This window comes from Meriones unguiculatus, chromosome 4, assembly GCF_030254825.1.
Source record: "Meriones unguiculatus strain TT.TT164.6M chromosome 4, Bangor_MerUng_6.1, whole genome shotgun sequence".
In the NCBI taxonomy this organism is placed as follows: Eukaryota; Metazoa; Chordata; class Mammalia; order Rodentia; family Muridae; genus Meriones; species Meriones unguiculatus.
In genome coordinates, this window is record NC_083352.1 from 120,398,062 (window position 1) to 120,537,948 (window position 139,887).

Here is a 139,887-nt window from a genome sequence, read left to right on the forward strand (position 1 = left end):
ATGTAATACTATCTGGCCTGATACTGTGGTTTTTATTGTTACAAAATAGGACTGGTCTCAGTAATCTTCCTGATTAACCTTTTCAGGAAGAACATCCTGAAGGAGCTACTCTAAAAGTTAAACTTAAAAAAAAAAAAAAAAGGACATGCTCTCATTAGGCACCCTGGACTGGCCCCCCAAATCATAAGCCTCCTGCCTTAACTCCTCAAATGCTAGGACAGTGGGTAGGCACCACCATACCTGGCAGGATTGACTGCTTCTTAAGAAAACATCCAGAACTCACTTGGTTCATTGCCAGAAACTCCACGAAAATTTGATCATTTTGTCATACAGAGGTATATTTTGCAACTTCCAGATGTGATATTTTTCCAGAAACATAGTGATTCCCACATGTGGGCATCCCTTCAGTAGATTTCTTGTTTCACAGAAAATGTCAACCCTTCAGACCAACTCTACCTTAAAACTTACCTCTAACCCAAACTGTCATAAGGGAATGAATGACTGAATTTGAATACTGAGTATTTGATGAGAAAAAAAAAATAATTGCTATTCCGGCATGTGAAAGATGTGTTTCTGTGCTGATAGTAATGTACTCTGCTCTGAAATGCTTCTGAATATCTACTGTATTGTCTGTCTTTGAGAAGCATGGGCCATAAGGGTTTCAACCTTTGTAGCAGTTCTGGATGCATGTGATAGAAAACCCAGTTCAACATCACTTCAGTAAAAATGGTTCATGCAGCTGGGCGTGGTACTCACATCTGTAACTCTAGCACTTAGAAGGAGGATTCCTAAGAGTTTAAGGCCAGGTGGGGTTACATAGTGAGATCCAGGCCAACCTGGGCTACAGAATGAGGCCAGAATACATGAATAAAAGTAGTTCATAGATATTACAAAGTCCAAAAGTAGCTGACTTAAAGACATGGCTGCATCAGGACACATGTGACCTAGCTGTGTTCTGCTGCCTTCTCACTCAGGTGTGATGTAGTGACATGATGGCCAAATCAAAGCCCAAAATCCTTCTAAGCATCAAACATTTCAGGAGAAAATTTCCTGGCCAAAAAAAAAAAAAAAAAAAAAATCTCTAGCTGGCCTGTATATTGATCCCTGAATCAAAGTATGGGGCCTGAGACTATGAAGGAGTAGATCACGTTTCATCTCCAGGGGCAGGTATGGCCAGCCACTAGAACCACACAGAGCACTGGGGACAGGATGACTCCTCAGACAGATGTCCTGCCATGATTATCAAAGGATTAATGAATGAAGCCAAAATAATCTTTCCCTTCCACATCCATCCATGCAGCCTTGTACTACAGCAACGAGCTTCTCAAGAAACCAAGCCAGAGAGAATTCCCCTAGACTAAAGAGATCTTTTATAGATCTTTTACACAATTGTGCCAAGCCAGGATTTCCTGTTGAGAGACTTGGGTGGGTCTTCTGTCGCTGTGGCACCGTATGCAAATGTGCCGGTTTGTTGGCTTGGCACACCATTGAAGATGTTCAAATTTGTATCACCACAGGAAAGGAACTCAGCAACAGGAGACTGTTTTGTTTCTGTGCAGTGTGCTGGCTAGTCTTGTGTCCATTTGAACACAAGCTAGAGAGGGAACTTCAATCAAGAAAAAACATCCCTCAATAAGATCCAGCTGTAAGGTATTTTCTCAACTACTGATTGATGGGGAGGGCCCAGCCCATTATGGTATTGCCACTCCTGGAGCGGGTGGTTGTGGGTTCTATAAGAAAGCAGGCTGAGCAAGCCAGGAGGGACAAACCAGAAAGCAGTGGCCCTCCATGACCTCTGCATCAGCTCCTGCCTCCGGGTTCCTGCCGTTTGAGTTCCTGTCCTGACTTCCTTTGATAATGAACAGTGATGTGGAGGTGTAAGCCAAATAGACCCTTTCCTCTCCAAGTTGCTTTGGTTATGGTGTTTCATCACAGCAATAGAGACCCTAAAACACGATGGCTTCAGGAGCCTGTGATGCTGGGGAGCTGGATCGGTTGGAAGGCCTCTTTAGGCCTGCAAGATATTTTCTGGCTAGTCTCAAAACTGGGACACTTCTAAAAGGGAGTGTTAGAGAGATGGACCTGGGGATAAGAGGCAAACAGGCAGTGCCAGGTAAACTGGGGCACCTATCTAGGTTTGTAGCCCAGTGAAACCAGGTTTCCCTGAATGCATCAGAATAAAGTACATTCATAAAGAATCCTTCAGGATCCATTCACCTGATGACTTCGAAAGTTACCCTTTTGGAGTTCAGAATTTTTTTTTTTTTTTTTTTGAGACAGGATCTCATTATTATTCTCCTTCCCCTACCCCCAAGTGCCAGGATGACAAGTGTGCACCACCCCCACTGGATTTACAGTGCCGGGTATCAAACCCAGGTTTTCATGTGTTAGGCAAACGCTCTCCCAACTGAACATCACCAGCCTTCCACAGCAATGTTTCAATGAGTAGATCCTTGTAAGGAATTCATGTATTCCCTGAGCAGCAGGAATAATTGTTTTCTTTATCTTAATGGGCATTGAGTGGTGTCTCTAAACCAGGCTCCTTCATCTTGGCTACTGGAAAATTTAAATTTGCATGTTGCCCTACATGAATCTTGCATGTCCTAGAATGCACTCTTAGCTTCCTGCATGACTCTATGTTGTATCCCCTAACCTTGATTGACTATTTCATGAAACTTTTGTGTTACAAAAGCCTGTAGCTTAGGCTCTAATTTTTTTAAATTACATTTGTTTATTTACTGGGGGCAAGCATGTTTGTGCCACGGTGAATGTGCTATGGCATTCTCACAGATGTTGGAGGACAAACTGTGGGAGTCGGTGGGTCCCTGGAATCAAACTTATGTAGTCAGACTGGGCAGCAAGTTCCTTTATCCACTGAGCCATCTTGCCCACATGGCCTTGGTTTTGTTAGCCACTTTGTCTCTTCAGTAAAAAGCAAGTCTCTGACAGCATGCACTGCCCACAAGGGTGGGGGAGCCATCTCAGTGGGTTTCTTGTTTTATGAGAGGCTGTCAACCCTGCAGATTGGGTCTAAAAACCATATGGAACTCTAACTCAAATCATTAGTGAGGAAAAGAGATTATACTGTATATAAGCACTGACTATTTGATGACAGAGAAAATTTTATTAGAGTATCACAGCTGTAGTACGGTTATGTCTTTTAAAGGTATTAAATGTACCACATAGGCACCTTATGGAGATGAAGAGTCATTGGATTCCCTGGAACTAGTTAAGGATGGTTGTGAACCACAATGTGGCAGCAAATCTGGATCCTCTAAAAGCAACTATTACTCTAACCTCTGAGTCATCTCTCTGGCCCAATTTTTGTCTTGTTTTAGAGCTAAATGCTGGCTGAAAAGTAGCTCAGTGGTAGACTATTTTACCTGGCACCTGTGACCTCTGGTTTGATCCTAGCACTGGGGAAAGACTGCAATACATCCTGAATATTTACAGCTCAGTCTGTAGTGGCTGAGTATAACATCAGACAGATGGAGAGATGCTACATTTGTGAACTACAGCCATCCCTAAGTACACCAGGAGACTGACACACTTAACTTTAGTGGTACTTTGCAGACTGAAGTTCATCCTGAGACTGGATGATTTCCTTCGGATTCCATCCATCTGGTTCCTATTTCTAATTGTTGATAGCGCTTTCAGAGAACAATGATTGATTCCTGCCCACAGAGAGAGGACAGTGTGGTCAAGTGTGTGACAGGCCATGTGCTCCCCTTCCAGACAAATACACTGACTCTTCACATGGGTGGTCTGGATAAAAAACTTTGATTTACCGGTTTAGAATTTTTTAAAAAAACATGTGTGTGTGTGTGTGTGTGTGTGTGTGTAGGTGCATTTGTGTTTAGGTGGGTGTGTACATGTATGCATGGAAGCCAGAGAACCACCTTAATTGCTGGTCCTCAGAAGCCATCTACTTTTCTGTCTCAAAAAACAAACAAACAAACAAACAAAATGGAATTCATCCAGGTTAGACTGGGCAGGCAGGAAGCCCCAGGACCCACCTGTCTGTCTCCCTACAACAGGGATTTCATGAGTCCAGTCATGACACTTGGGTTGAAATCAGATCCTAGTGGTTGCAAAGCAAGCACCTTAGCAGCTAAGCTTTGCTTGTGCTTATCTGGTGTGTGTGCCTGTTCATGTGTGCAGTACTGCTTGTATAGACATCCATGGGGGTGGGGCAGGGGTCAGTGTCAGGTAACTTCACTTTCTGTTTTAAAACTTTCGTATTTTTGACGTGTGTGTGCACATATGCCACGGCACACGTGTGGAAATCAGACACTTTGCAGGAGTCGGTTGCCTCCTCCCACCACAGGGGTCCCAGGGAGCAAACTCAGGTCGTCAGGCTTAGCAGCAAGTGCTGTTAACCGCTGAGCCTTCTTGCCAGTTCCATGCACCTCATTTTAGATACTGGACAAGCTGACTACGGCTAGACCTGCTGGCTAGCAAGCCCTAGGGATCCTCCCCGTTTCCACCTCCCAGCACTGGAATTCTGGTGCATGCCACCATGCCTGGCTTTTTTATACAAGTCCTCATGCTCATACAGCACTTTACCAAATAAGCCATCTCCAAGCCTGTAACATTTTAAATGAAGGTCTATTAACAATCTGGTAGAATGTAGACTTAAAATGTCAATGGAATTTAAATGCACGATGGCAATTAGGGCTTTGTGCCGATTTTTAGGCCCCAAGGCCTTTATACTGCAAAGAAAACAGTCACACAACAGAGGATCTAGACCTGTCTTTAAGTTCTTACGTCATCTTACACCAGCTATACAATCTTGAGTAGGCTGTTCAATTTCAGCCTGTTTCTATACCTGAAAATGAGAATGCCAGCTGTCCAATCTGTAGTCACTAGACTACCATGAGGACTTAAGTCCACACATGAAGTGATCTAAGTCTGCAGACGTGTACTCACAGATTAGCCTAGAGCGTTGGCTCACAGCCAGGCATGCGCCAGCGTCCTAACGTGTGCCTGACAGCCACAGACCACAGCACTGACTCTGCGGATAGCCTTGTTGTGAATGGAGTCCTAGAGCACTGAGGAATATCTGCAGGGACATCCCTGATGTGCTTGCATTAGCATTCTCCCTGCAGACAACGCCTTACTTATTGTAGACTTCTGGGCTAGCAAGCCAGGAGGAGGAAGCCATGGTTTAAAACGCTCTTCCTTTTGTCTGTTTTTTTTCTGTGGATGAGACTTGAAAAACCAGGATTCCACAGCCATACCAATCCTGATTAGCAGGATATAGGAACCAATTACATTGCCTGACACTGGACCAGGAATCTGGGATAATTGTCAGTGTCCTTTCTTGCCCCTACTCTGGGATATGGGATTGCTAAATCATTGATAATACACCCAGCTGATGAAATTGAACCCATTGGGGCCACTAGAGGGAATGTGAACCCAGGAATACACACCCAGGACTCCTTTGGCAGATAGCCCAGGTCCTCACTGAAACAACTCAAGCTTTCTTTTTGAAAACACAAAAGCAGTTGAACACACAAAGGCCTGCCATGCCCGCAGTATCCCTCAGGTGCACAGGAATATCAGTTTTTACCAGGCCAAAGACCATTTGACCCCGATACCAACTCAAAGTCATTTTACTTTTCTATGCTTTGTTTTGTAGACAGGGTCTTCCGGGATAGATCAGGCTGGCCTCAAACTCAGACCTTTTTGTCTCAACCTAGTGGGATGAGAGCCATGTACAACCACACTTCACTTTCTTCTAGCTTTTTGTTTTGTTTTTTGAGACAGGGTCTTTCTATATAGCCCTGACTGTCCTGAAATTCACTCTGGAGACCAGGCTGGCCTCAAACTCAAAGATCCGCTGGCCTCTGCCTCCCAAGTGCTGGGATTAAAGGTATGCACCAACACATGGCTTCTTCTAACTCTTAAATGAATATATTGCCCCCTTTACAACCTGGATCATTTACTTCCCGAGAGAGAGAGAGAGAGAGAGAGAGAGAGAGAGAGAGAGAGAGAGAGAATCACACAAGTACCTGTATAATGCATTTATTTATGACATATCCTTAAAGATAAAAAAAAAAAAAAGACCCAGGCAAACGAAAAGTTGTCTATATTTATTTAATGCCAGGAACAAAGCAATTCAAGAGAAAGTCAGCCAAGAAATAGTGTTTAACTTTTAAATATGATTTTGATTCTAAAAACAATGCTGACCCAAAGCACTAAGACAGAATAACACATAAAAAAAAGTTATCTCTCAAACTAACCTAAAATACCTCTGTAGTGATATAATATTAAGATTGTGCAAAGGAAAAAAAGTCCCCATAGTGTTTAAACCAACAGGTGGTTTCTAAAGAACAAAAATGAAAATATCAAACAATGTGTCTGCTGAAACTCAAAGGTGACTCAGTGTCAGGTGGAAGAGGGTAGCTGGGGACATGTGAGGCTCTGTTGGCTCTGTTGGCCTGACATGTGAGGGAGGGAGGACTGGCTGGACCCAGCAGTCACTGATAGGGAGGATAAAGTGCTATGTCCCTCACAGAAACCAGGTTCATGGAAGCTCTGGTAAACCTTCCGGGACTGTAGCTGAGGTAGTGTTCTGTGAAGAGTGTTCTCCTTGAGAGCACTGTCAGCATCTGGGTGAGCCTGGACCTGATGCCAGTAAAGTGGACCTGCCGCTCTTTACTCAAGTTTCTGAATGAGTCCCCCAGGCACAGATCCAGATGGGGGGTGCCCAGACCCAGGTACTTGGGGTATCCGGGAGTGTGGAGGTCAGTGGCTGTCAGGGAAGCATGCGAGCTGACAGAACTTGCCAATGAGCCCTGAGAAGACATAGAAGAGGATGACCTCAAACTAGAAGATCTCGACACCGACATCTTGGATGCAGGTGACCCTTCTTTGGACTGGGCACCCTGAGGAAGGAAGCTCTCATCAGCTTCAGTCTGTGTGGTACTGGACTTGGACCACACTGTGGCCTGGGAGCTCACTGCCCTTGTGACAACTGTGGTTTGGGTCCCAACACATGCAATGCTGGAACTGGTCTGTGTTCCCACCTCACTCAAGCTTACTGCAGCCATCTCTTCTCCCGGCTCTGTTTGAGTAGCAGCATCAACCACCTTGCTCTCCTCCAACTGGTCCTTGTGGCTGTACAGATAGTCCTCATCACTGATGGTGGAAGTCTCAGAGTCATGGCGCTTGGCTCTGTCTTTTGGTGGCACCTCTGGGCCCAGGTTGGTCTTCTTGGGAGTGCTTGAGAGTCTGGCCAGCCTGATGCGCAGCAGATTGCCCAGGGTGGGCTCCTTTGATTGTGGCTTTTGGTCAGTCAGATGGTCAAACTTGCCTCTGATCTGGAAGTTGGACAGGAGTTTGGAGCTGATGGGCTTTGACTGGGCATACAGGATCCGAAACTCTAGATCAAAATGTTCGACTACTTGGCCAGACAGAATTACCAAGTTACTGCTATTTAACTTGCCATCGGTCCAAGTAAAACTGAAGGATTAAAAAAAAAAACACAAACTGGTAAAGATAAGGGATCTCAGTTTACTTACTCTCAGTAGCTGCCATGTAACAGTGACAACTTTGGTGCCAACATGAAATAACAAATAACAAAGACAACGGAGGGTAATGGGACACACACAAAATTACAATCCTTTTGCTCAGTGCTAAACCCTAGCAAGAAGGTATTAAATATTTAGGCGAGTGGCCTCGTCTCGAAGGTTAGAGAATCAGCTGGAGATGCCCCGGTGGAAAGCACCTCTTCCAGTTTCTCAAGTGGAGATGGTTACTCCACCAATGATGCCAGTGCTCAGCACATTTTACAGCTGATTAGACTGCTGCCCTTGCCTGTCTGGCATCCCCTCCTCTTCTTCTGGAAATAGAACCTACACTGTCTCTACTCAGAAAGGCTTGCATGGACACACCTTCTCTAGTCTCAATGGGGTGGGCATATTGTACATAATGGCCAGTGTCTGATCCCTGGGATTCATCCAATGTACACACGTGACCCCAGCCAAGCCACATAAGTTTTCAGAAACGTGTGTCTCTGCTTCAGGAGTCTCTCCCTTTGGGAAACAGCTGCTGATGGTTGTGTGAGCAAGCAGAAGTCTTTGCCTTCAAAGGAAGAGGCTATCTGAGAATAAAGGCAAAAGTAGGAGCTAGTGTTCTAATAAACACCTCGCCACACCCAGTCCCAGGGCAGCTATAATCAGCTGCATCTTTCCATCATAGCACTCTCTGTGAGCTGCTGCCTCACTCTGTGCTGTCTGGGTTAGACTCCCGACACTGAGCTTTGGACCAGAAGCAGGCAGCTTTAATGGGAGACCCTGAAACTAATTTTTAACTATTTCTTGCAACTAAGAACCAAGACTACTGATGGTAGGTGGTGAACACCTTTAATCCTAACACTTAGGAGGCAGAGGCAGGCAGATCTTTGTGCATTCAAGGCCAGCTTAGTCTACAGAGCAAATTCCAGGACGGGCAGGGCTAGACAGAGAAACCCTGTCTCAAAACAACAAACAAACAAATGAGAACCATGACTAATACACATGTTGCCTGAGAACTGCTTTGGAGCCCAACAGTATTTGGAATACCCACAATGGTGCAACAGAAACAAAAGGGGCTACCTGCCCCCACGGCTGTATTGTGTTTCAACATGTGGGAGTAACACTGTCATTGGTGGTGGGACAGTGCTTTATAGAGGGCAGTTTTTATATTTATAGATTTTCAAACAGCAAATGCCATTCAGAGCAAAGTTTCATCGGTATAGGTAAATCCACCTTGAGAGACAGTCTAAGTCCCACTGGTATATATAAGTGCCTCATAGAAGGAAGTCTCAAGAACACATGCTCAGTTCTGAACAATGACATTATTGTTTGGAAAGAAAGGTACCTAGAGCTACTTATCTCACTACCTCATCTGTCACAAAACCACAGCTGGCACAAAACCATCACTAAGGGATGCACACTACAAAATCCAAGTTTTTCTTTCCAAACTCTATACCTCACATGTACCACTGGACAATGTACAAATAGCCAAGCACACAGCATGACATGGTATGAGTAAGAGTGGCACAACTTCCAGAGATCAGCATTACCCATGTGACCTCAGCCCTTCACTCATCTTCCTGCTCTCCACCCAAAGATGCTATTGGCAAAGTAGACTTCCAAGATGGGCCTGGTATATACCCAGTGCTTTCTAGACTAAAGCACTAATTTTAAGGCTTATAGCAACCTGACAGTAAAGTATAAATCAGCAGGTTCAGTCTGCATATAACATTTGCAAATGTCCTTACCTTCAAGTAAACAGGGTGGGTGGGTCCCCAAGGAACCAGGATTTGAGGCCAATTAGCCACAAGTTTTTCCCCGAAGGCCTAGGCCAAGACCTGAATGCAGGACTTTGACTGCGGGGTCTCAAGCTTAGTTTAACTTGTGCTTTAGTTTTGTGGACCCAGGGAGTAAGAAGTGACTCTTGCACTATCTATATCCAGCAAGAGGGCTTTGATGAAGTCACACACACACAGGTGTGCACACACGGGGGCCCTGTCACGAGGCTCTTCCTGACGGGGCAAGCACTCACCCCTCTGAAGGGTTTGCACTAACTGCTGAGGCACCTGTTCAGAACATACCTGTAAGAGCCTGTTGCCACCCGAATGCCGTCAATCAGCGTGAACTTCTCATGAACCTTCCCCACAACCTTTGTTCCTGACCTTGCATAGTAGATATTTCCTGTAATAGTCCGAACCGTCATCAGCTGTTAGGGAGGGAGAGGGAGAAAAAAAAAAAATCAATGACCAATTCAGTGACACTACCTAGTGGGCTGAGCTTACTGTGCCCAAACATAGCTGTTTGCAGTGGCGTAGGGTATGGTCACCATTTAGTGACAGTGCACAGGATACACTGGCCAGATATTGCTCAGATAATGTTACTTTTGCATCTAGTCCATTTTTTCATAAGTAGAGAAGAGGTTTTACTTTTCTTATAGTCCAGGTTGGCCTTGGTCTTGTAATCCTGTAGCCCCAGCCTCGCAAGTGCTGGGATTACAGGCCTGCACCACTACATTTGGCTTATATTTAGAGTCCCTTAGTTCATGTGTGTATGTATAATATACTGTAAAGAAATAGTTGCTTTTTGGAGGAAACTAATAGAATCTAATAAATAATTTTGAAAAAAAACCATGGGAGATAAAATAATCAAAGAAAATATGTTAATAATGAATACCATTTTACAAGGACAGAAAGACTAAGATGGCTTTGCTCCTATTTCTTTGTTTTACTGCATCAGTCAGGAATAATAGCCTACTTCACTTACCTCCACATTGAAAGGGATTTGAAGCTGTAATCAGAGGGCAAGCTTCTAACACACCATGTGGAAATTAATGAGCCAATTCACATCTCCTATAGGTACACGCTAACCAAGTATATAGCTACACTATATACTCACAGATGCACAATTACTCCCATAAAGATGACACACACAAATGCATACATAATGGTATGAAAAATGTAAGGACAATCTAGAGCAGAATAGAAGTTATATGTCATTATAAGTCTTAAAATGCTTGCCATGCAAGCCTGATAACCTAAATTTAATCTTGGAACTCACATAAAGATGGAAGGAGAGACTTGACTCACAAAGTTGTTCTCTAACCTCATGTGAATGCACACACACATCACACACACACACAACAGTAATAATAATTTTTAAAAATTCAAGTACATGTTTAGGATCATTTGACTTTTTATTCACTCTATAAATACAGAGGGCCTCTCCTATGCACGATGCTAAACAACAGAGGTGCAAGATCTATTTCTTGCCCTCAAAAACAAGAGGAAGAAGTAACTGATAACTGAAAACCTAAGCAAGCCACCACATGAAGCGGAGGAGGGAGACCTATGACTGCCGAGTCTCAAGGTGAACAAGTACAGCAACTCTATTCCTAATAGTCAGAGCCTAGAAACTAGTTTGACTATGGCACAACCATGCCCTGTGACACTCAACAAGAAAACAAACACAGTAAAATGGAACAAGCTTTTGAAACATGTAATTTACATGATCCTCAAAAACACTGAGTCGAGTGATAAAAGCCAGTCTCAAAGGACACATGCATATAGGAAGTGATGGGACAGCACAGAGAGGAGTAATGACTACTGAAATGAAGTCTGAGGGCAATCTTTGTGATGACAAAGTAGTTTTCCTTCCTTTCTTCCTTCCTTCCTTCCTTCCTTCCTTCCTTCCTCCCTTCCTTCCTTTTGAGACAAGATCTCTCTATGTAGCCCTGGCTGGTCTTAAACTTACAGATCCACCTGTCTCTGCCACCGAGGGCTGAGATTAAAGGTGCACCAGTGGTTCTGTCTTGATGTGCACGGGCAACAACAAAAGGCACAGGTACACTAGGGTCTACTTCCGTCCCCAACTCTGGACCACAATATAGTGCAACAAGCAAAACTATTGGGAAACCGGGTAAAACACACGTGGTACTTTTCTCTGTGCTGTCTGCAGCTCTGCAGCATCCGTCGCCATTGGAAAATAAGATGTAAAACTAAAACCTAACATCTGGACACAAGATCATGTCTCTGGTATTCTTATCAAAATGCACAGGACCTGAACCTCGGGGAGCATCAGATGAATACAAATTTACAGAACAATAGCTAGTGTTCTCCAAAAGTGTCAGGTGCCAAACCACAAAGACGGAGGTTATTGGAGCAGGGAGACTTCACTAGTAAATGCAAGGTGTCCTGTTGGGGTCCATCCTGGGCTAGAGGAGGGACAGCTATGAAACAAGGGTGGTTTATAAGGTGTGGAGATAAATGCTATTCCAAGCTGATTTTGTTATGTGTACTGAAGACAGTGAGATAGTAACATTTGAAGAATATACGCAGAACATTAAGGAACTACTTTGTAACTTCTTTTTAAATCTTTTAAAAATTATTTAAATTTTTTTTTTAAATTATGAGTGTTTGTGTGCAGGTATGTGCACAAGATTGTGTCAAATACTCTGGCTAGAATTACAAGTGCTTGTGAGCCACTGAACTTGAGTATTAGGAACCAAACTTAGGTATTCATTTCTGTAACCCTTTATAAATCTTAATTTCAAGGTCAGGTTTTTCTTTTAAAAACTGGTATATTTCACAGATGAGCATCCGGGGCTGGATGGAGGAGGCAATGACTCCCAAACACATCAACACATAATAAGCATAAAAACACCCTACGTGTAGGGTTAGGGATGGCTATGTCGTTCCCTTTAAAAAAATATCTGAATGCTGTGGCAGCTGTACCTGTGGACACAGCACTTCTGTGCACCTGCCCATGAACATGCGGCCATGAACATTCTTATTATAGACAGGGTGACTCAATATTCTGAACCAATCAGAGCCCAGGGCAGGGTATGCCTCTGAGCACAGACCCACAGCACAGACAAGACAGAAGAGAAGTTAGTACCTATCTAGGAAGAAGATACCCTATAAAGTATCTTTAAACTTCCTGCAGAGGCTCTGGACCACCATGATATAGTCACTCCTGGGTCTCTGCTTTGTTGGCGAAGCAGAGTGAATGGCTTTGTCACAGTTCTGTCATTTCTGCTGCTGAGACTCAGCCTAATTACCCAAGAGCACTTTGAAATTATACCCCAACACCTTCCACAAGTCCACAAGAGCAGTCGTGGCCTAGATACCTAGCTTGATGGCAGTGCTCGTTACCATGCCCAAGTGGCATTTTCCTGGAGTCTTCCTGGTCTCATTGACTGCTGGATCACATGCTGTTTCATTTCAGTCTGGAAGCCCTACTCCTACGTCTATCATGAATTTGTCTTGTGGCACAAATTGACAAGCTGGTAATCTCCTAATTTAGCCCCATCCTTGGTTTGCTCATTAGTAAAACAGCCAGCAGGTGCTCTGACGGAGAGGTGACTGGATGAAACTTTGTAAACCACACTGCCTGTCAGGCACTAAGTCAGAGTCTCATGCAGAAGCCCAGAGTGGCAGAACGCCTAACTCCTGATGAACATATCATTCCTCACGCCAAGTGCCCGGCAGCATGAGGGTCTGATTTCACAAGTTGCTCCATTCTTTAAAACATGAATTCTGTAACAAATGTCTCTCTTATTTCATTCCCAAAGAGACTAATCCGACTCTGTGGCTTTCTATCAAGATACTTGAATTATTTTTCATGCCCAGAGAAAAAGACATAAAGTCTGGTTCTGTCATGAGAAGTAGTCAGCAGTGGGTGACAGTGACTGCACACATGGGGTGACAGGAAGACAGACTGAGTCAAAGCCTGAGCCATGTTGTAGCCGTGGACTCCTGGGCTCTCGATCTCACCATTTCCTGATCCAAAGCATCAGGACCACTAACCTGACAGGGCCACCATCAGTGTTAGCGATGTCACATCTGTCAGAGCAGTGAGCAGTACCAGGGACAAAACAAGAGCTCCAAAATGGCCACTGTGGCTAAAAGTGGAGCCACCTGGAGCCGTGGTGGCAGCAGCCTCCAAGGCTTGCCTACAGGTTGGTCTACACTCATTGCTGGGAAGCCTGATAGCCATTTTGCCCTTTCTACTTGATGGCTTAATGGAAATGTAATTCATATACCATATAATTCACCTGCTTAGTGTGCAAATCTGTAGTTTTTAAGAAAACACAGAGAGGGACTGTCTGTGACATGAACTCATGGGCTGGTTCTTTGATCACCTCCATCTGATGGAGGAGCAGCCTTACCAGTCCACAGATGAAGAAGCCAGTCCTGATGACACCTGATAGACTAGGGTCAGATGGAAGGGAAGAAGGACCTAACCTATCATTGGACTGGGGGAGGGGCATAGGAGAAGAAGAGGGAGGTTGGGCGGGATTGGGAGGGGATGGGGGAGGAAGCTACAGCTGGGATACAAAGTGAATAAACTGTAATTAATAAAAATTAAATAAAACTACTACATAAAAAAGAACCCCCCCAAAAGAAAACATAGAACCATTTCCACACAGTTGTAGAACTTTCTCATTACCTCCAAAATAAAAATAAAAAAAGAAAAAGGGGCCTAAAGCCCTTTAGTTACGAGCCTACCCATCCCTCTATTACATGTCCACAAACCCAACGCTCATCTACCTTCCATCTGTTCTGGTGTTTCACATACATAGGATCACTCTGCATATGGCCATTTATGTAAGGCTTTCTATACTTGTTATGTTCTCAGGGTCACTCATGTGACAGCTTGTGTCAGTACTTCAGTCCTTTTGAAGGGTAAACAATATTCTATTGTCCTGAAGAGCCACTGTATTGTTTATCCACTTATTAGCTGATGAAACTTGCCACGTCTATAAACAGGAGCGTGCTTTCATTCCTCATTGGGGAGTTTCATTGGGGAGTTAACTAGGAATGGAACTGGAGGTCACGAGTGGTGTTCATTGCCTGTGAGACTTCGGTTTCCTCGCTTGTCAGTGGGGAGCCCACCACCACGCTTTAGATCATGGGTACCCTGCCACATGCTGACAGTGGGAAAACTGGAAATGGTGTCCCACAAACCTTTTCCTGCTCAGGATGAACTTTCAGATCCATGCACATATCCAAAAAGTGGGAGAGCAGAGCCTGGTCCAGAAGGATGTACACAGCCACGCCTCGTTTCCTACAGATCTCCTGCAGGTCTCGGAAGATGTCGACATCTGAGAAAACGTCCATTACCACAGCAATCACCTATGAGATGAGGCACAAGGAAAAGTAAGGAACTCCCATCCTCAAAGACACTCCCTTCTTCAGCAGGATGGCCTCCCCTCACCACCAGCTCTTTTCCACCCCAGGCACCCATACCTTACAAGTCCTGGCTTGGTCCAGCTAACCAGCACTCACCACTGTCTTCCAGCCAACCTAATCCACACTGGCAAACTTGTCATTTCATTTCCATGCCATCACTAAACCCCACCTTCCAGGTTCAGTTTGAACAAGAAAGATGACTGCTTTCTTGGACCAATACACTGGAATCTCCATCAACTGTCTTTCCACTCAGGCTTCAATTTTCTGACTCTTGGGGATGGCAAGATGGTTCAGCTAGCAAAGGCACTTGCTATCAAGCCAGATGACTTGTCTTCAATGCCCAGAACTCACATGGTAGAAGGAGAAAACCAACTCCTGAAAGCTGTCCCTTTGATCTCGACATGTATGCCACACCACATGTGTCTCTGCACACAAATAACTAAATGTAAAGAAGAAAACCACCGCAGACTCTCTCTGAAGACCCCTTTGGCTATTAATATTCAAATCCATGGGTTTTTTTTGACTATTGTCTGACTTTGGATTATGGTCTCTGAGTATTTATTTCACTTGTTTTAGAAAGACTCCATCCATTACCAACCCAGTGCTTGAAATGATCAAATGAGTCTCACAGAGCCCCACTCCATCCTCTGTTCCCCACATCACATATTCTTCACCAGTCAGGACAAGAACTTGGAAATATTTTCTGAAGATTATGTCCTTCAGCTCAGCTCTGTTTTTTCTTCTCCCCAGCAATGCATGTCCCTGATACAAACTGATTTTCTACACCCTGCTCAGACCTCAGCTAAGAGCCAATGTCAACCATGCTTCCATGGGTAAAGTATCACTGTTTTGAATGTCTGCTTCCTAAGCTACAAAACAGACTTGCAGTAAAACCTAAACAACCACCCAAGCAAAGGGTCCAAGAGACCCTTGGTGTCTGCTCAACCACCCTGTCACCAGTGAGGGGCTGCAGCTGCCCAAATAGCCCCTCACAAGGGAGATAGATCCTGGCAGCCCCTAGCTTCCATCCCCTGTTTACAGAAGCTGCTACAGCTGGCAGCAGAGCCTAACATCACCTGCTTCAAGGGCCCTCAGAAACTCCTGGCAGGGAGGCAGGGCTGTAAAACACCCAGGCTTAGAACAAGTCCCTACAAAGCGAGTCAGGAAGCCAACATTTGGGAACTGTTCTACAACTGGGAGGGGTGAGGGCTTCTCCATCTCCCAACCTCACCAGTAAAAATCCCTCATCTCTGAATCACATTAACCCTTTTGCTGAGCATTTAGGTTACTTCTCAGTCTCGTCAACCCTTCCTTCTGCTGCACCAGATGCCCTCAAACAGGATGGCTTCATCTCCATAGTGGATACCTCAAGACTGACTGACAGGCTTTACCCCAAAAGCATTTGTAGGGTTAAAAAGAAATATAGATGCCAGGTATGGATGCGCAAGCATATAATCCCAGCACTCAGGAGGCTGGCCTTGATAGAGTGAAAGTATCTCAAGAAAAAATAAGAGAGAGAACTGCAAATGAGCAATGGTGCTACCTTTCTAACACCCTAGGGTTCCACTTACTCAGATGAGCGACCTTGAAATGCCAGCTCCCAGAATCCAGTGCCACCTGGGTTGATTAACTCTTTCTGGCTGCCTCCACCCCACTCCCTGCCTGGTCTTCATAAAACTTCCCTGAGTGAAATAAAACAAGTAACATTTTAGAATTGGTGGCATCTTCAGAAGCTTATAGGCCCCAATGGCTTCACATGCTGTTTTGAGGGTTATGTCCAGCCTGTTTACTTGTGGCCTGTAACAGGTTTAAAGGCAAAGCCAGGACAGGAGCTCAGGCCACTTGCTGACTATGTGGCCTGGCGCTTCATCTCTCTCAGCTTTAGTTTCCTTCCCTCTTTAGAAAGTATAGTGAGAACAAGTCTGGAATGGGCTTAGCTCAATTGGGTAGCTGATGCCTCAGAGCCCACAGCAGGCTGACCCTACACTGGGCACAGAGATGGCTCCACAGAGCTGACAGGACACAGGATGAGGAAAGCAAAACATTGTATATGGATTCTGCAGGGAGCAGTAAGTCAGCTCCCTTGTGGGGTCAGGCAGTATAGACACTTGGAGAGAGGAAGGAGGCTTCCTGGGAGAGGCAGCATCTGAGCTGAACCACAGATAAGAATAATATAAGGAACTATGCCTGACCACACAGATCTGTAATTTCAGCTCTCTGGGAAGTTGAGGGAGGAAGATCCCAAGTTCAAGGCCTGTCTGGGACAAGAGGCCCTGGAAGAAGTGAAGGGCCCTTTGACAGGAAACCACATGACAGAAGAGACTGGGACAGACAGGGTGCATGCCAGTGTACCTGGAACGCACAGTATGCAGGAAGGGAGCCACGGGATGTGCCTGGTAAAGAGAGGTTTAAAGACAGTAGAAGACTATGGAATCTATGTCGGTCCTCCCTACCCCCACTGCCTGCATAGGCAGAGTATAGAGATGAATCCAGAAGAGTCAGAGGCTGGGAGACATGCTGCTGCAGAGGAGAGACCTGAACCTACTCCTCAGACTCAGGACTAAGAACCTCCGTGTCTGCAACCCAGTGGGGGATGGTGACCTTTTGGGCTAACAACTGTCTGCAGACATTTTGAAGAACTAGGGACTGAGAGAGGAAAAATCCCAGCCAGAAGCTATGAGGCCACAGCAGAGCAAATGGAGCCAACGGGAGAGCCCAGCAATGGGCACAGGGCCACAGAAATACGTACAAGCTGGTGAGAGATCTTTCAGCCTGACTCAGAGATAGCAGTAAAACTTTCATAGAGTGCGCTGGAATCCAAGGTGCAAGAATTGGAATAGAGCCCCTGGAGAGAAAGGCAGGAGAAAACCAGGCATACCTGAGGTCCGCAGAGCCCGTCAGCTACAGACAGCTAGGTGATGAGCTGAGCCGCCACGGTGAGAATGCAGCCAAATGAGAAGGAGAACCCAGGTGACAGAGTGATGGGCGATGAACACACCCTAGGGGCCACTGAAACAGGGACTAGGAACCCAGCCCAGTTGGCAGGGTTGGAGAAGGCTACCAGAGGCAGAATGGGAGCAGGGCCCAGAGCACAAAGGCCTGCCAAACAGTTCTGATTGCCCAATTAATAAAACAGGTGTACAGGCAACACTTTTGTTAGCTGACGAGCAGTAATTTGCAGTTTGGTTCATCTTTGATTTTAAAGCCTCAACCTTTCCCACAGGCTAAATATGAAGACCTGTCCACTCAGCTTACCTGAGGGCAAAGGGATGTTTTCCTTTCCTGGCTCTCCTATATCCAGCACACTTCTCCTTTCTTACTAAATAAAATAGGACCCTCAGAAGACTTGCCTTACCTATCCAGAGAACAGTACTTCCTGTGGGAACTGTCAGCACGAAGGCTCTCCCTCCTTCAAGGCCTGCACTTGCTAGTACCTTCAGCTCACCCCCTCAGTCCTCAGATATCTAGGTCCTAAAGCTGGACCCGGCCTGCAGCTCTTTGCCTCTTAGAAGGGTCAGTTCTCTGTAATTAATATTAAAATAAATAAATAAATAATAAAAAATAAAATAAATAAAAAAAGAAGGGTCAGTTCTTTACAGACCTGGTTGACCTTGGCTCAGTTTTACCACTCCAGTCCTGCTTTTCAGGTGGACACGTCCCCTTGGAAAAGTGAACATTTCCACAGCAAAAGCTAAACTCATTAGTGTGTATTATTTCCCCAGGATTTACAGGCTGTTATAAAATCCATGATGTGGGTGTCAGGTTGTTATGTGGTGGGTTCTAGGCTGCAGAGAATGGCAGTCATGGCACAGGGCCTCCCTTGGCCTAAGTGCTCATGATGCAGACTGCCAAGCCCTAGCAGAGCACCTGGACTAGAAAAGCAGCACAGACACCTGTCACTGAACCCATTCTCCTTTAGGAAGTAGCTAGCCCACCTCCACAAACTGCCCACAGCCACCCTAGGCACCACCTTCTCTCGGTAGAAGCTGCATGGAGCTGGCCCCTTCTTTCAGGGTTAGAAGTGCAGTGGTCTATGTGTCAGATACCCATGAAAAAAGCATCCAGCTGGCCAGAAGCTAGAGAAGAGGGAAGTCTATAACACACTAGCTGTGTTTCCTCAAGCCACATCTGGAGGGGCCACCCATGTGTCCAGTCCCCCATCTTCAGATTGAGTGACAAACCACAAGTGTGTCCTCAGTCCTTTAGAAGAACCCCGTGCTGATTTTCACCAGCAGACTAAGGGCCTATTTAAGTCAGAAGAGCAGGGATCACAGCTTCTGTCTTCAGAGTGTAGAGCCCATTTATACTGCTCAAGAGGCAGAACTGTAATCTCTGCCACTGCCCCTTAGCCTAAAGGATCCCTAGAGATTCCAAAGCCCCATTAACCATTAACCATTAACCATCATCCTCAGCTTACAAACTTAGAAGGGCTGGATAATGGGTTCAAGGGACACACTTAAGTAAGGGGCTGAAATGTCAGCCCGGGTCTGTGTACCTCCCAAGCCCACCATGAGAAATGTGTGAGCTAAATACTGTTCCAGGAAAGTCTAATGTGGGGTCTCGCAATTACTCAGAACTTAACAGTAATCCTTTAGGGATGAGTAGAGTACCCCACAAGCACATGGGGCTCAAGTCCACCATGAAGGACTACTTAGAACAACGTGATGACTGTCAGGGAACTCACAACTCCTCAGCATGCTGGGCACCCTCTCTCTTCTGCAGATCTCCTGACAAGGCCAGAGCCAGACTGAATGCAGACCTTATAAAGCTCAGCTGTCATGTGACCGGGCTATACAACCAATCTGGACTTGGCTCCCCCCACAGTGCAGAACTGGGTAAGCTGTCACATGTTATGTTGTTCTGGCTTCTGAAAAATGCAAATAATAACACCCATTTCATACCCTTTGCTGATTCAGCCAACGAGAGAATCCTCAGAGGCACCTAGCTCATATTCCTACTCCCGATTCTGTCACTATCCCTGGATAAGACATTTAACCTGAGGTCCAGTGCCCTTGAATCAAGGCCTGCTCTGCTGTCACACACCCTTGATACAGGCTGCTCAGGGATCTGACCAGGCACACACAGCCTGAAGGGGCCACTCAAGGCCAGTCATTCCTGTTTTCATTCTAGCAGGAAGCATATGTCAATCACCCCTTTCCTGTGTGCCTCAGTTTCCCTCCCTTCCCACCCAGAGTCATAAAGGCAGATCAGGTATACAGAATGCTTGGAATTCATCCAAAGCCTTGTATAGGTTCAGTAATGTGTCAGCCTGGGCAGCCTGGAAGACTGGCCACTGAATCCTTAGGCTGAACACGTCAACATCAATCATCTACAGACTTTTCCTGCTAAAAGCATCAAACACACCATTTTCCCTAGTGTGTTCAAGTTTCGTTTTGAGGTATGTCTTGGTATTAGCCCAGGCTAGTCTCAAATTGAAGATACTCCCACTTTAGTCTCCCAAATGTTAATAAAAGTCAGGAGCCATTGCTTGTTACATGTTTTAAGGACTAAAGCTGCTTAAGATTTCTTAAAAAAATTCCTTGAAACAGCTGCTTTGATACAGTCTTCTGGATTTAAAAACAGGAGAATGTAAATTTATTACTATATGTAAACTTAGTATTAGTATTAAGCTTAACAGTATATGTTGTTTCCCAGAATTTACAGACTGCTATAAGATCCAAAATTTGGGTGTCAGATAGGCATGTGGTGGGTTCTAGTATGCAGAGAATGGTAGCCATGGCACAGCACCTCTTTTGGCAGTTAGTGGGGCAGGAACCAATTGTTCACTCAATGTATATGGCTGCATCTCCTCACTACTGTCCCAGCATGAGGAACAGTGGGAAAGCCATGCAGCTTTTTTCCGGTGGGGAGAGAGGGTATGTATCTGATTTTTAAGTTTTTAACTATGCAATGGATTTCCTGTTCCAAAACACAATCTATAAAACAAGGTATGTTTCCTCCTTTTTTTCTTTCCTTTCCTCTTCATGAAGGTAATGTATAACTGCAATGGTCTGGTTTGGGGTTATTCTTCCACTTTTAATATAAACAAGCATATGTAGGAATATGCAGCAGGAGGTGCTCACATCCATCCATAGACAAAAGGCTGTACAATGACACACGCTCTGGACAGTGTCATCCAGAAGAACCTTCCGAGAGGACAGAGGAATTAAGCTTTTAATTTGGCTTCAATTTATACAAAGGTAAATGACCACAGGTAGTTAGCGCTTGCATTGGTCCACACAACTCTGGACACTGAGTCAGAGTATAGAACTTGGCCTCATTTGTCTTGAGAGCCACAGGGTCCTCCATGGTACACACATACTAATTTCTTCCCCTGTGACATGTGAGTTCTTTCTGGGTCTCTGGTATGGTCAGAGCTACAACAATCAGCGTACCTTACTTCTAGTTTTTGCCAGTCTTTCTGCAGAACAGACACAGAAGTAGAACAATTAGGTCAATGGAGACTACAAAAGAAACTTTCCCCTCTAGTGGCTGTTATCATTTACATCAGAACCTTGTTTGTTTCTTCAAGACAATGTCCTACTCATACTAACCTCTAATTCTGTATCCCCCTGCCTCAGCCCCTCAAGAGCTAGGATAACAGGCATGTACCTCTATACCTAGCACGTCAAGGCCATTTAAAGCCAGTATAGCCATTATATTTTGTTTGTATGGTCTTTGCTTTTTCTGAGGAAAAAATGAACCTGTATATGTAAATGGCTCAGAGAGTAATTTTGTAGCTTCCCTACTGTCTGATGGATGCTTAGCAAAAAAATTTAAAAAATTAAAAAAATAAAGAAAGAAAGTCCGGCATGGTGGCTCTCAATAGACAGGTAGGTACGTAGGAAGCAGAGGTAAGCAGATTTCTCTGAGTTCAAGGCTAGCCTGGTCTACATGACAAGTTCCAGCCCCGTTGGGGCTACATAGTGAGACCCTGTCCCAAACACCCCTTCCCAAATTAATAACAATAACCAAATGAAATGGCAGATAGAAAGGACAGTGGGGGGACTGTGGGGTGCTGCCTAATGGTGGCACTCGGTTCATTCACAGTGTTGTTCAACCATCACTACTTTTCCAAGCGTTTTCACCAGCAGAGCAGAAATTCTGACTATTAAGCGGTAACCCCTTGCTGACCCCTCTACAGACAAGTTTTGAAGGTCATAACTACTTGGAGAAGTGCTGCTAGTGCCTAGTGAGTGGGGACAGAGATGCTCAGTGTCTCAGGGAACAGGACAGTCCTCTCGGGACAAAGAACCATCCACTCCAAATGCCAATAGTGGGAAGGTTGAGAAACCCTGTCAGGTTGATGTGGGCATCTGGAACAGGAACTGATCCCACAGCTCAGAATCTATCGTAACACAGGGGAGGATTGAGCAAGCTCAGGAGAGTTCAGTCCTTCAGAACATCCTCATACATGCCAGGGGCCTCCAGCAGATTCCTTAGCTACTAGTCCTCCTGGCTGGACTCTTCCCCGTGCCGCCACTAACACTCTGGTCATCAAAAGGATGTCCAAAGGTGTGGTAACCGCAAAAGTGGCCTCTTTGGAACAAAAGCATATAAGGAATGGCAGCTGGTAGGAACAACAAGTGTGAGAAGTGTGAAATCTCCCAGCAGGATAAGCTTGGCCTATGAACTCCCATCCAGAAGCTGGGAATATCTGGGCACCATAGTGTCTTACTGCACCGGTAGCTGAGGCAGGAGGATCTCAAGCTCAAGACCAGACTGGGCTACACATCAAAAACATCTCAAAAGAAGGGGCGGGGGAGAAGAACAAGAAGCACCCTGGGACAGCTGGACAAGCACATCAGGAGCACCTGACCAGGAACACTTGCAGACGGGGCCACACTGCCTCCAAGTCCTAGGTGACAGAAGGAATTGCCTAGAGTACTTAGTTGTCCTTCCTATCTCTCCATTCCCCCTCCCCAAAAAGTACGAGGCTTAACGAACAAATAGCATGACAGGCCTCCACAAAAAAACACTGAGTACCCTACTCAGTATCAAGTGACCGGAGGGATTCTATGTGGTCAGAGAGCCCCTGGAAAAACCCATCCCAGAGCCATCCACTCAGAAAGATAATCCCGACACTTGGCAAACACCCCAGACATCCTATGCTGTATGCTGGATCATAGAAGCTGGTCTCTAGGCTCTTTCCAGACCCACCACAGAGAACTCAGGCTGGTGCACAGATCTCCTCACTGAGGGCAAATAAAACTGTGGAGAGCAGGCAGCTAGGTCTGACCCCACTCCAGTGTAGCCTGGTCCTTACAACATGGGACCCTCCAAGAGGAAGTCAAATTTCCTTCATTCACCCACCAGGATTTCTAAACTTGTTTCAGATACTTGAAATACTTGTTTGGGTCCGTCTTGCCCAAGACAGGCCCAAGACAGGCCAAACTCACGATAATTTATAAAATCTAAACACCAGGGAACCTATGCTGTCTTGAACCACCTTCCCCACTTGAAGGTCTCTGCTACTTTGATTCCTCCTCCCCTTAAAACAAGCTAGTCTTCTTTTCACAATTACGCAAACAAACAAACATTTATTCATGTGTATCATGCTCACAGCTCCACTGCTCGCAAGTGGAGGTCAAGCTGTCGGGACTGGAGGCAGCTCCTATACCTGCTGGAGGTTTCCTCTGCCCTGACCACCATCTTCTCATCAGGTAGCCCTTGCTATCATGACTGTTTTCCTGCCCTTAAGATATACAACATGGAAATTCAAAGCCTAAATCTTTAGGAACCTGTTTAAAACCTTCAGCCTTCTGCGAAGCAGGGAGGCTGTGGAGAATACTGGCATGGAGGCACATCCCAGCCCTCCAGAAGCTGAGGGAGGAGGATAGTGGGTTCAGTGAAAAACCAACCAAGCAAGCACAGTCGGGCCCTGGAGCCAAGCAGACTTAGGCTGAACTCAGCTCTGCGCACAATGGTTGACAATCTGCTTGACCTAAATGTGCCTGCTGTGTCCTTAAATGCAGCCTCCGCTGGCCATTGGGAGGACTGGGAGGTACTCTGGGTAAAGAACTCCATTGGAGCCCCAAATGTTTGCCCTCACCATACAGATCAGACATCTGAAAACACCTGATATATGCACTGTCACAGTCCTCCCTGTCACAGGTAATGCACTTCAAAGGACATGGCCAGGGTGACACAGCCACTCCCTAATTTGACAGCCTGCAAATTAGCCCTCTAATCCCTCTCAGTACTCATAGCCTTCTTCCTGCGGACAGGACATCTCCCACAGGACACAAGCACAGCACTGCAGTTAGGGGGGTCCTGGCTCCTTCCACCATTCCCTAGAGGCAACCTAGCTTCTCCAGGCTTCCGTTTATCCTCTATAAAATGGATAGAATAATCACAAGTATTTCAAGATTACTGGAACTACTGTCTAGCAAAGAGAAAGCAATTTTTTGTCTGTTTGTTTGTTTTGAGACAAGGCCTTGCTACGTAGCTTTCATTGGCCTGGAATTTGCAATGTAGACCAAGCTAGGCTCAAATTCATAGAAATCTGCCTGCTGGAATCAAAGAGGCGAGTAAATAATTTTTATTTTAAGCAAAAGATGGTCTATGAACTTCAAATTATAGTGTCTCAAATGAACTCTAACTCTTAGCTGCAACACTTACTCGCCACTTTATTGTCCTTCCTGTATTCCAGTGCAGTGCTGCCTGCACAGGCTAACAAGCCGCTCAGCCTCAGCCAGCTTGGTGGCATACACCTTTAATCCCAGCACTTGTAGGCAGAGGCTGGCTGATCTCTGTGAGAATGGGGAGTAAGAAGTGTCAACCTCCTCATTTGTTTTTTTTTTCCTTGCCCCCTTTGGGTGCGCTGGAACCCAGAACCTCAAACATGATAAGGTAAGTGCTCTATCACTGAGCTACACCTCTGGCCTTCCGTCTTCCTCACTGTCCATATGCCTCCTCTTTTGCCTTTCCTCTCCAGTTCAACATTTGAACAACCCTGCCTAAAATGGTCTTCCTGCCTACCCTGGCTTAATACAGACATTTTCTTCTTACAAAGACATCTCTGGCCTTCTTGCAACCTCGGCCCTCGACAACCTAACTCCTTCATGTCAAAATGACTGCTAGGGACACTAATCTGTCATCTTTCCCACCTTTAGTCTGGTCTCTATCCTCTCCTTAGGCTACTTCCACCCTTCTTCTGGGTCCAACTAAGTCACCACCGATCCAGACTTTCTTCCAGCCCCTTCCTCACTACCTGTAGCAATCTCCCCATCCCCCACCCCTTACAAACTAAGAACAAGAACTGCACCTCTTCCCGTGGCCCCAGCCCTGGCAGAGAGACAACTGGGAGGCTGTGTGTAAGCATGCAATTTGGCACATATTCTAAAAATGCTTATTGGGTTTAAAGTAACATAACATCTTTCTCAGTAACAAAGCCCACCTTCCACTCACACGATCAACGATCAACGAGAGGGTGTAATGGAATAGGTACAGAGGAAATCAGGAGGCCCTGCCCAGGAATGCTTTTCAGATTGCCCAAAAGATAGGGAAGTTCTCTTCAGCAGCCATCATCCCTTTTAAGGCAAGTTATTCTTCTGACCTCTAGCCCCAGGACCCTTCACCCAAGCTGAGCGAAAAGGTAAGAGCAACCCACATCTCTGCCCTTCCTGGAGACCAGTTCTTTCCTTTTCAAGTTGCCCCAGTGCTCTGGTTCTCCTGCCAGAGGGGAGCTTTGGGCATACACACTTAGGCTACAATCTGCCTATTCCAAAAGCTTTATAAGCTTTGTGCTGAACCCACAAACAACTAAAATGTTCTCAGCATCAAACGGGCCCTCAGCCCACCCAAAGCTCCACAGGACTGACACTAAGCTAGCCACAGCCACACCATTCCACAAACAGCAAAGCCTAGGTCACCTACAGCCCTGCCATTCAGGTCAAGAACACTGGCTTAGCACTAGGAAGGCAGAGGCAGTACAGCTGCCTGGAACTGAGGCTGGCTTGAGCTACAAAGTGAGTTCCAGGTAGGCCTGGGCTACAGAGACCTTGTCTTGAAGAGAGAAAAACAAAACAACAACAACAAAAAGAACACAAGCTTGCTCCTAGAGTTGGCAGTTTCAACCTGATCCTCACCCTAACATACAGCAGCAGTAACCAGGTCTCCCGAGTCTTGACACGGTCTGAGGCTTTGCCTGTCTTTTTCCTGGCACAGCCATAGAGTCTGTGGCTTGAGCAGTGTTCACCAGCATGCAAACTTGTAGCCACACCCTCCCAAGTGACCCCACTGCTGTGGTTTCACTATGGCAGGGCCGGTTCTTTAACCCACCACCACCACCACAACAGGCCACTCAGGCAGTGCGACTCCACCAGCTAAGACAAAACAACAACACATTGTAAACAGTGGCTCATCTCATGCAGACGTATTTGCATTTTGGCTCAATGCTACCTGGGCGTTAAAAACATCTCCCACCAGACAGACCCGCAGGTAGGGCAGGAACTGAACTGACTGTGTATCTCTCATCAAAACGTGTTTAAGTGGCAGTAACCGATTCCCAGCGGTCTCCGGGTACCATCTTTTGGGTAAAGCGACTCTTTGTCTGCTAACGTCCCTGGAATTCTGCAATCCACTACGGTCTGAACAGTCGCCCTTTTCCAAGGGGCACGAATATTAGGAGTTGGAACTACTCCAATTTCGGAAGGCCGGAGCTCCTCCCTATCCCGCCAGTGTGTTCGGGGATCCGGAGTTGAGCTGCAGTGTAGGGTAAGGGGGGCCGCTCACCTCTCGGGCTGAGCGCAGCTGCTGCCGCAGCGCATCCTTGCAGCCGTACGGGCCGCCGGCGCCCGCGCCGCGGGGCTGGAAATGCGCCTCGACGCGCGTGGCACCGCGGTAGGCGCCCCGGTAGAAAGCCGGCCAGCCGAGCTCCAGCGCGGGCGGCTCCAGGTCCGACTGCTCGGGAAAGTAGGTGCCCGACGAGCAGTCCTGAGAGGAGCCGAACGAGTCCTCGGCCGCCGCCGCGCCGTCCTCGCCCGGCCGCTCGGCGGCGCCCAGAACCGCTCGCACCTCGTCGGCGTTGAGGAAGCGGCCCAGCCGCTCCCGCCGCAGGAAGGCGGCCCAGGCGTCGGGGCCGCCGTCCAGCAGCTGCTCGAGAGCCAGGCGCCGCGCCTCGCTGAACAGCTCGGCCGGGTTGGGCGGTCCGCACGGCGACAGACAAGCCGCGGGGAGCTCGTCCAACAGCTCGCAGCGAGCAGCCATCGCGGCCCCCAGAAGCTGTCCTCTGGCCTGCGGTGGTCGGCCTGAGCCTTTTATAGGCACCTTTGAATCAAACCAGCCCGCGCTATTGGCTCGCCGCCCCGCCCAGGCCCTCCCATTGGCTCTCTGTCTTCCAGGCGCCCCTGAGGCCCCGCCCCCTCCCTCATTGCTATTGGTTGCTCCCTGAGCCCGGACCCGCCCACCCTCTGCTCTCCCTGCCTGGTGGCTAAACGGAATTTAAATCTGAGTTTACCCCGCCCCTAGTGTCCCCAGAACTGTCCCAGCAAGGAACACAGCCCGGCGCTGTCCCAGGGCGCCCCCTGCCTGCTGCCCCACAACGTGGCGCTCCAAGGCCAGGACTAGGAGTGGGACTTGCTCCGGGACTTTCATATTTAGGTGTGATCAACCTCATTGTCATTCCACCCTGCATCTAATCATGTACTTGTTTAAAACAAAAAGGAGACTGGAGAGGTGTTTCAGCAGCTAAGAGCACTTCCAGAGGATCTGAATTTGGCTCTTGTCTCACTTGGTGGCTCCCAACTGCCTCTAATGGTTCCAGAGGATTCAGCGCCCTTTCAGGTATCCGCAGGTACCGTATGCACACGCGAAGCACAAATAAACACATTCAACAAACAAAAATAAATAGACTTTTTTTTCCCCAATGGTGCAAAGCCCTCTAGCACGTGGGAGGCTGGGGCAAGAGGATCTGGAGTTCAAAGCCACCTTGTGCTGCGTAGCAAATTCAAGCCCATGCTAAGCTACAGAAGCCTGGGAACATATTATCTATATACATATGCACACACATATATATGCACACATACATGGATATAATATATACTGTCTATATACTGTGTACTAGAAGTATATATCCCTATACAATATATACGAGATATAGTACATATAGTATATGCCAATATAGTACCTCTACAGTCTATCTAATATATTATATACTATATTATATATATACTTTATGTACTATATATAGGATACATACAGTATATATAATAGACACATCTTATATGCACTGTGAAAATCTATATACTAATCCACTGTGGTACCCACTCCTTCACTGATGGCCTTGTTTCTCTCTCTCACTTGATTTTTTTTTTTTTTTTTTGCCCAGCAACACCTCAATGATATTTAAACTCCACCCTCTACTTGCACTCAGACAACCATAGAGAGATAGAGGAGGGGGAAAAATAGGACCATGTTTGTTGACTGACTGTACCTCACATTCACGATCTGAAGTTTGTCTTTAAAATTGGCTGCTAATGCAGTTATATGCTAACTAAAAATAATTTAAAAAAAAAAAAAGAAAAATGCCTGTTGGCCTACATTTCTATCCTTCGTGATGCTTTTTTTCTGTGTCCTTTCTCTTCTATTTTACAGAGAAAATATGTTCATAGGACACAAATAGTCGTAAAAGAATGTTCACAGGTGATCACCATGTCTGTCTTCTGTTTGCATGGGTAGGCTGTGCCAGAGCCTGGCCAACTTTCTGCCCGGGCAATAGCTCCCTGCTTTTCTATCACTACCCTGTAGATATCCAGCAATTCCCTCCTCTCTCCCACGCTGTCAGTTTTCCCGTTAAAATAATGCTTACTTTGAGACAAGGTTTCACTTTGTTATCTAGGCAGGACTTGAACTCTTGATCTTCCTGCCTTGGCCTCCCAAGAACTGGGACTACAGAGGACTACCACCATGCTCTCCTCAATATTGTCCATCTTTTAAAAATATATTTGTTCATAGATATTGGGGCAGGGAGGTATGTACATATGAGAACAGGTGTCTCTGAAGATCAGAGTCATCAAATCCCTCCTACCCCGACCCAAAGCTGAAGTTCCATGTGTTTGCAAGCCACACAACAAGGGTATTGGGAAGCCAACTTGAGTCCTCTGCAAAAGCGATATAGACTCTTAACCACTGAGCCATCTCTCTAGTTCCATATACTGTTCATCTTAAAATAACCATTTCATGGGTGTAGATCCTCCTACCTCTTCACTTCTGCAGCCTGGACCCTCAAATAAGTGGCCTGCACTTGATGCCCCATGGTTCTTTCCTCGACCCTCTCTAAGCAGATTCATGCCACAACTGCTGTGCCAGAACCTCTGGTTGGGGTCACCATGAGTTCCACCGTGACAAGTCCAGCAGACAACTTTGTGCTAATAAAGCGTATGTACCACTATAAAGCACCACAAAATGTGATCTTGGTCTTCTGAGGCAGGGTTTCCTATAGCCTGGGCTGGCCCCAAACTCATCTTGTAGCCGAGGATGACCTTGAATTCCTAATTCCCTGCCTCCACCTCAGTAAGCTTAGAACAGATGAGTACTGCTGTTAGGATGCATCTCCCTCTCTGCATCCTTTCCTGGTCCCAGCCTACTCAGGGAAGTTATTCAAGCCCAGGGGTGGAAACTTCACTGTGTCCCCACTCTGGCATCCAGTCTCCAGAAGGCTACAAGAGAGATACTTCCTCATTCAGGATCCCAGTTCTTGCATGTAATAAGGGCAGGAGCCATGGCCTGGGGGCTGTACAACCACTGTTTGTCTATTTCCTGGGTTAAAAGTGAGAATAATCAGAGCTTTACCTATGGTCCTGTTGAATGAGGTAGAGTATTGTTCTCCGCTACAAGCTAAGATAGAAAGCCCAGAGGGACCATGGGAAGGCCCAGGAATAAGCCAGTATGTTCCGAGTATGGAGCAGAGGAGGGGCCACCTTGATTTTATATAAATGTCATCAATCAAACTGCAAAAATCAAACTGCTGTAGGGCGTCGTATGATTTCAAAGGGAATATCTGACGGGATAAAGCCCACACCTATCTTTTTCTTTGCATTCAAAAGTTTTCACTTCAGTTCCACCTTTGAATTCCCAAAGCTTCCCCTGCCCTGGGAGACTCCTGGCAGAGCCTTCTGGGTATAGGCAGGTCTAGGAGCCTCCCTGGCACCGTCTCTTGTAGAACTCAAGTCAGCCCCATGCAGGTTTAAGTGCACAGGAATAAGCACAGTCAGACCAACAGGTGTTATTAAAAGGAATTTAATAATCTTAATTAAAAATCCATAACAGCGAATTCCGTCACAGGCCTTGGCAGCTGGAAGTAACTCCTGGGACACGGGCTCCTTGGGGATATGGTCAGACCCCATCTTGGAGGCGTGGAGCTACTTCAGTACAATATCAAAGATCCATGAGAATTTCTTTTTAAAAAAAGTTTTAAATATATTAGATTCTTTTGATTGCCATTTTTTACACAAAGCTGCTGATACAGTATACAGAGTTTTAACTTTTTTCACATAAAATACATTTTTTTTTTCTTAAGTGTTCTCTGTACATCAGTGGCTTCTGGTCTGGTGATTTATTGCGGAGGGCTGGGTGTCTGCAGACTTCTCCCGGTGTGCAGAGCCAGGCCCCGCACTTGAGGTGGCCCTTGAAGTGCCCACAAAAAGCAGGCCCTCTGGCTAACAAGGGACTCCTGTGGAGGAAAAGTCTAGGGCGTTCTAGGAAAGTGGGTGGGTCACTTCAGTGGAGTGTGGCCTTGGCCATGTGACCCTTGGCTTTTCTGTGCCCTGGGGAAGGGGAGGCTATCGTCAGGCTACAGATAGCGAGAGCTCGGACAATCCTTCTGACATCATGTAAGGATGGCCCCTCTGGAAGTTATCCCAGTGACCCGCTTTGGGACAGCAGGTGGGAGAGAAAGCCCAGGATCAAGGAGTATTGGACACTAAGAACCGAGAGTCTCACACTGTTACAAAACTAGGCTGTGGTAGGCCAACCCAGAGGCCATATTTTATTTTTATTTATTTGAGTGTTTCTTTGTTGTTGTTGTTGTTTTGTTTTGTTTTTGTTTGAGACAGAGTTTCTCTGTGTAGTCCTGGCTGGTCTGGAACTCACTCTGTAGTCCAGGCTGGCCTTAAACTCAGAGATATATCACATGCCTCTGCCTCCCTGGTGCTGGGAATAAAGGTATCTGCCACTACACCCGGATGAGGGCCACCCTCTGGCAATCTTTCCAAGCATCTAAAATTTGATCAAACAATGTAGAGAAGATTCATTAATACTGCATATCTGATAAAGAATTATATCCCCCAAAGTCTTCAGTAGACCTGGACTTAGGATTCATTCCAATTCCCTGAGCTACTGGCCAGAAAGTCACAATCTGGTGATAGCTACCAATTTCTAATTGTTCGGGGAGCATAAAACGGGTGCAAGGACCACAGCTCACAGGAAACTGTGGGGCACCTGGTTTGGAAATAGATGTCTTCAGTTTGCCAAGGATGGCTACCAAGACACAGGTTCCTGGTAGGAGGGAGGCATCTGGTAACCTTGCCAGGCTTCGGCCTTGCCCCTGTATCCACACCTTCCAGGGAGAGAGGCTGACACACAAGGAAATGTTTGATATGAAGAGGAGGAGTTCACCCTCCCAATATCCATTGGTGGGGTAGGGGAGAAGATGGTAGAGTTCATGAGCAAAAATGAGCAGGAGACGACTGTAAATGCTTGGGGCACATTTGGCAACAAATTTCAGACTTCTGTTTCTTCCAGGCACTGATCGCAGACTGCTCTTATGTTGTTCTCCAGGGATGCTGGCTTGAAGGCTACCTCTGAGGGCTCTAAATGGACTGGTGTGGTGTCTGCCTGGGGCCTGAGATCTAGTATCTGCACTTAGAGGCAAATGTTATCTAGGTGTGGCCATAATGCTGTGTCCCAGCTAAGGAGGTTCACACTCAGAACTGCAGGAGCTGCAAAGCACTGGGGCGTTGGTCTGGGATGCAGGCACTCTGATTAGAACAATGGATGAGTCTGAGGATGCCCACTGTCCTCAAGGGATCAAAGTCTTCAATGCTTAGCTGGACTGTTATCTGCAGAAACTAACATCAGTTTGGGGGTGTCTCACCACCTCAGTAGGTGACATGGGTGAGTGAGTGGGTGGCCCTGGCTCATGTGCTGGAGGTTATTCCTCATCATGGCTCTCAATATTCCAAAGAGTCACAGGGAAAGTGCCCTGGGGACTTGGCGCCCAAACAGGGAACATTTGCTTATCCCTGATGGAAAACATGAACAAAAGCCCATGAATCCACACTGTCTGAGGCTAGCTCCCATGGAGGAGGCAGCTGATTTTCCCATCCCTCAGACAGAAAGGAATGGCCCAGAAAGAAGTGCTGAGGGTGGAGGAGGATTTGAATAGCCTGAATGGCTCAGAGAGGGCAAAAAATACCTTCACTCTCTGCCTCCTCCCCCAGCAAAGAGCCCAAAAACCCCTGGGCAGCTGACTCCGAGGAGTATGTGGCTGCTGCCTGGGCACTGCCCACCTTGTGGCTAAAGTCGTCTCCAAAAGGCATTTCAGTGTCTGTCAGAGCTAAAGAGCAGTTTAAAGCCACAGGTGGGTGTTTTGATCATCTCCTCGTTCAGCCATGGGCTGCGGAGCCTAGCTGAGGTCCCAGGGATTCAGGAAACCATCTTTGGTTTCCTGTGCCACCCCACCATGCCAGATTACATTCATCCTGGAGCTGGGGATGACCTTATGTTGTGCACCTCCTTCCGCATCCAGCAGCCTCCAGGGCACTCTCTGGCCCACACTCCTGGTCCTGATAAAGCATTGGTCTAACTTAGTCAGGTCCTGATTCATCTTTGGCCGAGGTCCCAAGGCCACAGTAGGGACAGAGACCAACAAATGGCAGGCCTAACTCCTAAGGGAGTGGAACCGGGGGCCATAAAGGGCATCTCTCCCCTGCATCTGAATCCAGGCTTAGGGACCCTCTCCGGGCTCTAAGGAGGTAGTCTGGGGACAGATAAAAGGAACACAAAGCAAAGAACAAAGGTGTGGTGTGCTAGTTACACCAGAAGGTTTTGGTGGAGCCAGGGTGTCGAACCCAAGGTATGGAGCACAGTTTCAATGGGGTCGTGGGAATGTGATGGTGATGTGGCGTGGGATTTTTCCCCAGCATCAGGAAGACTAGGGCAGCAAAGCTGTACAGCTGGAGGGAGAGCCAACTCCAGCCATGCCACCGCTATCCTGAACGCAGGACACGAGTGTGACCCTGGGCACCTCAGTTTGCAGCTTTGGGCATTACCACTCCAGTAGAAGCAGGCTGGAAGCTTTGAGACCCGCTGGCAGGAGCCGACAAGTGAGGCTTGGCAAACATGTCTTACACAGCATTGCAGAAAAGGCGAAGCTTGGAGGGCCCGAGCATTCACTCTGCACACTCAGCTGTATAAAGCAGAGGGTGGGGTACAGGCAAGCCTCAACTGCTCAGGGTGATGGCTCAGGCTGAGAAGGGCAGGCTGAGTTGGGCTGGATCAAAACGGCCTGGAAACCACAAAGATCAGCCAGGATGCTGTGTTATACCAGTGTTAACCAGGGTCTTCTCAGCGACGCACTCCTCCCTCCCCTGGGAGGCCCCCACAGAAGCTCCCGATGAAACTCATTTTTCAAAAACACCAGACAATAAACCCCAACTGTGACGCTATCTTGGGAGAAGGCAAATTCAGTTACCTCCCACCTGGAATTTTACAGCCTCAAAGAATGCTTTAACCAAATGTAGTTTGAAATACCAATGTGCTGCACCCGACCCAACTCCTGTGCTTCCACGGAAGACCAAAACAAGATTTGGTTTCTCTTAAGAGTGGGGTGGTCTGGCTTTCCAGCTTGACTCTTGTACAGTCCTCTACCTTTCTACTGACATGTGCATGAGTGGCTCTCGGCAAGGCTGTGGGGAGCAGGCCTGGACCCACTGATCTGATCCATATTGATTCCTGGCTCCCCGGAACACAAAGGACTTCCTGCCCCTGCTAGGTGTAGGTGGTGACCCAGCCTGGTAAGACTCTAATGCAGAATTGTGGGTCTCAGCTAGGCAGGCCTTTCCCCCAGTGAAAGCCAATTGGTAGTGGTGCCAAGACTGTCTTGAACTCATTCTTCTTGGAATAACTCACAAATTCTCAGCCCAATCTTCTTCCCAAGAGCTCAGGTGTAACATTCCTGCACACTGTGTGTGTGTGTGTGTGTGTGTGTGTGTGTGTGTGTGTGTGTATGTGTGTGTGTGGGTATAAAGGGGGTGAGTGTTAGTCCTGGTCCAAAGAAGCCTTTACCAAGTACAGAACTGATAGCCCAAGCCCACCCTCCCTGAATGAGACTGCAGAGTGAGTCGGGGCCGCTATGCTTCAGATGCAGGCATTGAGGCAAGAAAGCAGCACAGAGGGGAGTAGGGACGCTATGGGCAGGTGGGCATGAGGTAAGGTCAGCATTCCTCTAGAAAGCAGACCCCACCTCTCCCCGCCTGCCCTCGGACACCTCCCCAGCCAGGGCTGTTGGACTGGCTTGGATTCCGAGGCCCCTCTCCGAGGCAGCTCTCTCTTCCAACTCTCAGACACTAGGAGATCCGGCAGCAGCCGTGAACTTTCTCCTCCATCTCCTCCATGGGGGCCTTGAACTTCAAGAGCGGGGGGTCTCCGCTGGTGACTGTGTAATACACCGAGGTCCCGTTGCTGCTGTAGGGGGAAGTTCTGCCTCCAATCAAAGGGGCCTTGCCTTCGCTGCTGCTCTCGCCCGACCTGGCTACGCTGCTGCCCAGGTGGGTGCTTAAAAATGGATGGCTGAGCAGCTTGGCTGCGGCCCTCTGCCTCTTCAGCTCCAGGAGCGTTTGGGGGCTCTGCTCCTTGAAGCCACTCCAGGGTGGGGGGACATCAGCCACACCGGGGTTACCGTAGGCCATGCTGTAGTCAGGCATCTCGTGCATCTTCCATATGTCCCCATTGGCCAGCGCGTACTGGTAGGTGCTGACGGGGGCCCGGAGGCCATTCTCCACAGGCCCATCCAGCTCTCCCCGTGAGATCTTGGTAGAGAATTCTGAGAGCAGCACGGGCTTCTCCAGCCTGGGGTTCTGGGGGGAAGGGAGGACAGCATCAGTATCTCCTCTCAGCTACAGGGTCTGCTGAGTGCTGGAACCCATCCCCCATCTGCTTCTCTATCTCCATGTAGCTTTGGGGCCAGTGTTTCCTGGCCAGTGTTCTGGTAGGGCAGACCAATGCCCATCCCATCCCCAGGCCTGATGTATGACTCCAGGCTTGCCTAAGGAGCATATTTTATTGCCAGCGTCCTGGAATGAGCTAATAGAAATGGAATCAGTGCAACTCAACGTTGAGACTTTTGTTAGAACAACGGGGAAGATGTTTCTGAAAGAATTGCAGTTGGTAAAGATGTCGTAAGCTCTGGGCTGAGAAAGCACAGGGTCAAAGGTCCTTTTTCTGCTTGTAAGAGAAGCTGACTTCAAGGAGGATTGGACGCAGGGAGACTGACCTCATGGTATATTCTCAACTCCTAGTTCCTTCTGGGCCCAGACCTTTTCAGTTAGGTGAGTCAATAAATTCCTGTGTGTGTGTGTGTGTCTGTGTGTGTGTAAGTCAATTTTAGTTAGCATGCTCTCCCAATCACTTGTAACCCTTCCCCTGTATTTCCAGCATCTCTCCACTTCACTTGATAGTCTCACACCTATACACATCAATAGTCCTTGAATAATAAGTGCTTGAAAGGGAGCCAATGTCCATAAACTATAAACAAAAAGGTAGAAACAGCTGACACTACCAAAGATGGAGCCCGCTGCAGAGTCATCATGAGCAAAGTCACGAGACACATATTTAAAAAAAAACCTGGGAAATCATTTGTGACACACATGACAAGAAAGAGGACAGTTGCCCAAATATAAAAGAATCGGACTGAAGGTTTGGCGAGATAGCTCAGGCAAGGTGGCATGAGCCTGTAATCCCAGCACTTAGACGGCTAAGGCAGGAGGATCATGGGATCAAGGCTTGGGTTACAGAGCAAAGCCCTGTGTACACACACACACACACACACACACACACACACACACACGTGCATGTGCTGTCACAAATGGGCTCCAGCGGGACAACGGGGATGGTCTGGGACAGTGAACGCATGTTGCATGATACTGTGGCAGTGGAGTCCACAGACTTCAACACAGAAACACAGAGCAACTCTACTGTGATGTGTGCATCAGTGCTGGCTCATCAGCGACAGCACGTGCAGTACAGAAATAATAGAACCTCAGGGCAATTTCCCACCTAGTTAGTTTTGCGTGTGTGTGTGTGTGTGTGTGTGTGTGTGTGTGCGCGCGCGCGCGCGCGCGCGCTTGGTATGTGTAAAGGCACGTGGCTATGCATGTGTGTGTGTTGAGACCAAAGGTCTCTCCCTGAACCTGGAGGTCACCAATTCAGCTAGAACGACTGACCAGAAAGCCCCAGGGGTTCTCCTGTCTCCATCTCCCAGGCACTAGAATTACAGACAGGTAGACCATACAGTCTGGCTTTTTTAAAATTTAATTTTTTTTTTTTTGAGACAGCATCTCATCATGTAGCCCTGGCTGTCCTGTAACTCACTATATAGGCTAGGCCAGGCCGGCCTTGAACTCACAGAGATATACATGCCTCTACCTTCTTAGTGCTGGGATCAAAGGTGTACACCACCACACCTGGTTGGCTTTTTTTTTTTTTTCCTTCAATGTGTGTGCTGGGGGTCCACACTCCTGCCCTTTTGTACACGGCAAACACTCTACACCACCCTGAGCACTCACTCCACTTATTTTTCTATAAACACAAAACTGCTTCAACTCTCAAGGCCTGTTACTGAGAGAGAGAGAAAACGATATACTTAGTGTCTGAGTCCAGTGATTCTCTTTGCAAATGTCACTGGATTACGACAAGGGCTCTTCCCTGCTGCTGTTGGGGACATGGAAGCTCTGTGAATTCAGGATTCAGCCTCACCCCTAGCCCATCACCACAGCCACGGAAAACGTTCCTGGCTGGAGGCATAACAGGTATCAATGCTAGAGGTTCTGAAGGCCCCTCTCACCCACGATAACCCAACCCGTGGAATTCAAGAAGCTGTTAAAGCCTTGGACAGGCGCCTAGTCCATCTTCGTGTGCCTGCACCCATCTGTGGTGAGCTACACATGAAAGCACGTGGAGGTCCTTGTACCGAGCACCAAATCAACCTAATTAAGGCTGATGATGAGAAGAAACTAGAGGAATGGGCAAGTCTGCACAAAACTGATCTAGAGGGGAAGCCCTGTGAGGTGGTTATAGCTATGTGGTTACATTGTAGTTCTAGACTATGGAATAGAGCCAGAGCAAGGATGTCACTGAAGAGTGCTTCAGAGGCAAGCAGTGAACAAATAAAGTTATTTGGCTCAAGAAATAATTATGAGATTTTATTAGATTGGGATGGGCCCTGATCTGATGACTGAGGCTCTTATAAGAAAACAGAGAGGCCAAATTGATGACTTGGTTGGTAAAGGCCTGCTACATGAATTAACACCTGAGTTTGGACTCCCATCATCCACTAAAAAAGCTAAGTGTGGCCAATCGGGTCTGCAACCTGAAGGCAGAATGAGCAGAGACAAGTGGTCCTCGGGGGCTCACTGGCCAGCCGGTCTAGCTAATTGGTGAGTGCCAGATTCAGTGAGACATCCAGTCTCAAAAGAAACAGTGGAGAGTGGCTGAGGACATTGACGTCTGGCCTCCACCTATGAGCACGCATATGTATATGCACATACCTGGAAACATGCCATATACACACAAACATGTTTGAAACAGAAAGGAAACAGAGGTGCACACATACACAGAAAGGAAGGCTTGTGAAGACAGGGGCAGAGATCAAAGCCATGCTAAAGGTGAAGGGCCACCCAAGCCACCAGAAGTTGACCTCCCCTTCAGAAGCACCAAGAAGAACCAACCCTGTCAGCATCTTCATTTTAGACTTCAGACCCATGAATGTCCACCATTTTAAGCCCCCAGCTTGACCTCTGATGCCACAGCTGAAGAAGATCACACACCATCTTCCGAGAGCACCTAGAATCCAGGGCCACTGGCGGCTGCTAGAACAGCTCTTTGAGACTGTCTCAGAGTCCCACTACATTTTCCAGACCACCTCTTCAACCAGATGGCATCTTAATAAACACCATTCTCAAATCTTATGTCCCCATAAAAGAAGGTTTTGGCTTATAACTGCTAGGGTAACTGTCCTGCTGAGCCTCAGAACCAGATCTCTTGGGGGACAAGCAGGCCTAGGACAGTCACTCTGTCCCTGCCAATTATGAGGCCCTCTCATGTAAAAAGGCCTCAGCTCTGACTAGTCCACCCAAGGGTCACCTCCTTAACAACATCAGCCACCATCATTAGACAGGAGCCAGCTATTTAAGGACACTGCCCAGCTATTTCCCTTTGATGCTTCTCAGTTAAGGCTGGGCCCTGTTCTCTTCCCAAGGCAGTGGCCGACACTGAGGCAGGCAGGGTAGGAGGTCCCTCACCGGGTCCTTGTTCTCCTGGTCTGTCCTGGTCTCCCTGATGTCTCCATTGTAGGTGGAAGTACGCTGGTCCTCGGCGGCACACCGTTGTTGCCACAAGATGGCCTCTCCCTCATACTCTTTCCGGTACAGGTTGGTTCTGTCTGACAGGCTGGCTCGACGCACCACCTTCCTGAAGGGGACAGAGGAGGTGCTGGGAAGCTGTGCCCAGGAGCCACAGGCTGGCACATGCAGGGGCCCCTGGCTGCCTTGTACCACTCACCCGCGGCTGCCTGCACTGGATGTCCTCCGGCTCAGGGACGACTTGTGCCTCAGCTGGGACTTCATGATCACGTCATGCTTGTGTTTAAGCTCCAACAGCAGGACCTTGAACTCCTCTTCCTCACACAGGTCTGAAGGAGTACAAGAGTCAGTTGCAGAAGGCAGGGTAAAGGTCTCCATACCACAGGAGCCACCATGCAAACCCACCAGAAACTCTGAGAAGCTTCTGGAGCATAGAGGGGGAAAGAACCCTGATTATTTCCTTAGAGGAGTGTGGTAATGGGAGACCTGGGCCCCCCAACTCCTGAAGTTCCCAGCTAAGACTGAAGGATTCATACCATGCTAGTAGGTTTTGTCAACTTGGCACAAACCTAGGCATATCTGGAAAGAGGGAGTCTCAACTGAGAGATTTCCTCCATCAGACTGTCCTGTGAGCAAGTCTGTGGGCATTTTCTCAAGAATGGTTAATGCAGGAGGGGCCAGCCCACATGGGCAGTGCCACCCCTGGGGAAGGTGGACAGGGCTGTACAACAAAGCAGGGAGGCTAAGCCACACGGGCAAGCCAGTAAGCAGCATTCCTCCATGGCCTCTCCTTCAATTCCTGCCTTGAGTTTCCTCAGTGATGGACTGTGAAGTGCAGGCCCAGTAGACCCTTTCCTTCCTGAGTCACTTTTGGTCAGTGTTTCATCACAGCAACAGAAAAGCAATAGGACACAAACCCTTGATAATCCCTGGGAGAGTCAAGTCTCCCTGGTATGAGCTTTGAGAAAAACAAGCAGATCCCTGGAGCAGGAAATGAAGTAATGTTGCTGAGAAATCCCTAAATCCCACCAGTCAATCCATAGAATACCTCTGTCCACCTGTCCACCTACAGCTTAACCAGATTATTTGTCCATAGGTTCATCCCCAGCCCACCCATCACTTATCTATCCACCCACCTACACATCCATCATCTATCTGCCACGATATCCCACATCACATTACCTATCTACCCTACTCATCCATCCACCCATTCATCATCCGTCCATCTGTCCGTCTGTCCGTCTGTCTGCCTGCCTGCCGGTTGGTCAATGTATTTATTTACCCATCCATCCATCCATCCATCCATCCATCCATCCATCCATATTATCTCTACTTACCTACTTACCTTCAGCATGAAGCTATGTGCTCCACCACATGGCTACCCACCATAAAAAAAAAAAACCCCGATGAGTATGTAACACACAAAGTATGAAGTTGTCTTACCTATTGGCATCTCATCCATGGATGTCCTGGCACTGAGACTAGCTCCATGGGACACCAACAGCTCTGCCATTGGCATCTGTAACAGAGGAAGAAGTTCATGTCCCCCATACCCAGGACTCAGAAAGCCTAGCTTTTGAACAGAGTACCCCAAGACCTTTTAGGATGTGACACAAGGAATGATGGAGGAAAGTTGATTCCTGGAGGAGGTCCTGTACCCTGGAGCCATGAGAGAGCCCTGTCAGAAGTAATGGGTTTGGTGCCACCTCCCAGCATGCCTTGGTTACTATAAGGAGGAGAAGCAGGAGGAGGAGGGGTTTATAATTCTACAGCTGTCAGTATCTATGGATGGCTGCAAAGGCTGAAATCACATCTGGGAAACACTCTAGAGAAACCACACAGAGCAGAAATCAAGGGGATTTTTCTACTGGGCAAATTTGATTCTCATTCTGTTAGGATACAGTTGGCCAATGTGTTTGCAACCTCTGAGCCTTCTCATCTCCCACATACTCACTGTGGCCAGTGCCTTAAGTGGCTCCTTGCTCTCTTGCACCAACTGCCTGCCCAAAGGACTCGCTATCAGCAGTTTACCTTGTGCCTGACTACGCCACAGTGGGTGGGAAGTACCTGTCCCCAGAAGGCTGCTGCGTGCAGAGGCTCCCAGCCATCCCAATCCTTCACATCCACGCGCACTCCATGGTCCAGGAGGAGTTCAGCTGCCCGCAGGTACCCATTGGCTCCAGCTATGTGTAACTGGAAGAGAGGAAAGGAGTCAGCATTCCTAAGAAGGTTGGTTCCACATTTGGAAGCAGGGTGTCCTTTCTCACCCCAAGCCTCAGAGCATCCTTGGGGCCAGAAAATGGAACAGAATGAGGTGGCAACACCAGCCAGGAAGGCTGCAGGGGATTACCAAGTGTGAAATAAAGAGGTAGAATGGTGAAGAGAGATGAGCTCTTCACCTGAGCTCCGAAGAAGGGGTCTCAGGGGCCCACTGTGGTCATTTGAAAATATGCCTACCTATTCATTGACATACCTTTCTTTACAATGTGGGATTTGATTGCTCTGCCTTTGAGTGTAGACCAGAGGGAGTGACTCACTTGTAACCAAGAGGATATTAGAAGTGGCAGCAGTGTATGATTTCTGAGGCTGGGGCATGAAAGGTGTGGATGCTCCTACCTTATGCACTCTTGGATTTGTCAGGGAGGAGGCAGCCACCTCAGGTAGCCAGCCCTGAGGAGAAGTTGTAAGGAGGCAAGTGTAAGGAGCCAACTGACAACACTAATGTCAGCCATGCAAGGAAACCATCGTGAAGGAGACCAGCTTCAAATGTGACTGCAGCCCTGGCCAACCCCATGGGAAATGTCAAACCGGAGGCACCCAGCCAAGCAGTTCTTCATTCCCTGCTGTGTAGAAACATTGTGTTTACAACATAGAGTCTACCCTACAAGGCTGGTTGTTGTGCAGCTACAAGCAATTGATACCTGTAATGGGAAGACTCACGCTGCCCACAGTGAGGTCCCAACTAGTTCGTTCATTCATTCATTCAGTTAATTAATGAGAAAAGATCTCATTCTGTAGCCCAAGATAGTCTCCACTTGCAATAGTTATATGTACTGGGATTATGGGCATAAACTACCACTGAAGTTGAGGTCTTAACTCTTCTATCCAGCACCACTCAAGGCTGCCTGTCATGGCTGCCTGTCATGGCTGCCTGTCATGGCTGCCTGTCATGGCTGCCTGTCATGGCTGCCTGTCATGGCTGCCTGTCATGGCTGGCCCCAAGTAGACCTCAGTTGCTCCACTGTCCAGTCATTCAGAAATGAAAGTGCTTAGCACTGGGTGGTGAGCATGATGGCAAGTTATCTCATAAGAATGAGCGAAGGAGGGAGAAGAAGGTGAGACAAAGAAAAACAACTGTTCAGTCACAGAGCGGAAAGAAGTGACAGTCTAGTGAGGCCAGCTGAAGACTGACTGGGAATGATCTAGAGGTCGGAAAGGGTTTGGGGTCTATGATGCAAGTCACTGGGACAGAGAAGTCATAGCTCAGGTTAGGGTGTGGTCCTGATCATCACGTTTCCTCTGTGTGTGTGTTTGGGGGGGGTTGCTCTGAGGTTATGATAAGAGCAGTTTCTCTTTTTTAATTTTCAAAACAAACCTACACCACGATATGTTAAGTAGCACATGAAGATTAGTACACTTATCTGATTTATACATCTGATGTTTGCCAGTTGTGGAGAATGAAACCTTGCTGGCCAGACAGATACCTCAAAGCACAGGGGCACAGCAGGTACTTAGCCAGGAAATAGAAAGTGTGATTCCTACAGAGACATTGCTGATGAGAAGAAAGGCTGTGGAAGCCAGCAGGGTGGCACTCGCCTGGAGCCCCATCACTTGGGAGGCAGGAACAGAAGGTCATGGGCTCAGTGTCAGCTTGGGCATAGCAAGACCCTGTCTCAAAAATAAATGAATAAGGGCTGGGGCTATATTTCAGAGGTCTAGTGTTGGCCGAATATATGTGAAGAGATGGAAACAGAAACACGAGTTGGAGACTGACATAGAACTGTGATCAATATACCAAGTTTCCAGACTGTGATCAACACCTGCTGAATGTCACTCAGTTCTCCCAGTTTTCTTGTGAGGAAGACACTATTACCTCCCGTTAACTAGAAAGACTTGGTACATGCCTGGCCCAGGTGGCTGGGGTCATCACAAAAACAGCAGCATTCAGTATCGAAGCCTGACCCTATCCTTCAGTGCTGAGCTCAGCAGGAGATCTGAGCAGGGGCTTGTCTAACAGTGGTGGACATGAAGCAGAGGTCAGAAGTCAGAGGCCAAGAGTTAGTGAGCGAAGCCCAATCAACAAATCTAGTGCCCCAAGTCGGCTCTAAGTGCAATGAGGTAACCCTAATAGTGATGAGCCCTGTTTGCTGAACTTGAGCCCCTGGATGCCCATGACCTGCATGGAGCCCAAGCCTAGGACAGTGTGTAGACCTTGAAGTGGGGACCTCTGGAACCATGTTTCAGTTTTCTGCTTAGAGACTGCAGAAGCAGACTCTCCGCAAACCTGAGCTTCCGCTGTTGAGGGCCTGGAGGAGGGGAGGAGGTTTCCTTAAGCTGCTAACAGTGATAGCTGGGTCACAAAGATGAGCATTGCTAACTAGATGGTTCTGAGAAAAAGAGGAAGGCTCGGTCGTTGATCTCTTCAAGGACTAGTAAAGCACAGAGATGGCACAAAGGAGGTCTTTCTAACCATGTGTTGCCTGGATAGACTGACAGCTGATAAATGGGCAGACAGATGGACAGATGGATGGAGTGATAGAATCTGTTACAGTGGCCTCAGGTAGGGGTGAATGAGAAGGGCGGTGGTTTTTGAGGGCGCAGGAGGCAAGGAACCAATGATACAAAGTAAGATTGTGTGGGTGAGTGGGCAAATGGCATCCTTGAGGAGTGTAGGCACTGCCATGGGGACAATGCAGGTGGACATCAGAGCCAAGTCCCGGAACTCCTGATTCCCAGCCCCAGGTGAGAATGGCTGGACCCTAAACCTTAATCTCCCATATTCCAGGAGCAGCAGGGGGTCTAGAGGAGGCCCGAGGTCGCACCTGTGTAGGCTTTCACCCTACCAGGAACCAGATCCAGTTTAGCCCCAGCTGGTCTTGGTTCTGGTACTTGCCCCAACCCAAACCAGCCCAGCCTGTCTCCTCACCAGTGTGGCACCCTGGGCATCTACCCAGTCCAGATCCTGGCCCGCTGCAATCATGCAGTGAATGTCTGATATCATCTTCTGCTCGGGAGCTGCCCGCATCTCATTGATCTTCTCCTGGGTGATACCTGCACGGAGGCAAGAGGTTAGTCAACAGCGTCAGGTCTGGGTCCCAAGCAGAGCCAGAAGTGCAGATGGCGAGGCATGGTTCCTACTCCCCAGAGTCTGCGCAAATCTGCCCGAGATCACTGTCCCTGGGCCTGCTGAACACAAACGCCATGAGCTGACTCACAGGACAAGGGCCATTCCTTCCTGGCACCTAGTAGGTTTTCTCAGACAGGGTCTCACTCTGTAGCCCAGGCTGGCCTCAGACTTGTGACAGTTCTCCTGCCTCAGCCTCCCGTTGCTAGGATTACAGGCAAGAGCCATTCCAGCTCCAGACATGTTAAAGCCCAAACCTCTAGCTAACAAAAGTGTGCTTGTTCTGGTGGCTACTTAAGGAGAGAAAACAGTGGCCCACTAAAAACAAACAAACAAGCACACACAAAATCCATGGGATCAGGTTCCTTTGGGTAGAATTTGGGGCAATCTGTAAACCTGAAGCGATTAAAAAAGAAGTTACATGCCTACTTTGACATCAGAACAATTTGCAGTGCCTGTGAGCCTATGGCCAACAGAAACTCAAGCTAATTTCATACCACATCCTCTAGTCCTTGAAAGAGTTAATGGCCGCTACGTAGCACATTTTAAAATATTTTGGTAGCTATGTTGGAAGATGACTCTGTCCGCTTTCTTTATACCGCAGCAGCTTTATAACTCCCCTGGGGAGTCCGTAGTTTCACCAGGTTGGCACAGAGTTATTAAACAGCTTTCTACAGCCAATTAATGGGGGAAATGAAGGCGCCAGGGAGTAAGGACGTCAAATCAATAGTGACCACAGAGATGTGGGGACAGAGCTGAGAGGAGGACCCGGCAGGGCCTCAGGCCGCAGCTGCAGGTCTGGATTTAAGACCTTCTGTATTAGAGGGCGCTCTGCAAGCACGCTTGCAGGGAGCTGGGACGGGCAGGTGCCTCTCATTGTTCCATGCGCTTCCCTCTAAAGCTCACTGCGAGCTGAGAATAGCCCACATCTTGTTTATCCGGGCCCCTGGCAGGCGGCTTGGTGCCTGGCACCGAGCGGCACCCGCAAATGTTCTTGACTTCTTCCCATGTTCCCAAATGGGGACATATCTTTACGGTGAGTGCTGACTGAATTGAGTTGTCACAGCTGACAAACAGGAGAGGAGGCCAGCTGAGGCCGCCCGCGTGTGTGGGTGACAGGGAGAACAGTATCTCCCTCTCCAGGGCGTGTGTTTCCAGGCCTTTTCACGTCCCTATCTCTTAATCACACAGATGACAATAATAACAAGGACCTGTCCCAGTTATTGGGAGCTGAGCACGAGGCTGGCAGGTACACAGCCTGCTACCGCGCCGTTCCCAGCCATGGTAACCATGTTCCGTGCAGTACCGCGCTGTGCTCATGGTATAACATACTGCTCCCCCTTGCCTTGGTACGCCATGCAGGTCTCAATGACATCCAGGGTGGGTTCATCCTCACAGAGGTCATATGGCATGTTCCCATCAGAGTTGACAGCAAGCAGGTCAGCCCCACTGCAGAGAAAGGGTCAGAGTGAGAACCAAGAAGGCGTGGCTGGGTTGGTCTGGCTGCTTCCATCATCTGGCTTCTCACCCACAGCCTCACTGCACTCCCCAGCAGCCATGACCCCACTGAGACGTAGCCCCACTTAAGTGACGCTCTTCCCTTCCCTCCATATATCCCAGGAATGCAGTGACTCCTGATTCTGGGGTCCCAGCATGAAGGGAGCAAGGTCTCAGATGAGTTCCATCAGCAGATTGGCACTTCCAGACAGATGGCAAAGCCTTCTCTAGCAACAATAATGAAAAATGATGTAAGCAGGAGCAGGACCTCTAGCCCACTGCCTGCTTGAAACCGGGCTAGATGAAAGTCCTTTGCACACGTTATCTTAAGGAGTCTCCCTGAGAGACGCTACTGTAGCCTCACCTCACTCAAGAGGAGACAATGATCCAGAAAGCCTCAATCACATGTCTCAGGCCACACAGCTTGGATAGGATAGGGTCAAGATCCAAACGCAAGTCTCTCACAGGTCAGACCTTTTTACTCCATGCTCTATGCCAACTTTCACCAGTATGAATATTCCTCTTCTTTGAACCCCTTCTGCAAAGGACTGGCTAAGATATGGGCAGAACAGAGCCCTGGGGGCACCTTGGAAGAACTTGCCCTTTAGGCCAATGGCACCTGTGATGGGTAGTTCTAATCTGACATGACCTAGGATAGCTTGGGGAAAAAAGTCTCAATGAAACATTGTCTAGATCAGGTTGGCCTGTGGACAATTCTATGGGGGGGGGAGGGGTGTTGTCCTGATTGCTTTAACTGGGCACTGGAAGATTCGGCCTGAAAGTGAGTGAAATCATACCTAGGGTTTGGACCCTGGCCTGTGTAAGAGTAGAGAAAGCTAACTGAGAGTGCTAAGCAGTATGTGCAATCATTTCCCTCTGCCCTTGACTGTGTGACTTGCTGCTCCAAGTCCCTGCCTTGGATTCCCCACAATGAACGACTACAACTTGGAACTGTAAGCCACTGAGTAAGCCCTTTCTTTCATAGGTTGTGTTCTGCCAGAGTATTTACCCCAGTAATAGAGACTAGAGTGGTACCTAGGTGTGGCTGTGGGGCACTGAAGGCAGAAATACCTGGGGAGCCAGGAAAATGAAATGCACCTCCAAAGATTCTCTTCACCACTCCAGAAGAACCCAGGGGGCCTGGGAACATGTATTTTACACTCATGCCTCAGGTGATTCCAATACAGACCAGCAGGAAAGTACACGAAGCTAGGCTGGTGCTGTGCCCTCCTCACACCTCCCGCCACACCTCAGGGGCCTCCTGGGAGGCACCTGATGGCTCTCTGATGCTCTGCCAAGACCTGTGGAAGTGGTCGCCTGACTCCCTCACCCTGACTCCCTACACTCAGATGTTGTCAGTCTCTAGGACCCCGCCCCCATCAGTCTTGCTTTCTTAGCTCATGTGCCCAGTGCCTGGCACAGGACCCGTGGTCAGGATGTAAAGTGAAAGGGGAACTGGGAACGCAGTAGGTAAATCCCTTTAAAAATGAAGATGGTTATCTCGGAGCCCAGAAATTCCACATCTGGGTATATTTCTAAATCAAATGGGAAGCAGGGTCTTGTCCACAGCAGCCAAAGGGGAGCAGCACCAAGCGTCCATCAGTGGACAAATGGATACACACTCTGTCTCTGAACCCTCTACCACATGATGACCCTTGAGAACGTTGTACTAAGTGAAAGCATCTAGTCATGGAAAGATAAACATTGCTTGCACTTAAATGAGCTGCTGGTGCGTAGAGAGGCGGAGGGAATGGTAGTCTGGGGGTGAGTATGGGGTGGGCATGGACGGGGAACAGGCAGGGACAGGATGGGAGGAGTGGTCATTGCTAACGGCTATGGGCTGTGCAAGGTGAAGCAAGTTCCAGAGCTGAGTGGTGGTGACAGCACAACAAGGCAAATGGATGAAACAGCATGGGCTGTGACACTTAAAAATAGGAGTGTAAACTGTACGCTATTGGCATTTTGACACAGAAACTGTAAAGAGAGCAAAAAGTTGTAAAAGAAAGAGAAAGACAGCGTAGAAAAGACCAGGAAATCAAGAGTGATGGAAAGAAAGAGAGAGCAAACAGTAAAGACACAGATAGAAGAGAAAAAGGGAATTTGGGGGAGGAAAATAGAAGAAAATTGATGGTGGAGGGAGGAGACAAGATGGGGAATGGAAGAGCAAGGAAGAAAGGAGAGAGGAAAGGGGAGGAGAGGGCAGGCTGCCTAGGGGGGAGGAGGGGCACCATCCGTGGAGGGAGGGCAGGCTGCCCCGGGAGGCAGGCACGTACTACTGGACGAGGATCTTCACCAGGTTGATGTGGCCGCAGGTGGCCGCAGCGTGCAGGGGCGTCCACAGCTCGTTGTCCTTGGCGTTCACATTCGCACCGTGGGAGAGCAGCAGCTTGACGATCTCCTCAAAGTTGTCAATGCAGCACTGGGAGGGAGGGACACAGAGGCAGAGTGAGCCTGGGCGTGGCCCGGGGCGCTCCCCACAAGGACCTGTGAGAAGCACAACGGAGGCAGACAGCCCGAGTTTGAATCCAGCTCCGTCGCTTCCACCTTGTAAGTAGTGCCCAGGACTTAGGCGAGGCGCTTTACCTCTTGGAGACGTTAATAACGTTAAAGATAAAAATAGCTTCAGCAAAAAGCCCAGTCAGCTATAAAGTGGCTTTTTTATGAGTGCTAGTAGAGCCGCATACAATTTGAATGAGCTTTTAAAATCCCAGACGGCTTTCTCCGGGCAACATCTTAAGGGGGGGGCTCCTAAATTACCCTTCAGCTCAAGCAGGATTGCTCAGGTGTGTTTGGGGGTCCCTGCCCACACCCTCCTTTGGGGCAGTGGCCTCCAAGGTATGGTCCTGCATCTCTGTTTGAAGCTTTTAAGAATTTCTGACCTGGGAATGCCTGTCTTCCAGAGGTCCCCAAGTGATGAAGACTCTTCCCAGCAGGTTCTGGGGGCCCAGGAACAGTCACTTCAAGGCGATGGCCTGTTTGTGCCCCTACCTGGCTGGAGTTGTGGGCATAGGTGGGTGAGCCCCAGTGAGCTGGGAGGGTCTAACCCTGCAGCTCCCCCAAGAGAACACAGGTTCCCAGGACAGGGAATGGTGTCAATGGCCACTCTACAGGTGTACCAGGGACATGAACTCACCTCTACTGCCCAGGTAAGCCAGGTTTGTTTGGTCTTCGGGGCGATGGGGGACATGTATGAACTGTACTCATAAAAGGAGCATGTCTGGCTTGCTTATTTAAAAAACAATAACAACCACAAATTTTACTCTGTTGGTTCCATCTGGAGGACTCTGTGTGTGTGTGTGTGTGCGTGTGTGTGTGTCCTCCACATTAAGAGGTACGGAGAGAAGCTATGTTGAAGTCACTTAGTTAAGGGATGGTGGTGGCCTGGCCAACATAAGTAACCATATATATGGTGAGAAGGGCATGAAGGCCAGCTGAAAGATCAGGGGCACCAGTGTAAAAGCCCGGTGGGGGGTGTGTGGGGAGGGACACTGCCACAGTTCCTGGCATATCCCCAGCAAGCCAGGACTCTGAACCAGAAGAACATGCAGGAAAGGAACAGCCGTGTGCACAGATGGTGCCAGAGAACCAGTTCTCTCTCTCTGCCAGCTGGTCTAGCATGGCTGGATCTGAAGGTACTTTTTCTGGACAGACGAGATACAGCTCATTATGGCTGCACTATCTTAGGTGGACAGGAGAGCCATGCAGTAGCCTAACACAGCCAGTAGAGGGAGACACAGGCACTGGAGCCAGGCAGAGGCAGAAAGGAAGACCTGTGGGCAATCCCCTCTAGTAAGGAGACAGGACTAAGGGACTGCATACCCAGAGCTGTGGAGTCTTGTGAGAGTGATCCCAGGACTGGTGCAGGGGTGCACTGCAGAATGGTATGTGGGGTGGGGAGCAGACCCTGCAGTCCCCGTGGAACCTGGGTGGGAAGTGGTACCTGCCTTTGGCTGACTCCTCCTGCCTCTTCATTTCCCACATCCAATACAGAGGCATCCGAGCGTTTGTCTCCTCAGGGTCTGTCTCCATCTCTGCTGCTCAGGGAACACTGCACTCTCTCTACCTCCAGATGCCTCTGCTACACTGTATCTAGTTTTGCAGGTTGACGTCTGCGAACCTCGGAAGGTTCCCCAAGTCCAAGAGAAACAGCAGACCTGCACTCATCAGCTAGCCTTGGGAGGCTCTGCAAGCGCCTTCCCTGTTGTTTGTAGCAATACACAGTGGGGTGATCGCAGCATGCCACTTCATTATCAGCTGATGCTTTTGGAAGACCTCCTAGAGCCAGGCACGAGGCTTCTCCGTGGCCATTCACTGCAGCATTTAACCCTTGAAATAGGCCTGGGGGGTGGGTACTCTTCTCCCCACTGGCCCAAAGAAACACAAAGTCACACACACACACACACACACACACACACACACACACACACACAGTAAGAAATTATTCAAGACTGCATCCCCAACATCCAACACTCTCAGTACGGGGGAGGTAAGGCGGAAGGACCATTCTGCCTAGGTTCAGCTCTAGCCTAGGCTGCATAGCAAGATCCAACAAAAGCTAATTGAATAACACATAAATAAATAATTTTTAAAAATACAGGATATCCACACAATAACAAAAATCAATCTACAGAGTTAGATTGAAATCCGAACAGTCTGACTCCAAAGGTCCTGTTCCCAGCCTGGCCAGTCCTGCCTCCCACCATGCCTTCTAATTACTCCCCCAAACTCAAACTCGGAAGGCTGAGCCGCTTTCTAGTGCTTCTGTGGTTGTCCCCTCTGCTTCAAATGCTGTTCCTTTTCTTTCCGGCAAACCCTTACGCGTACACATGAAATTCCCACACTCAGACTCTTACTTCAAGCCCCAGCTCAGGTGTCCTTCCTCTTGGAAGCCTGTCTCAGTTCTCCTTTGGGGCAAGCCACTGCCTCCCAGCTTCGAGCTGCACAGACTCCTCTGCTTCCAGCGTGTGAACGCTGACCACACTGCATTACCTCAGCGGCTATGTCTGTGCCTGCGGTCACATCACCCCACATAGTCTGTAAGCCCAGAGGCTGCCTAACTCCACGACCCCAGCAGATCACCTGATGCAAGAGTGGGTCAGCAAAAAGGGGATTGTTGAAATGCAGCCCAAGACAAGTGTGAGCGTTAGAGGTGAGTTCTACACAGCTAAGCTCAGACTCTGGGCAGTTTTCTCTTTCCTGTGTGCTGCCAGAGGCCCAGTGGCCCCCAAGAGAAGCTGGACCGGAGGAAGTCTTGTGATCAACAAGAACGTAGAGGGGGTGGGGTGGTGAGAAATGGAAGGAAGCCCAAACCCCAGCGAGGGCCCCACAAAAAGTCGATGAAGGCAAAGATAGCACCTAGAGAGAGCCCCCGGACTCTGCTAACCACGGTATCCAGACAGTCAAGGCGACCGATGTCTCTGCCACGGTTCACCGCTTGACCTAGAGCCCAGAGGTTTCGCCTGTGACAGGCTCATTTGTATTTAACGTCACTAAAATGAAACAAGAGTTAGAACTCAGTTCTTGTCACATTAGCCACAGAACTCTGTGGCTACAAAGCTGGTCCACACAGACACACAGAACATTTAGTCCTATCCTTGTGGAACATTCTACGGAACAGAGCTGCCCTTTAGCCCTTCTTGAGATGTAAACAACAGTGCTTCAGAGGGTCGCTATGACAATCGAAATGAGATATCACTGAAGTGCTCGGCGAAGCAGCCACATGATAAACTGTAGTCACAACTCAAATCTTTTTAAAAAGATTTTAAAAAATAATTACGTGTGTATGCAGGCATGTGTGCACGCAGATGCTCACAGAAGCCAGCAGAGGGTGTCAGATCCCCTGGAGCTGGAGTCACAGGTGGTCCTGAACCTGACCCCCAGAGCTAGGAACCCTACAAGAGCACTCTGTGCCCTTAGCCCCAGGACCTTCTCTCCATAGTCCGTGGTAAGTGCCGTATACAATGCTGCTCACAGCTGCACACTTAATCCTCTCTGCAACCCAAGGAGACAAACACTATTTCCTTCTCATAGGTGAGAAAGACGCAGAAGGCTTAAGGAACTTGTCCAAGGTCACATGCAAGTGACAGTTCTAGGCCTCAGATACAGCTCTATCCTTAAAGCTATCCTACCATTATGTCCGTGGCTAGTGGGTACTGCCCAGCCTCAGAGGTTGGCTTCTAGGTCTTAAGTCCACGTTAACTCAGGCTCTTGGGTCTGGAACATCCTCAGCCTTCCAGAATGAATGAAGTTGGAGTTTGGGGGATTTTCCATGGGTGTCACCATGAGGTTACTGAGACAGCTGCCTGAGTGTGGGTGCCTGAAGTCCTGGAGGACAGGAAGGGTCAAGGGTACATGCAGATAGCCCTCAGGCTCAGGGCTGAAGACTGGGCAGGGCCGTGTCCCAGCATCTTATGGGCAGAGCATGTGTGCTTTGTCTCTGTCCGTGGGATTCCAGCTGCCTGGTTTCTTCCCATCAGGCTTCACTTAAGTCCATCTGCTCAGAAGCTCAGGCTATGGCACAGGGGAGTGACAGTGTGGCTATCCACCGATTCGGCATGCCCATGTTGAGTGCCTCCTACATAAGCATGGGGCAAGACGCTGGAGCATAACAGTGGGCAGAAGACATGGGCTGCGCTGTGGTGAGGCTGGGAGTCTGGGATGAGGCAACTCCAGAGTGCCACACTATGCTAACTGATCAGAGAGGAGGAGTGCTGGGCAAAACAGAGCGCCTCTGTCACAGCCCACTCTCAAGTGCCTGCTGGGGACAGGAATACCTGAGCACATGGAACAACATAAAGCAAAAGATGTGAAAGACCTGAAAGGGAGGGACCAGGCCTGGGAGCTGGAGTGTGTGTGTGTGTGTGTGTGTGTGTGTGTGTGTGCGCGCGCGTGTGCATGTGTGTGTGCGTGTGCATGTGTGCGTGCGTGTGTGTGTGTGTGTGTGTGTGTGTGTGTGTGTGCCTGTGTGCGTGTGTGGTGTGTGTGTGTGTGTGTGTGTGTGTGTGTGTGTGTGTGTGTGGCGGGAGAAGCAGAGACTGCACAGGTCAGGTCTCAAGCATCTTGTGCAGAACAGCCAAGATCTGTTCTTTACCCTCAGCCCTGGGAAGGAGACACAATGGAGCTCTGAACTTGAGCAAACGTTCAGCGTTTGGAGAAAGAATTACGGCAGGACCCGCCTGAACACTGGGAGCTGGTTAGGAGGCTGTGGAAGACAAAGCTTCCATGTGGGCTGTGACAGCCAAGACTGTCCCCAGGCAGGGAAGGCTGTCACCACACATCCTAGGACAGGACATGTATTTGATAGCACGTGCTTCGTGGCCATAGTTCTAGGCCGTGTGACCTTAGGCAACACAGCAACAGTCAATCGGCTTTGTCCTCAGGGCGAGTGGGATGTCCTGGTGGCTGTGAATGTGCCCTGTCAATTCTCAGCTTCTAGGCAAATCTTCTCTGCCAGCAGTGAGGACACAGTGAACAAAGGCCCCTGTCTTCAGAGCCTGTCACTGTACGCCTGTGTGTGTGTGCAGCCAGGGGCTCCGAGGGCCTGTCTGTGACAGACACAGGCATCTCCAAAGGACAAAGGCCTCTCAGCTGGGCTGTCTGTGCTCTTGTCTCATCATTCCCTCTTCCCTGAGGGACTGGAGCACCAGTTACTGGGGAGCAGAGAGGCCAGGGGACCCCAGCTTACCTGATGCAAGGCTGTGAGTCCATCCTCATTACACAAATCAGGGCTGACCTTGTTCTTCAGGAAGTAGCGTACTGCAAGAGGAAGGGACAGGAGTGAGGTTCCTGTCCTACACTGTGGGAGCCCAGCAAGCTGCACCCTCTTCCAGACCCCAACGCAGTCTTGCTTATATACCCAATAGAAGGACAACGAGATATTAACAGCATTCTCATTTCACAGATGAGGAAACTGAGGCACAGAACCTATGTCTTTGGTCTAGGGTTTTCAAGAAGGACCTGTCTTATGCTGGGTCACACATACAGGGGCTGACAATTGTCACATCTTCCGAAGAGCCAGTCACAGATCTGTGCAGCTTGAGGTTATTTTTGTTTTTGTTTTTGTTTTTGTTTTGGGGGGGAGGGCAGCATTGTTAGGGATGAGACCTTGAGCATGCTAGGCAACTGCTCAACCACTGAGCTATACCTCTGGCCTTTGTTTTGTGTTGAGAGAAAAGTCTTGCTAAGTAGCCCAGGCTAGCCTGGAACTTGCTATGTAGCCCAGGGAGACCTCAAACTTACAATTCTCCTGCCTCAGCTTCCCTCCAGAAGAGCTGGGTCACAGAAGGTGCCACTACTCCTGACTGAGCTGAGGAGCTGGCATGGGTTGTTGATATGGAGTACTTTTTGTCCCTAAAACCTGCATCGTGACCGGGCGATCGGGGTCAACATACTTCCCTCACTGTGCCTGTTTTCTTACCTGTAAAGTGGAAATGATGTTGCCTTTACCTCACGTGGGGTCATGTGACATCAAGCTGAGCCATGTCAGGGACTTAGCATAGTGGTCAGGGGTCAGTATGTGGTTTGTAGGTATATCTGGTGATGCCTGGTTTTATTCGCCTAGATGTATCCTGCACTCATGATGGCTTAGCAATGGGTGTCAAATGCCTTCGTTAGCTCTACTGAACCTTTGGGAAGGGTGGTAGAGGTTTTTGCCACCCCTTGTCCTGGTCTTTGGGTGCCCGTATAACTATCACATGCACATGTATATGTATAACTGTGTGTGTGCCTATGTGTACTTGTGTGTGTGTGTGTGTGTGTGTGTATTCAGAAGTGGTGAGTGGATCTGGGAAGTGAGGAGAACCAGAGTATACAAATGGCATTAGAGAGGCCCTCTCCCATCCCCTCAGTATCCTTTCTCCTCTTCCCATCCCATCCAGGGTCTCAATGTCAGCTAGAAGCCATGTACAAATGGGAAGAAAAAGACTGGCCTGCCTCTCAGCCTGCAGGGCCTCACCCTGCTGGGCACAGAGGGATTCCCTCCGTCCAGCCTTCAGCTTTGTCTCTCTCCGGAGAGGGAGAGACTTGCTGACAGCAAGAGTCTAAGGATGCCCACAGCTCTCTGTTCTAGACCTTCTGTGTAAGTGGCCCCAGCAGCAGGGGTGTCCCAGCTCCTCTCTGGACCCAGCTTCCTTAGGTTGAGCAGTGAGCAGGCAAGTGGAATTCTGGGCCAGAGGACTGGTCAAGAAGCAGCTACCCGAGAACACACAGATAAGCTGCTCTGTGGGAGAGGCCACTGTCACAACGCTGATGAAGAAGAGGGATGAGACCCTACTGGTGGGAGGAGCAGGCTGGCCACGCCCCACTGAGCTTTCTCCTGCCCACACTGACATAAGCCAAGTCCACATACCGGAGGCCCAAGGCTCATGCAGCCAGGGCAAAGGAAGCCTCCTCAATAACGTGCCTTTGGCAGAGAGAGCAGCTTAGAGAGCTGTGGCACTCTGCAGGACAACAGTCCATCAACAGCCTCAGAGGCTCTGGGAAAAGACAGGGCTGGACACCAGCGCAGCCTTCAGGTCTCAGGAGCAGGGGGTGGGGCAGCTGCTCAGCTCATCCTGCCCCTAGGCCCCAGCCCACTGTGCCCCGGCCTCCGCATGGACAGGCACCTGTGTGAAGGGGAAGCAGAGGCCTCAACTCATCCAGAAACCGCCTCCAGCAGACTTGCTCAAGACGCACTGCTACCAGGGCATACACACGACAGGACTCTGCCCAGCCCCAGGCTGCTTGTCCCCTGTGGAGCCACATCTGGCCGCTGTGGCTATTTAAACCGGAATTGATACGCATGTAAAACCCAGTGTCCACCACGCCGTTCAGCAGCCACGTGTGCCACAGAGTAGGAAGAATAGAAGTCAAGCATGCCTAGGGTCATTGGAATCTTTAGGGGACAGTGCAGCTTTCGGGCATTGCAGATAGAAGCCAGCCTCATCACGAAATGCCCGAGCCCTCCTCTGCTTCCCTACTGCACCGGGCCCAGCACCCTCCACCTTGGATGCAAGGTCTTGCACGATACAATCCCAACTTGCAGATCACTGCCTTGCCCTATTCCACGGGGCGCCATTCACGCTGGGCTTTGGAGTCTTGCTCCTTCTGAAGCTGTGCAGAGAAGGGCTTGTGAGCTAATCCTGTCTGTCCACCTCCCCACCTTCATTCCTTAAGCTCCTCACGTTCTCTGCAGCAGCAGTTTGTGGCAGCTACAATAACCACACTTCCTCTGACCTCTGAGCTTCTGCACGGCCTATTCTCATTCCGTGGAAGACTCAGCTACCTAGCCATCCTTGCAGAGATCCACCAACCCAGGCATCCATTCAAGTATCCATGCGTGCACCTACGCATCCATCATCTAGGCAGTCCCCCAAACACGCATCTGAGCATGTGTGCAATGGCATACACACACACATGCGTGTGAGCACACATGTGCCCTGTCCCTCATCCTTTAGGTCTTACGCAAACTCCCTGGTCTCTCCCTGCTATGCGTACTCATGGATCCCAGCATCTAAGGAACAGCCATCTCACAGCCACACCTGCATAACTGAATAAGTACAGGTTTTGTCTCTTTCTGCCTGCTGAACGCTAGGCCCCAAAAGACAGAAATACAACCCAATGTTTATAACTCTATTCCTAAAGCCGGACGCACAGCGAATCCTAGGGAACGCCTTCCTCCAGGACCTTGACATCCTCGGCAGTTCCCTAGCTCAGTTCAAAGACACAGGCTCAGGACTAGAGAGAAGACTCAGTAATAAAAAATAAAAAAATAATAAAAAAATAAAAAATAAAAAATAAATTTACTGATCTTACAGAGGACCCAGGTTCAGTTCCCAGCATCCATGTGGCCAGTTGTAATTCCTGTTCCAAGGGATCCAATGCCCTTTTCTAACCTTCTCAGGCAACAGGCATGCATGTGGTGCACAGATGTACATGCAGACAAAATACTCACACACATAAAATAGAAATAAATGTTAAGAAAATGCATACAGGTTCTCCACCTTAGACCACTGCAGACGACTTTGAGGGTTAATCTTCTAGGCCAAAAAGCTCTGCTCACGTGCAAGAGCCTCCTACAGAGCTTGGTAACTTAGTGGGTGGCTCTAGCCACCCAGGGCTTCTCGAGGCGATGATGGCAAAGCCACTGGGACAGTTAGTCTCCACTGTTGACTGGATTCAGAATCACTGTAGAAACACACCTCTGGACACGTCTATGAGGGCTTTCCCAAAGATGTTTAACTGAGGGGGAAGACCCACCATCTCATAGGCTGGGGCCCTGGGCCGAATGAAACTGAGAAAAAAGAGCAGAGAACCAGTGTTCCCCATTCCCTGCTTGACTATGGATGCGATGTGGCCAGCCGCCTTCCTCTCCTGCTGTCGTGCTTTCCCTTCAGTGATGTATTGTACCCCGTAACTGGGAGCCAAACTTTCCTTCCTTCCCTAAGTTGCTCTTGTCAGATTGTTTTTGTCACAGTGATAGGAAATTGCCAACACAGCCACTGACTACCCCAGGGCCAGCTTGTATCTGGGTTGGCAATGGTGCCCTGAGCCTGACAAATGGTTCTGGGGAGAGGTTTGGGCATCATGACCCTGCTCAGGAAGTGTTTCCAGAAGGTTCTGCTCACATGAGCAGATTTGGGTTTGTCTAGAGTGGGTGATGGCCCAGGCTTCCTGTCCAGAAGATTCTGAGGCAGAAAATAAGTATCAGCTGCCAACAGCAGCATCCACACAGTAATTATCGGGGGGCTCTCTGCACTGCGTGGGAGCCCAAGCCATGTAATTACCCTGAAGTCGGGCAGTTATTTTCATCCCAAGAAGTGGGACAAATCATCTCCAGCTCTAAGAAACCCCTAATACCCACGAGCCAAGGCTGCCTAGGCAGCACTCACTAGGAGGACAGAGTCTGGCCCTGAGCCCAGCTCCCCAGAGCAAAAGCCCCACTACCCACACAGCCAGCTTCCCTTTCTCTGTGCTTGTCTGTCCAGTGTTTCTTTGGTCTTTTTTAGATGCTGGGATTAGAAGTCAAGGCTCTGCTACTCAGCTCCATGAACCAAGCTGATGGCTGACGTGGGGAGCCGGGGACGCTGCTAAGGTCAGCGGAGCATCACCTCGGGCCCCTGCACAGACAGAAGGGCTCCAGCCCTGCACGTGGCACAGAAGAAACACACTGTGTTCACTGCAGAGCGGCAGAGCTGTGTGTCCCCACGGACTGTGCAGCGCCCGCTGCCTGCCGCATGCCCCGGGTGGCAAGGTCTACAGCTGCTTGGTCTCCAGGGCCCTACAGAGTGTGTCCCTCCCACCAGGCGACCCTCTGAACCAACTCAGAGGCCAGATTGTTTTCATCATAGTCTACGTGAGCAAAGTGCTTTGAAGTTGCGTGCAGCCTGCTCAGCCATCCTGAGATCCTGAGAGCTTGCGTTTACCTCTCTGGGTTTGTGTCTTACTTCATGAACGTCCTGAGAAACCTGGGGAGGAAGCCTGGGGTCTAAGGCTTGACAGGAAGCCCCAAGACAAAAGAGGAACTCTCTCTCCTCTGGCCAGGGGTGCTAGCCTCTCTTCTGGTTGCTGCACTGGAGCTGTTCCCTCCCCACCAGGTCCCAGCTTCCAGGCTTAGCCATCAGTTTATCAGAATGAACCATCCGTTCTAAAGTATGTGTTTAGGTGTGGCCTTAGGCCTTCAGGCCCTTTGCTATAAAATGGGGATCAAATGAGGACTTCATTTTTAGTGTGCTGTGAGGATTTAAGTGCTCACAGTTACTAAGAGAATAAACACTAAAACTAACTGGTAAGCTATACCTGAGTCATACCCAGGCTGGGCACCGGGTGCTGGGGCTGTTCCCATGGGCATTGAGAATCACCCACAAACTTTCAAGTGGGTCCTCACAGACGAAAGCAGCCTCTCTCTAGGGAGCTCTGTGAAGACCACAAAGAGACTCTGGAGGACACCTGGACACCCCTGTTTCCCGTTGGGCAGAACACCACAGAGATGGCAAGAGGTTGTGGCTCCAGCTCCCCTCCCCATACATTCTGCTTCTGGCCTCCTCCCACACCTTCCAGGCAATCTGGCTGGAATCAGGGCCAGCAAGGCCATCTGCTCTTTGCCTTTCCAGCTGCATTGCTGCGCTGCATGGGGGCCCTGGTGGAAGCTGGTGACAGTTGCCTTCACAGGCAAAAATCACCACCGACAAGATTGGATTTTCCTCTGACCCACCTTGCCCTGCAGAACTCACTGCTTCACCCAAGGCTGGTGAGTGACCCGCAAGCTCAGGGGGGTGGGTCCTGCTCCTGCACCCAAGGACTGATGCAAGGGTCTTTACACAGCAAGGTGGAGCTTGGGCAAGGTGCATCTCCCCAGCGTGCCCAAGGCCCACCTGCTGCCACCTAACCAGGCGACATGCCCATGGACACCAATCACCATTTCCTCTTCACTGTAGCTTCTTCTCCAAGGCCTCAAGGTGCTGCAAGAACTAGTCCTGAGGAATTCACCCTCCAAGTCCCTGATTGCTCCCTTCCCTGATTGCTTGCGCCTCTTGCTGCACTGGCTTCTGGGATTTTTCAAACCAACCAAAGCTGGACTCCCAGCCCCCAGGCTCCACCTGTTCTCCTCACCTGCATCTGAAACCTTCCTTTCTTCCACCCTGGGCCAGCAAATACTTGGTCATCCTTCAGATTGCGGCCAATGTCACCTCCTTGTGGGCACTGTGCCCTTCCACACTGCAGGAGCCTCTACTTCATGCCCCACACAGCTCCTTACCCCTGAGTCCTGGGGATTACCTCTCATGCTGTCTTACAGACAGGAGGCTCCTCGGGGAGGGTGACTCGATGACCAAAAAGCAATGATTGCGGGGAACAGAGAGCAGGGAGCAATGCCCTCTCCTGGCCTCCTTTGTCCACGTGAGGAGACCAGGAGGCTGGCTTCTACCTCACATGGTCTTGACTCTAGCTTGCACCAGGTAGCCATCATTTCTGCTCCCCTCCCCCAATACTCCTTTCTCTCTCTGACCCTGGGCCCTTGCTTGCCCCTTCTGTAGCCTAGTACCTACTGTGCAGAACCTGGAACTCACTGTTTTCCAGGCATCACACTAGCCAGTCCTCACAGTTGGGAGGATCTGAAGCCCATGGCTACTGCTGTATCTCTACAGATGGGAAACTGAGACTAGGATCTGGGCATGTGCGGATGACTTGCCCAAGTGTAGCAGGGAGGTACGAGAGGTTTGACATTGAGAAAAGTTTTCTTTATTGAAAAGATCGTTTTCATTATTATCATCATCATCGTTCGAGTGTATAGGTGTATGTCTGTGTGTATCTGTATATGTATGTGTGTGTTTCCGTGTATGTATCTGTGTGTATTTGTGTGTGTCTGTATGTGTTGTGTATGTATACCCGTGTGTGTGTGTGTGTGTGTGTGTGTGTGTGTGTGTGTGTGTTTGATGGGAGGGGCCATGAATGTACCACAGCGTGCATGTGGAAGTCAGAGGACAACTCTGTGAGCTGGTTCTCTCCTTCTACCTTAACAGGGGCCCCAGGGATCAAACTCAGGTTATCAGGCTTGTGCATCAATCACCTCTACCCAAGGCTTGGGATTTGAACCCAGGCTTGGTTGGCTCCAAAGCCTGTACAACGAACCATTCTGCCAAAACACTGCCAAATAAAAATCATGGAAGAGATGGCAAAAAGTGCAAGGAAAGGTCAGAGCTGCTGCCAACAGAGCTCCATGTTCTAGAACATCACGTGAGAAAGAAGACAGCGATGATGACAGCAGTCACTGCTGCAGCCTTGTTATTACCATTTGCAAATGAGGTCTGCAGGTACGGAGGCAGACAGTTAGCCTGAGGTCACGTGGCAAAGGAGCAGCAGCTTTGCAAAGAGCTGGAACCTGCAGTGCATTGCATCTTCCTGCTGCCTCTCCATCCTGGGCAGACCCTGCCACCCTTAATTCCAAGCACCTTGATGTCCTTCCTCCAGCTGTCACATGCCATCCGTGGGGACTGTACCTCCTCCATGGAAAATCCTACCCACAGTGATCCTGTTTCCTTTCCTCAATGTGCCAACAGAGATGCAGTGGGTCCACCCCTTAGCCCAGCACATCCAGAAAGTGAAGTTGTCCTGGTCCTCATTTCACTGTGCTTCTAAAATCACTCCACTGAGCAATTTCAACTTTCCACCCACCACTCCTCATCCCTGGAGAAGAAATAGCCAGAAATAGTTGCTTGCAGGGAATCGTGGCTTCCTGGGGCTGGGGGCAGAGGCTCAGTCAAGTGTAATGGTGGTTTCTCAGTGACAGATTCAATAGACCCTCTTCTGGAAATCCTGGGTGATGAGTCAGCCGTGGTGAAGAGCAGCCCAGGAAGATGCTGGCTTCCCTCAAAGTAACATCCCCAGGCCGAGAAGTGAACCCCCCTTCTCCATTAGCCATTCTAGAGGAGGAGACAGCAAAGAACAAGTGATCCCATGGGGTGACTACAAATCTCATCCACTGCTGGTGGGATGTGAAAGGGTGCAGCTGCTTTGGAATAAATAAATAGCTCAAGTGACCACATGATCATATGGCCTAGCAGTTCCACTCAGCGCACTGAGCCTGTGTGTCCACACAGAAACTCACAGGGTCGGCAGGGTGAGGCAGCACATGCCAGGAACCCCATCATCCAAGAGGATCATGATTTCCAGGCCAGCCAGAGCTACATGTTGAAACCCTATCTCAAAAATCCAAACAAAACAAACTTACACACTCGAATTTACAGCAGTATTGTTGATAACAATGCCAATGTATGAATAGCCTATGTGTCCCCCAACTGATGGATGGATAGATGGAATTCTAGCCATTGGAATACTGTTCTGTCCCCAAAACAATTCCGAAGGCACCTCGGTAGGCCAGAAGACCTAGATAAAAAAGATCTCATGTTACAAAATCCTATGTACATGTGTCGGGAAATGTCCAGAGCAGGCAGGCAGGTGCACTGGGGTGTGGCAGGGTTGGGTCAGGCAGGCAGAATGAAGTAACTGCTGGAGGCCAGAGTTTCCCTTGGAGATGATGTACATGTACCAGAATCAGACAGTAATGACAGCTATGGAAAGCCTTGTACTAAAGACCATGGGAGCACACACCTCAGAAAGTCTGCAGTCAATGGTTTATGAACCATGCATGCATGAGCTTGTACAAAAAGGAGGGCTCCAAGCTAGACCTGGGAGTGAGAGCTCAGTAGCATCCATTCTCCTCATTACTGTGCCCACAAGAGACAGGCTTTCCAGCTCCCCAATTCCTCACTGACTCCATCCCCAGATCCACACCCTACTACCCGAAGGGGCTGCTCAACCTTCATTCCATCCCAAGCCCTGTCTGTTCCTCTAGCCCGCAGCCTGGGAACTCTCCAAGGTTCTGCACTTCCTTCCGTCTCCCCAGCTGTCCCAAGCTCAATCCTCTTTCCTTGCTTCCCTTTGTTCTCATCCCATCCCTCCCAGCACATGTCTCTTCGCATCTCTCCTGGCTCTTAAAAATAGTACAATTATTTCATAGCTCCAGGCAGGGACTACGTAAAAATATTCTCAACCTTCCAGGTATGAGATACATACATGTAGACCCTGCTATGGCCTCGTGGCCACCATAACAACATGTAACACAGGTTGGTTACTTTCCAAGCACAAGACACCAGCGAAGATGTGATTGCCCCAGCCATTCGGCAGAAGAGCCCTATGACGTGCTGTCAGCCCATTCAACAGAGAACTGGCATGACGTGTCTAAGCTTGCTTTGCTGGGAATTACTGAGATCATTTTCAGCCTAGTTGATTCCATGTGTACCTGGTGCCAATCCCCCAAACCTAAGTGGCAAATGCAGGCACTTTTGTTGAGAGATGGCTCAACAATTCAGAGCACTGGCCACTCTTCCACAGAGCTCTAGTTTGGTTCCCAGCACCCATACAGAGCAGCTCACAATCCATCTCCAGGGGACTTGAAGCCCTCTTTCGGGTTCTGAAGAAACCTGAGCACACATGGTATACACACACACACACACACACACACACACACAGGGTGGGGATTTAAAATTTTAAAAAGACAGGCACAGTGGCATACATTTGCAACCCCCCAAACCTGGAGAAGCAGTAACTCTCTGGTGTATACTAGCCAGTCACCCCAGTCAAATTGGTAAGCTCAGACCAATGAAGGACCTTGTCTCAAAAACAAGATAGACTGGGGCTGGAGGAGGAGGGGGTGGCTCAGTGGTTAAGGGAACTTGTTCTTTCAGAGGACTGGGGTTCAATTTCCCAGGACCCACGTGGTCACGATGGTCAGGCATCTGACAGCTTCTTTTAGTTCCACAGGCACCAGGCATGCACATAGTGCAGGCAAGACATTCTTACACATGATACATCTAAAACAAACAAAAACCCAAGATGGCCAGCTTCTGAAGAAAAAGGCCTGAGGTTGTCCTCTGGCTCCTACAAGCAAGTATGTTTACCCACACAGACACACAGACACGCAATAGACTTCACTGAAGTTACAAAAAGAAAGAGGTAACAATGAAACTCAACACATCAAAGCATGGAACGAGATGACGCCATGCCATACTCCACACTGGCATAAATACAACAGTCTTTCTTCCCCTCCACTCTAAAGACAGTAAAGACTTGCTTTGCTAAGACTGGAAAATGTTCAGTGTGCGCTGGTAACAAAGAGTGATGGCATAAACACAACAAGAGAAGCTAAAAATAAAGGAGCGCTCCAGTATAAAACGGGCGGAGGCAAACACGGAGAAAGAGGGGGTGGCAACAGTACTATGATGCAGAATGGAATTCTGGGAAAACAGGGAGGCAATGAACTTGAGGTTGATCAAAACAGACACTATAGGATGACATAGCCTCCCTTGTGTTCCATGGAGGCAAAGTTAAGTACAAGCCAGAAAGCAGTTCAGTGGCCGCCTGGGGCCAGGGGTACGGAAGTCAGTTCTCTTGGTTAGGGGACTCTGCGAATTGCCCAGTCAGTCAGTAAAGTAAAACCCAACAAGGCAAAAACTGTTAGAAGTCAAAAGCATAGCCATCTTAGGAGCCCTCAAGACACACCCTGAAGACAAGATTAGAGAATGGGACTGGAGAGATGGCCTGGCTACTAAGAGCAGAGCACCCAAATTCAGTTCTCAGCATCCACATCAGGCAGCTGGCAGCCCCCTGTAACTCCAGCTCTAAGGGATTTGATGCCCTCTTCTGGACTCTGCTGGCATCTGCCCATGTGAACATACTTATACACGAACACACACAAATACACGGAATTCAAAATAAAAACAAGATCTTTAAAAAAAAACAACAAAATTAACAAGATTAGAGAAGAGCCAGATGTGGGGCCAGTGAGATGGCTCAGTAGGTGAAGAGGGGACTTGGCACCAAGCCTGATGACCTGTTTGATTCTGGGACCCACACGGTGGCAGGAGAGACCTGATTCAAGAATGTTGGGCTCTGACCTCCACATGTCTACAGCCTGCTTACACACCCCACACATAGTAAACACATAAATACTAATATATATATATATATATATATATATATGGAGAGAGAGAGAGAGAGAGAGAGAGAGAGAGAGAGAGAGAATAGCCAGAGATGGGCAGACAAGGTTACTCACAGAACTGTTTACCCACACTGTTTATGGTCAAGGCCTCTCGGGAGCAACCCACATGTCTAAACAAATGGACACTGATGCCACAATGTTTGGAGCGTCATCCTGTGGAATCTACTGAGCTGGTATCTGAGAGCTTTTTAATGGCCTAGAAAAATGCTGACACATAGCAGAATGAGAAAACGGGGGATTTAAACGAACATACACAGCAAGGTCTCAGCTGGAGAAACAGCATGTGTTTCACACATCCACACACTCATCGCTGGAAAAAATGAAGACAGGAATTTGTCTGTGACAGTACACTATGGTTGCCAGCATTTTCGGGGCATTTTGAGATCTGTGGGATCAGCCTTCAGAGTCTGAATTTTTCATTTTCACTAGGTGATGGAAACTGTCCACAGGATAGACAAGTACTAAAGACTGTCACTGTTACACGTCGCTGGAGTAGAAATGACACTTCATGCTGACTGATACCTTGAAAGATGAGGCAGAGCTGAGACTCTCTGTTGGGCAGGAAATTCAGCAGTGATGGTTTTAAAAAAAACTAACATGATTTTATAGTGCAGGAGTCAGAAAACTGCTATTGCAAGCTCAAATCAGGCCTGTGACTTTACGCTTATGCCAATTGAAAGTTAAGAGTGAGGAGGACCCCGGAGGGTTTAGTAGAACACTCAAGAGACTGAGGGAAAGCAGTAGGAGTTGGAGGCCAGCCTGGGCTACATGGTAACTACAAGACCAGTGAACCTACGCAGGGACACGCTGTCTGAAATAAAACAGATCCAAAAACCGAAAAATGATTTCTATTTGTCTGTCTGTCTGTGCATGTGTGGTAGCTAGAGGACCACCTCAACTGTCACTCCTGAGGAGCCATTCCTTCTGTTTTATTGAGACAGGGTCTTTTACTAGCCTGGGACTGTCCTACAAAGCTAGGCTGTCTGACCAGAGAGTCCCAGAGATCTGACTGTCTCTGACAATGCCGGGACATGCTACCATGCCCTGTTTTTGTTTTTGTTTTTTAAAGGGGGTCTCTAGAGAGAAAACCCAGGTCTTCCTGTCTGCAAGGCAAATGCTCTACTGACTGAGCAATTTCCCTCGTTCCAGGTTGCTACTTTTGAAGTGGTTGAAAAACATCAAAGACAGAGTACTGTGTGATAAATGAACAGTCTGTGAAAGTCACTGTTGTGAGCTAGCTAGAGCCCCGGGTTCTCGCCGCCTTCTGAGGCTTTTCTGCTTCAGCAGCAGGGCTCAGGTGTGAGAGAGCCTGCACGACATACACAGCCTAAATGATTTCTTATCTAGTCCTTTGGAAGACCTTTGTGGCTCCAAAGAGTAATGCTTTACAGGTAACAAAATAAATTCAAAGCCACGGTCTCATTTCCCACACACAATATTGGTCTTCCCATTCCAATTGGGAGAGAGAAATTTCTTGTCTATCCCAGATGAGCCTCCAATTAAAGGCCAGGCAAGCACAAGTGGGCCAGCCTTGTTTCTTCACCTGCTAGGGAGTGCTAGATTCGGGGGCCCTGATGTCACTTGCCTTTGTCACCCGTGTCTCTACCCCAGGCCCACTCAGCTGCCACTCCCCTCTGCAGCTGCCATATTTCCTGTCAAGAGCAGGGTTTTCTGAAAGCGAGATGGCTCAGCTGCAGCTGCAAAGGAAGGTATTTTTATCCAGCCTCTGCTTCCTGTTTGCTGGCTGGGGGGTTTTGTTTGCTGGGGTTAGGTTTAGCCATTTCTGATAAAGACTGGGCCTTTCTTGTCACATCAGAACCAAGAAGTTGGCCTCCTAACCGAATCTGCTGCCAGCTCTCCGGGTCCCTAGCCCACGCACACATCTCCCCTCCTGCAACAACCTCCTGTGGCTCCAAGACAGCCATCTCAGGCAGCTCAGCCTGTGCAGGAGTAGAAACCAGGGCAGGTGGTGGGCAGAGGGGAAACCGGGGCATCTCTGCTGCAGGAAGTGGAAAAATCCACTCTTATCAGACAGGAACAGCTAAGGAGGTGAAGCAGCCTGGGGTGCTGCTGCTGCCTGAGGAGGGAGATCAGCCTGCCGGTTTCTAGGGCCGCTGGATCCCACCGTCCTCAGCCTGCCCTGGCTCAGAGACAACAGGGACCGGATGCAAAGTGAAGGGCAGGTCTCGAGTGGGGTCTGAGAATGCCTTACGCTCAGGAACCTGGAGAATCTTCGGATGTTACCAGCAACAGACAATGATGGCAGAGTCCTCAACCTTTACATTCTCACAGCATAGGAAGAGTTGGAGACGGAGACATCAGTGACCAACAGGAGCCCACATTTATTGAGCGCTTGCTCCACGCCCAACCCCATAGAGACGAAAGTAGAGATATCCCCGAAGCAAACTTAGGCAGGAGCGAAGCAGCCTTAGGATGGGCTTCTATTTCTAAGCAGGGAAACTGAGGCACAGGGAACTGAACTCACTGATTCCAAATCTACTATCCAGCAGGAGACCCCAGAACCCCTACAGGACTCAGAGCCACGGACACCCTAGCCCCTGACTTTCTCCTTGCCCACAGCTGTTCAAATTTCCCTTAATTAGGGAAATTCTTCCGGGAGACCTCCAGCTGACTCCAGGTTTGTTTCCACCCACAAAGCTAAGATGTCCACACGCGTCACTCTGCACCTGTGTCTTTCTGGTTCCAGCAGGCTAGCTCAGGCTTCCCTGCCACGTGGGGTGGAACCCTCCTGAGTTCGGGGTCATTCTGGCTTGGCAGGAGAGAGGCTGTCAGCAGCTCCTAAGAGTGTCTGAAATCACAAACCTGGGACATTTCTCTCCCGGGTGAAAATCTCTCATAGCGTGTGGGGGGGTGAGATGTCTCAGTGCGTAAAGGCACTCGCTGCCAAGCCTGACACTCTCGAGTTGGATCCCCAGAACCCAAATGGTGGAAGGAGAGAACTGACTTCTAAAAGTTGTCCTGACCTCCACACTCATGCCATAGTACATACATGCCATGGTATACACACACATGAACACACACACACACACACACACACAGAAATAAATACTAAAGAAAAAACGCTCCCAACTGCCTTTTCCTGCTATGGGCTAGCATACAATATAAGTACATATTTATATAATTGTCTACATAATTGTATAATATATAATATGTATAACTTTACATAAATAATTACATATACAAACATATAAATGTTATATAAACAACTATATATAAATATATAAACTTTATAAGAACTTTATATATAATAAAATTATATATATATAATTATATACATAACTCTTTATGTGTTTTTGCCTGCACATATGCATTTATGTGTCTCATGTGTGCCTGGTGCCCGAGGAGGCCAGAAGACTGTTGGATCCCTGAAACTGGAGTTACAGACAGGGTTAGCCAAAATGTAAGTGGCAGGAATTGAACCTGGGCCCTCTGCAAGAGCCGTAAGTGTTCTCAATGGCTGAGCCATCTCTCCAGGCTCTGGCCTGGTGGTTCTTAAAACAGAGTCTTTGGGCCAGCAGCAGCAGCACGTGGGAATTTGTTAGAAATTTAAAAAAAACCCATGTCCCACCCCCAACCATGAGCCAGGAGCTCTTAGGGTGCGTCTACACTCAAGGTGAAGCCCTCAGTGATCTCATGCCATCAGGTCTGAGAACAAGGGCTCTGCCTCTGCCCTGAGGAATCCCCTCTGAGGGTCCCTCCTTCTCTTTGCCTAGAAAGATCCTTCCCCCACCCCCACTGCAGTGCAGCCATTCAATCCACATCTGTTGGGCATTAGATAAGCGAATGAGCAAATGAGTGCACTCACACACAGTCCACACAGTAAATCTCCCCTGATCCTGACCTAGCACCCTCAGCAGGCAGCGTCTGGCTCACCCAGCACCTGCCACCTCCCACAGCATCCCAGACCCTGCGGGGCCACGGTGTGCTAGCTAACTATGATCCCCACAGAGATGGGCTGGGGTATTACGCCCACACTGGACTTTGAAGATTTGCCATAAAAATAAATCAGTGTACCCTGTGTCGATTTACAGTTGTTCCCTGGCTTGGTGCTGGAGATTCTTGGGTTAATGTATTCCAGCTCCCTTTCCCCACAGCACCACTAAGGCGAGGTTTAAAGGTCTATATGAAGCTGTTGCTTTTCTATTGGCTAGAGCCAAGCTTGATGGTCACATGACTTCGAGCACAACTGCAGGCTGGGTGATGCCTCTCTAGCCTTCACCTGTCCCTCTTTCTTCCATTCCTCCCCTCCTTGCAATTTCCCTTACTCCCTCCTTTCTTCTTTCCCTTCTTTCCTTCTTTCCTCCTTCCTTTCCTCTTTTCCTCTCTCCTTCCTGCAAACATTCACTGAACATTTGCTCATGGACCCACCAGTAGGTTAAACACAGAGCAGATGCCAGCTGTGTTTGATGAATGAATCAACCAACACCCAGAATGCAGAATGACCCAGAAGTGACCCAAAGGTGCCACCCTCCTCTTTGGTTCCACCTGCCTGCCTGCTTGGGTGTCCTTTTCCCATATCAGCTCAAAAGGAGCCAAGTTCCAAAGACACCTTATGTAACTCAGGAGTGGGGTCAGTTTTCTTCCTGTGCCCTGGGCCAGGTGCACTCATGTCCTGGGGCCAGGGCTCTGTGGTAGAACACCTTGTTCTCTTAGAGCCAGGAGGCTGGCGAGGACACTAACCTGGACTTCCATGCCTTGAGGCTAAGCTCTGCAGTGAGGGGAACACCAGGCCAAGCCTGGGAAGAAAAGATACAGGCATCAGAGCATGCCTTAGGGTAGGGAAGAGTGTCGTCAGACTCACAGTGTGTCCTATGCTCTCTGAGGACACTGAGCTTGACCCAATCCCCACCCCCAGCCCTGGGATGGGATGAGATCCTGGGAGAATCGATCCTGGCCCAGCTGTCCCTCAGGGCTGGAGAGGCAACGAGGAAGTTGGTTGGTCTGACATCCATACACCCTAGGCTCTCTGTACAGGTCCCTGCCCACTGGAGTAATTTCCCCCCTCCCCCAGACTAGCATCAAATCACCAGGGCCTCTCTGCCCCCAATCCCTGCTAGTGCCACTTATCTTTACGTCTAGACCCCTCTCTTTCTGCAGGGATTCACATCATTTCCAGGTCACTTCCTCCGAGAGACCTGTCCTAACATGAATCGGTCTCTTCGTCATTTAGTCTATTGTTAACGTCATGCTGGAGAACTCAGTGCCTACCGGAGGCTGGGCAGACGCTCAGCCACCGAGCCCATCCCCATCCCCTTTCGGTTGACAGGCTATCAGCTACCCTAGTGGGTGATCAGCCCCACTAGGCAGGGGTCCTGCCTGTCATTCACTAATGAACTTCAGGCATCTGACACAAGGCTCACAGGTGTCTTAGAAGAAAGTCGAACAGGCTCACCCACAAGGTGTGCAGGGGCAGGGTGGCGGGGGGAGGTAAAAGAGCTGCCAACGTCCCATGATCATCTCTTCCATAGGCCATGAGGTGGTTTTTGAAGCCCCTCAAACCACAACCTCCCTTAAGCTGAGTAAAAAGAGCACCTGGCGGGGGGGGGCAGTACTCTTTGCACAACCTCCTAGAAGAAGCAAAAGTGACTGCATGTGCACTCACAAGGATGGCTATAGTAAACACTTTAAGGCAACAAGCCAAGCATGGCAGCACACGCATGCAATCCCAGAACCAAGGAGGTAGAGGCAGGAGGATCAAGAGTTCAAGATCATTAGTTATATAGTAGGTTTGAGGCCAGCCTGGGCTAGAAAAGACCTTGAAAAGACACAGAGAGACAGAGGCAGAGAGACAGAGAAACAAAGAGACAGAAAGAGACAGAGACAAAGGCAGACAGACAGACAGAGAATATGAATCAGAAGTCCTGGTGAAATTTGGGGAAATTGAAACTTAGGCTTTCTGGGTAAGTACGAAGGGTGCCAAGTTCCCCAGAAAGTTAACAGGAAAGCTGCCACAGATGAAAAGCAGAGGCTCAGGAAAACACCTGTGTACCCAACCACATCCCCCCACACACACCAAAGACAGTAACAACTTGAGTCTCACAGTAATGATAGCCTGTGTCGTCGGACTGGTCCACAGTATGGCAGACACAGGCCCAATTTTGTAGGGAAATGCTGACTGACGACAGATGATGGCATGCTTCAGAATCTGTCTCTGTGCCAAAAATTACTCTATAACAGGGCCTCACGGAGTCCTGGTAGACCTCTTTCTACTCAAGCAACAGAGAAACCGAGGCACAGAATGATCTTTCTGGGTTCACTGGGTAAAGCTGGGATTGGAGCCCAGATGGTCTTGGCCCGGAGCCCAGGGTCTGAACCATGTACCTTGGCTATTCCTGGTTGGACCCCACAGGAAGCTGCTCTTCAGGACAGGGGTAGATCTTTAACCAGCCCATCCCACGGGGCCACACCCCACCTCAGCTTCATCAGCCAGGCATCTACACCTTAATGGCTGAGGAAGGCAAAGGAGCCAAGTACAGCCCTTTAGAAACGTCACTTTGAATTGAACAGACATTTCTCAAAAAAGAAGTACAGAGCCAGGAGTGGGGACACACACCTTTTACCCCAGCAATCAGGAGGCAGAGGCAAGCGGATCTTTATGAGTTCCAGGCCAACCTGGTCTACACAGAAAGTTTCAACTTAGTCAGTTGTAAATAGCAAAACATGTCTCAAAAAACCAAAAAGAAAACAAAACCAAAAAGTAAATGCTCTATCTCTGGGACACAGCCCTTAAGGCCCACGAGCCCCTCCTCCTACCTTCCACTTGCATGGTGAGCTCGTAGACTTGCAGCAGCCACTCACCCACTTGGCCGCTCACCTGTGGCACCCCACTCACCCCTCCCGAGAATATTCAGGAATATGCTCCCAGGACCCCAGCTCTATAGCCAAGGGGAAAGGGCTCAGAGAGATGGAGTCTGTTGCTGAGAGTCACCCAGCAAGCAAGTGGCAGTGCCCACACATGCACATTCTGCTTAGAGGATGGCGCATTCAGATTTGAGGGGCCCCTCTGCCCCACAGGACCCCAAAGCCTGAAAGCCTTCCCTCTAAAGCCAGGAGCAAGAATCAAACTTTATAGGCCTCTGAAAACCAGGCAAGAGGTGACACCCTCACAATAGAGGCAAGTGGAGATTGTGCCAAAAGCCAGGAACAGGTCCAAAGCCTGCTCTAGCTATCACCTGTGGTCTGGGAGCCAGCAGTAAGTGACAGCCACAGCTGGGATGCAACATTAGAAACTCGAGGAGACATATGGACAGGGTGTGGGCTTGGTCTGCAACAGGCTCTGTGCTGAGGCCAGGCACACAGAGGCAGGGCCTCTGAGTGGGTCTTTCACAGCCCAGGGCCATCTCATGCTTGCCTTGTTCCACCCTGAGTTTCCTGGGCTGGGAAGGGAGTAAAGCTGGCCTCCTGCTCCACAGTGGAAACCCAAGCCATTCTGAATAGCAGCCCCACTAAGAGGACAGGGCCCAAGAGGCAGAGAGTCCCTGGGGACAGGAGCTGAGGCCACTGGCATGATTGCAGGGTGACCCAGCCCATTTAACGGTGCATTCCCAGCCGGAAGCAGGCCACGCTAATTAAGTGGAAACCACCTTTCTGCAAATCGATTTCTACAGCCCACCAGAAGCCCTCAAAGTGGGTCAGAGGTGCCTGGGGGACATGCCTACTTCTGGTCTGCAGCTCAAAGCCCAGCTCCCTCCAGGTTACTGCTCCCTATCCCAGGCCAGCGGGAAAGATCCTGAAAGGAGGGCGACTCACAGCCTTTCTGGGCTGAGGAGGTCTTGTAGCCACCTTGGTCATGCCCAAAGTCCAACCTCTAGCCGTTGCAGCAGGCTGACTCACGGTCTGCTCGTACTGTGTGACTTTGGACACAGTGTTTTCCCTCTCTGTGCTTTTTTAACGCAAGCTGTACGTCCAGTCACTCTTCATTCCCTCCCTCTCCGTGCTCCCTAGGTAACTGCTAATTTATTTTCTGTTTGCTCTTGATTTTTTTTTTTTCCCGTTTTTCAAGACAGGGTTTCTCTGTGTAGTGTTGGCTGTCCTAGAACTCACTCTGTAAACCAGGCTGGTTCACAGAGATCCGCCTGCTTCTGCCTCCTGAGTGCCGGGATTAAAGGCATGTGCTGTTGCCGCCGCCACCGATGCCACCACCACCACCGCTGCCACTGCCACCGCTGCGGCGCACCACCACCCTCTTTTCTGATTTGCATATCTTGAAATACATAAATTCAAATGTAATCATATAACGTGTGACCTTCCCTGCCTGGCTTTCGTCACTCAGACTCAAACTCATTGTGGTATGTGCTAATACTTCCTTCTTTACGTAGTAGAATAATATTCCATTACATGGATATATCACATGTAATGTATCCATTCACCAGCTGATGAGAATTTGGACTGGACCTACCATAAGAAAGGCAGGTTAGTTTACATGTGGGTAAAAGTCAGGGAAATTAGCTGACAGTAGGAAGCTGTTTCTTCGTGCATTTAACGGAGGATCCTTATCTCATCTCTCTGAGGCTAGCCTTGCTATAAGCTAGACCCTGTTCCAAGCAGCTTATGATTTTATCACAGTTGCTATAACTGATACCATCACTGTCCCTAAAAAAGCTGAGGTCCAGGGAGGCAAAGCTGATGTGTAGAGGCGCCAATACATAAGCCAGCAGAGGTCCTCGTTCTTCCTTTCATCACCTTAGAGTCAAAGGTGCAGGGGTGTAGCCAGAGCTAAGGGAGAGGACACAACTATGGGAAGCCCCAGTCCTCCCTTATCTTTGGCAAGGACTCAACTCTGCTCAGTCACACGGGCATTTAACCTGTGACAGGAACATCAGAAGGAGATGGAGTGAACCTTCCAAGTTCACGATTTGCAGACAGGAAAGGAAATCGGGGGTGCCAGGTCTCCGTGGTCAGTTAAGGTGATCTCATGCCCCGCAAGCCACTGTTGGGAACACCCCCATGTGCACACCTTTGCTTTTCTGGGGTGTAAGTGCAGAGGAGCAACCAGCATTAGGGAACAAGCTGACGGCAGGGCCCTGTGCCTCTGAGGGTCACCATGACGAGAGGCTCCAGGCATCAGCTGGCAGAGCGAAGCAAAGCTCTCTGCTCCAAGCTCCAAAGAACCAAGGAAAGCCTTAAGATCTGTCCACACCGAAGTTCACTCCTCTCGGAGGCCTGTCCTCTGTACCTCTGAGCATTGGCATGTGTGGAAGGCAGGGCCTGGATGAATGGCAGCTGGGGCTGACGCTCAGGCTGCCTGGGATGGCGGCAGAGAGCAGGAACCCCCCGTGCTCTCCACTTGGAAGGCTGGTGAGGACTTAGCCACTCAGCAACTCCCAGCTCCCACCTCATGGGATCGGACTTTTCTAAGGTTTGCTTAGTTGTGCCTGGACTCAGAAGAAACCTTCATGGCGTCTAAGGATGGTCAGGGTCATCCATGGTGTTATAGTCTTCTGAATAAAGGGTCAGCCTTATTCCAAGCCCCAGCCTTGCGGGCTCTTCACTGTGCCAGCTGTCAGTGTGTCCTACTACTCTCTGTGGGGCGCTGGGCTGTGCTGCAGTTATGAGCACAGACTTGGGGCCCCAAACCGAGTTGAGCGAGAAGCCCCGAGTAGGTCTCTGAATCTCTCTGCGCCTCTCTTTCTCCTCAGCATCCCAGCACGACCATTTTTACCTCCTATCTTTCCTACTGTGTCCCACCCAGTTCCATGTCCTACCCACGAATGCTGTTCTTATCCCCCACTCATCTGTTTGGGGACGTCTAGCCTCCAGAACTGCCAGGAAGACAGTGTCTATCACTGCACCCAGTCTGCGGTAGCCCCAACTAACTCAGACAGTATCCCAGTGCTTTAGCAGGTCCTCAGCCCAAATCCATCCCAAGATTGGTAGACTCAGACTCCCCCACCCCACCCTGGGGATGCTGGCCCCTGTAGGCTATATCCTGAGGACACCCAGGTCAAGGCCATGATCCACCACCCAGTGCCATGAGTCAGAAGCTACAGATTAGCTGGAGCACACCGAGACTAGAATATACTTGCCAAAAATGGAACTTCAAGGCATCCACAGCATTGTGTGTGGGCTTCAAGGTTGTATTTTCAGCTGCAGAGGCAAGGAGGGTGCATTCGGCTCATCCCCAAACCTACCTACAGTTTTGTTTACATCCGGTCCAACCCCCTTCCATTAATTGGTGCTGAACCTTAAGACTCTTAGTGAAAAACAGTTTTGCTAGTCAACTGCTTCCTGGAGTGGATGGTTGAGCTGATGAAATAAGGAGTCGATAAGCTCTTCAGGACCCATGTACAAATCATTTCTGAATTAACATGCTTTTCTAAGGTCTGGAACTATTCTTATACAATAGTTTTAAATACCGGGTGTCAGAAGATAATATTTTGTTTGAGACAGGGTCTCATGTAGCCCAGGCTAGCTATGCAGCCAAGGATAACTCTGAACTGATCCTCCTGCCTCAGCCTGCCCAGTATTGAAATTACAGGTCTGAACCATCACAGTAGGTTTATGTGGTCCTGGAGATGGAACCCAGGGCTTTGTGAACGCTGGGCAAGTGCTCTGAGTTACATCCCTGGAAGGTTTTCTGTTTTTGTTTTTGTAGCCCAGGCTGGCCTCCAACTTGTGGTTCCCCCGGCCATAGATTCTCCAGGGCTGGGATTACACTTGTATGCAGCCAAGTCAGCTGAGTGTGACCTTTGACATGGCACTTGTCTTGAGATATTCAGAAGGACAGTGTCAGACAGAAGGGAGAGCACCATCATTCGGATGCCTGGCGGTGACGGGAAGTCACCCAGACTATAAACATCTGCACACAAATGAGGTCTGAGGGAAGCCTGGCCAGAAGCTGTGGCTCTGTGGCAGGTCTCCCTGGAGACAAGCCTGCGTCAGGGGGCCAGGCAGCTGCATCTCTGGGCAGGTGGGGCCAGAAGCATGGGGCTCGTCCCCTGACTCCTTACTCAGGCAGGAGGCTCATGCTGAGCTTTTGCTAGCCCAGACCTTGCCAAGTGCAGCGACCTAGAGAGGAGGGAGACCGGGCTTTAAGGAGAGGTGAATGTCCCTGGTATGTGTGACCAGGATCGCAGCATCAGGCCCCAACAGAAGATAGTCTAGACATAACTAGACTCCTCTCAGTCTCGGTCTGTCCACTGGGAAAGTGGAGCCATTAGAGAGGCTTAGAGAGTAGCTAAGAGCATCAGTGGGCTGGTGCACAGCAAAGTACCCAACAGACATGGCTCCAAGGGCTGGGATGTAGCTCAGGGGATAGAGTGCTGGTTCAGCACCGTGAGGTCCAACGTTCTATCACTCTAACGCCACAAAATCCAGACACAGTGGTGCACACCTGTTAAACCCCAAGTGGAGGCAGGAGGATCATAAATTGAATGTCGGCCTCAACTAACTGCATAGAGAGTTCAAGGCCAGCCTGTGGTAGTACTCAGACCTCATCTCAACAAACAACCAAATAATAGATAGATTAGATAGATAGATAGATAGATAGATGGATGGATAGATGGATAGATGGGTGGATGAGGGCTGGGTGTGGTGGTACACACCCTTAATTCCAGTACTCAGGAGCCAGAAACAGGCAGATGTTGTCTGTGATTTCAAGGCCAGCTTGGTCTACACAGTGAGGAGTAATAATAATAATAATAATAATAATAGGGGGAAAGGAGAGAAGGGTCAAGGGAAGCTGATGAAATGATGGTGATGGTAGGAGAGGTTGAGCTGTGAATGGTGCCAGGTTCTCAGAGCATCTTCCCCAAAGAGAGAGCCTCACCTAGACGCAGCGCTTCCACGTGCTACACTCATAATTTCCCCCTGGTCCAGAAGAGCTGTATCCCACAGGGATGCGGCAGACTGAGTCCTGGGCCAGCCCTACAAAAGGAGGTCAACACACGAGGCAGAGCGGCCTCTCCCAGCTGGGCTCTTTTCAGCCGTTGAGGTTTACACTTACCACCCAGAGCTACTAGTCAGCTAGCCTGTCGCCTCCTCTTATCTAGGGCAGTTACCTTCTAGTCGGACGCCACCTTGGGTTAACCAAGTGGATCCTGGCTTCAGTGGGGACAAACGTGTCTTGTTCACTCCCTATCTGAAAAATACTGGCTCCTCCAAGCCTGAGCAGCTGGTATGGAGGGACACTGTGTCCTTCCAGCTGTCTTTGAGGCCCTCAAGCTAGGTTACAGAAGACAAAACAATGGACACCACGTGGCACAGGCCACAGTACACCTGCGGGCCATCAGGGTCTCACTGAGGGCTGGAAGATACCCACGGCTGCCTGGCAGCCACGCTCCACAGGAGGCTCCGCCCCCTTGCCAGGGCCCGCCCCTAGGCCGCCCGCCCTCCGGCTCTAGAGGATTCCTCCAGAGAGCTGGAAGAGCTTTGCTATGGCTCTGATTAAATCAGAAGGAATCTCATTTCAGGCTTGCCAGAAAACAAGTTATTTTCAGTCGCGTGGGCAGCAAATGGAGAAGGAAGCCATGAGCCGGAAGCAGTGACGGCAGACACGGGGCCCATCCAGGCAAGGGTGGCCGCCATGTCTCCTTGACAAAACACTAGGTGCCAAGCGACTTGGGAAAGTTTTTCCAAAATCTCCCAGGGTTGAGGATTCTTTTCTTTTAATAACAAGAGAGCAGATTGCATTGGCTCCAAAAGGTTAGAGAGAGCAATCTGCAGGCGCTAATTAGGGGCCTGCCAAAGAGTTTTTGTAATTAAGGTAGGTTTTAAACATCCACACTGCCGGAGCCAACCCAAACACACAGAAGAGGTCTATGGTATCAGTCAGAAGTAAGTTAAAGGGAGAGTCTTTTTGTTTCTGCCTCTGAAGAGATTCCCTGAGACAAACACATTTTAAGTGTAACATTGTAGGGGCTTGGGTGTGGGGGGTCAAAACTTTTCACTTCCTTCATGTTGACAATGTTGTTTTACAGGGTTTTTCTATAAAGCCCTGGCTGTCCTGGAACTCTCTCTGTAGACCAGGCTGGCCTTGAGCTCAGAGGTCTGCCTGCCTCTGCCTCCTGAGTGCTTGGGATTAAAGGTGTGTGCCACCACCGCCCAGCTTACGTTTCTAATGTAAACTGCCACAAAACAAAACGAAATGCCTCTTTCACACTAAAGTGAAAATGGCTACAATAAGAATACTCTCAACAAGAATGACTGACAGGTTAATAAAGAGCAATAGAGTAGATACAGCTAGAAGGTGAGCAGCAAAGAGATGAGGAAGCCGAGAATGAGATGAAAACTTAAGTTTCTGGCCTTTTGTGACCAAGGCCAGCAGCAAATAACAGCAAAATCTACCTTGGGCTGTGCTTGCTACCCAGCCATTAGCTCTGAATATTTCAGCTTCCCAAGATCTCTGTCTGGTGAATAGTGAAACTGTGAGTCCAAAAGAGGTGAGGTAGTTTGCCCAGGGCCACAGAAGAGAGGCTAAAACTTAGATTCACATGATTCCTTGGTCTTAGACTTCAAGGCCTACCGTGGCATTGCCCTCTCTCACCCACAGGCCCTTTTGTATTCACTTTTCCCGTCATCTGTTCCTTGAAAATTTCTATCACCATGCGAACAGCATCTGTGAACTAATAACCCATCCATCTGGCTGCGGAGTGCTGCGTGGTCCTGTCTCTGTTTCACGCTGACCCAGTCTTTGACCTCAGATATTGCATGCGCAGTATAATATTATGAGATCCCATAAATCACTGTCCTGCTCTTCAGCTAATAAGCAAGAAAAATCAAGTAAGCATAAAACCGTGCCCAGCACCGAGTCCTTACTGCCTCGCTGTTGTAAAGGCCATGCCAATAAGACTCTCAGCATTCCCAACTCGGGGCCATGGTGTCTCACTCACCCAGCAGGTCTGGGACCTTCAAAGGCAACCACTGCTGATCACACGGCTCAGCCGACTTGACCACCAGGAGCCACCAGATCACACAGAAGAAAAGCCACCAGCCCAGCTAGACTCAGCACAGCTGCCCGTCAAGAAACTGGCAGAGAAAGTGTGTCAGAAATGCATGATGGAGATTCCTCAGCCATGAGATGAATGAAGGTGGCTGGCGAGTGGCTGGACGGCTGAGAGCACTTGCTGCCCTTTCAGAGACTGGAGATCAATTCTCAGCACCTATGCTAGGTGGCTCACAGCTGTCTGTAACTCCAGTTCTAGGGGATCCAACACCTTCTTCTGGCCTCCATGGGCGCACACACACACATCTGCCTGCAAGCACACTGACACACACATACACACAAATAGAAAATAAATAAATGAACCTTTAAAATTAATTTAAATGTTTAAAAGAGAAGGAGAAAGTTATAGTTTGTAGGAAAATGGGCTGAATTAGAGAATATTGTGTTAAGCAAAACAAACCAGACCCAGAAATACAATAGTGCATGTTTTCTCTCACACATGAATCCTGTTTCCATAAACATACACACACATACATATACATTTACATATATTTATGACATGAAAATATAAAAGGAACTATTTGGGAAGAGGGGGAAAGAAGGGCAAGAGAGGGAAGCAGAGTGAGAATATGGTCAGAGTACATGATTCGGTTGAGCAAAAATGTCATGATGATGCCCATCACTTTGTACAACAAATTTACGCTAACAATATTTTTTTAAAGTCTAGAATGAATGGTGGATTATAACAATGGTGGTCATCAGTGAATGATGCCTTTCAGCACATGCAAATATACAGACTCCTCCCATATTGGTGCTGAGCTTGGCCATGTGACCTATTTTGCCCAATAAGACACCAGCAGGCACAATACAGGCAAAGGCTAGGTAGACACATGTGCACTGGACTTGCCTTCTTAGAGCCCTAAGGGCACCATGCCTGATGAAAACCACACAGAAGAAGAGGCCAGGCCATCCTAGCTGAGCCCAGAACACAATGGCCCTGCACCTAACTGCAGTCAGGCAAGATGTGTGAATCAGCATTCCACTGCTGTGAAAAAATACACAAGGAAGACAACTTAAAGAGGAAAGAGGCTAGCAAGATAGGAAAATGATGCCTTTTGGCAAAGCCTGTTGACCTGAGCTCAATCCCAAGAACCTATCTGTGAATTAATCCATCAATGATATCAGAGCCCTCATGATCCAGTTGCTTTCCAAAAGCCCCACTTCTAAACCATGTTGAGGATCAACATATGATATTTGGGGAACATGCCAAATCAAGACTCCCAGAAGTGCTCAAGGAGTCATGGAGCATCAATAAACAATAAACATCAATAAACAGACTTAAGGGAAGGACTGCTTGGAGCAAGAGGTGATTCCCCCAGCAGGAGCACCATTATTACCTTTGTGGAGTCCAGGGCACTCATGGTACTTCAGTCAAAAATCCTGTGTGTACAGTTTCTCTTGAGGCCCTGTCCTTCAGGATGTGGGGTTTGATCTCACTGTTCCTGGTCTTCCTTCCCACCGAGACATTTTCTTCAGTCAGTCCTCACCGCTGCTCTGGAAGCAACTGTATTAGCCAGACAGAGGACAGGTGGGGGACCGTCTCTGCTGACACACACAAGTCAGATGGTTGTGCTGACGGAGGACTACTTGGAAAAGAATCTGGTCTATCCTTCTGCTTTCCAGACCCCAGCCCTTCTCTGCAGCGTTGTTTGATGACTGGGAAGCTAAAAGACAGGCTTAAGATTTGCTCATTTTGGTGGTGGGTGAAATCAGCAGTTTCTCTTCTACTTGTCATTCCCAGCATGAAGCACTGGGCCAACATAGGCCCAAAGCAACAGGCTCAACTGCAGGATGGAAATCTCTGAAACCAGGGGCCAAAACGAACCATTCCTCCTTGCAAGCAGATTGTCTAAAGTATTTTCTTGTGGCAACGAAAAGCCAACACAAGGACTATCTGGACTCTATGGACATGTGACAAGCCTTACACATGTGTCCTTGCTAATGCTTGGGAGCAGGTGCTAGCTGGGGGTCACAGTGGGTTGAGTTTGAAACAGTGCCAAGGAAGCCCCATGGGCTCATTCTCTCCAAGGACCCAGGACATCACCTTGGTAACTGGCCACGGTTTGCCAGATCCCTGAAAGCTATTTCTTTGCCCAAGAATAGTCTTCTACTATCTGAGATGAGAAGCACAAGGCCGGCATCACAGGAGGATGGGAACGGCCTTGAGTGAAGGAATTCATTTAAGCATGATCAACCCACTCTGTGTGTGGGCAGACCTGGCTGGGGAAACAAGTCATAATCAGAAGGTGGCAGGGAGGTACACCGGTACCTTCGTGTACTGGCTCAGAGCCAAGATAGCCAGAAGGCTCCTTTCTGCAGTGAGATTGTCCCTAGCAACAGGATGGACATCTTCCGAGGTGCTGGTCACAGTGCCCTCTCCTCTAGAAAGCATGCAGATGGTAGCGCTCAGGCAGGGCCCGCTGGCTTCCTTTTCCTGGGTGCCTGTTCAACCTGACAATGGTCTCTCCATAACACCTCCGTCCACGGGAAAGCGTGTGGGTGCTCCATTCGGTTCAAGGTGACTCTGCTAGATGCTTAGCTCCAAGGGCTGGCACAGCTCACTACTTGCTCCCTACCAATCCACCAGGGCCGGGCCAGTGATCGCCACAGAGTTCTCTGCCTGTACTTCTGTCCTCCTTCTGTAAGGAAGGAAGGCTCTTTTCAAAGCAGAGTCCCTTGCTTTCTTCCACCTATACCAACTGCCAGTTATATGCCATAGGCTGACACTGCCACCACAGACTGAGCCAGCATATCGCCTGGCCTTCCCCACCAGCAGTAAGTGCTCATTCCCTTGTGTTGCACCTGTGAAGTACTCTGCCACAGCAGTGAGAAACGTAACGAATGCGGTGTGCAGCTGTGGTCCGGTTGGCATCCATTTTCTTTCCCTTTTGGGGAACAGTGTCAGCCCATGTACAGAAGTGTAAGCCAGGGTTGGGCATGTGGCTTGGATAGGGCCAATCACAGCATTGCTTCTCTGATCTAACCACTGTGGCTGACCCAAAGATAGTCCATAACTATCTTAGCCAATGAGATTCAGTTCTGAGCCCTGGGGCAGTGTGATTGCTGAATGGACAATTGGCAGGCTGCTGGGCTCATCTACACAGACAGTGTTTGGTAATTCCATGTCTCCACGTAGCCTAAAACTGTGATCTTCCTGCGCTTTCCGGTGATGCAAGCCTGTTCTGCTGCACTTGATTTGAGATTTTTGTCACTGGAGACATGAAGGTCTTAATTTATCATTCAAGAATCTGAAATTATCTGAGCAGGTGGATAATGGGCTCAGAACTCAACAAGATAAATTTAGAGCCTTGACTTCAATGTCAGAAGTCGGGTGCATCCAGGAAGGCCTCTGGTGCTGGGGAGTGAGTGCTGGTGTCATGGTGCTTAGCATAGGAAAGCCCAACCAGTCCATGCTTGCTTCCTGCAAGAAGAGGACCACTCACAGATGGTTCTTAGAAAATCAAGTTAGGAAGATGCTGAGCTAATGGGAAACTAACTTAGAGGCTCCTTTTCTTAAAATCTGTAAGTCAACAGCAGCTACAAAAGAAGTAAGGTGTGGGGAGGAAAAAGAAAAGAGAGGAGAAAGGGAAAAGAAAAAGAGGGAGGGAGGGAGGGAGTTAGGTAGGTCAGCTCTGGTGGCTCAGCCCATTGAGTCTCAACTTGAACTCAACTCACCAGAGTGAGTTCAAGGCCAGACTGAGCAGTTAAGTGAGACCTCACAAAAACAAAAAACAAAAAACAAAAAAACATTTTCTAAAACCAAGACAGAGACAAAGTGGCTTTATATGACATTGATACACAAAACCCAAAGGCTCTCCTCTCAGGAAGAAAAATGATACTTCGACAGGAAAAAAAAAAAAAAAAAAAAAAGACTGCTTCCCCCAGCATCCTTAAAGAACACGAAATGTTCCCAAGAGAAATGCAGACTCAATTTTCCCCACCCCACCTAATTAGAAAGAGCTTACAATGGCAAAGCTGGGAGTTTGGTATAAGTTAAATTTATTGGTAACTATAGCACCAATCGATTACTCCAAATGTTCAGAGAGAAACTTCACCGAGTCATAAATATTATATGAATGCCCAACAAGAATCAAGAATTTCTGAAAACGAAGACAAGGAGAAGGGCTAAAGTGACCATCAAGCAAATTCTCTGATCCCTGTTTAAAGAGACTAAAATCAAATGATAAAATAATAGAGGGACGAAGTTTACTCTTGGGTTTACTATATAAACATCAGGAAAAACTCCACTATAACCATGGCTTTGGGTGTGGTTCAGTAGTACAGCCTTTGCACAAAGCCCTGGGTTCGAGTTCCGGCACTGTTGAACTGTACTATTAACACAGTTTTCTATCAAGCATCATGCCACAGTATAGAGCCCCAAGGCTTGAATAATGAGCGTGGCAGGTTCCCATGTTTGCAGGGGAGGGCCTAGGGCATAAAAGCAGTGTCACAGTCCCGGGCGAAAGCAAAGGATACTGGGATATTGGGAAAATGGACAGATTTTCATTTACTACTTTATACTAAAATGAACTCCAGTGGGATTACATACTTGATTTAGTTAAACAAGGTCACAGAGACCTAGAAGAATAATGCAAGTTAATAGGTATTTCAAATTGAGGAAATGCTTTAAACTTGGTTGGCATTTTCTATAAAGGTCAAGAGAGTGAGTAAATACTCTCGTCTTTGTCAGCCATATGGTCTCTGCTACAAACTCAGCTGTGTGACAGCAGTCAGAGTTGATACACAAGAGAGTGGCCATAGCTGTGCCCCAAGAAATCTTTGTTTATGAAAAGAGTAGGTGGGGAGAATAGGCCTTCAAATTGAATTTTCTGGACCCCCTCCCTTTTAAAGGTTCATCTATTTTAGATTTTACGGGAGTGTGCATATACATCCACTATGTGTGTGCCTGGTGTCCCGGGAGTCCAAAGATTCCCTGGAACTGGAGTCACAGGCAGACGCGAGCCACCATGTAGATGCTAAAACTAAACTAAGGTTCTCTGGAAGAGCAACAAGTGCTCATAACTACTGAGGCAACTCTCCTGTCCCAAGCTCCTGTGTTAACAGTATGAAAGCAAAGAATAAAATAGTAAGAGAACGAGGCAAGCAGTCACAGATTTTACCACATAAAATTAAGAGCCTCAAAGCATAAACACAATCTTTACCATAAACATAGCTTGGGGTGTGGGTCAGTGGTAGAACCCTTGCCTAGCATGCACAAATCTCTGGTTTTCCAGCACTGTGAAAAATAAACTCTGCTATCAACACAGCTTTAAAGCGAGCACACAAAGGTACATACTGTGGAAAATATATGAGCCGTGCCTGACAGCAGAAGGTTTGCGTCCCCGCCCTTACTGTTACCATCCATCTTTCCCTTCTCAAACATGAACAGCCATTAAACCCAATTTAAAAAAAAATAGGCAGCTCAGCAAGCAAGCAGAAGGCAATCAGTAAGATTAGGAATGGTTTTTCAACCTTAAATATGTTTTATAGAATGAGAAAATCCCTACAGGTGAATGAATGTAGGTGCCTTTTTTTTTTTTCTATTGGTGTGAGGAGACACCATGGCCAAGGCAACTTTAGAAGACAGAATTTATTGGAGAATACAGTTTCAGAGGCTTAGAGTCCACGATCATCATGGCACGGAGCATGGCATCAGGAAGGCATGGCGCTGGAGCAGTAGCTGAAAGCTCATGTCTTGATCCACAAGCAGAGAGAGAGCTAGCTAACTGGAAAACATTATGGGCTTTTGAAACCTCAAAGCCTGCACTTTTCGACATGCCCCCAACCCCACAACACACACACCAAAGCCATACCTTCTAGTCCTTCCCAAACAGTTCCACCAAACGGGGATCATGCACTCAGATATATGAGCTCATAGGAGCCATTCTTATTTAAACTGCCAGTGTGTTTGGTGGCTACGCAGTGAGGATTTGCCAAGCAGAGGGCAAGGCAGGCCTGGCAGAGCACAACAGTAAAACCTTGCTGGAGACCCCTCTGGAAGCTTAGCAGGCTTTTATATCCTCACATCCAATAAATCTCTAAGAATCCACCCTAACTGACAACCCACGCTGTGGCCAAGTGCTTCCATACATTGATAGCATGCACAGTTTACATTAGAAATATAACCTGGGGAATAGCTCAGAATGGATTAATAATGGAGACTGCACCGATGATGGTACATTCAGACTCCCATACAGAGGTTGGCATTAAAAATCTGTTTGCTGGAGGACGTGTTCAAAACACATTGTGTACGTGCATGAGAAAACCCCTGAAAAGAGATAACAGAGGCTGGCTGGGCATGGCTTAGCCAGCAAATCTCATTATGCAGAGTCAATGTATTAAAAATCTGATTTCAAAGACTCTATAAAGACAAGGCACGATATCTGACCACATCACTCAAGAGCGTTTGACTTAGATAACAGCCTTTCCTTTTTAGAAACACCTCCACCCCCAGCTTCTAGAACACTCGGTTTTGTCCTCATCCCCATGGCAGGTGATTCTCAGTCTGCCTCTGGAGCTCCTCTTCTGGGCTTAGGACACACCTATTGACGTGACCTTGGCTTCCTCTCAGGCCCCTCTCTTGCTGTCTCATGGCTGTGCGGCTTTAGAATCTCTGCTGGAAACTGACATGTGGCTCCTGAGTGCCAGGCTCCCTTGCTCATTACCTCCATCTCAGACAGTCCTGTAGAAGCCCTGGCTCTCGCCAAATCCCAGCCTCTCCTCTACTCCAGTCTTCTTTGGTCTCAGAACAGGGTAGTCCCAGCTGTGTGTGTCATCCATGTAATCACAGCACTCAGGAAGCTGAGGCAGGAGGATTGGTGAGCTTGAAGCCAGGCTGAGCTACACATCATACCCTAAAACCCAGAGTAAACAAAACAAAAATACTCTGTACCACCATCTGCTTAAATGCCTCAAACCCAGGAATTGCTGAGGCCATGTGGCTGTGCACTCCTCTTCATTGTTTTCATTGCTGATGCTAGCTAGCTGTGACTGTGACAGTTTCCTGTGGGGCCCTGCCACCCTCGTGTGTGCTCCCTCAAACTCAGGGCCTTCTTAGTGAGCTATATCCTCAACCACAGTTTCAGAATGCTCTCAGCCACCCTGAGCCTGTAGTTTCTTAGGAGCGGAACCCTTCTGAAAGGATTCACATTGAAGTCCTCAAACATCTATATTACAAAGGTCAGATGTGTTAACAGTAGGAATCCGGGAACCTGTACTTTGTAACAGATCAAGATGTGATGTTTAAAAAGCCTGGTAACTGGGTAAAAACCAAGAACTGAAATTGAAATAGCTTCCGACTTCACCTTACAACCAAGCAGGATGAAGCCACCATTGAGGAGTTTGGGTGCCACATGGCTTCAGAAGAGCAATTTAAAGACTTCGTCCACTTTCCAAGGACCCCTGTGAGGTAAGATTTTCTGAGCTGATGTCATCCAGAGTAAAGGAGGCCACGTGAGCTGCATCTTGGAACAGATTCTCCAGCCTCATGTGAAGCTCAAAGTGACCACATCCTAGGGGAGATCCCAGCTAGATCCCAGCTAAGCTGGCCCTGGCTTCCCGTGGAAGATAGGGACATTTGTTTTAGGCGTGGAGTTAATGAGCTCTTACCGTGCAGAAGAAACATAAAAACCAACAGGGCACAACTCTGACTTAATGACCAAAGAAAATGTACCCCTGGATCTTAATGTCTTTATTTGTCTCAGATTTATTTATCTTGATGTGTACATGAATGCGGGTATTCAAGGAGTCCCAGAAGAGGGTATTGGGTTCCCTGGAGCTGCAGTTAAAGGAGGTTTTGAGCCACCTGACATGGGTGCTAAGATCCGAACTCAAGTCCTCTGCGAGAGCAGTCAGTACTCATAACTGCTGAGCCACCTCTCCTGCCCATTTGTCTGTTTGTTTGTTTGTTTTTGAGACAGGGTCTCATTATATAGCCCAGGCTGGCTTCAAACCCACGGCCCTTCAATTCCAGACTCCTACGCACTAAAATTACAAGTATGTGGCCAACCTATAACTGCAGTAGATACTCAGAACAGACCCCAGCTAAACAAAAGCTCTAGAGGCAAGGCTTTGGGGGGGGGAGGGTGTCTTAGTGTTGGAAAACAAAGGAACTCTGAGATCAAAAAGGGGAGGACCTTGGCCTCAAGCCCTTACTTAAACTTTCCTCCACTGACCTCACGGGAGAGCTCTGTGTATTTCCTAGATAAAAGACAGACAAAAATACTATCTGAGGCTGTTGATGTTCATTGTATATGTGAGTTTTATTTTCTTACTGTTTCCTTTTCCTATAGTTTTGGAATATTCTACAAGGATGCATATTTTTAGAATGAGAGGAAAAGAAAATTTCCTGTTCAAAAAAAAAAAAAAAATCACCCAAAACCAAAAGCTAGAGCCATTTCCTTTAGATTAGCCAGGGGGAGACACCTGGGAGACGTTTAGCAGGGCTGATCCCCTGAGGGTCCTGCACCTTCAGCCAACCCATGCTGAGCCACCTTTTCATTATTGTAGTTGTTACACTGTGGAGTGTGAGTGCGTGGGTGGGTGGGTGTGCGCGTGCGTGCTGTGCCATGGCACTCATGGGGCCGTTCGTTAACTTGTGCAAGTTGGTTCTCCGTTTCCACCATGTGAGTTCTGGAGATCAAACTCAAGCCACAGGCTTAGCGGCAAGTGCCTTCACTCTCTGGGCCTTTTTGCCAGCCTCAGAACAGATCTCACGACTGTTCTTCATATTTCATTTCTGCATAATGTTCCACTTGAGTAGGTTTCCATTGCCTTGGTGAGTGGAAAGCGATTGAGCTGTATCCATACAGTGAAGGCAGACGCAAAGGAGCAAAAGCGCACGTAAGCTACAGCCCGGTTGGCTTTCTAAGGCAGTGGCTGCACTGTTATCCTCTCAGGCCCGTTTACAGGGCAGATCTGGAAGCTCACAGAGGTGAAGTAGCACACATTGCTTCATGGGGCTTACATATCAGACCAAAGACTCAACTCAGCCTCCAAAACCCTCCCCTTTAGCTACCAGGAAGATCTGTGCCTTTTGCTTTTTCCAGTAAAACAGAACTGCCCATCTGTGGTTGTGATCTGTGCTCCTTTGGGTCTATGTATGGACCATGGTGTTTCTGTTGGCCCTAGGGTCTTGGCTTTTGGGGTCCCTAAATAGACCTCTAATCCTCTGCCATGGTGGCCCTACCTGCTCCAAAATTCTTAGAAAACCATTAATCTGTTTCTTAGTAAGTTACATAGAAATGTAGCATGTGACCCAGCAATGCAGTTCCTGGGTAGCTACACAAAAATGATGGATAAATGTCCACACAAAGACTTGGAGCCCATGTTCTTTGCAGCATTGGTCATCAATCCAAAATGGCAAAGAGCCACTTGTTCAGCTCTTGGGGAGTGCAAATCGGCTGTAGTATATCCACACAATGGAGTACTTAAGGTTGGAAATGGGGAGCAAGTGCTCGGAACAAGTGCTCACATACGCTACGACCCGGCCAAGCTCAAAACCGCTTTCCTGAGTGAAAGAAGCTGATCACAAAAGACCATACACTGCATGATTCCAAGATGAAGGAAACGTCCAAAAAAGGCAGAAGCAGATTCGTGGGTGCCCGGGACTGGGAATGGGACGTGGGGACAATTGCTCAGGAGCAAGAGGTAAAGAGCAAGTTCTAAAACGAGACTGTGAAGATGTGAGCACAGCTCTGAGGTGTTGTGGAAACCCCCTGAACTGAACAGTTGAAAAAAAAAGGGGGGGCAAGATCTTATGATATGCAAATGAGGCCCCAAGTTACTTTTCCAAAATAGGGGTTCAACTACCCCAGCTTCGGAGAGCTGCCGTGAGGATGAGGCAAGCTGGTCTGGTACACAGTACCTGATAAATAATCATGAAGGTGAGAGTCAGAATGCATAATAAGGAGAGCTTACGCAAATGTGGAATAATAGATACCACAGAAATAACAGCCTGTGCCACCTGCCCACTTCTTACCACACACCTCTTCAGCATTTACCCACTCAAGTCATCCTCTCAACTTTATGTGGCAGGAGCATTACTGACATGCTCAAGCGAGGGGACTGAGGCCTGGAGAAGTTAGGTTCCTGTCCCCCGAATGCACAGGTATCAGTGGTAGAGGTGAGGTGATCTCAGTTCGGGAGGATGAACAGCACTCAGATTCCTTGGTTCTCCCCTGCCTCTCAGGAAACAGCTAGGTACAGGGGTTCTAGGCTAGCGATGGCTAGGCTGCCCAGGGGCCAGTGGATAGCTCTCCCTGTGGACCTGAAGAGTCAGAGAGGTTAGTCCAAGAAAGTGTGTCAGGTGAGGGAACCACACACCCAGAGGTGCAAAGGAGGCAAAATAACTCAGGGGGCCATGAGGGGAGCCTCGTGGGGGAATCAAAGGGTGCTGGGTGGTAAGGGAGGGGCTCAAGTGGGTCCAAGGTCAGATATTAGCCAGAGAAGGATGCCCATTCTGGGGGAACAACTCATGCACACCCCTGCTGTGGGTGGGGAGGTTGACTCAGGATGCTGTGAGCTCAGGGGAGTGGGGAGCTGCCACCCCATGCTCCCACGCCTCTGTGAACGAACACCCAGCAGCCTCCCAAACACCAGCTCAGCCAGCCAGGCACAGCAGGCTCTGTCAGGCTGCCAGGAGGCTGAGCAGAGCTCAGCCAAGTACAAGAGCCAACGGATGGCAGCCTGAAACACATCCACCCGTGAACCCCAGGGTCCCCTTCACGCAACCCCTACAGCTTCCCATGCCACAGTGACACCAATCCAAAAGATCTTTTCTTGTTCGGATTTAATGACTTCCATCCAGCTCCCAAACACGCATCCACATTTGTCCAAGATAAATACTTAGACGTGTGCTCAAAAGTTCACTGTGTACAAACAAAACTACTGGGGGAATTTTAAAGATTCTGGTGAAGCCAACTGCAAAAAAAAAAAAAAAAAAAAAAAAAACGTTACACGGAGGTCTGGGGCAGTCTGTGGGTCTGCTGGGGGTGGGGAGATGAAAATTAGAGTCACATGTTGGGGATTCCAGGATGCCATTACTTGCATAAAAGCTTAAGGAAATGTGGAAGTCTATGTGCCTCCTGGTCCACAAACAAGGAGAAAAATTACTAGAAGGAAACACAGCAAAGCAGCAAGCAGGGATTAGAAGGGAGAAAGAAAGCAAGGAGGAGACTTATTATTGTTTAATCATAATAAGAACTCATTTGTATGAATTTGATGTCTCTTAACCTGAAGAACTATTTAAACTATTGCTGTTCCGACACAGGGTTCAGGGAAACTTTTAAAGGTCTATTTTTGTTCTGTTGAGACAGGGTCTCATGAGCCCAGGCTGGACCCCTGAACTGAGTATGAGCTGAGGATGACATAGAACTTCTGATCTTCCTGCCTCTGGTACTGGGATCAAAGCCGTGTGACGCTGTGCCCAGGTTCTGCAGTACTCCGGATCAAACACAAGGCCTCGAACATACTGGACAGCCCTCTATCTGCTAAAGCACCTAAATCTAGAACTATTTCTAATGCCTGCCACACCCTCCTGAAGCCAAGCCCTCAATGCTATATGACAGACTTTAAAAACTGAAACCAGAGAAGCAAAACGAACTGCCCAGAGTCATAGACTAGGGATGAGGTGGAGTGGAGTGTCCTTGAACTCCAAACCACGTTTCTCTTAAGCAGGGCACTTGACAGTCGACAAGGGATGGTATTTGAGTATCAGGCTGTGGAAGTGTCATCTCCCTGGTGGCTGTTCTGAAACACACAGCCAATTCTTAAAACCTCTGCAAGGGCCTTTTGGGAGGGGAAAGGGGGTTTTCCAGAGAAGAAAAGATTTATCGACAAGTGGGGAGAGAGGAGCTAGTGAACTGCCACCCCCACCAGAAATTAGACCTAGTCATGAGCCAGCCACCTCCTGAGTGGGATGGGGGTGCCACGTCACCCAGCCAACCAAACCACACGTGGGACGGAGCCTCAGGGCCACATCCCTAGCCTGAGCCACCGTGCCTATTGTGGGGGGGTGTTCACCCCAGCTCTTGCCTGGGCTGTTTGAAGCCCTGTGGGTCCGGTATCCTGTCCCTCCTCGTGCCCTAGAGCCCCGTATTACCAAGATCAAAGCAGAATGGCACTTTCAGAGTGTTCAAGAGCTTAAAGGGTGAGGTGAGCCCAGGTGTGCAAGGCTTTCGATGAGGCATGTTTGACATACCCTGAAACGCACGCAGTGATCTCTCAAGGACGGGACCCAAGTCACCAGGAGTTCACTCTGTTTCCCGGGCACCCCATACGGGCAGCCTGGGAGTAATTTATCGCCCACCTACACTCTACAACCCGCCTCATGGACGGGTCTCCACGTGAGACGTCATGTAGGCATCCCAGATGTTTCAGATTCCCATGTCCAGGGATGCTCAGCTTGTGAAAGTCCGAGTTCTCTCATGTCCTCAGTGTCCTCCAGCCCTCAGCTCTTCCACTGACTGCTCTAGAGCCTAATACCAGGAGAGGGTGCAGATGGGTTCAGGAGACACGGCCAGGCCTTCCCAGGGGTTAGGCAGATGCTACCGAGGGGTCAAAGGGCATGTGCACAAACTTCAGCTAGAATAAGCAGGTGTGAACATATGCACAAAAAGGGGGTGGGGCTGATGAAAGCTTGAACCCTCCAGCCATCCTGGCAGTGGAAAGCAAACCAGAAAAGCCACGGGGTAGGATCCTAGGGGCTCTGGTCCTGTTATACCATCTGGCTCAAGGTTCTGAATCTCTCTGACTCCAATATCCCTCTCTATAAAATGGGTGTTATTAGACTTAACCAGTTCAGGCTAACGGTGCCATCTGGAAACTGCACGGCCTTGCATTGATTTACTCACACAGTTCAGAGTAAAATCATCCTGTTCAACGTGGCGGGTACTTGTCTCTGTTTCCAGACCTATGGAAACGCCATGACAATATAAACTACATTTAATGAAATAAAAGATGACAATATAGTTGAGTGTGTTGGCACACATCTTTAATCCCAGCACTCAGGAGGCAGAAACAGGTGGATCTCTGTGAGTTCGTGGCCAGCCTGGTCTATAGAGTGAGCTCCAGGACAGCCAGGACTACACAGAGAAATTCTGTCTTGAAAAGTCAAACGAAACCAAATAAACACACACACACACACACACACACACACACACACACACACACATTAGTAAGCCAGCTGTGGTGGCTCATGCCTGCCATCTTAGCATTTGAGAGGTAGAGGCAGGAAGATTGAGAATTCATGGTCATCTTCAAATACACAGAGACCAGCCTGGGCTACCTGACAGCCTGTCTCAAAACTCAAAAAACAACATTAAAAACAAAAAATCATAGCCACATACTTAACATGAGGAACATGCTCAAGATACTTCATAGGTATTACCCAACTGAATACACAGAAGGCTCTCATGAGGGTGCTACTGCCTCTCCCATTTTATACAGGTAGAGTCTAAGGACAGACTTCAAAAGGACTTCTCTGGGCCAGGGTCACATACAGACCTGCACAAGCAGCTTTAGACCCAGATTGTCCACCTTCAGGGTCTAGATACATTTCTAAATGTTCATTCTTTTTATTTTATGCAAACGGATGTTTTGTCTGCATGTATGTCTGTGTGCTACTTATGTCTTGTCCCTGCGGAGGCCAGAAGAGTATATCAGATCCCTTGGCTGGTTGTAAGCTCCCATGTGGGGACCGGGAATAGAACCCAGGTCCTCTAGAAGACCAGTCAGTGCTCTTAACCTCTGAGCTATCTCACCAGCCCTCAGGGTCTAGCTCGCAATCACCCTCCACCATGGACACAGCAGTGGAAAGTGAATGGCGAACGGGGTCAGAGATAAGACTTTGTGATTTAGTGCTGCCTTGTTCTCTAAGACCCGGGGGTTCCCTTCCAGCATGGAAAAGAAGACACCAGAACAGGATGCCAAGGGCTGAGTAAGTGAGGACTGTGGAGAAGAAGGATTTGGAGAAATACACCATCCCTAGAACACCCAGCGTGGGGTGGGGCCAGGGAGGAAGAAATGGGATACCCCTTGCTCATTATTCTGTGTGCAGTGCCAGTGCTGCAGGAAGCAGGCTGTCAGTAAATATTTGTGGGAGGGAAGGGAAATTGTCATTGTACTCATTAGCCAAACGCTGGCCTCACTGTCTCCAAGAATGTCTCAGATAAAGCTAAGGTCGGGGTGGGGATGGGGAAGGCTGTGTGATGGCACAAGCCTGCCATCCCAGCTCCTGGGAAGTGGAGGCAGGAGGATCAGAAGTTCAAGGTCACACTCTGTCGCATTACAGAGTTGCACTGGAGGCCAGCCTGGGCTACACGAGACTGTTCCGGGAGTTGGGGAGAAGTCTTTCCTAGGGCCATGCTCTTTCTAATGTGGCTCACACCGGACCTCAGGAGCGGCTGCGCATAGACTTTGCCTTCTCCTGCTCAGCCAGAGTCCCAGAGGGCAGGGAGCCTTACCTTCCTCCGCGTCATTCCTCAGTGAGGCCTCCAGCAATGCCACACTGGCCTCGAAGGACACCTTCTTGCGTCGGCCACCGGTGCTGCGCTTCCGCTCGTGCTTGCGCTTGCGGTGAAGCAGGTCCTGCTCATACTGTGCCCACTTCTTGAGCTGCTGAGCCCGGCGCTTCTGGGCTGCGCGCAGGCGCTCCAGCGTAGGCACCTTCTCCAGCAGCTGCAGCTCTGTGAGCAGGTCCACGTGGCTGGCCATGGCCCCGCGCCTGCCCTTGTCCTTCCTGGGGCTAGCACGGTGCTCCCGGGGCCAGGGGAGCACAGGGGCTCCCGAGGGGCTGGGGCCTCATGGTGGGGCCTGGAGCAAGGAAACAAACACAGAGATGGACTGGTCAGCCCCCTAGAACACACATGGCATAGTCACCCGCCCGCCCACAATTGAGTTCAAAGCTCCTTTGAGGTTTTCTTTCCATTTGTGCCAGAAGCCAAAGTGCAGATTCTTAGAGTGGTGTGAGTCCCAGCAAGGCCTGGCTCTGCTGTGAGCCAGTGGGGCCACTCACATTTGAATTAATTAAAGGAAAACCGTGCACTTTCACAGTCACATCCAAGTGCAAACTTCCTAGTGGTTCCCACGTTGGATGCCCAGATAGAGGCTGTTCCATTATTCCAGAAAGTTCTGATGCATGGTGGTGCTTGCCCACTTCTCGGGCCACAGTTAGCTAACAAGAACCTGATCTTTGCCCCTTCATTGGACAAAGGTATCCTACTTCAAGAAATAAATCATGGAACCAGAGGGTATCTTGGGGCTCAGGACAGGATGGGGCTGCTGAACCTAGGAGAGCCTAGGCTACGCGTTGGTTCAGCCAGTGTTTGCCCGGCAGAAACCAAGCCCGGTTCCATCCCCAGCACCATAATAACTAGGGTATGGAAGTGAATGCCTGTGACCCCAGTGCTGGCAAGAGCACAGGCAGGAGGATCAAAAGTTTGAGGTAACCCTTGAGTTTGAGGCTAGACGGAGCTACATTAGACCCAGTTTCAAAAAAAAAGGGAAGAAGAAGAAAGAAGAAAAGCAACAAATAGAAGCCCAGTCCTCAGCTACATGAACGCCAGGCACTACTTCAGCGTCTCTCATTTTGCTCACTATGGTGCGTGCTGTAATGAGGAGGGACAAACAGGACAGGAAGGAAACAGGAGGTAATTAAGGTATGACTACGGCGGTTCTCAAAGGGTAGCCTGGGAACCCTGTGGGGGAACCCCGGAGGCCCTTTCAAGGCTTCCACAAGGCGAGGCTATTTGCATAAATGAAGGAAGATACTGCTAACCTTTTTCCACTCTCATACTGTCCCTAGTACAAAAGAGTCCTAAGGCTACCCAGCCGGTGACTTGTGATAGTTTAACACACACATGGTCATGACACTCAGACGTAAAGCCCAACATAGAGAGATGTGCAAAAGTTCAAACAGCAACTCTCTTTCTCACTACTTTTGTTTGGTTGGTTTAAGACAGGTACTTTTTTTTTTAATCAAAATGTCCAGCATGGTTATAACACACGATAGGTTTATATTTTTTACATTTTATTTATTTTGCGTGTGCACCTGTGTGTGCGCGCGCATGCATGTGCGTGCACAGTACCACGATGCACATGCAGAAGTCAAAGGGTAGCTTGCAGGAGTCGGTTCTTTCTTGCCATCATGTGGGTTCTGGGGATCAACCCCAGACCATGTAGCTTGTCGGCATGCACATTTACCAACTGAGCCATCTTGCCAGCTTTCAGCTTATAACCAGAGGCCAGCCTGGGCTACAGAGTAAGACTGTCTATCATAAAATAAAAAAAAATATTTAAAAGAAACAATTTCCATAAACAAAAGTTCTTTTAGGATGCCAAATTGCAAGGATTAAAGTGCTCCCAAACCCAAAAGTCTACTAACTGCTGAACTACTGGAACTGGAAACTTTTGGCTGAAGCCCCCCAGAAAGCATACTTTGAAGAACCTTCAAAAGAAAAGAATGTATATTTGGGTGACACATTAGCACAGACCCCTGGATTCTCCGAGGCAAAAGAAAGAGGTCTTTGGACAATTTCTTGAGCCTCTTGAAGACCGTGTTCCCATCTGCAAAACACTCTATCTATCCCCTCCCAGAATCCCCAGGGTAGTCAAGGAATAAAGGAGCTGTCCACAGTTGCACTTCTGCCAGCAAAAAAAAACGGCGCTTGGAGGAAGAAGAGATGGAGGCGGAAAGGCAGCTCTCCCTTGACCCACCAGGCAAGGCTGTCTCAGGTTGCTGGGAGACATGGCAGTGTGGACGGGCCCACATTTGTGGGATGAAAAACTGCTGCCCTCTCGGGAATCAAACAAGCCTGAAGTTTTTGTTTTGAGAACAGCGACAGGACCCACCAACTGCAATCCATAGTCCCCGGTGTTGGAGATTCTTATTTGTATGTTTACTGTGCATACCACCCCAGTAAAATACCAACAGCTCTTCAGCCACAAGCACCTCTCCTCTCTTCCAACGGCTCTCCTAGCTGCTGCCAAACCCACTCAAATCCTAGCCCTGGGTGCTAATCTGTTCTCTGTCTCTAGGTTTTTGTTCAAATAACACTATAGAAACAGGAGTATGTATCATCTGAGGGCTGGCTTTTTTAACCCCACATTGATCACTCCTTCGAGGTTCATCCAAATCATCATGTGTCAATAGTTCATTCCTTTTTTATTGCTGTCTAGCATTCCACTGCACATGAATTCGTTTTCCCTATCCAGCCACTGGCAAAGAACTGAGTTGTTTCCAGTTTGTGGCTGTTAGAGTCATGGGCAGGTTTTTGTGAAAGCCTAAGTTCTTGTTTCTCGTGGGAGAATGCCCTCAGTGCACAATTGTCAGGTGATCTGGTAATTGCCCTAGTTAGTTTTAAAGAAATTGCCACTCTCTTCTCCAGAGAGCTTGGGCATGAATGAGCTGGACTCTCTGGCAGCTCTCTGTATTGTCCCCTGCTTTCCACTTCAGCACTGAGATAGATACTGGGGCTGGGTTGTTTTTAGAATATGGAATTCAAAGGAGTTGAATGCTCCAGCATACACAGTGTCATGGTGACATCCAGCCCCATGAGCTGGAGGACAAGATGCTAATTTTGCCTCTCCCTTTTCAAGTGAACACCTGCACGGAGAACTAGCCTGATTCAGAGATGGATGACCACCAGCTCTGCCTTCTGGGACGTCAATCTACCTATATGAACCCACCTAATCCTCTCAGCAACTTAAAAAATAGGCACTGTAATGCTTGTCTTCCAGATAAAGAAATCAGAAAGATGAAGGTCTTTACCCACCATCACACAGCTAGAGAACAGAAGAGCTGTGGGCTAGGGATGCAGCTCAGTTGTTGGGTTGCTTGCTAATGTACATGAAGCCCTAGGGACAGGGCTGCCCTGTCAAAAAGTTTGGGGTCTGTGAGATGCACTTTTTTGGAGTGGGTGGGTTTCAAGACAGGGTTTCTCTATGTATCCCTGGTTGTTCAGGCTCTATTCTGTAGACCAGGCTTGCCATGAACTCAGAGATACACCTGCCTCTGCCTCCTGAGTGCTAGGATTAAAGGTGTGGGCCGCCACCACCCGGCTGAGATGCACTGTTTGACTTCATGCCTGATCTAACGAGGGAACCTCCTATGGTCGTTCATGTTTATCAGTCTGTTTGGGGTTATTCCACACCATCCTCAACATTTCAATTAATTACTCGTATTTAAAACTTGGAGTTTTATATCCAATATCAGGCTTTTAGCTTTCAGAACATCTCAACATTGGCTTTCAGAACATCCAACATCTCAACGTGGACTCACATGGTGGCCACCAAAAGGTGCAGAGAACAGCTATGCCCCCTAATGGAACACATACCTTCTAATTTGCCCCTACCACCGTCCTACCCCTCCTGATCTCACGTTTACTGTCACCGATCACTAGCTCCTGTGGTCACTGAGTCTGGAGCCATGTGTGAGGCAGAAGGACATGGGAGCCTCCAAACACCAGTGATCCGCTCAGCACAGAAAAGGGAGGCCATCTTGGAATCTCCACAATGCAGAGCAGGGAGCAGCTGTTTACACCTCACAGCGTGGACAGCTCTGCAAGGCTGTCCAGCACTCGGCAAAGGTGTTTGCAATTCCAGAGACTGACAGCACACTGCACGCTCACATCTGGAGTTTCTACCGGCATCTAGCTTATTAAATTATTCTGTTTGGTGTTTTACAGTGCTGTAAGCGCACACTGCCCCATTTCTTCACTATCGACACTGATCACACACTGGGCAGGAGGGCCCCAAAACATGCCAACTGAAGGCAGGAATAAGTTGTGCCAGGCAACTGCATGCCAGAATGCTTTCTGCTTCTCGAGTGCCTTCCTATCTGGGTATAGTAGCTCATGCCTGTAATCAAGCACTCAAGACACAACAGCTCCAGCAAGTCTCAGACTAGCCTGTCTGGTGAGTTCCGAGATAGTCTAGGCTAACGCTATAAGACCATGTCTCAAAAAATGAGTAAAAACCAAAAAAAGAATTCTTCCTCAGCCATCACCTCAGCCAGGAGTTCTAAGCATGAAAGGAGAACCAACTCAAATAAAAATCACTATTTGGTACATTTAATATAAACTAATAAAAACTACTGAAACCAAACCTGGTAGTACAGGCCTATGATCTCCTCCCCTCCCTTATGCTCCTCTTCTCTTCTCTCAACAGAAGCCTGAGATGGGAGAATGGCAAGTTCACCACCAGCCTGGACAAATTTATCTTCCAAGATTTCTGAAGAAAAAAAGCAGCAGTCTGGTGCTCACAGGTGCTAGCATCTTTAAGAGCCACGCCCATCTCCCTCATAAACGCACAGACAGTGCCCCTGAAGTTCCCAGCCTGGGGGAGAGGGACAGCAAGTAGAATTTAGGATAAAATGTAAAAACATCGTTTGGTTTTCTGTGGATTTGTTTTCACAGCTACTGTTTATTTATGGAAGTGACATGAAATTTCCTTTATTTTTTTTTTCATATTACTCCATTTCAATCCACAACTAGTGACTTGGTAGTAAAGAGGAGTGAAATAATGACAGAACTCGGTGTTGGCAGGATATGTAAGTCACTGGCATTTGGGGAAGCCGCCTCACAACGACAATTGGTTGTCATGACAACAGTCTTAGAGGAGAGCAACTCACATGGGATTTGGGGGCCCTGCTTGGGGGTTCAGTTTTAGTGCTGGGGAGGGAAGCACGGCCTGGCACACGCTCAGCAAGTGTTTTTTCACCCTTGAGCTGCAGCCTCTGTCCCAGAAGCACCTATGTGTAATCGGCAAATATTTCTCAAGCATTTGCCACACATCAGGACTGGATAAGGGATAAGGAGATAGCAGGGGAAGGAGAGCTGTGGTCCCTGTCTAGCTAATGGATGACAAAACAGGCAAGGAAGCACAGAATGAGGGACAGCAGGCAGCAGAGGCCTGACTCCCGCTGTGGTGCTCCCTCCACAAACTCGGGACAGACAAACAGTGTTCGCTGTACTGTTTCTTGGCTCTGGGCCAAGAAATTAAGGACAGCTACCCAGACCCCTGGAGATAAGTAGGGACAGCATCTCCCAAGAGCAGTAAAAAGGGACCAGGGCATATTTTCTGTGACTTTGCCTGTCAGCTCCTCCCACCTCACCCCTTGGGTTCCCTGGAGCAGGGCCCCAGGACAGCTCCCTCCTGACTGCTAGTTTTCAGGTGACCTAGTTTCCCCCAATAGACCCACACACCTCCGCCCCCATCCGAGAAAACCCTGCTCAGGCTAATTAAAGAATTGCCTGGTGCCAACACCCTCGGGTCCCCCCACCCCCAAGGGCACTGGCCTGGGTGCTGGGATAGCCCAGTAATGCAGGGCTTCTCTGAGCTGGGAAGTGGCTTCTTCAAGAGACTCTTGGCATCCCAATCCACATTCGGACAATAGAAACACCGTGGGGTACCAAGCCCTGGGAAAACAATAGTCTCAGTAATTTAAGGGGATCCCCCAAGGAAGGGAGGCTTGGAGGTAAACTGGTAGAACAGAAATATTTTAAGCCTGGTGTGCGGTGAGAATATTAATGGGCCATCACATAGGCCTGTGGACCTCTACTCATCAAGGGGCTTGGCTGGGGGTATGAGCATGGGAGGGGTCTGCAGAGGCCAAGGCAATGAGGTCATCCAGGAAGTATGTGTGAGAAGAATCTGCATCTAGGGGAAGTAGGGTGGAGCACTGAATTTTCTCAACATCTGGGCCACGTACCAAAATAGTTCAATTGTGACCAAAGGGAAGTTTAAGGCCAGGGCACTAGGCCCTGGGAGAAGTAAGAACAGGCTGTGGGTCACCTCCAGACCTTGAACCTGCCTATCATCTGGCAGAGTCTAAACCTGGTTCTTCTCCAAGCACACATTCATCCTTGCTACCCTGAGGGGAAGGGGTCGTTGTGAGGATCCAGGTTCCCACAGACTGGGCACCATTGGACTGGCTATTAAAGGGAGGAGCAAGAAAGTTGACCAGGGTCCTGTGGGGAGGTGGAGCCATGGGTGACAGGAGGTCCTGAAGGTGAAAGGCAATGGCGGGGTTGCATCTAGGAATGAGTGTGCCCCTGGAGAAGAGCATATTTATGGGGGTCACAGAACTCATTCATTATCCTGGGCCCTGATTGGCTAGAGCTCTTGGAAAGAGCCTGAGCCCAGACAATGATGAGTTCTAGGATGGGCATATGTCCTAAGATGGCCCAACCTTCTGAAGATTCCTCTCCCCGCTGTCTGAGGCAGAAGACTGAAGTGAAAGTGTCCTGAAGGCTGTCTTGGGGTGAAGTGAACGCTTGGGTGGTACCGGAGATAAAGGGGTCCTTTAATCACTGAGATGCTGGACTCCAGCTAGTCAAGCCAACAGAAGCCATGTCTTATATAAGCCAACTCCTTATAACCCAGGATATCCTAATACAGGGCAAGGATGCTTTCAAGAATGCAGGGCAAAGTTGCCCAGGAAGGGTTGTGGCCTCTTGCAGAAGGCAATTACCAACATGCCCATTTTCTCCTACAATGGTCATTTCTGGTTCAACAGGTCTAGGTGGAAGGCCAGCCTTGGGGAAGGGCAGAAGGTCAAGGTTGAGCTCCTGCAGTAGTCTTGTCTGTTGACTTGGGAGAAAAAACCCACACACACACTTGCAGAGGAGCAGCTGGCTGACACATCTTTGGCATCAAGCCTACCGGTTCGGGAAAAACAACACGAGGGAAGGTGAATTCAAATTCAAGAGACTGTCAAAAGTGAGTCAGAGAGAGAGAGTTTCAAAGTTCACACTGTTAAAGAAATATGTTCGTCTTTTTCCCCCTGGTTCCTCGGCTATTCTTTTCCACAGTCTTGGCAGGCTACGGAGGAAGGGCCACGAGTGCTTTTCTCCTGTGTTTCCTGTGCAGCTGAGCACAGGGGAAAAGGAAAACAAAACAAACAGCCCAGTACCTCCTCCCAGATCTCACTCGGGACCTGCTTTTTCTCTAAAAGGATGCACACCCCCGCCCTCCCACAATGCAACTGAATCACATCATCTGCACGGCAATGCTCCTCTCTTGAGCGAAGAGACTTCTGGGCCTTGGTGCTCCAGATATCTGATTTAGAAATCACCCCCTGTCCCTCCGGCCCCATTTTCAGGGGCCTTGCTGCACTGATTGTCCTACTCCTGCAGGGATGACCCTTTTAGACTCTGGGCACAGTCACCATACCATGGCCTCCTGGTTCTAAATCTGATGAGGAACTAGGGTCCCCTAGGGCCTGCTCCTCAACTGCATTTTTTTTCCAGACGCATTTCTTCATTCAGATCTCTGAATGGTGGCCCTGACCTTTTGCCTGAAACCCATTTACAGGGTTTCAGATTTATGGTCAGGAGAAGGGAGGTAGGATTCATAATCCACAGGAATGAAGAGTGGGCAACTCCTAGACCTGAACTGTCTTGGGACATGAATCATGGGGGCACCAATGACCTTTACTTGGACTAGGTGAGGACACTGGTTTCTCCAGCCTCGCGGGCAAGCAATATAAAGAGGCACCATCAGCCTGGCACAAGGAGAAGAAAACCTCCTAATGCAAAATTAGAGGCCAGCCCTTAGAACAATGTCGGTGTCCCCCAGAATTCAATAACCACCCATCAGGCTGCAAAGAGATAAGAGCCAGTGGCATGGCAGGCAGGTTGCCCAGGAGCTGCAATCCTGGCTGGACTGAGAAAGCGTCCAACAGGAAGGACTAAGGATTCTGCTGCGCACATCTGGAGCCCCACGCTTGACAACATAACCCCTCAGACCCATTTCAAGCAGATGATTGGTTGATATGGGGGGTTGGCTCTGCCTGTGAGGATGAGATGGCCTCCTTAGACCTCCAAGAAAACTGCAAAGGAGTGGACGGTCCAGTGGGCACAGGAAGCCCGGGAACACATCCGTCTTCCACACTGAGCTTCTCATTTGACACCTGAACCCAGAGAAGCCAGACCGCTTGTAGGTAAGAATGCCATTGTGGGGAGGGCCACAGGGGTCAGACACAAAGGTTCAAAGGCCAGAGACACACAGACTTCATATGATGCCTACAAGTATCCCATGTGGTGCCGTCAATCACAGCCACCGATTCCCCAAAGAAGCTTATAAAATAGCTAAGTAGAGGGAGATGGGAGTCATATTACACAGTCTCTTCACTATTGGGGCTGTGGGACCCCCCCACATACACACACTCCCATACAGGAACAGAAAACCTCCCTTCAAAGCTAGATGGATCATTTTCAAAGCAGGCCACCTGTGGCCACAATCCCCCCCCCTTGGACTACAGGTCATTAAACAAGGGGTGGCTGTGAGTTCTGTCTAGATCAGGCACTCTGCACCCCTCCCCCATCTCTCCTGACATCCTTAACCAAGCTTTCCTCCCTTTTGCCAACTCTGAGGCTGGTGGGGTCCATCTGGGGACTGTAGGAGATGAATTATGAAGCCACAGGGCTGAGTACTGGAAATGATCAGCACTGTCTGCCATGGCCGCAGAAGTGGCTGGACACTGTGAGCATATCAACTGCAACTCTGGCCTACAGCCTTCATGCCTAAACCTAGATTTCTGTGTTTGCCTTTGCTCCCTTGACTAAGATTCTAGTCCTTGATAGGAGGACGTGGCTTAGCAGGGAAAACATTCTGCTCAAACATGAGGGCCAGAGATCTGACCCCTAGAACTTACTCAAGCACTGCTCTGGAGGGGGAGACGGGTCCACAGATCAAATTGCCTAGATGAACTGGAAAGCTCTAAGTTCAAGAGAGAGGCCCTACCTGGGTATATAAGGTGGAGAGTGGCATGAGAGGAGGACACTCAACATTAACCTCCAGCTTCCACATATGACCACATGTTAACACCCATTCGCGCGCGCACACACGCACGCACACACACACACACACACACACACACACACACCACATGCAAAAGCAGTTTAATCCTCTAGTCTTAAACACAAAGGTCTGGCATGTTATCAAATCAGATAGAAGGGCCTCTCAGAGCCCAGGGTATCATTTGAACAACACAGAATCACTGTCACTTCAGAGGTGGACAAGAACCAATGTATCTTCAGCTAACCTGCCCCTGGAGATAGAATGAACTCGGCTCCATCCCGCTAACATGCTGATGACCAGGCTCTAGAAAGTGACATTCTGAGTCAACTATAGCAAAATGGCGGCATGTCCAGCTGACTTGACAGATCTCCACGTAGTGCCTCTGAAGCACAGAGACACCGCATACTGTCGCCAGTCCATTCCTAAAGGATGAGGGCCCTAAGACACTGCCACCAGCTGGCACCCTTCTCCATCTTGATGCAGAGACCACTAGCTCATCTGTCCTTAGCACTGAGGGCTTCATGGCCTTCCTAACAAAGTGACAGAGCACTCTGGTCCAGTCACTAACAAGACTCCTCTCTCCACTGCAGACTCCTGGAACACAGCCCTAGAGAGCTGTCACACACACACACACACACACACACACACACACACACACACTGCGTATTCCCACCTTTCCCCCTGCAGCCAGGGCCAGGCTTAGCCAGTTGGGAAGATGCTGGGGCAATGGTTTTACAGGACTTTTCATATGCACTATTTGCTGAGGTGTGTAGAAGGATGCTGAGGAAGCCATTAAGTCTGAAAGTGGTCCTTCCTGGGAACAGAATGAGAGAGGGAGGGACCCAAGTGAATCCGAGTTGATTTCAGCTCTCTGCCAGTCACTGCTAGATCTGGGAGTCAAATGCAAAGTTAATGCATGAAAAATAACAGCAGAACAGAAGAGGAGAGACTCCCAAAGTACCCTAAGTATTTTAAAAGATCTTCCGTGTGAAGTACAAGATGTTAGAGTCTACAGCCTTAATGGCGAGACAACTAAGAAGGCATATTGTTTAAGAAAGCAGACAGACCAATTCGCAAGAGAGAAGGTAACTGTCAAGATGGTGACAGAGCGAAACATACGCTTAGCTGAGTTAAAGGGAAGCCTTTCAGGGACTGTTATCTGTGCCCGTGAAATGAACCGCACAAGAAAGGATGCCAAAAAACAACGGCAGCTTCTCGAATTAGTACCCCCTTCCCTATCAAGCTCTGCTGTAACATTTTTTGGGAACACTGCATTAATCCTGAAAATGTAGGTATTGTCTCCATTTCAAAGGGGAGACTAGACTAGGACTGGGGTCATAATTCAGTTGGTAGAGTACTTGCCTAGCATTCACGAGGTCCTAAATTCAATCCCCAGCACCTCATAAGCTAGGTCTGGTGGTACGCACCTGTAACCCTGGCATAATGGAGGGAGAAGGAGGTGGATTTAGAGTCCAGAGCCATCCTTGGCTATACATCAAATGTGAGACCAGCCTGGGTTATATGAGCCACCGTCTCAAAACAAAACAGAAACAGAAGACAGCCTCGGAGCAGTTAGAGCACTTGTAAACAGGGCTGGGTTCCAGCTCTTCTGTGTTGGCATCTCTTCTTTATCAGCCTGCCATCTGTTTGATGGGTTGGCGCCTAAGCCATTTGCTTGGTATGTTTAATATCTCCCCTACTGGAAAACGAGAGGGGGGAAAAAGTCAGGCAAAGATGAGCTCAGACGTCTGATTGGTGCAAGAAGAGGAATTCTTGTTTTGTTTACTAGTTTTTGTTTTGTTTTGTTTTGAGTCACACTCTCGTGTAATCCAGGCTGACCTGGAACTTGCTATGTGGCCAAAGGTGACCTTGAACTCCTGATTCTCCGGCCTCCATTCTCCAAGTGCCGGGATTTCAGGCATATACTGTGACATGTGGCTGGGAGAGGGATTCTTAAGGGAAATAAGTGAAATCATGTAGAGTAAGAAAAAGCAGATTCGAGTCAGAGCTTCACTTAGCATAGGAACTGACTGCCTCTGTAGGCTTGGGCAGGAAATGGATGTGCTTCATTCTAGCACACTTCATCCCTAACCCTTTCAAGACTCCAGGGGCTCAGCCTCCATGAACAAACATTCCCTTTCTGGTGAATGAGTTTTCATTCTCACTTCTCAGAACAACTCCCAGGCCAGATTCACAACAGTGACAGTCTGGTCCTCTTTTGCCTGGAACATAAAACAGGAAGTTTCCAGCTCCTCTCCAGTTTGATGGACGACGGTTTTGTTTTTTTTTTTTTTTTTTTTAATCCAAAATTCCGGTTTTGAAGTTTCCCCAGTACTGCACCTGTGAGCTCTGGGTTACTCTGCAGAGATGCACGCTGTGGCCGGCTGCGTTTCTGTCACTCCCCTGTGATCTGCAGCCAGAGTTCCTCCCTTTGATTCCCTCCTCCTGGGTGTGCAGAACTCTGAGCAGACCTCGGCTTCCCTATTCCCTTTGAACCTGAAAGTCCCAGTGCAGGAAGCTGTGTTACTATAGCAATAGAATTCAGCTTCCTGCGTCAAAACCCCAGGCTCACTCTATTAACCGTGGTGCTTTGCACTCAGATGTCTGGGTCGGCGCTCTTGTTTCCTCTCAAGTGATGGCATCGATCTCTAGCTCATACCTTGGGTCATTACGTTTGGAGGGGTTCTTTCTTGGGGGTGTATGTACGTGTGTGTGTGTGTGTGTGTGTGTGTGTGTGTGTGTGTGTGTGTGTGTGTGCTTACACACGCAGATGCATGGGGGAAGGTTAGAGGTCACGGGGTTGATGTCTGGTATTCTTCCCCCATCACCCTCCACCTTAGTTTTTGAGACAGGGTCTTTTGATGAGCCTGAGATTCACTGCTTTGGCTAGACTGGCTGGCTAGCCTGTAGCTCCAGGGATCCGCCTGCCTCTCTGTCTCCAGCAGTGGGGTGCAGGTGAGTGTTACCGTGGCTTTCACACAGTTTCAGGGTTTCAAATTTAGGTTCTTACACTTGTGTGCAAGCCTTTTACCAACTGAGCCATCTCTGTAGCCCTAATTTGGGGTTTTCTTCTGGCAATTTACAGTGTAAAGCTTTATTTACTTAGACAAATGAGTAATTACTGTCACCCACTGCACCAGAAGCAAAAGGTGGGTGGTTCCCAGGGCTCCTGAATGGGCAGAGCTGTTGTCCAGCAAGATTCTACAGCCAGCAAGGGCAGAGCACTCCCGCTGGACCAACCTTCCTGCCAACATCCAACTGTGAACTCTAGACACCACCTTCCAATGAAGAGAGCTCACAGGAAAACACCAAAAATCAGGCAGGAACTGGAAGGGACTCAACAGTTAAAAGAATGTGAGGGAATTTCCCTCCATCAGACCTGTGTGTGGCAGCTTATCTTTGGGTAAAGATTTCCCTGTCATGACTTAAGTAATTAGAGGGCAAAATTCAGTCAGTGACATTTGGAAATTGGAGAAAGGTGTCCCCCAAAATAGATAAAGTCACAGGACAGCAGCCCTAAACACTAACTAGCTGTTTTCATGGCTTGGCATGTACACTCCTGCAGAGGGAAACATGAGTTCAAGGTCATCCTCAGCTCGTAGTGCCTTTGAAACCGGTCAAGGCTCCATGACATCCAGTCAAGACAGAGAGGGGGTGGGGGAGAGAAATGGGGTGAGAGACTGTGCCTAACTCTGCCCGAATGCTACATACTCTGGGAAGATGCCAAGCAGTGCAAATCAGGCTCAAAGGAATGACCCAGATCTCAGCTGGTGCCTACCGTGTTGGCTCCTTTTATGTCAACACAGGCTGGAGTCGTTGGAGAGGAGGGAGCCTCAACTCAGAAAATGCTTCTATTAATGTTGGGCTGTAGGCAGGCCTTAGGCATTTTCCTAATGTGCCCATTGTGGGTGGTGCCATCCCTGGGCTGGTGGTCCAGGGTGCTATAAGCAGGCTGAACAAGCCACGATGAGTAAGCCACCAAGCAGCACCCCTCCATGGCCTCTGCATCAGCCCCTGCCACCAGGTTCCTGCCCTGCTTGAATTGGTGCCTTGGTTTCCCTCAATGGACTGTGATGTGGGCTATGTAAGCCAAATAAACTCTTTCCTTCTCAAGTTACTTTTGGTCCCGGTGTTTCATCAGCAGTAGTTGCCCAAAGGGTGCTGTTCGGAGTTGAAGACTGGACGAGCTAAGTAGCCAGTTATTTAAAATATGTCTATCCTGAGAAACACAGAGTCTGAGAATCCAGACCCTCTCCAAAGCTTCACAACACTCAGGATGTAATCTAAAATCACTATAAATGGGCTAGAGAGATGACTCAGCAGTGAATTGCACTTGCTGCTCTTCCAGAAGACCCAGGTGTGGTTCCCAGCATCCACATGGAGGCTCACAACCATTTTAGCACTAGTTCCAGGGGCTCTGACATCCTCTTCTGGCCTCTGTGGGTACCAGGCATGTCAAGGTGCACATATGTACATGCAGGCAGGACCTTCATACACATAAAATTTTTTTCTGAAACAAGTTCTCACTATATAGCTCTGGCTGGCCTGGAAATCGCTACATAGACCACCCTGGCCTCACACAGAGACCCACCTACCTCTGTCTCCCAAGGGCCGGGATTAAAGGCATGTACCACCATGCCTGGCCAATAACTCTTTAAAAAGAAAAATAAAGTAAAACTACTACAAAAACTTTAAACTGTTAAAACTAGAAAACTATGACCCAACTCAAGAGGAAAAAAAAAAGCAGTCAATGGTGCTTTCTCAAAATGAAACAGAGACCAAAATCAACAGGATAAGAATTCTTAAAGCAAACATGCCAGCTTTGCTCAAGGATGTAAAAGAAATTAATGCTTGTAATAAACAAACAGACCAGAAATCTTAGGTATGCTAAGTAGACAATGGTAGCAGATGCCTGGCATTCTAGTACTCAGGAGGCAGCAGGATTTTGAGTGAAGATCATTCTGGGTTAGGTAATGAGGCCCTGCCTCCGAAAGGAAGGAAGAAGGAAGGGAGGGAGGGAGGGAGGGAGGGAGGGAGGGAGGGAGGAAGGAAGGAAGGAAGGAAGGAAGGAAGGAAGGAAGGAAGGAAGGGGAGAAAAAAGAAAAGAACGATGAAGAGGAGGAAGAAAAATTCAACCAAGAACCAACATTACTAACCCACTCCGCTCCATTGTCCTTTGCGCCTGTTCGAGTTCTGTTTCTAAGGACACAATTCTAATATTTACTTTATCTTTTCTGGTGTCTTCCTAGTGCTGGGTTCTAGGCAAACTTTGAAGGGCAAAACTACAACATAACACTCAAATCAGGTCATTCTGATAGTAGGTAAGCATATTACAACTTACTTAGCCTCTTCCCATCCCGCTCTGGCCTTGGATAGGAGGAGACTCGAGTCTTTCCTGGCCTCTCCCCAGAGCTTCCCAATGCTCCAACTCAGTCTCCAGAGCCATCCTGACAGCCATGTGTCCTGCCTCAGCACACACATGGGAGCGTTCCCTTCTCTGTGGGGCCCCTGCAACGGGCACTCGTGCAGGCCTTCCTCATTGCCACTTGCATTTTCCAAATCAAGAGCAATTCTGCCTTAGAGATACCCAGAGATGGGGGAATATACACCAAAACCCACAGAGCAGGACCACCAAAGCCGGCCGTGGATCAGCGTGGATTCCTATCCCCTGAGTGGGATATGCATTGGTCTAGAAAACCTTTTTTTTTTTCCATTTTAAAAAGAAACCCAACAAGACAGCTTAACGGGTTTAAGGTATTTGTCCTACAAGCCTGGTAACCCCATTTCAGTCCCTGGAACCCAGGCAAGGGAGAGAAGCCACTCCACAAAGTTGGATTATTTTCTGCATTGCTTTTTTTTTTTTTTCCACGATACGTCATTACGAGTTTAAGAAGAACGCTGATGCGTGACAGTACCACTCTGGCACCTTCTATTTTAATGGGTCCGAGGTACAGCCAGGAATTGATATGTTTGAAAGTTCCCCGGGTGGGTGTGATGTGCCTCCAAGAACCACCGTGTCAGGACCTGGCAACCTCCCTGCTGTTTCTTGGAGCAGCAAGGGCTGCTTCCACACAAGGCAGAAAGCCAGATAGTTCTGTAGAACATGAAGCGCCCCCGAGGACACTAATGTGCCCAGCACGGAAAACAGGCTCCGTGAGGAAATGATAATTCCATGGAACTATCTCCGGCTGCATTCCTGACGCCAAGCTCAGTGCTTTACTTACGCCATCAGACTTAGTGCTCATAACAGGTGTCAGGAAAAGGTACTATATTGTGTGTGTATGTGTGTGTGTGTGTGTGTGTGTGATGTTGGGGTAGGCACATGTATGCAAGCACACTCAACCATGGACGCCAGAGGAAGAAATCGTGCATCCTGCTTCATCGCTCTCCACCACACTCACTTGAGACAGGATCTCTCGCTGATGTGAAGCTAGGCTGGTACCAGCAGGTACCAACAATCCTGTCACTGGCACTGGGCTCTCAGGTGTGCATGGCTGGTGGGAATTCAAAGTCAAGAGCTTATTCTTGCGCCATGTTCCCAGCCTATATATATATATATGGTTTTTTGTTGTTTTTTTTTTTCTGTGATGCCCTGGCTGGCCTGAAATTTGCCAGGAAGACCAGGATGGCCTCAAATTTATAGAGATCTCCCTGTTTCTGCCTACCAAGTGCTAATATTAAAGGCGGGTGCCACCTCTCCAAGCCAACGTCTTCTTTCATAACCGCCACTCAAGATGCCTCAGTGGTCAGGGCTTGACTGCAGGACTTAACAGATCCAGGGTCTCATTCTCCTTGTTATATGGGCTTTACTGTGAGCTCTGTATAATGGGCCAGGTAGTATCAGGAACTAACAAATGGGTCCACCCTATGGCCCCTTTCAGTTGATAGGTGCTGTTCATTGCCTTGAGCTGTCCTAGGAGAGGCAATAGATGCCTTGTACAAGGAAATGCCTAGCTCAGCCTTGGCTGCCTGGATTCGAGTGGGTGAGACTCCCCGCTGGACAGGCCTCTACTTTTTGTAATAGGAGGCTCCTTTACAAGCCACAAGGAGATCTCTAAAGCTCACTACCTCACTGAAAACTGTTCTGTGTATCTGAGCCAACACAGCCAAGCATACCACTCACATCCGACCTTTGTGACTGCCAAGGCTGTGAGTTTTGAAATATGCCCTCTGCTCCCACATGGGAGGGACTGGAAATCACTGCAGGCTTCACATTTACCTGAGGGTCTGCAAAACCTTTCTCAGATGAACAACAACAACAAAAACCTAGTTTGAATTGCCCCTTCCTAACTTCCTCCCTCTCCTGCTGCTCCCTGGTAGTTGCATCATTTTTCTGAGTTTCATCAAGAGCCCCCAGTACACACTCTCTCTGTCCCCTCCCCAGCCACCCCCAGGGAGGGTTGAGACAGAGTCTTGGTAGGTAGCCCAGGCTGGCCTTGAACTCATGATCCTTCTCCAGTGCTGGGATTAGACAGGCACATACCACCATGTCTGGCTTCAAGTTGTTTTCTTCTTTTCTTGGTTTGTTCTTTTTTTGTCAACCACCTTGCTCCAGGATACAGTCCAGGCTGTTCCTGAGGAGCTCATGGGTGCTGAGCATGGAGCTAGGTCTGATGAGTAGCAGCTAGCTTGGCACGTACAGCCACATGATACAACCTGAACCACAACTGTCTTCCTCTTATTTTATTCAGCCACTTGTCTGCCAACCCCAGGAGATGAGAGCAACCAAAGGGTGAACGCTTAATTTAATTTTGTATTCAGTGAAAAGCGTAAAGCCAAGTGGAATGAAGATCCTGGATATTGAACAGCTTTTTAAAGATATCATCCAATAGTTTAAAAAAAAAAGTGAATTACTACAAAACCTGGGTCATGATATTTTACAGGTTGAGCAACCAAATATCCAAAACCTAAAATGCTCCAAGACCCAAAGCTCTTTTAGATCTGCTGTGAAGCCATAAATGGATCGTTTCACCCTGACCTGTGGCAGTCCACAGTCAAAACCAGCACGCTAACGGTATTATAACAATCAAGTAGAAGGGGGTGCTTGGGATTTGAGAGGATGGCTTAGTCAGTGAAGTACTTGCTGCCCAAGCATGGAGGTCCTGAGTTCAGATCCCCAGCTCCCCTGTAAAAGCTGGCATGGTGCTATGGGCCTGTAGCCCCACCACTGAGAAGGCAGAGACAGGACGGTCCCTGAGGCTTCTGAGCGATGATCTGACACTGTCAGTGAGCTCCAGTGGAGTGACAGACCTTGTCACAAAAGTAAGGTGAAGTAGATGAGCAAGGTGGTGCACACCTCTAATCCCGGCACTTGGGAGCCGGAGGCAGGTCGATCTCTGTGAGTTTGAGGCCAGCCTGGTCTACAGAGTGAGTTCCAGGAAAGCCAGGGCCACACAGGGAAACCTTCTCTTGAAAACAATAAAAATAAGGTGAAGAGTGACTGAGGGACAACATACTGCATGCTGACCTCTGGATTCCACGTGCTTGTGCAGACACATGCTCGTGCACTCGAGCTCGTGTGTATACACACACACACACACACACACACACATACACACACACGCCTAAGGAGGGGTGGGTTATATCACAGTGGTAGAGTGCTTGCCTATGCTCATGTGTCCTAGATTCAATCCCAGTGGAGAAGAAGAGAAAGGAGGAGGAGGAAGAGAAAGAGGAGAAGGAGATTAGAAATGAACCCATGTTTGGACTTGGGTCCCCTCTGTAAGACATGCCACTGTGTCTCTGAAAATATTCCAGACTCTGGGGTAGGGGGTGGGAATGCAAAACACTTCTGGCCCCAAGCGTCCTGATCAAGTCTCCTCAGCCGGTACCCGTGACGTGACGGAGTCAAGCACTTAGCATCAGTGTGGAAGAAGGCAGGGGCGGCATCCACACCAGGGACAATGAGCCAGCGAGAGCTGACGCGGTTCAGACTGCAACAATGACACGTGCTCACAGGTGAACCCAGAGCGGTGCACAAAGATAAAGTCTGCAGAAACCAAGATGGCACATTATTCTTTAACTGCAGGAAAGAACAAGAAGAAATGTTTAAAGACTGTGTGTATTCATGTCTGTCTGTCTATGTGAGTGTGTGCCACGTGTTGGGGGGTGCCTCAGGGAGCAAGGGTGTCCAGTCCCCTGGAGCTGGAAGCTACGAGCCACCATGTAGATGCTGGGAATTGAACCCAGGTCCTGAGGAGCAGTATGCATTATTACCCATTGAGTTGTCTCTACAGTCCCTAGAAGCAATTTTAATCCTCGATAAGGAACAACAGAATAAATGAGGGTGGGTTTTTACCAGTGAGATTCTGTGTAAGCTTAAAGACCCAGATATACATATATGTGTTGGCATGTGCTCAGACAAGTTAGTTGAAAAACGAAATCTCAGAGGATGTGTGAAGAAGAAAAAAAAAAGATAACATGTAAATGAATATGAATTTGTGTCTGCATCAAAAATGTACAGAAAGATATGCTAATCACCCAGGGATTCCTTCTGGAAGCAGGGATGAGAGTCATGGGAGAACAGAGGGGAAATTCTACTTTACATTTTCCACATCTCTGTACTATTGGGCTTTTATGATGTGTTTGTGTTCTTTTTATAATTAAAAAGCATAAAACACAGTAATAAGAAAAAAGCTTAGTATTATACGTCAAAGGAAAAAAATGGAATCTTGGTGAAAACCATTCCTATCTCATCCTAAGGCAAGAGGATGAGTCCGTCATGTGACATTCGCTATCTGTCATGTCCATAGGAGAGTTGGGATGTCAGCGATTCTAGAAAGCAACCGAGAAGGGCCAGGGGCGCTGAAGGCAGTGTGTGTTAGCACATGTTGGCCTTCCTTGCAATTGGATGACAAGAAACAGAGCCAGCTCTGATGAAGACAGTGAGCTGAGAGTTCACTGGGCTGCCACAGACACTGGGGCCTCAACAGAAGAAGAAGCAGGGGCTACAGATTCTGAAGGGAGCCATGATCATGAGCAACCTGGTGAAGAACATGAGTGACCCAATCCCTGAACAACACCACATGTTGTTCTGCTCTGGAGACACCCAGGACACACAGAAGATCAACAGCAAGATCACAGGATGTATGTTTATATCCATACATCCTGTTGCTGGGCAGACTCAGTACTTAACCATCTGTATCACATAGTATTGCTATGTTTTCTTTACACACAGGGAAACCGAGGCTCAGCTCTCCAAGACAATCAAGTAACATGCTCAAGATGGCAGTAGGTGCTGGAGGCAGGCATGCCACAACACCAGCCAAGGTCACTGCTAGCCTCCCCTGTCTGAAGGAAAGACTAGAAGATACTCACCCTGAGTGGGATGTCCTGTACAGAGAATAAAGCATTTTTTCACAAACAAAGAAAAAAATAAATAAAACAGCGAGTGGAAGCTGGGGACGTGGCTCAGAGGTACAGTATTTGTCACACAAGTGTGAGAAACAGCTTGGACCCCTAGAACCCTCAGAAAAAGGAACATGGTATCGGCGTTTCTAAAATCCCAGCAATCCTACTTGGGGATAAGATGCAGACAAGAGACTCCTCAGAGGCTTCCCAGCCAGACAGCCTAAAGCACAGGCTGGCACAAAACAAAAGATCCAGTCTCCAGCAAGGTGGAAGGTGGGACCAACGCCTGAGATGGCCCTCACACCTCCACATTCTCTCTCTCTCTCTCTCTCTCTCTCACACACACACACACAGAGAGAGAGAAAGAGAGAGAGAGAGAAAGAGAGAGAGAGTTTTTAAAGTCAGCACATGTGGTAAAGGACAAGGGCTTTGAAGCCAGGTGGACTAGATTCAAGTCCTAATTGCCATTTATTGGCAATGTGACCTTGGGGGTGTCATTGAACCTCTCTGTGCTTCGCTCTCCTGAGCACTAGAGTCAGGGTAAGTAATACTGCCACCGCTTAGAGCTGATGGAGGACTGAACAGTTAGAGGCATGCTCATAGGCACCACGTGGTCACCATCAGTTAAGAAGCAGGTGTCCTTCCCCCCAACAGAGGCAACCCCGCAGGGTGCAGAGCTTGGCAAGCAAGCACGAGCTGGATTTAGGCTCACCTTGGAGCCAGGCACCACTGGGCTGTACACAACCCTGCAACAGGATCCAAGCCCTGCTGGGCAACACAGGGTACCAGTCTCCTACCCGCATCCCCCACCCCCAGCTGTGAATCAGAATCTACACACACCCACATATATGTACATATATATGTGTATATATATATATGTGTGTGTGTGTGTGTGTGTTGCATACATATATATACATAGATATACATAGATGCCCAGGGCCCATCCAGACTGATAGGGACACAGGTGGGACAGACCCAGGAATCAATGTTTTTGAAAAACCCCAAGTGACCAGATGATCCCAGGGATGGTGGGCGCATCCCTAGACAAGTGTTTTTGGAAGCACTGTAAACTCAGTCTCACCAGTTCTGGCTACTTGAGCATCTCCCCGAGACCAAGCATCCTGTCACTCGCATCTGGTCACAGGCCTGGGCACACCTAACATCTGTGACTCTGAAAGCAGCCAGCAGAGCAGATGGCTGTGCAAACAGGCACAGGCTGAACTGTCTTTTGCGCTTGAGTGGTCCACACCAGAAACCCTCATTTGTAGACTTGGGGTTCCCCAGATGTTCGCTACTCAGGAAAGTTTGCAGACCCGTCGGGTGGCAACCCCCCCTCCCAGGAACCTGTTTGAAACATAACCTGCTGGAGCCTGAGCCCTGCCAAATCAGCCTCTATACTCTAACCCTAACCCGACCAGTTTGAGGTACATACCCGGCAACCCTCCCCCTCCCTGAATTCTACTCGAGGAGGTGGGGGGGTATGAGGGGCATATCCTCCCCTTGGTCCAGGTTCCCCCTCAGCAGCATGCCTGACTCAAGGGGAATCTTTGCTTTAACAAGCTGGTTATTTCAAAGTCCACATTAAAATAAGCCTTCCCAATAAATTAGAAAAGGAGACAATACCGGGCTCCACACTCCCAGGGCATAAAGCACGCCCCTCTTTTGAGCAGTCGTAACCCCTGCTTCCTGCCCAAAGCCATCCAGAAACATCAAACAGCCCAAAGAAAACGAGCATGTCTTCCTGCTGGCCAGGTTTCAAGTTATCGGGCAGATTTCACACTGTAGCTTGACCTCATTAATCCAAGGCCTATCACATTGCTGTAAATGTCAGTGGAAAAACAGCCATTCAGTGGGTTTCCTTCATTCCACCAGAAAGGGGAAAACAGGAAGCTGACAGCAGCTGCGCCCCAGCCTGGCAGATCCCAAGGGCCCAGCGGACGGTTAGGGTTAGGGTCTATGGCTCCTTTTCCCAGCCCACTTGAGGATCAAGATGGGCCTTATGTCTGGCATAAGCAAATGCAGCAGTAACACAGCCGTGAGCCGGTTAACTCGGGTCCCCTTGCACCTGCTCAAAGGGAAATAGTGCGCACCCGCTGAAAGCCTTTGGTCTGAACGACCTTACCGACTGGCTGTTCGTCATGCAGGTTCATCTAGATCTCTCCTGCCCATTGAAAATGTACTGTAAGCCAAACCCGTGGAACTCCGGGGCATGCGAGGCCTTCCAAGTCCTCATTCATTCCTTTAATGCATATGGATTGTCTCCCAAGCTCTGAGCGTTTCACTGGGCAACTGGGGACACAGCTGAATGAATTAGATACAGTCACTGACCTCGGAGGACATAAGGTCCGGAGTAGCGGATCCCAGCCTTGATGCTATTAACATTTGGGAGCTGGTACCATTTGGTTGTGAGGGGTTGGTGCTGTGCCCTGGAGAACATCCCCTAGCTTTCCTGGTCTCTAGGCTCTAGATGTCGTTACTCCTCTTCTCCACTTCCCTCCTAGCTGCTTTTGACAAACAGAAACATCTGCAGACACTGGCTAAAACTGAGAACTACAGGTCTAGTGGATAAAACAGAACACTTAGACTAAGGGACTGGAGAGATGGCTTAGCTGTTAAGAACACTGTCTGCTCTTGAAGAGGATCCAGGTTTGATTCCCAGCACCCACATGGTGGCACACAACCATCTGTAACTCCAGTTCTAGGGCATCCAATGCCCCCGTCTGACTTCTGCTGGCACCAGGCACACATGTGGGGCAGATTTATATGTGGGCAAACACTCATACACATACACATAAAATCAAGTAAATAAATCTAAAAAGAAAAAATTAAAAAAAAAAAGAGGCGGGTGTGGTAATGCGCTCCTGTAATCCTAGCACTCGGGGAGGCAGGAGTATCTCTGTGAGTTTGAGGCCAGCCTGGTTTACAAAGCGAGTCCAGGACAGCCACGGCTACATGGAGAAATCCTGTCTTAAAAAACCAAAAACAAACAACCTGAAAGAATAATGATCATTATATAACTCTAAGTATGGTACAAACAGAGCCAAGGAAGAAAATTTAGAAAACATTATACCAATACCATGTACAGCTTAGAAGCCACACCAGCCATAGGGGTATACCCCTATTACCCCAGCACCAAGGCTGAGAGTTCACGGCCAACCTCAGCACGTAGTGAGACCTCCACAAGAAAGCCCTTGGAAGCCCATCTCTTTACAAAGGATCAAAATCCTTAGTTAGGAGAACTCAGAATGCCTTATATGTGTTTTGTATACACAGTATACATGGTCTGACTTTTCAGAGGAAGAAATTGGGGCCCAAGGTCCAAAAACTGGTGGAAAGCAGAATCCGAATCCGAATCCTGAGCTTAAACTCTGTTGTCACAGAAAAGGAACAGTTAAGCATTTGTTTGGATGTCACTTGTCTATAGGCAGGCTCTCTAGTCACATGATATTCTAAGCAGTCATCCTAAAAGACTCATTCCTCCCTGGGGCCACCTTGGGGCCTGGTCGCCACCTGCCCCATCAATCAAGCCACAAACTGCCTGCATGGAGGCGCATCTGCGGGACTCCAGCGGAATGCCATTCTGGATCCTGAGACATCTGGGAACACCTCCCCCACAGTCACCTGCACTCAGGAATTTCCCAAAAGTCAGGGCAGATTCCAAGAGCATGCCCTACTGTGACCCATCTCTAAGGGGCCCACATAAAGTCAGAGAAACTAACACTGGGCAGCCAGCTTTGATGTTTACGAAGAAAAGCACATGACATCACTATTTCTTTTCTTCAGGGTCTCACCATATAGCCGAGGCTGTCCATGAATTTGTCTTCCTCCTGCCTTGACCTCCTGAGTGCTGAGACTGCACACGTATCCCACCATGCCCAGCCGGCATGGAGCAACTTTAAAGACTTTGGCATCGGGGAATGTGTCAGGCAGAGGAAGGAAAGCTCTACACTTTCTGGAACGAACCAAGGAGGAGTAGAGAGAATGCTTCCGTATGAAAGCCCTGCCCTGCTCTTCCTCCCATGCAGAAATTAATCCTGAATTTTCTCGGGTGCTACAGTCAGACAGCGTTTTGCCAAGCGCCTCTACCTGACAGGGCTGTGGAGTGCTGCTCCGGGTCAGCGAGCATTTAACCATGCGCAGCCGCTGGCAGGATGACCTCTGACTCTTCCCTGGCCTTCCTGCGGAGGACCTGCATCACACCGCTGACTGGGCCCGGGCAGCAGCTCCCACCCACATTTCGCCAGAGCTGCCCGGCGCTTTCGAGCCGGTCCGCTCTACCACACTCGGTTCTCAGCGCTCGGGGGCCCACCCCTCATACCTACCACCTGGAAAACTGCCAGTGAATAGATCAAATGTGCCACCACAGTAAGTGTAGCCCACCTGTTATTGGTAATAATAGAGTAATAATAATAGCAGCTAACATCTGTGAACGGTTATTCGTACAGGGATGGCCCTGAGCTAAGTCTTTACCCACCGTGTCTCTTTCCTGCCTCCAGCAGGCAACTTACCTACGTGAGAGGTAAGGAGTCTATGGGCACCCACTGACAGGCACAGGGTGATGGCCCAAGCCTGGAGCCTCCTGTGCCCTCAGTCCCCACTTCTTACTGTGGAAGCTTTGGCCCCTCTATCTGCGGGCCTGCCTCTCCCCTGAGATCCCAGTTCTCTCCCAGAATGCCTTGGTTATGGAAACCCCTTGCTAAGCACAAGGTATGTACAAAGGACTCTGGAAAAGAGGGTCATGCAGAAGCCTAATTCCTCTTCCCTGGAGACAGGCTAAGAGGCTTTCTCTACTCCGGGAACTCAAGGCAGAAGAGGCACTAGTTCCCTGTAGCAGGGGAGGAGGCAGAATCTATGAGGCCCAAGGAAAGGAAGAAACAGAGGCTCTAGCAGCAAAAGGCACTTCCTGCCTGTCTGCCAGCCCTCCATGGAGCGGGTCTATGTTCTGTGGTCTAACACCGTCCCTAGAGCCCCATGAAGATGACAATGGTGGGATTCTTATTACCCAGAAGAGAAAGGGGGAGGGGGCTGGAGAGACAGCTTTATACAGAATCCCAAGATGTTTCAGCTTAGAGCTGTCATTTCAACTAGACTCAGACTGCTTCCTCGGTTTTGATACTTTCAGCTGCGATGGGCTTGTGCATGTCTCTCCCCAAGGCTGATCTCTAGGACGGGCTGAGGCAGGGGCTGTCCTAGCCTGGAACGTCAGTTGGCACACACTGTCTACAAGTTCTTAACAAGCGTGCGGGGGCCTGGGAGCACAGGGGACTAGGATGGGAGAAGGGAGAAGGTCAGCCGGAGACAGGGTGTCTTAGGGAATCCAAACCCAGCACTTGAATCCAGGCTGCCCTTTCGATATGCTGTCCACTCGGTTGCTGTTGGCTAGAACAAGTTCTCTGAGGCTTTAGAGCTGGGTTCTCACAAGACAGGACAGGTGGTTAGCTCAGAGGCGCTCCACAGAAGGTTCCAGCCTTAAAGAAAAGCATGTCCCTGCCTCAGCTTCGCCGGGGCCCTGACTCTGGCTCATGGAAACACTGAGCAGCAAGGTTAGAATTTAACCTCTGCTGCTCTGGCTCCCGGGCTCCGTGAATAGGGTGCAAAGTCTGTGTGGGCACCAAACGCTGGCCCAGCTCGCCTGGTACTGTTAGGCCAGGAAACGTCCCACTGCAAGGGGACTGTGGCTCCTAAGCCACAAAGGAGGGTCAGCTTGAAACCAAAGATGTTTTCTTAAAGAAAGCCATTCCAAAGACTGAGAAGAGCTGGGGGGACACAGCTAGGTAAACTCCAGTCGACAGAGAGGTCTGGCGTCTTGCTCACAGCTTCCCGGGGACGGGGCAGAGAAGATGCGGTTTGGGTGACAGGTGGGAGAGAAGGGGGTGGGAACGTGTGTGGGAAAGGCCTTGCAAGCAGGCAGCACGCTGGAAGGAGTCACCGGTCCCCACCGCCCCCTACAAGCTGGTTCTTTGTGACATAACCGAGGGAGGAAAAGTGGAACCCCCATCCCAGCCCCTGCAGAACCACCCACCAGGCTCCACTCCTGCACCTGGCTAGGGGACACGCCCCGCTCAAATCCTTAACTGAAGGAGGGTTTGCCCAGCAGGGTCATCCATGGTGCTCCGCTGCACCAAGAGCTTCGTGTGAGGCCTCTCAGTCACCCTATTGCAACCATTCGCCCCACTTCTTAGAGATCTGTGGTGATGGGGAACCCAGTGCAGACAGATAGTCTTTGGTGGAGCAGGGCTGAGCTCAGCCTGGAAGAAGAGCTCCCTCCCCAGTGGAAGTCCTTTCTCCTCCTGAACCACACTGGCCGCAGAAAATGGCAGGGTAGGGCACACAGAGAAGCCCTCCCACCCCACTCCAGAGGCCCCGGAGCGACCGCCAGCCCCTTCCCCAGAAAGCCTGGAGGGAAACGGCGCCTGGCACTGTCGGGCTCCGGATCCTCCACAGAGGGCGATTCACAGGCCGCACCTGGTGCTCTCGGCCGCCGCCGGGAGCTGGTGGGCGCTTCTGACAGCAAGAACAGGAGCCCTTTATGAGCAGTAAAATCACATGGGCGCGCGCAAGCACCGGCTTTCGGTTCTGGGAAGCACTGTGCAGCCTCATCTCTGTCCCTCCGCTCTCCAGATTCCAAGGAGCAAAGGCTCCCAGGCCTGGCCCGTGGCGGCGGCACCCCGCTGGCTTGCAGGGTGGGCCGAAGTCACAGCTCACCTAGACCCGATTATCCGCCCGGGACTGGGAGCTGCAGCAGCAGCATCTTCCGTAAAGCAGGAGGCAAGGCTAGGAGGAGAGCGGAGAGGAAGAGAGTCCGCATCCGCCACGGAGGCGGGGAGGAGCACCTCCCGCTCCTCGCTCCCACCCGGGGCGATCTGGGCGCTCCGCGTGACCTTGTGGGAGACCCCCTCAGTCGACCTCTGGGGTAGGGCTGCGCCGTTTCTGCACGTCCTGGGCGCTCGGGGGCGCTGCTCCCAACGGGAGCAGATGCGCGGGACTCGCGAGGAGTGGAGCGCTCCGGGCGCGAGGACCCGCAGCTCGTGCCCACGGCGGCGGGCGGAGAGAACGGGCGCATCCCTTTTGGGAAACCCCTACGCCGGGGGCTTCCGGGACTGACTGGCACGCTCCGGGGATGGAGATCCCGCACAGGGTCCGGTTTGCCCGCAGGGACGCCTACCCGGGACTTTTCCCACCCCTGGAGCAGCGCTCCCAGCGCGCCGCCGCTGCTTGCCCAGACCAAGCGCCGCCACGCGAGGGGGCGGCGCCCCCATGCCGGGCTCGCAGACCGCGCGCCCAGGGTGTCTGGTGTTCTGTGGCTCCACCACCCAGCCTTGTAACCCCGGCAGACAGTAGCCCAGATCGACCACAGACCTCACATCGTCCCCCAAGACCCAGCCATCGCAGCCCCAGCCAACAATCTGCCAGTGCATCCCCTCCACCAGCCTCCCCATCCGAGGGCGAGACCTGGGGAATGTCCCCACGGTGGCCCAGTTCTCCGGCCCCGCACCCTCGGTGCCTGCCTTTCCAGCACATCCCACTTGCGACCCCCCCTCCCATTATGTAAATCCACCCCCTTTGGCCAAGGCGCTCCTCTCCACCAGCCAGACTGTGAGGGGCTGAGACCACTTGCCCGCCGGATCCGCAGGGCGCAGAGAGGAATGCGGCGCCGCTTAACTCACCCGCTCTCTCGAGCTCTGCCCCGGGCGGCTCCCGGCCCCGGTTCGATCCGCAGGTCCCAGAGCCGCAGCTGGCGGTGCGGCGACAGTGCCAGCTCTGCTGGGTAGCGAGCCACCGCGCCGCCTCTTGGCTCCTCCCCTAAGGCGGAGCCTAAGCTATCCGGAAAGGGGTAGGCCCGCGCCGCTCCGCTCCGAGGGGCTTGCCACCTCGCAACAAGGTAGTCTTAGCGTCCTCGGGATGGAGAACCTTCTTTTGACTGGCAGGAAACTGGAAGCAGCTGAGACACAGCCAGCCTTTCAGAATAGTTTTCCTTGACTCTGCCCCACCCCTAAACTCCAGTACAGACAGGGAGAAGCCAGGAAGGTATTATTATTCCCATTTGACAGACAGACCCAGTGAGGCCCACAAAGGGGTAACAACCAGAGTAGCGCAGAATGGGGCAAGTGCCCAAAAATCAACTTCCCACCCTAAGGCCCAGGTCAGCTTGAGTCTGAAGGCTCCCCTAAACACCATGAACCTGGCCAGGCCTTGTCTAGGGGACAGGGCTACATGGATGGGTCTTCCAGATGATGAAAAGCAACAGGACGTGGTCTGTGACGTGTTTGGACTCAAGTCACTCACTCCTTCCTTCTGGAAAGAGGGGAGGTGAAGCGGAGGAGGAAGGAAGTGGTCATGTCTAGGCTGATGTCTGCCACCGGTGGAGGTGCGGAGTCTAGACCCAGCTGCTTCCTCAGGTTTCATGCTAAGAACAAGACACAAACACCCTGGGCTTCTGTCATGTAACCCAGGCGGCTGCAGCGTGTGCTTTCCCTTGAGGACAATGGGTTTAACTCAGTTTAAATTCGTTTTGAAAGTTACTCCTTTAAATCCCCCCTCCCGGGAGAGGAGAGAAAGTTGACAAAGAGAAAAACCCCATCCCAAACATTCTCTGGAATCCACATTCCCTGAACACTGACTTTTGAACAATGGTGTTCTCTTCTCCACAAAGGGCTTTGTTTCCTGCACTTTCCCAGCCTCCAGATTAGAGCCAGGGGCACCCCAGGGCTAGCCAGCTGGGGAAGCCAACAAGAGTCACAGTTTTGAATCCCAGGGATCCTTGGTAATCCTGTCGGAAGCACTCAGGAGAGAACTCAAAAACCTGGCTACCGTCACCGAAGTGTACTGATTTCCTTTTAAGACAGGGTCTCAACTGTGCAGCCCTAGCTGGCCTATAACTCACTATGTAGATCAGGCTGGCCTTAAACTCACAGAGATGCAGCTGCCTCTGCTTCCCCAGTGCTGGGATCAAAGGCATGTGCAGCTACACCCAGCCCCTGCTTTCCAATTTGCTGCATAAACTCAGTTACTTTTCTTGGAGGAGTAAAAACCTGTGGGTTGGGTTTGGGATTTAGTTCAGTGGCTAGCAGGTACAAAACTTTGGGTTCAGTCCCCAGCACCCCATTTGCCAGATGTGATAGCAACATGTGTAATTCCAGAGTTCAGGCATGCACATGAATTTGAGGCCAGCCTGTGATCCATGGGACCTTGCCTCAAAAACGACAACAAACACCATCACAGGTTGGGTTGTTGCACGCTTTCCCCAAGTCTGAAGTCCCCTTTCATTTGCCTGAGGTGCCTCCTCACTTCATTAATAATCCAGTTGTGAATGACGCTGTTTCTGGAGCAATTAGTGACAGCAGAGCAGGTGGGAAGGGCTTAGAGTGATGTTGAAAATAACCCATGGGGCCCATTGTTCTCTGCAGAATGTTTCCATCGAGTTATAATGAAGAGCTGTGGGCTGAGTGGGCGGAAACCACCTCTCTGGAGCATGTGGTGAACTTAGAGCCAGTGTCCCGGAAATGAAGTCTTTACCAGGGTTAGGGGGTAACAGATCTCCACGTTCAGTTCCTTCACACCTTTCACAGTGCTAGACAGCAAAAGGGAAAGTAAACTGCTCAGAGGAAGCCTGCTTCCTCGTTCCAGTTTTACTAGGAAACTACAGCCATCAAGACAATGTGGTAAAGCTGGGCTGTAAGGACAAACATACAGATGAATAGAACAAAACCGAGAAGCCACATCTATGTCCTTGCATGCAGCCAGCCCCTTTTCAGCAAGAGTGCCCAGGCAGCTCAACAGAGGAGGGACAGTCTTTAATAAATGGCACTGGGGAAACTGGAGAGCCACACGCCAAAGAATGAAGCCTGACCCCTTACTGCATACCCAAAATGGGTCAGAATCAAATATAAAGCTGAAACTCTAAAGCTAACTTACTTGCTTCTGGAGTTTTCTGAGACACAGTTTGACTCTATAGCTCAGGCTGGCCTGGAACATACTGTCTTGGCCAAGGCTGGTCTTGAACTCTTAAACCCTCCTCCCTGCTTTTCAAATTCTGGCTCCCAAACCTACCAACTTTCATCTCAAACTTCAGCCTAAGCAAAACAAATCTCTGCCTTTTAAGGCATCAGTCTGGGACATTTTGTTATGACAACCTTAAGTGAAGTAATAATGATCTATAGAATAGGAAAAAAATATTTGAAAAAATTCATGTCTGATAAGGGATTTGTATCCAGAATATATAAGGAACTCTTAGAGCCAATAACAAAAAGAGAACTCAGTTAAAAACCGGGCAAGGAGGCACCATGTGGAACCACAGGCTTATAATCTCAGCATTTGAGAGATGGAGGCAAGAGGATCAGGAGTTCAAGGTCACCTCCTACCAAATAATGAAAGATGAAGCCAGCCTGGGCTACCTGAAAGCCTGTCTCAAAAGAAAGAAACAAAAGGTTAGACATGTCAACAGATGATGGAGAAAGTCCCTTCATGAATGAACTGCAAAGAAATGAAAATGAATGTCTTCACTAATGTTGACAAATATTCACATTGTTTTTATCCATGACAGCCGACAAGCCGGAAAATAGCAAAAGCCCATCAAATGACTGCTATATAATAAAAGACAATCTTCTGATACAATGCAATATCTTTGTAGGATCAAGATGGCTAAAAGTGGGGGGCTGGAGAGATGGCTCAGCAGTTAGGAGCACTTGGTGTGCAATCACGAAGACCTGGAGTTCAGATTCCAGGATTCAGGTAACGAGCCAGATGACCTGCAAATGCCTGTGACTCCAGCTGTTAAGCATCTGACACCTTCTTCACACAAAGAGACACACACACTTACATATATGCACACACAGATAAAATAAATATTTTTAAAGAGAGGTTCTCAACCTGTGGCTTGTAATCCCTTTGGGAGTTGCACATCAGATCTCTTGCATATCAGATATTTACATTACGATTCAAAAACGACAGTTATGAAATTGAAACGAAACAAGTTTATGGTTGGGGGGTCACCACAACTATGAGGGACTGCACTAAAGGGTTGCAGCATTAGGAAGGTTGAGAACCACTGTGCTAGAGAGACGGCTCAGCAGTAAAGAACACTCAATGCTCTTCCAGAAGACTCAAGTTCAGTTCCAAGCACAGAATGGTTTATAAAACTTCTCTGTCCAGTTCCAGGAGTTCCAATGCCCTCTTCTGGTCTCTAAGGGCACCCACATACACATGTGCAAACACATACATACACACACACACACACACTCACACCTGTATCCCAGCACTTAAAGTATATACAAAAGGATCATGTAAATAAAAAAATTAATTCCTTAAAAGTGTTGAACATGAGACTAGATAAATGAGGCTTTTAATAAGTTATCTCTTAGTTTTTGATATTATAATATAATTACATCCTTTATCTCTTCCCTTTCCCTCTTAGCCCTCCAATGTACCCCTTCTTGCTCTCTTACAGATTCGCTTCTTTCTTTATTAATTGTTGTTACATGCATACACATATGCACACATACATATTTGTTCCTGAATACATAAATACAACCTGTTCAGCCTGTGTACTGTTACTTGTATGTCTGTTTTCAGGGCTGACCCTTTGGAACTGGATAACCAGTCGGTGTGTTCTTTCCTGGGAAGTCTATAGCTCTCACCTTCAGTGTTCCTTAGCTGCCTGTAGTTCTTTGCGTGGAGTTGAGGCCTCCTGGGCTTTCCCCATCCACATTGGCATGTCTATTGTTGGTGTTGTCCTTGTTTAGCTCATGTTTAGGCAGTTAGTCATGTTGGTGAGATGTAGATAAATTTTTGAAAGCACAATTCTATGAAAAAAGCAATTTGCTAGCTCATTTGGCACATGATTCTGTTTAAGATGTCGAGAAGAGAAAAAGCCTGCCTGGGGCCATAGGTCACTTGGTAGAATTCCTGCCTGGCATACACAAAGCCCTGGGTTTGATCCCCAGCGCCAAATAAACCAGGCATGCTGTAATTAATTCCAACATGCAGGAGTTGAAGGCAGAAGAAACAGAAGGTCAAGGTCATCCTCAGCTACCCAGTGCGTTAAATACCAGCCTGGGAAAGGTGAGATCGTGACTCAAAAAATAAAAGAAAGAAAGAAAGCAAAAGCAAGACCCATAGAGAGTGGAGTAATGCCTGTCCACGGTGGGAGGGTGTGGCGGGGGGCAGTTGAGGGGTGACAGGTACAGGGCACCTCTCTTGGATGTAATGAAAAGTTCCTCAGTCCCAGGCAGTGGTGGCACACACCTTTAATGCCAGCACTGGGAAGGCAGAGGCAGGTAGGTCTCTGAGCTCACGGCCAGCCAGTGATTTCCAGAACAGGCAGGCTACACAGGGAAACCCTCTCTTGAAAAACAAAACAAAAAGATCATAGACATATAGAATAAACATACTAAAATCTGTACATCTAAAGAAGCTAAGCAAGAAGGAGGATCCTGTGTAAGACAATCCATCCTCACTCAGAAAGGCAAATGGGATGGACATTGGAAGAGAAAGAAAATAGGAAACAGGACAGGAGTCTATCACAGAGGGCCTCTGAAAGACCCTGCCCAGCAGTGTATCAAAGCAGATGCTGAGACTCATAAACAAACTTTGGGCAGTGTGCAGCGAATCTTATGAAAGAAGGAGGAGATAGAAAGACCTAGAGGGGACAGGACCTCCACAAGGAGAGCAACAGAACCAAAAAATCTGGGCACAGGGTTTTTTTTTTTTTTTCTGAGACTGATACTCCAACCAAGGACCATGCATGGAGATAACCTAGAACCCCTGCTCAGATGTAGCATATGGCAGCTCAGTCTCCAAGAGGGTTTCCCTAGTAATGGGAACAGGGACTGTCTCTGACATAAACTCAATGGCTGGCTCTTTGATCACCTCCCCCTGAGGGCAGAGCCGCCTTACCGGGCCACAGAGGAAGACAATACAGCCAGTACTGATGAGACCTAGTAGGCTAGGGTCAGATGGAAGGGGAGGAGGACCTTCCCTATCAGTGGACTTAGAGAGGGAGGGACGGAGGGATTGGGAGGGAAAAAGGGAAAGGGCTACAGCTGGGATACAAAGTGAATAAACTGTAATTAATATAAAAAAGGAAAAGAAAGAAATGGTCGTCAGTGAATTCTAGAGATGGCCACACAGCAGGGACTCACTGAAGTCACCCAGTCAAACAGCCTTCAAATGGGGTGAATTACATGGCAGATGAATCATATCTCACTATTTTTTTTTCTTTTTCTTTAAAGCAGTTCTTGAATGCAGATACCAGGTATACTCCAAAGCTCTCCCTCCTGTCCCCAGGCTGAGTATCTCAGCCATTCATTCCAAGGTCATCTGTGGATGTTTGTGAAGCATTAGAGCTCAAGGCCACTGAGTGTTGTAAGAGGCTATGGAAAATGTTTGAGGACCCAAAAACAAATAGGCTGTCTCCCACATGTGAAATCTGAAACATTTTATAAATACAGACATAAGCACGTCCATGATGTTAGCTCCCTCCCCTGTACAACCACAACTCAGTCGGTTTGAAGTAGCACATATAATATATAGTGTCTACGTTATGTAAATCACCCATTATAACGGGTTATTTCAATGTGAAGTGAGTCCTGGAGGCCACGGGGTCTGAAAAAGGACTTTATTCCAGCCTCAAAAGGGATTCACACTACAGGTAATTTGATCCACTAGTGCTTAATGCTAACCAGAAGGCAGGTGCCGCCTGGCTTGTTTATTCACTCCCTTATCAGATTCCATCCAATCAGTCCTGGAGGCAGCTTAACAAGCAAGCCTGAGGAGGTGGCTCTTGTCCCCTACACTGATGTCTCTGGTACTGATGCTGGCCCCAGGCCAGGCCCAAACAACCACAGAAGCACAGAGAGTCCAGAGGTCACGTGATCTGAAATGACAGAGGGGGTTGGAGAAGGGCATCCGCTGTAGGTGCCCCTGCTCTGGCAGGAGCCGCCTGGGCGGTCCCTTCCTCTTCCCCAGGCCCATTTCCTGCCCTGTAAAACTCCAATTGTACAATACTTGCCTGTGTGTTTTCCCCACATCCTCATGCTTTTGAGGGAAGTGGCTTTTCCTCTACATCTCATGCCTGCTCCCAGAAGCCATTTGCTCAGAGCTGGGCTGTAGTTGGTGTGGAGAGATCCTAGCATGACTAGTGCTAATAAGGAACCACGTTCTATGGGGCTGTAAGACAGGGGTCACTAAGGGTTGAGGTGAACTTCTGATTGTATTTCTCCCTAGGTTTGTTTTTCTGAAAATAGGTTTCTACCAGGTGTGGTAGCAAACACTTGTAATCCCAGCAACTGAGGAAACTGAGGCAGGAGGGTTACTGAAAATTCAGGGCCAGCAGGGCTATGCCACTATGAAAGTCTAGGTAGGCCTTGGACTTGGCAATCCTCCCACCTCAGCATCCCAAGCTCTGGGGTTACAGATGTGTCACCAACCTGCCAGCTTCAGGCCGCCGTGCCTAGGCTACGCTGCAGGCCACTGCAATTAGAATCATTGGGTGCAAGGTGACTTCGGGAGCCAGGGTTCAAGATCACTCACTACCAAAGTCCCTTTTCTCCATACTGGGCAGAGCACAGAATGGTTCGTGGGAGAGCATTCAGGCCTGGCCTTTGAAATCCTCCCTCCTTTGGCATAGGGCAGAGCACCAATCAAGTCTAATAAACGACAGGTCTTAAACCAGGTGTGGTGGTGCACACCTGTAATCCCAGCACTCCAGGATTGAGGCCAGCCTGGTCTACAAAGCCAACCAGGACAGCCAAGGCTTCTGGGGGCTGGAGAGACAGCTCAGTGGTTAAGAACATCGGCTGCTCTGGCAGACAACCCAGGTTCAGTTCCCAGCACTCACACTGGGCAGCTCACAACCACCTGTGGCTCCAGCCCCAGAGGCTCTGACGCCTCTCAGCTCACAGGCGCCTGCACTCACGTGCACAAAGATATACCCCAGGAGACACACACATACACATGTACCTTCATATACATGTAACTAATTAAAAATAAAGCAGGTCTGAAATTTAAAATGCCATTCCCATTTTGCAATAATCAATATGATAACTGGCTAAGAGGAAAAGAGTCAACAATAAGTGCCGAAACCATTGACGGAAGAATTAGCAGATAGGGGAATATTCACTTGTTTCAAAGCATTACAACAGGGCTGTGCATGGTGGCAAACACCTATAATCTCAGCGCTTGAGAGCCTGAGGCAGAAAGATCTCAAGTTCCAGAAGACCCTGGCTCAAAAGACCAAAACAAAGAAACTCATTTGTCTTAGGGTTTCTACTGTTGTGTTGAAACACCATGACCAAAGGGCAAGTTGTGGGAAGAAAAGGTTCATTTCGCTCACACTTCCACATTGTAGCCCATCACTGAAGGAAGTCAGGACAGGAACCCAAACAGGGCAGGAACCTGGAGGCAGGAGCTGATGCTGAGCCCATGGAAGGGTGCTGCTTACTGGCTTGCTCAGTCTGCTTTCTTCCAGAACCCAGGATCACTAACCCAGGGATGACCCCGCCCACAATGGGCTGGGCCCTCCCCAGCCACTCACTAATTAAGAAAATGATCTTACCACTAGATCTTACAAAGGCATTTTCTCAATCAAGGTTCCCTCTTTGCAGATAACTCTGGCTTGTGCCAACTTGACTTGAAAGTAACCAACACATCACCCACAGATTATTCACTAATTTAAAAGGGGAGGGGCACACATGCACCTTCACAATAAAAGATGTATCCGTCTCCTCCTAAAGGCTCAAATTCAGTGTCACTCAGAAGGGGACAGTGCGACATCGTTCGCTCTCTGACATGATGCAGTGAGACTACCTGGCATCGTCGATGTCATTTTCTTGCCAAAAATACTTAACCTGATTTTAATCATGAGGAAAATTTAGACAAATCTAGGATGTGGGGCATTCTACAAGCCTAGAATCTCTCAAAAGTTAGGAGGCTTTTTAAAAGGTGTGAGTTATTCTAGGTTAAAGAGACTGAAGAGACACAGCTTTCTCTCTTGTACGTGTACGTACGCCTGTGTGTATAAATGTGCGCATCTTGATTAGATCCTGGACAGGAAGAGGAAACAGCTAAGACAGGATGCAGGTAGCTAGGAATTCAGATGTTCTCTGTCCATGAGGTGATGGTTAGAGTTTCGTTTTGCTTTGGTTTTAAGGCATTTGTTTTTTATTGTAAGTGTATGCATGTTTGTCTGAATGAATGTGCGTTCATATGTGCCTGGTACCTGAGGGAGTCAGAAGAGGCCGTCAGATCCCCCAGAGCTGGAATTACAGGAGGAAGTGAACCACCCAGGGTGGGTGCTGGGAACTGAACCTGGGTCCTCGGGAAGAGTGGAGTGTTCTCTTAACACCGAGGCACCTTTCCAACCCTGGTTCTTTGCATTTTTAACTTCTCTAGAGCTTTGGGGAGAAAACATGGGGGTGGGGTGAGGGAAGGCAGAATCCTTGGAGAGTTAGAGTCCATCCCTGGGCTGGGGCCTGAGTTCTGCAGTTTCGAAAGGTGCCCAGATGACTGGCAACTCATTCGGGATGTCTTCACCTCCAGTGCCATCTTGGCTGTCCCCCCAGCAACCTGTGCCCAATGCTGAGCCTGACAGCTCCATCTCATGGCACACCCTCTACCCTCTGCCTGGACCACTGTCTCCGCCCTTATTTCAAATGTTATTTCTTCCTCGGGGGAGACCTCCAAGAGTACACTCAGAGGCTAGAAAGATGGCATAGTGGTTATGAACACTGGCTGCTCTTCCAGAGGACCTGAGTTCGATTCCCAGTATCCACATGGCAGCTCACAGACATACATTTTGGCAAAACACCCATATACACATGAAATAAAAATTTTTAGTTAGAAATGATACTAAAGAACACACTCACTCAAAACCCCAGGAACGGGGTTTTTACATCCAGTTGTGATTGCTGAATTAGCGCTGCTCTCTCACTTTAGACAGCGTCATGGCTGAACGGCTTCCTCCCCAAACTCCACTCCAAGGCATATGCTAAAACTCTTACCCTCAGCTCCTCAGGATATGGCAATGTCTGGAAAGAGGGTCTTTGCTAAGACTTGAGTACATGTTTGTCACCCCAAAGGCCAACTTGTTAAATAACATGGGAGCCCTTAGGTGATTAGGTCATGTCCTCAAAGGGGACTGTGCGAGCCTGGCCTCTTACTGCCTTTCCTTCCTGATTTGTGACACAAATGGTTTTGCTCTGCCAGGTCTCCTGTTGTCATCCGTTTATAGTGAGTTTGAGGCAGATTGTCTCGAGCAAAGAAGATAAGATGCAGCCAAGTCATATTTGACAAGTCACTAAATGGGGCTCATGTTTCTTTCCTCTCGTGTTCGCTCAGTTGCCACTGCTGCCGCCTTCAGCTCTCCAGCCACCATCTATTATCTCTGGCTGCTTCCAGGGGAGTCTGGATGTCATCCCCTCGCAGAGAGAAATCGTTCCGCAGTCCTGATATGGGGCATCTTCGGCAGGTGGAAGCCTGAAGGTCATGACACTTGTCTTGTTCCTGCCTGCAACAAGGGAGGAAAGCCTTCAGAGTCCTTAAGATCTAGACTTAGGAGAGACACGCACAGCACACAGCACCGGGGTGTGAAGGCAGGATGTTTATCCGCAGACAGCAGGCAGCCTGAAGAGCAGCGCAGCTTCTGACCATCAGACACAGTAACTGAAGCAGCCAGGATGGAAGCTCACAGCCACGTGACAGCGAAGGTCTGCCAGTGTTCTTGCAAATGAGGACTGTGGAACCTTGGAGAAACATGGGCTTATGTAAGAAAGTTGGATGCAACAGACTTGTCACCCAGCAAGCAGGCTTAGGATGTGGCTCAGTGGGTAGAGTGTTTGCCTAACAAGCATGAGGTCCCGGGTTCCATCCCCAGCACAGCATGCTGGGAATCCTAACTAATACTTAGTTGGTGGAGGTGAAAGGATTTGCAGTTCACGTCATCCTGGGTTCAAGGTAGGCTGGGGCTTTCATGAAACCCTCTCTCAAAAACAAAAGAAAATCTAAAAAACAGCAATGCCTGTCTAGAGAAAAATCCCCACCTGTAAAATAGAACTGATATCTAGAGGTATTCATCACAGCTTTATCTGTGAGAGCAAATGCACAGCAATCTAAATGGCTGCTAGCAGGGAAATAAGGGAATTCTAAACAATAGGAAATGACCTGAATTAGAGCCACCTGCTGAGCATGTCATGCATGGACAACACAATGGAGGAAAAATAAAGCCAAGCTACAAATGACACTCACAGTGGGGTGTATCTGTGTCTTAGAAGCATGATGACACCTGTGTATGACAGACACGTGTGTAGCGGAGGGCTAGGACAAGGTGAGCTGGCTGTCCTGGATGGTCCCTGCAGATCCGCTCAGCCTCCCACACCACAGGGGAAAAAAAACTGTAAGCACCGCTGCTCTGCTGGGTTTAGTCAAAGGCGGGAAGTGTGGTGGGTCCCAACAGACAGCCAGAAGAAATGAGACCATTTGAGTTGGTTGTGTCCCTCGACTGAAGACCCCCAACCCTCTGTAGGTGGTTCCTTCCAAGATACGGCCATTTCTCACTCCCCTCACCTGTTTCCCTAGCCATAAAATGGGGAAGATAAAACCTCTTATAGTCACTGTGTGGAATGGGTCACTGTGTCTGGTGGGTTATAAACACTGGGCAGACATTAGCTTCTGGTTAAGATCGCCCACTTCCTGTCAAGGAAACCTTTTCTCTCTCATGAAAGAAAGTGAGCGTGTGTGTGTGTGTGTGTGTGTGTGTGCGTGTGTGTGCAGGTCACAGGCCAACATCTGGTATCTTCTTTATTTATTCTACATATTATATGATTTCTACAATTATTTATTTTTATTTTATGAGCATTTGGCTGTATGTATGTATGATTGTATGTGTGTGTATGATTGTATGTATGCACGTGCGTTCCTGGTGCCTTCAGAGGCCAGAAGAAAGCTTCAGATCCCTTGGAACGAGAGTTACAGACAGTTGTGAACTAACCACCCAGATCCTCTGCAAAAGTAGCAAGTGTTTTTAACCACTGAGCTATCTCTCCAGCCCCACAATATATTTTTTAAAACAACGGTTAACCCACTACAGTGACAGACTCTGAGAGCCTGTGGAATGAGTGAATGAACTTAAGAACTTTGGGAAAACGACTGTTGGCCACCAGGTGGCAGCATCCACTCTCTCACAGCAGCAAGCGTTCCACAGGGATCTGGTTGGTTGTTGAGACCACGGTTTTTGTTGTGCTGCCTGGGTGAGCCTTGAACTCCCACTCTGCCCGCCTCAGCTTCCAATGCTGGGATTCCAGGCAGGTGTCACTATTTTCCAAGACAGAGCCAGGCTGCTGAGAGCAGCTCTGAGACTGCCCTGGAGAGGGAGTCCATTGCTGAGAACCTGGTGGGATGAAGCAACCCTTTTATTATGCACGTGAATGCTGTGGGTTCAAATTCAAAATGGGAACATCAGAGACACCCTGGCTCTGTCCCACACATCTGGGCACCAGCTGGAAAGACTCCATGGCTGAACTGGAGACATCTTCACCCACGAGTCTGGCGAACAATAGTGATTACTAGGGGAATGCCCACCGTGTGTCTTTCGCGGTGGCCCGTGGGGTTAACACAAGCTTCCTACTGCAGGGCAACTAGGCACAAGCAAAGCTCAAAATCAGAAGTCATGGTGCAGGCCTTGAATCCCAGAACACAGGAGGCAGAGGCAGGTGGATTTCCGTGAGTTATAAGTCAGCTCACTCGACACAGCAAGTTCCAGGCTACCCAGGGATGATAAGACTTTGTCTCAAAACCATCATCATCATCTTTCAACAAATAAAATAAAAACCAACCAGCTGCCAGCCTGGCAGAGACAGGGGCAGGGGCAGATGGATCTCTGTGAGTTCAAAGCCAGCCTGGTCTACAAAGCAAGTCCAGGACAGTCAAGGCTACACAGAGAAACCCTGTCTCAGAAAAAAAAGAAAAAAAAAAAAAAAAAACTAACAAAAAGCATGGGCTTCCAGGCATGGACACAGAGCTCCTCTCTGAGTCACCGTGTCACTCGATAAGGTTGGCATGACCATCCTGACTGTGGCAGGCAGACTGATTTCTCTGGGTCTGGGTTAGAAATCCAAGATGGAGGTAGCAAACCTCAGGCCCACTTTTTTCTGAGAACTCTCTCCTTGGCTAGCAGCCAGCCCCTCCTTATCACATCCTCGACTGACCTTTCCTCTGTGCCCACGTGCTGTCCTGTCTCTGTGTTCAAGCCCTCTCTTATAAAAGCAACAGTCAGAATGGATTAAGGCCATCCCAACAGCCTCATTTTAATTTAATCACCTCTTTGAGGCTCCTGTCTCTAAAAACAACCCCGTGTGTTTGGGATCCCGGGCTCCAGGCTCCACATACAAACTGGGTGCCAATCACAGTCATGGTGGACGGTCATGGAACGTGGGATGCCTTCCTCCTGGGGAAATGCAATCAGTCCTGGAGTTCTCATCCACAGCCAGGTATCAAGTGAACTGCCACTCTGACCTCCATGCCTTTCAACCTACTCCCTTAGACAAAGAGTGGTCCCAGCAAGAGGCTGGCAGGCAGGAGCAATCCCCAAGCCCCTTGTTACATTGACCATGATCCCTGCCGTTCACAGACCGCTTCCCTCTGCCAGGAGACACACTTGCTAACTCATTTCATTCTCACAACCTTGTGAGGTCAGCTGTACAGATGAAGAAACCAGCAGCGCTGATGCTGAGGTCTGGGACCACAAGCCAGTGAGCGGCAGCAGTGGGAGGACTTGAACCCAGCTCCGCCTGGCTCTCGGGCCTGTGTTTGTGAGTTCTTGCTACTAGGCCTCTGGAAGCACTGGCACCACCCCAGACCCCCACCCCAGACCTGGGTTTATGAACAGAAGGTGAACAGGGCATGCCTTGCTCTTCACATCCCCACGGTGTCCACACGGCTGAGCTTCCCCACAGTGCCACACACTGACTTGGGGCTCATCCACGGGACTTGCTTTGGCCAATGGACCGTCAGCCAACAGGACACAGTCAGGAGCTCGAAAGGCGCTCACACTGGGCCGGGCTTTCTTGGAAAAGTACCAGGCTGTGCATAGAACCGGAGTAGAGAGGCGGTGGAGGGGCTCAGGCAGGCCTGCCACGCAGACACGCAGGCCCGAGTACGGATCCCCAGCAGCCACGGCGAAGGTCAGGAGAATACACGTCATCCCAGCACAGGGAAGGACCGGACGGGCAGATTCCTGGGGCTCACTGGCCGGCCAGTCCAGCTAAATTGGTGCACCTGAGGTTCAGCAAGAGACCCTGTGTCAAAGGCTAAGGTGGGTCGAGGCTGAGGAAAACACCTGATGCTGACCTCGGACCAACATGTGCACTGCGCAGGCACACACACCACCAACAACAACAAAGCAAAAACAAACGACCAACACCTACTGTACAGTCGGTTCCTCAAGCAAAGGCTCCTGCTGCCGAGCCTGACAACTTGAATTTAACCCTGGATTCCACAAAATGGAAGGAGAGAATGGATTCCTGAAAGTTGTCTTCTGACCTCTACACATATGCCATGGCATGTATGTGTACACACATGTACACACATGTACACACACACAATATATATATATTAAAAAAAGAAAAGCCTAAAGTATAGACATTTATTTATTTGTTTGTTTGTTTATTGACACAAGGTCTCACTATGTAGGCCCGGCTGTCCTGGAGCTATGTAAACCAGGCTAGCCTCGAACTCAGAACTCCTGCCTCTGCTTCTCTGAGTGCTGCGATTAAAGGTAGGTGTGTGCCGCCATGCCCACCAAGAGTAAACTAAATGACAAAAAAAAAAAAAAAAAAAAAAAATTCAACAGGACATGGTGGGTGCATGCCTACATTGTCAGCACTGGGGAGGATAGGGCATCAGGTAGCCACAGGTTCAAAGCCAGCCTGGTCTACTTAGCCCAGATAAGAGCAGGCAGAACTTTAGAGGGAGAAGAGGTTCTGTGCTGAGAATGCCCCAGGTTACCCCTTGTCCCAGGAACCCTAACTGAGATTCCAGACATGAGTGAAGCCATCTGGACCACCTGCCCCATTCAAGTGCCTAGGACTGTAGACACAGCAGAGACTGACATGCTAGCTGACCCTTCCAGTGGGACCCAGCAGGAAGGGCAGACCCCTGGGATCTGAACAAATGCAACAGTCACTTGCAGATGCCAATGAGTGGACAGGAACTGAATCTTCAAAACCAAGCAGAGAGCCCACAGTCAAAGAAGACAGTGAACAAACATCCTAAAAACTGTCTCCCAACTCCCCTCCAGCCACAGCTTCTACAGAGAGAAAGACGCAGAGGGCAGATAGCTAACCATTCTATAACAGAGTCTTGCCCCTCTGGCCACATGGGGGCCCCGATTCTGAGACCCGTGGATTCCTGTGCCTCTCTCATCATCCCTGCACGTCTGGGCTTGGCACTTCTTAGAAGGCTGTCTAGTGTCCACCCGTTACCAACTTCACACTCCTCTAAGGGCCTTCAGGCTTCTGGGAAGAGGTTAACTCAAAACGAGCCAGTAGCAGCGAGCAGTGACAGCACACGTCTGCTAGTTCTTATTACAATATGGAATACAGTACATCTTTATAATCCAGAACATGACTGCCCCTATCATTTGCTTTAAGGCACTTGATAAGGGTGGCTTGTTCTGCAGCCCTAGGTAACTGACCCCTTATTGATGCCCTGTCTGCTCAGGTGCCCTTCATCAAAGCTTCTAGGATAGCCTCCCTGCTGCCGCTGGGGTCCGCTAGAAAAGCATTCAAGTGGTCAGTATGCGAGGGGCCTGTCCCAACCCTGGGGATTGTCTGTCTCCTGGGGCCTGACAATCATGCCTGTTTGGGATTCTGGTCTCAATGAATTCGGCCCGGAAACAGTTTCAGGCAAGGCTGGGTCCAGAGCCTCTGATGAGGTCTTCTTTCAGGCTCTTTGCCCGATTCTGCAGAAATTCTTTCCCCTGCTCATTGTGTGGACTCTGTAAACAGCCACAGCCCTCGGGGGCTTCCATACCCTAGCCTGGTCGTGTCCAGTACAGAAGCTTGCCAGGCATCGACAGCCAAGGAGAAAGCGTGGAGCTAAAGCCTCTAGAGTCACAGTGGCAGCCGGGTCATTTGTGGCCTCTAGCCAGGGGACAGAGAAGCGGTGAGGCCCCAGTTGAGACCAGTGTAAGAACAGTCATTTTATTTCTTGCTGTGATCCCCTCCTGAGTACCAAGCCCAGGACCCACGTTAGGTTGTTCCAGCGTAGGCCCTGAGCTCCTCAGACTTGATTTGATGTTTTCATGGTATTGTGCTATTCTGCCATCTGCCAATTTGCATGGCCCTTATCTTTAGTTTTCATTTGTTTGTTTGTTTGGCAGGGAGATAGGGCTCTCTAGATATCCCAGACTGGTCTTGAACTCACTCTGTAGCCCAGGCTGGCCTCAAACCTGTGATCTTTCCTGCCTGAGCTTCTGGAGTGTTGGGATACTGGCGTGCACCACCATGCTTGGCTTGATTATTCAAATCTTTTGGCTTAGCAATTCCATTTGTTAGTAACACCATTCCCAGTTCCACAACCAGTTGCTTATTTGTGCAGGGATATTTTTTGCAGCACTATTTATAATAGATTAAATCTGGAAACATTTATTCAAATGCCAACCAAAGGTGGAATGATTAAGTGAGGCATGATGGGATACAATCCAAGTGCTGAAATGAGTGAGAGGCTTTGGGAGAACTGTGTAGGGACCTGGCAACTAATCCCTCTAAAATCTGTTGTGTGAGATGAAGGACTGGCTGCAGAGAAGAGCGTATCTCACTAAGGGACAGAAGATTCAATAAAGGAAAGACACTACCTCTCGCTCTGAATCTATAATAAGATGCAAATAAGTATACCAACAGGACTATTTTGGAACCTCACAAATTAATTCTGAAGACATAGAGGGGGAAGAAACAATAATAAAAATTAAATAAGAGGCTGGGAAAACGGCTCAGTCACTAACATGCTTGCCGCACAAGCATGGTCCCGAGCTGGGGCCCTCGGCATCCACGTGACCAGCCAGGCTTGGTGGTTGGCATAGGCCTGTCACCTCAGCACTGGGGAGACAGACATGAGTGCATTCCTGAAGCCTGTTGGCCTGCCAGTCTACACAATCGGCTGGCTCCAAGTTTACTCAGAGCCCCTGTCTCAGACACAAAGCAGAAAATCAACTGAGGAAGATTATCCCAATGTCAACCTCCAGCCTCTACACCTGTTCATGGGCAAGTGCAAGTGTGTATGTACCCGCACCTTGAGGGTGTAAACACACAACCACACACACACACACACACACACACACACTAATCATGGAAGAAAACTAAAAACAGTATTGAGGATAGAGAAGGGAATGGGGGAAATGGAAGGGAAGAAAGAAGAAGAATTAGAACGTGAGAGACACAGAATGATCTGGAAAAAATATTGTTTGTTTAAGATAGGGTTTCTCAATGTACCCCAGGCTAGCCTTGCATTCCTGATCCTCCTGCCTCAGCTTCCAGAGTCCTAGGAATACAGTCTTGTGCCACCACGTATATAAAGTGACCGTGATAAATGTGTTCTTGGTGAGCACAGAATTAAAGAGAGATGAGTGGAGCAGACAGGCGAGTCTGGAAATGGACTGGGAACATAACAATGTGAGAAGGGCGCAAACAGTGCAGAGAAGACAGATTGCTCAATAAAGACTTTGGTCAGACCGGCTAGTCCTCTGAGAAGACACCCAGTTGCAGCCCCCCTCCCCCAATCCACACTAGAGCAGATAGAATAAAGAAAAAAGCTTGTTCCTTCAACCCATTTAAAGAATAGGATGAGTGAACCAGAGCTCAGGCAACTGGATTCTTTCTCTTGGCAATTCCAGGGATGGAATCCAGGACCTCATATGCTGTAATAGCTACTTGTCTCATTCCTAAGACAAAACACCCAAACTAAAGCAACTTTAGGAAGCATTTGTTTGGCTTATAGTTCCAAGGGTAACAGTTGTGGAGGGGAAGTAATGATGGCGGCAGCCAGAGGCAGCTGGTAACATTGTGTCCATAGTCAGAAAGCAGAGTGAGCTCAGATTAATCTCTAGAACCCCGGCCCATGGATTGGTGCCACCCACATTTAGGGGGGAGGGGTTTCCCTCCTCAGTTAACCTAATCTAGATAATCCTTCACAGACAGGCCTAGAGACTTGTTTCCATGACAATTCTAAATCCCACCAAGTTGACAATCAAAACTAAACTCCACAGGCCGGCGAAATGGCTCAGTGTTATAGAGTGCTTGTCAAACAAGCATGAGGCCAGAGTTTGGGTTGCTAGAACCCACAAAAGAAGCTGGGCAGGTGTCGGGGTCCGCCTCTAATTCCAGTGGTCAGGGGGGAGAGAAGCATTCCCAGAACAAGCCGATGACTGGACTAGCCAAGCTGGTGAGCTCCAAGATCAGTGAGAAATTCTAGCTCGGTACATATGTGTCAACCCCTAGTCTCCATGTGCATGCGAAGGCACCTATACACACGCACCAACACACAGCACATTCTAAACAGGTGCAGCACCACGGAGCCACACCCAGCCCAACATGGATGAAGACTCTTACAAGATTTAGGGGTACACATTAACATGAGGCGTTAATTTGAACTTGGATGTCCCCAAAGGGTATGTAAAAGCTGTCACCCCTACCCCTGGCTTCATGTTACTGGGAGGGGGTCAAACTTTTAAGAGGCGGGGCCTATTGAGAATGTGTCCTTGAAGGGGATAAGGAAATGTCAGCCCCATCTTCTCCCACCTTCTCTTTCTCTGGGGGCATCTGGTGACGCCTCTGCCTCCCTACACCCCCATACTGTGATGCCAGCCTTACTACAGACCATGAACTGAAAACCACAACACTTTGAGCCAAAGGAAGCCTTAGGGTCTGCATCCCAAGCTAGCCTCAAACTAGTTATGCAACCTAGGCTGACCTTGAACTCCTGATCCTCCTGCCTGCACCTTCCAACTGCTGGACTTTGAAGGGTCCACAAATTATCCAGCTTGAAACCAGCTTTCGTTTTAAGGTTTGATTATCACTGTGCATGTGCATGCTTCTATCATGGCTTGTATGTGGCGCTTCCATTCCACCTTTACATAGGTTTGAGGGATCGAACTCAGGTTGTATGGCTTCCCAGATGAGTGCCTGTACCCACTGAGCCATATTGCCAGCCCCAAACTAGTGTTTCTGGAGAGAAGATACATCATGCTTTCTTTTTTTTAAAAAATATTTATTATGTATACAATGTTCTGTCTGCATGTGCACCTGCACGCCAGGAAAGAGCAACAGATATCTTTATAGACAGTTGTGAGTCACCATGTGGTTGCTGGGAATTGAACTCAGGACCTCTGAAAGAGCAGCCAGTGCTCACAACCTCTGAGCCATCTCTCCAGCCCCCACATCATGCTTTCATATTGGTTTCTGTAATTCTAATTTAGAGTAACTGAAGTTTCTTTCATTTGATTTTATATTTTTATATCCTGTCACACTGAAATTTTTGGCTCCTAACATTAGAATATTTATTTGAATATAGAGATATATTGATCCTCAGAATAACCATATTGTACTATTATTAACGTAACTATGAAAAGATTCCTTTGCCATTTCTTACTGTTTTAGAACACATCCCACTAAAGATACACATTCAACTATTTTTTTTTTCCTCAACAACTGTGAAAGTCACTTAAAAATAAAGTGATCTACTTAAAGTCATTTAAAAGAAGCCCTTCTGTGTAAGCCACCAGTTACATAATCAGAGTGCCTGGCTTCTGTGCGGCTTTGCTTCTGATTCATGGACGGAGCCTTTATTTGGGTTAGTTTGTTACAACACATGACATCCAGCTCAAGCATGCAAAGCATATGCAGGTTCCCTCTTTGTCATGCTGGGGCTGGAACTCCGAGTTTGTGTAGATGGGGCAAGGGCTGCATTCCTGAGGTGCACTGAACCACCTCCCTAAAACATGGATTCTTCTGCTTTGGTTTTTAAGACAAGATCTTTCTAGATAGCCCAGGCTGGCCTCTTAATCATCAATGGAGCCTTTGGCCTCAGCCTTCTGAGCAGTATGGTCATGGGATTGTGCCAACACTCCCAGCCAGAATGGGTTCATTTAAAATGAGACCTAAGCTAAGGGGCTGAGGAGATGGCTCAGCAGTTAAAGGTGCTGGCTGCTCTTGCAGGAAACCAAAGATTGGCTCCCACCATACACACGGGGCTCACAACAACCTGTAAACAGTTCCGGGGGATCAGGCTTTCTCTTCTAGCCTCTGCAGGCTCCTGCACACGTGATGCAGAGAAACTCACGAAGGCACACACACATAAAATGCATCTTAAGATGAGACATAAGCTGGGTGTGGTGGCATACACCTTGATCCTAGTGCTGGGAGGCAGAGGCAGGGGGTCAGGAGTTCAAGGCCATTCTCTGCCATCTCTGCCAGCCTGGCTTCCATGAGACTTAGTTTTCAAAGATCAAAACTAAGATAAAATATGTGCTCTCAGAGTGCTTTATTTTTAAATACTTTAGTTGTTTTGTTAAGATGGTCTTACTAATAAGTAGCACAGAATGGCTACTTATGTGATCCTCCTGTCTCAGCCAGCCAAGAGCTGAGAATGTAGTGTGAGACTAAGTCCAGATCGCAGAAGAGGAAAATGAAAACTCACAAAGCTCCTCTGCCATCGCAGCAACTTAGCCCTTTGTCTCTAAAAGCAGAGATGTGCACAGGGACCTTATTGCCCGGTGGTCACAACCAAGCCACAGTGACAATTTAAATGGGTGTTTTCCTTTTATGGAGATGGGAGTCTCAGGCTGGCCTCAAACTCACCATGCATCAAGGACGACTCTCCTGCCTCCTCCCCCCCCCAAGTGCAGGGATTATGAAACCACACCAGGGCTGTGCTGCACTGGCCACCAAAGCCTGGGCTGTGTGCATGCTAGGCAAGCACTCCGCCGAGCTACATTCTCAGTCCAAACGCACTTTAAGAACAAAAACAGAACATGGTCTGCACAGAAACCCAGATGGCTCATATCATTCCTTTCTTTCACACAGCATTTCAAACAGACTCAAAACAGGATGAGGATCATGCCTTTCCATG

General features: G+C 48.9%; 2 protein-coding genes across 4 annotated transcripts; both read right to left on the bottom strand.

Moving 5' to 3' along the window:
- Window positions 1-6,080: 6,080 nt before the first annotated feature.
- On the bottom strand, window positions 6,081-26,955 carry Fam83d (family with sequence similarity 83 member D). 2 transcript variants are annotated; one of them, XM_021663733.2, is made up of 4 exons: window positions 26,447-26,955; window positions 14,486-14,653; window positions 9,602-9,726; window positions 6,081-7,467 (listed from the first exon to the last, which is right to left on the bottom strand). In XM_021663733.2, the coding sequence occupies exons 1-4, from the start codon at window positions 26,918-26,920 to the stop codon at window positions 6,483-6,485; spliced, it is 1,752 nt and encodes a 583-aa protein (XP_021519408.1). In that variant the 5' UTR covers window positions 26,921-26,955; the 3' UTR covers window positions 6,081-6,482. The 2 variants fall into 2 exon arrangements, with proteins under 2 accessions (XP_021519408.1, XP_060238893.1); XM_060382910.1 differs by lacking the exon at window positions 6,081-7,467 and having other exon boundaries at window positions 9,650-9,726; window positions 14,482-14,653.
- Window positions 26,956-29,934: 2,979 nt separating this feature from the next.
- On the bottom strand, window positions 29,935-119,588 carry Ppp1r16b (protein phosphatase 1 regulatory subunit 16B). Of its 2 annotated transcripts, none has more exons than XM_021663776.2 (11): window positions 119,442-119,588; window positions 92,088-92,436; window positions 52,815-52,885; window positions 47,404-47,549; window positions 44,979-45,082; window positions 43,436-43,560; window positions 40,357-40,482; window positions 39,733-39,808; window positions 38,489-38,618; window positions 38,230-38,398; window positions 29,935-34,788 (listed from the first exon to the last, which is right to left on the bottom strand). In XM_021663776.2, the coding sequence occupies exons 2-11, from the start codon at window positions 92,335-92,337 to the stop codon at window positions 34,279-34,281; spliced, it is 1,707 nt and encodes a 568-aa protein (XP_021519451.1). In that variant the 5' UTR covers window positions 92,338-92,436; window positions 119,442-119,588; the 3' UTR covers window positions 29,935-34,278. The 2 variants fall into 2 exon arrangements, with proteins under 2 accessions (XP_021519451.1, XP_021519459.1); XM_021663784.2 differs by lacking the exon at window positions 119,442-119,588 and adding an exon at window positions 118,480-118,611.
- Window positions 119,589-139,887: the final 20,299 nt, after the last annotated feature.

Coding starts and splice junctions, on each gene's coding strand:
- Fam83d (XM_021663733.2), bottom strand. CDS start 26,920: ATGGCTGCTCGCTGCGAGCTGTTGGACGAGCTCCCCGCGGCTTGTCTG. Junction 14,654..26,446: donor AGCTGCGCTCAGCCCGAGAG/GTGAGCGGCCCC, acceptor CTCATCTCATAG/GTGATTGCTGTGGTAATGGA. Junction 9,727..14,485: donor TTCATCCTGAGCAGGAAAAG/GTTTGTGGGACA, acceptor CCTCCCTAACAG/CTGATGACGGTTCGGACTAT.
- Ppp1r16b (XM_021663776.2), bottom strand. CDS start 92,337: ATGGCCAGCCACGTGGACCTGCTCACAGAGCTGCAGCTGCTGGAGAAG. Junction 40,483..43,435: donor ATGCCCAGGGTGCCACACTG/GTGAGGAGACAG, acceptor CCTCTCTTCCAG/TTACACATAGCTGGAGCCAA. Junction 38,399..38,488: donor TCCAGTGCAGGCAGCCGCGG/GTGAGTGGTACA, acceptor TGTCCCCTTCAG/GAAGGTGGTGCGTCGAGCCA.